This window comes from Bombina bombina, chromosome 2, assembly GCF_027579735.1.
Source record: "Bombina bombina isolate aBomBom1 chromosome 2, aBomBom1.pri, whole genome shotgun sequence".
NCBI lineage: Eukaryota > Metazoa > Chordata > Amphibia > Anura > Bombinatoridae > Bombina > Bombina bombina.
The window spans coordinates 1,130,463,661-1,130,607,839 of NC_069500.1; the positions used below are offsets into that span (position 1 = coordinate 1,130,463,661).

At 39.5% G+C, this 144,179-nt stretch overlaps 1 protein-coding gene and 2 non-coding genes across 3 annotated transcripts; all 3 read right to left on the minus strand.

Annotated features, from left to right (window-relative positions):
- Positions 1-6,667: 6,667 nt before the first annotated feature.
- On the minus strand, positions 6,668-115,620 carry NAF1 (nuclear assembly factor 1 ribonucleoprotein). The gene is made up of 6 exons (XM_053700232.1): positions 115,597-115,620; positions 110,300-110,558; positions 108,190-108,371; positions 96,491-96,638; positions 7,540-7,633; positions 6,668-6,699 (listed from the first exon to the last, which is right to left on the minus strand). Exons 2-6 carry the CDS (start codon positions 110,537-110,539, stop codon positions 6,668-6,670), a joined length of 696 nt encoding a protein of 231 aa, XP_053556207.1. The 5' UTR covers positions 110,540-110,558; positions 115,597-115,620.
- On the minus strand, positions 16,207-16,372 carry LOC128650557 (U1 spliceosomal RNA). Its single transcript, XR_008400851.1, has one exon. It is a non-coding gene; the product is annotated as a U1 spliceosomal RNA (small nuclear RNA).
- Positions 60,725-60,841, minus strand: LOC128650634 (U5 spliceosomal RNA). The gene has a single exon (XR_008400910.1). It is a non-coding gene; the product is annotated as a U5 spliceosomal RNA (small nuclear RNA).
- Positions 115,621-144,179: the final 28,559 nt, after the last annotated feature.

Sequence of the window (144,179 nt, forward strand, 5' to 3'; positions counted from 1 at the left end):
GCATAAATAGTGCTCTAGATACTCCTAGGGCCAAGCTGTTAGAACAAAAAAATAAAGTAAAGGATCAAACAGATAGGATGGTATTTGTGAGTAATTTTTCTCCCCTTAGTGATAAAATACAAGAGATTATAAGAAAGCACTGGAGTGTACTAAGTGAGTGTAACCCTAAAGTGAAAGAATTTCAAGTACCGCCAATGCCTGCATACAGGAGGGGTAAAAATCTTAAAGATACCCTTGTTAGGGCAGATATAGGACCAGGTAAAACAAAAGTTCAGAGGTATATTGACAAAAAAAACAATGGTTGCTTTCCCTGCCTAAATTGTACTAACTGTAACAATATGGTGCGGGGCTCTACATTTTCCCACCCACGTACAGGCAAGAAATTTTTGATTAGAGGTTATTTCACCTGTAACATGGAATATGCTGTGTATCTAATCAAATGCCCATGTGGGTGGGGCTATGTAGGAGAGACCACCCGTAAGGTGCGTGAGAGGTTGAACCAGCACAAGAGTAGTATAAGAACGGGAGATGTAGATGCACCTGTGGCTCACCATTTTTTGACAGCTGGGCATAGTCTGAGTCAAATAAGATTTCAGATTATAGATCATGTAGAGAAAGCCAGGAGGGGGGGCAACAGAGAGAAAAAAACTTCAGCAAAAAGAATTGTTTTGGATCTATACATTAGATACTATGTGGCCAGGAGGTATGAATAGAGAGATGGACTGGAGTGTTTTCTGATTACTGTCCCTTTAATGTAAGAGATAAAGACATTAAAACGGTCTAAAAAATTCTTGGGGCTAACAAATGAATAGGTATCTTTGATTTAGAATGTCTATATTGTGTACACACAATGATAAAACAACTGAATTTATATGAGAATCTCTATTCTGCCCAAAAAGTATGTGAACAAAAAGAGGTGTGTGAACACTAGGTGGAGTTAACTGATGTAGATAGATGATCACAGGTGTGTATTGTAATTGAGTGGGAGGGGTTAAGGGTATTTTAAGCCTGTATGTGTCAGTGTGATTTTATACATGATTAAGGACAGTTGGTCCGAAACGTTGTATTAACTTTTTGGCATAAATAAAAATCTTTTTATACAGTGCTGCTGCAGCCTGAACTTTCTATTTATTATTGGGTTTTTGGTATGGACCCTTGCAGCCTGCACGGATAAACAACCTCACAGAGTGCTGAACAGTAACCTGCTGCTCACATATTATTTGGAGAGTACTGCTAAGATTCTTACAAATATACTGACAATATTCGGGCTTATCAAGTACAACAACAGTACCGCCCTTATCCAAATTTTTAATGACTATACTGGTGTTGTCCTGTACAGGGAGTGCAGAATTATTAGGCAAGTTGTATTTTTGAGGATTAATTTTATTATTGGACAACAACCATGTTCTCAATGAACCCAAAAAACTCATTAATATCAAAGCTGAATAGTTTTGGAAGTAGTTTTTAGTTATAGCTATTTTAGGGGGATATCTGTGTGTGCAGGTGACTATTACTGTGCATAATTATTAGGCAACTTAACAAAAAACAAATATATACCCATTTCAATTATTTATTTTTACCAGTAAAACCAATATAACATCTCAACATTCACAAATATACATTTCTGACATTCAAAAACAAAACAAAAACAAATCAGTGACCAATATAGCCACCTTTCTTTGCAAGGACACTCAAAAGCCTGCCATCCATGGATTCTGTCAGTGTTTTGATCTGTTCACCATCAACATTGCGTGCAGCAGCAACCACAGCCTCCCAGACACTGTTCAGAGAGGTGTACTGTTTTCCCTCCTTGTAAATCTCACATTTGATGATGGACCACAGGTTCGCAATGGGGTTCAGATCAGATGAACAAGGAGGCCATGTCATTAGATTTTCTTCTTTTATACCCTTTCTTGCCAGCCACGCTGTGGAGTACTTGGACGCGTGTGATGGAGCATTGTCCTGCATGAAAATCATGTTTTTCTTGAAGGATGCAGACTTCTTCCTGTACCACTGCTTGAAGAAGGTGTCTTCCAGAAACTGGCAGTAGGACTGGGAGTTGAGCTTGACTCCATCCTCAACCCGAAAAGGCCCCACAAGCTCATCTTTGATGATACCAGCCTAAACCATTACTCCACCTCCACCTTGCTGGCGTCTGAGTCGGACTGGAGCTCTCTGCCCTTTACCAATCCAGCCACGGGCCCATCCATCTGGCCCATCAAGACTCACTCTCATTTCATCAGTCCATAAAACCTTAGAAAAATCAGTCTTGAGATATTTCTTGGCCCAGTCTTGACGTTTCAGCTTGTGTGTCTTGTTCAGTGGTGGTCGTCTTTCAGCCTTTCTTACCTTGGCCATGTCTCTGAGTATTGCACACCTTGTGCTTTTGGGCACTCCAGTGATGTTGCAGCTCTGAAATATGGCCAAACTGGTGGCAAGTGGCATCTTGGCAGCTGCACGCTTGACTTTTCTCAGTTCATGGGCAGTTTATTTGCGCCTTGGTTTTTCCACACACTTCTTGCGACCCTGTTGACTATTTTGAATGAAACGCTTGATTGTTCGATGATCACGCTTCAGAAGCTTTGCAATTTTAAGAGTGCTGCATCCCTCTGCAAGATATCTCACTATTTTTGACTTTTCAGACTCTGTCAAGTCCTTCTTTTGACCCATTTTGCCAGAGGAAAGGAAGTTGCCTAATAATTATGCACACCTGATATAGGGTGTTGATGTCATTAGACCACACCCCTTCTCATTACAGAGATGCACATCACCTAATATGCTTAATTGGTAGTAGGCTTTCGAGCCTATACAGCTTGGAGTAAAACAACATGCATAAAGAGGATGATGTGGTCAAAATACTAAATTTGCCTAATAATTCTGCACTCCCTGTAAGGTTTTAAGTGCCAACCTTTCCATTCTGGTTAAATTTTGTTGAGTGGAAGTAGGTGTCGACTTTAAGTCGACCAAATCCTTTTCTATCCTATTGAAGGTTTCGATAATGTTACCCCTACTGTGTATAGGGTAAAACCTGGATATTGGTTTGAAAGATGCACCTCTGTTAATATAACCTTGTTTACCATTAGTTTCCACTGATAATTCCTGTAAGGCAATTCATACCAGGATTCCCTAAATGTAAGTTTGTCCGTCTCACCCACCGGAGAGTCCACAGAAGTGCCTTGTTCAAGAGTTTCTGTGTCATTGAAATGTTTCCTTAAAGGGGACATTCCTGATTAGTTGATTCACGTCAACAATTGTCTGAAGGATGTTCAACTCTACAGTGGGTGAGAAGGACAAACCATAACCTAGGACTCTGTATTGCTCTGATGTCAAAGCAGTCTGTGATAAGTTTATTACATTCCCTACTTGGATTGTGTTCAGGACCCTCAAAGCCGATACCTCTCCTGGCCTTCTGATGCTTGTATATTTGGTGCCTGGGGGCTCGGGTCATAGGGAAAAAACCTGATCCAGAACTGATACTTCAGTCCTGTTTGTTAAAGTCAGTGTTGGTTTTCTTTTTTGGTCTCACCACTTCTGCTGCTGGATTGTAATAAAATTTTTAAGAATCCCTGTGTGTATTGGAATTATCCTTATTCCCAGAGGACTTTTCATCTGAGAAATACTCAGCCTCACTATCCGTAAAGGATACAGACTTCCCACTATTGCTACCCCAATGTGAATAATATCCCTTATTACCATTTTTGTTATTCTTATTTCTGTGTTAGTGTCATTATTAGTACCGTTAGTTTGTGTTTTGCGTCTATTGTAGGAACGTTGTTTCCTGTTCCATATGTATACAGTTTTGTTAGTATAATCTGATTAATCTCTGAAATTTTTGTTATGTTTGTTTTCCATAATTACTAATTTGAGAGAGGCTAGAGTACCTATCAAAAGATTATTAAACCTAGGAAAAGCAACATCACTACTCCTTGTGTTCATTTCACACTGCGTGTGTTCAAATTTTTTTTCTGATGTCTATTAGCATTTTGGCTTTATAATCTATCAGTGATAGCATCAGTCTTGAAGAGCACTCAGACAAGACCTGATTCCAGGCCTCAATAAAGTCTGTGTCCTTAATATCAAAAGATTCGGAGGCCCCTCTGTATCATATTGGATTTGATATATCTGTTAAATGTCCATATATCCCATTGGACTCTTGCCTCTTTGGATAACAGACGCTCCATTATGTAAAAAAAGAGAGCTTAATGACAGTGCTCCCTTATCATCAGAGAACTTGTCATAGTCCAGTGGATTTGCTGTCCCTGCCATTACAGGCATTAAATAATAAAATTGGGGCAGGCTGTTGTCCATTGTGTTTGCTGGCTTAACCTTATAGTAAAACAACATGATGGTGCTTGCCGGTAATGCACCTAAGTAATTAATACGAAAAAGAGTCCAGTTGCAGGTGTGTTAATGTCATATAGTCTTTAGTCGGTCTATATAGAATACGGAATGGGCCGCAAAATATTAATAAAAAAAAAAATAAAAAAAAAATCATAAACCCCTGTGAGACTGGAAATACGCACTATGGAGTATACTCCGAATTCATCCTAGGATATATTCCCTTCTTTCACTCCTGGTGCAGATTAGATGACAGAGGAACCACTCCTCTGGAATCTATATGTTCACACTGATGTAATACAAATCAAGAAAACACATACCTCCATATGGATCCCGTTTACTCTGTGCCCCTCTGGGTTTTTAATGTGAATGGCAGTTCCGGTAATCCACTCCTATCTGCCACTTTATAGAAACTTGGGCGACCGTGATCCTCATGCTCTGGCCTGCGTGACTAAGCTGCCCGACATTAAGGCTTCTACCGCTGACACTGCTTTTCGGAAGTACTCATGTCACTGTGGGGGGGTGTATAGCCTCTGCCCAATCCGAGGTATGCCAGCAATACTAATGATAGAGCGTGTAACCTGTCTATAATGATACGTAGAAAAAAGGAAGAACCACGCTCTAAAAATAAAACTTAGAATTTATTGGAGCCATTTAAAATGATGACAAAGCCACCCTTAGAAAAAAAATGGAGATGCGCAGCACAGTCTGCTTACGCATTTCGGCGACATGCCGTAATCATGGCCTGCCATGAGCAAACTCTGTCACTTAAAAATGTGTTAAAACCACATGATTGGTTAATAGACAGTGCATCTAACCAGTAACACCTGTTTCTACAGCAGAATCTGAAGCGTAGTAAATTGAGTTAGTACAGTATTTTCAACATTAGATCCACATTATTAATGTGAAAATTAAATACAATCTGTATCAAATTTGGACAAGCAACCCATGCACAATATAGAAGAAACTGTACATAAGCTACAAAAAATACACAAGATAATTCAATTGCAAAAAGGCAGTGCAATACATGCTATCCTATTATAACTTACTGAGAGTAATAATAAAACTCATTGTGCTTTGAGTCATTGTCATGTTGGAAGGTAAACCTTCTTCCCATTGACAACTTTCAGGCAGAGGGCAGCAGATTTTCCTCAAGAATTTGACTGTATTTTGCCCCATCCATTATTCTTTCTATCCTGACAAGTGCTCCAGTGCCTGCTGCAGAGAAACTCACATAACAGGATATTACCACCTCCTGCTTTACTGTAGGTATGGTGTTATTTGGATGGGGGGCTTTATTGGATTTCCTCCAAACATATCGTTTAGTGTTGAGGCCAAATAATTCAATTTTAGTCTCATCTGACCATAAAACCTTTATCCATGTGGCCTCAGAATCTCCTAGGTGTATTATGTCAAACCTGAGTCATGACTGCACGTGGCCTTTGAGGAGTGGCTATTTTTCTTGCAACCCTCCCATACAAGCCACATTTGTAGAGAATTTGTGATATTGTTGTCACATACACACGACCGCTCTTTGTCAAATTCCTGCAACTGCTTCAGAGTTGCTGTGGGCCTCTTGGTAGCCTCTCTGGCCAGTTCCGTCCTGGCTCTTTTATACAGTTTGGAGCGACGTTCTGATCCAGAGAGGGTCTGTGTTGTACCAAATACCTTCCACTTCTTAATATACTTCACTGTGATTCTAGGCATTGATAAAGCCTTTCATATTTCCTTGTATCTATCTCCTGACTTGTGCCTGTCCACAACATTATCCCAGAGATATTTTGACAGTGCCTTGCCACCCATAGTTGATTGTTTGCTTCAGTTGCACTACCAGGGACAGAGATGCTCCAGGAAAGCTCTTTTCATGCTGAGCTAATTAATATGCCAACAGCTGATCACAGTTGAAGGTCAAATGGCTTTGTGTGTGCCGTTGAGAAGGTGCTTAGCTACACCTGATTGAGTTTACAAGTAATTTTAGGAGGGGTGATCCTTTTTCCAACTCCTTGATTCTGTTTTTGAACTGTCTATATTTTTGCCTGCCATGTTGGTGTTGTATCTTTCACTTGGATGTTATAAGTTGCACTGTGTAATTTAAACTGGATAAACAAAAACGGTGTCTGTCTTTTTCAGGCTGCAAAGCAACAAAATGTGACGATTTTCAAGGGGGACGATTCTTTTCAATACCCACTGTAGTACAAGACAGAAAATCTTGTACTTTAACAGTCGTAAAAGGTTTTGGTTTAAACAGAATAATATATGAGCATACTGTTGCTAAGAAACAATCCCTATAGTTTAACAGATCATCTATATCTAAATGTCATACATATGTTCAGTAGTAAGTAACTCTGCTGCCAATAATTTCTGCAGAACAGAAGTGAACAATTTTTAGTTAAGTCTTCACTCCAGCATAACATGAAATGGGAACATGCAGTTTGAAAAAAAAAAAACGCCACAAGATGGGGTATGGGTAGGAAGTGGAGGTATTCGGTTTAAGTATCGGTGCATTTGCATGAGTACAAGTACTCATGCAAATACTTGGTATTGGCACCGATACCGATACTAGTATCGGTGCAACCCTACTACTGGGTGCTAGGCCATGTATGCAACCACCATATTCTGAAACATCAGGCAGCTCTGGCTGGCATTGCATTTATACCTGGGACACTTCCTACACACACTTCTAAGGAGAGTGAGAAAAGAAGCCTGTTCCTTACTCAAACTTTCCAAAGTCCAATCATTCACCTGAGCACCTCCTTTTCACAGGTCTGGTGATTTTGCGGATGCCTCACATACTAGAGGCCCGCATGTGGTAGTGAAACTTCTCAGGAAAACTGCTATGGACCCAGTTTAAGTTTAGGTGTCGCTAGCTACTCCAATTTGCGGACAGCGTGAATAAGTGGGGTGCTCCCATGGGTGTTTGGGAGCTCCAGACCTAGGTGCCAGGACCTAATTTGAAGATGACAGTGGAAACCTGGTGCATAGGTTTGTCAAGCCCTGCCTTATATTAAATCTGAAATGCACCCTTTCTATCACCTTAATAAAGATCAATAGTAAAACAAGAAAATATACACCTGCATATAAAATTGTGTAGTACTTTGAACATATTTGATTTTCAAACAGAAAACTGACTGTTTAAGGCGTGGTTATAAATAGAAATGCTATAAATACTAAAACACAATATAATGATGTTCCTTTGCATACCTAGTTGTTCAATAATGCCTGACACTGTCCCAAATGGCTTCAGTTCAACATCTTCAGGAACAGATATTGATATTGTTTCAACTTCTGGGAGTTCCTGGTAAAGAAATATATGAAAAAATATAGTTTGAGGAAAATGTTTAAAAATTCTTAAACTGCTAAAATATATTTAAAGGGATAGTAAACCCCAAAATGTTCTTTTATGATTTAGATAGAACATACAATGTTAAACAACTTTCCAATTTAATTATATTATCAAATTTTCTTTATTCTATTGTTATCTATTGCTGAAGGGACAGCATTGCACACAGGAAGCTGAAAATATCTATTTAGCCAATCACAAGAGACAAATGTGTGCAGGCACCAATTAGCAGCAGCTCCCACTAGTGTATGATATGTGCGTATTCATTGTTTAACAAGGTATACTAAGAGAACGAAGCACATTTGAAAATATAAGCGAATTTTATAAAGTGTCTTAAAATGACATGCTCTATCTAAATCATGCAAGTTTAAGTTTGACTTTCTTATCCCTTTAAGTTATTATGAATTAAACAAAGGAATTAAAGCAAGTTAAAATAAAGATCCCAATGAATAGTTATGCCTAGTGTTGAACATAATGTAGCAGCTAATTGAGCAATTTCCTATAATTTAAAAGGGATAGAAATCTCAAAAATGAAATCTGCATTGATACATTTCAGTTAGACACGTTTTTGCAATATACTTCCAATAGCAAAAATGCTTCTAGTAAAAGTTATTACTATTTTTCGGGGGCATATACACATATGCTGTGAGGACCTGTGCACCAGTATTCAAGCTCAGAGAGACAAGCCACTTCTGACACACTGATTATGTGTAGTGTTTGAATACTGGTGCTGGGCCCTCACAGCATATCTGTGTGTATGCCACTGAAATACAGCAATAACCTCTACTGGAAGCATTTTTGCTAATGGAAGTATATTGCAAAAAACAGAATTTATGCTTACCTGATAAATTACTTTCTCCAACGGTGTGTCCGGTCCACGGCGTCATCCTTACTTGTGGGATATTCTCTTCCCCAACAGGAAATGGCAAAGAGCCCAGCAAAGCTGGTCACATGATCCCTCCTAGGCTCCGCCTACCCCAGTCATTCGACCGACGTACAGGAGGAAATATGCATAGGAGAAACCATATGATACCGTGGTGACTGTAGTTAGAGAAAATAATTCATCAGACCTGATTAAAAAAACAGGGCGGGCCGTGGACCGGACACACCGTTGGAGAAAGTAATTTATCAGGTAAGCATAAATTCTGTTTTCTCCAACATAGGTGTGTCCGGTCCACGGCGTCATCCTTACTTGTGGGAACCAATACCAAAGCTTTAGGACACGGATGAAGGGAGGGAGCAAATCAGGTCACCTAAATTGAAGGCACCACGGCTTGCAAAATCTTTCTCCCAAAAATAGCCTCTGAAGAAGCAAAAGTATCAAATTTGTAAAATTTGGCAAAAGTGTGCAGTGAAGACCAAGTCGCTGCCTTACATATCTGGTCAACAGAAGCCTCGTTCATGAAGGCCCATGTGGAAGCCACAGCCCTAGTGGAGTGAGCTGTGATTCTTTCAGGAGGCTGCCGTCCGGCAGTCTCATAAGCCAATCGGATAATGCTTTTAAGCCAAAAAGAAAGAGAGGTAGAAGTTGCTTTTTGACCTCTCCTTTTACCAGAATAAACAAACAAACAAAGAAGATGTTTGTCTGAAATCTTTAGTGGCCTCTAAATAGAATTTTAGAGCACGGACTACGTCCAAATTGTGTAACAAACGTTCCTTCTTTGAAACTGGATTCGGACACAAAGAAGGTACAACTATCTCCTGGTTAATATTTTTGTTGGAAACAACTTTCGGAAGAAAACCAGGCTTAGTACGCAAAACCACCTTATCTGCATGGAACACCAGATAGGGCGGAGAACACTGCAGAGCAGATAACTCAGAAACTCTTCTAGCAGAAGAAATTGCAACCAAAAACAAAACTTTCCAAGATAATAACTTAATATCTACGGAATGTAAGGGTTCAAACGGAACCCCTTGAAGAACTGAAAGAACTAGATTAAGACTCCAGGGAGGAGTCAAAGGTCTGTAAACAGGCTTGATTCTAACCAGAGCCTGAACAAACGCTTGTACGTCTGGCACAGCTGCCAGCCTTTTGTGAAGTAAAACAGATAAAGCAGAGATCTGTCCCTTCAGAGAACTTGCAGATAATCCTCTCTCCAAACCTTCTTGTAGAAAGGATAGAATCTTAGGAATTTTTATCTTGTTCCATGGGAATCCTTTAGATTCACACCAACAGATATATTTTTTCCATATTTTATGGTAAATTTTTCTAGTTACAGGCTTTCTAGCCTGAATCAGAGTATCTATTACAGAATCTGAAAACCCATGCTTTGATAAAATCAAGCGTTCAATCTCCACGCAGTCAGTTGGAGGGAAACCAGATTCGGATGTTCGAATGGACCTTGAACAAGAAGGTCCTGTCTCAAAGGTAGCTTCCATGGTGGAGCCGATGACATATTCACCAGGTCTGCATACCAAGTCCTGCGTGGCCACGCAGGAGCTAACAAGATCACCGAAGCCCTCTCCTGATTGATCCTGGCTACCAGCCTGGGAATGAGAGGAAACGGTGGGAATACATAAGCTAGGTTGAAGGTCCAAGGTGCTACTAGTGCATCTACTAGAGTCGCCTTGGGATCCCTGGATCTGGACCCGTAACAAGGAACCTTGAAGTTCTGACGAGAGGCCATCAGATCCATGTCTGGAATGCCCCATAATTGAGTTATTTGGGCAAAGATTTCCGGATGGAGTTCCCACTCCCCCGGATGGAATGTCTGACGACTCAGAAAATCCGCTTCCCAATTTTCCACTCCTGGGATGTGGATTGCAGACAAGTGGCAGGAGTGATCCTCCGCCCATTGAATTATCTTGGTCACTTCCTCCATCGCCAGGGAACTCCTTGTTCCCCCCTGATGGTTGATATATGCAACAGTCGTCATGTTGTCTGATTGAAACCTTATGAATTTGGCCTTTGCTAGATGAGGCCAAGCTTTGAGAGCATTGAATATCGCTCTCAGTTCCAGAATGTTTATCGGGAGAAGAGATTCTTCCCGAGACCATAGACCCTGAGCTTTCAGGGGTTCCCAGACCGCGCCCCAGCCCACCAGACTGGCGTCGGTCGTGACAATGACTCACTCTGGTCTGCGGAAGCTCATTCCCTGTGACAGGTTGTCCAGGATCAGCCACCAACGGAGTGAATCTCTGGTCCTTTGATCTACTTGAATCGTCGGAGACAAATCTGTATAATCCCCATTCCACTGTCTGAGCATGCACAGTTGTAATGGTCTTAGATGAATTCGTGCAAAAGGAACTATGTCCATTGCTGCAACCATCAATCCTATTACTTCCATGCACTGCGCTATGGAAGGACGAAGAACAGAATGAAGTACTTGACAAGAGCTTAGAAGTTTTGATTTTCTGACCTCTGTCAGAAAAATCCTCATTTCTAAGGAATCTATTATTGTTCCCAAGAAGGGAACTCTTGTTGACGGGGACAGAGAACTTTTTTCTTTGTTCACTTTCCATCCGTGAGATCTGAGAAAGGCTAGGACGATGTCCGTATGAGCCTTTGCTTTTGACAGAGACAACGCTTGAATCAGGATGTCGTCCAAGTAAGGTACTACTGCAATGCCCCTTGGTCTTAGAACCGCTAGAAGGGACCCTAGTACCTTTGTGAAAATTCTCGGAGCAGTGGCTAATCCGAATGGAAGCGCCACAAACTGGTAATGCTTGTCCAGAAAAGCGAACCTTAGGAACTGATGATGTTCCTTGTGGATAGGAATATGTAGGTACGCATCCTTTAAATCCACCGTGGTCATGAATTGACCTTCCAGGATGGTGGGAAGGATCGTTCGAATGGTTTCCATTTTGAACGATGGAACCCTGAGAAATTTGTTTAGGATCTTGAGATCTAAAATTGGTCTGAATGTTCCCTCTTTTTTGGGAACTATGAACAGGTTGGAGTAAAACCCCATCCCTTGTTCTCCTATTGGAACTGGATGGATTACTCCCATCTTTAACAGGTCTTCTACACAATGTAAGAATGCCTGTCTTTTTATTTGGTTTGAAGATAATTGAGACCTGTGGAACCTTCCCCTTGGGGGTAGTTCCTTGAATTCCAGGAGATAACCCTGAGAAACTATTTCTAGTGCCCAAGGATCCTGAACATCTCTTGCCCAAGCCTGAGCAAAGAGAGAAAGTCTGCCCCCCACCAGATCCGGTCCCGGATCGGGGGCCATCCCTTCATGCTGTTTTGGTAGCAGTGGCAGGCTTCTTGGCCTGCTTACCCTTGTTCCAGCCTTGCATCGGTCTCCAGGCTGGTTTGGGTTGTGAAGTATTACCCTCTTGCTTAGAGGATGTAGAATTAGAGGCTGGTCCGTTTCTGCGAAAGGGACGAAAATTAGGCTTATTTTTAGCCTTAAAAGACCTATCCTGAGGGAGGGCGTGGCCCTTTCCCCCGGTGATGTCTGAAATAATCTCTTTCAAATCAGGACCAAACAGTGTTTTACCCTTGAAAGGGATGTTAAGCAATTTTGTCTTGGAAGACACATCCGCTGACCAAGACTTTAGCCAAAGCGCTCTGCACGCCACGATAGCAAACCCTGAATTTTTCGCCGCTAATCTAGCTAATTGCAAAGCGGCATCTAAAATAAAAGAGTTAGCCAATTTAAGTGCTTGAACTCTGTCCATAACCTCCTCATACGAAGATTCTTTATTGAGCGACTTTTCTAGTTCTTCGAACCAGAAACACGCTGCCGTAGTGACAGGAACAATGCATGAAATTGGTTGTAGAAGGTAACCTTGCTGAACAAACATCTTTTTAAGCAAACCCTCTAATTTTTTACCCATAGGATCTTGAAAGCACAACTATCTTCTATAGGAATAGTCGTGCGTTTGTTTAGAGTAGAAACCGCCCCCTCGACCTTGGGGACTGTCTGCCATAAGTCCTTTCTGGGGTCGACTATAGGAAATAATTTCTTAAATATAGGGGGAGGAACAAAAGGTATGCCGGGCCTTTCCCACTCAATATTTACTATGTCCGCCACCCGCTTGGGTATAGGAAAAGCATCGGGGGGCACCGGAACCTCTAGGAACTTGTCCATCTTACATAATTTCTCTGGAATGACCAAATTGTCACAATCATCCAGAGTAGATAATACCTCCTTAAGCAGTGCGCGGAGATGTTCTAATTTAAATTTAAATGTTACAACATCAGGTTCAGCTTGTTGAGAAATTTTTCCTGAATCTGAAATTTCTCCCTCAGACAAAACCTCCCTCCTGGCCCCTTCAGATTGGTGTGAGGGTATGTCAGAACAGTTATCATCAGCGTCCTCTTGCTCTTCAGTGTTTAAAACAGAGCAATCGCGCTTTCTCTGATAAGTAGGCATTTTGGATAAAATGTTTGCAATAGAATTATCCATTACAGCCGTTAATTGTTGCATGGTAATAAGTATTGGCGCACTAGATTTACTAGGGGCCTCTTATGTGGGCAAAACTGGTGTAGACACAGAAGGGGATGATGCAGTATCATGCTTACTCCCCTCATTTGAGGAATCATCTTGGGCAATATCATTATCTGTGGCATCATTGTCCCTACTTTGTTTGGACACTATGGCACAATTATCACATAAATTTAAATGGGGAGAAACCTTAGTTTTCATACATATAGAACATAGCTTATCTGATGGTACAGACATGTTAAACAGGCTTAAACTTGTCAACAAAGCACAAAAAACGTTTTAAAATAAAACCGTTATTGTCACTTTAAATTTTAAACTGAACACACTTTATTACTGAATATGTGAAAAAGTATGAAGGAATTGTTCAAAATTCACCAAAATTTCACATTGTCTTAAAGCCTTAAAAGTATTGCACACCAAATTTGAAAGCTTTAACCCTTAAAATAACGGAACCGGAGCCGTTTTTACATTTAACCCCTATACAGTCCCAGCTATCTGCTTTGCTGAGACCCAACCAAGCCCAGAGGGGAATACGATACCAAATGACGCCTTCTATAAGCTTTTTCAGTGGTTCTTAGCTCCTCACACATGCATCTGCATGCCTTGCTTTCCAAAAACAACTGCGCATTAGTGGCGCGAAAATGAGGCTCTGCCTATGACTAGAAAAGGCCCCCATCTGAAAAAGGTGTCCAATACAGTGCCTGCCGTTTTTTAACACAATCCCCAAGATTATAATAACTATTAAGAGTTATAATCTGCAAAATATGCTTATCAAAGTAATCGTTTTAGCCCAGAAAAATGTCTACCAGTTTTTTAAGCCCTTATGAAGCCCTTTATTCTTTTACTTAATCTAAGAAAATGGCTTACCGGTCCCCATAGGGGAAATGACAGCCTTCCAGCATTACATAGTCTTGTTAGAAATGTGGCCAGTCATACCTCAAGCAGAAAAGTCTGCCAACTGTTTCCCCCAACTGAAGTTACTTCATCTCAACAGTCCTGTGTGGAAACAGCAATCGATTTTAGTAACGTTTGCTAAAATCATCTTCCTCTTACAAACAGAAATCTTCCTCTCTTTTCTGTTTCAGAGTAAATAGTACATACCAGCACTATTTTAAAATAACAAACACTTGATTGAAGGATAAAAACTACATTTAAACACCAAAAAACTCTTAGCCATCTCCGTGGAGATGTTGCCTGTGCAACGGCAAAGAGAATGACTGGGGTAGGCGGAGCCTAGGAGGGATCATGTGACCAGCTTTGCTGGGCTCTTTGCCATTTCCTGTTGGGGAAGAGAATATCCCACAAGTAAGGATGACGCCGTGGACCGGACACACCTATGTTGGAGAAAATGCTTGTATGTCAAATAGAAATGCACCCGAGCACATTTCAATTTTGACTTTTCTATCCCTTTAATATTTGAAAATGGCAAAGTATTTCAGTATAGCTTTTTGAGCAAATAAAATGATTACATTTGTGACATCTTGTTTGCAGCTGTCTATTAGTTAAGAAGTTAAGACATTGGTAAATTCTGTAGATGTAAACTTGACATTTACATTTTCTGCCAAAAACTATAAAAGGTTCATCTGTACTTTTTATAAAATGTGTGACTTGTGTAATATTAGAAAATGTAAAAGTGAGAATTTGTTATTTAATACGTAAAGTTTTTCATAGGAATCATCTAAATTCTCACACAATAAGCTTAGAAATCTAACTGTCTTCCTGACTATATATTAATTACATCAAGAATGAGATCACTGATGAACTCCCAATTCAAACTGCAAACAGAAATTCAAAATAATAATAATAATAATAATAATGCAGATCTCCCCAAGGCAGAACATGCTGTGATCTGAGACGTCATTGCAGAAAATGTAGCATGTCTGCAGAAAGAATGGGACACTTGCAGGAGCTGTTAGCTCTTTCGCTTTGCAGAGCTGCTGTGCATCAGGCCGTTATCTTCAAATAGTGCTGTGTTCTGGCTGCACTGTGTAAGTTTCCCTAACAAAGTGCAACCAGTCAAATATGGAGAAAGACTGGTTCTCATGGATGTTTTAAACCACAATCCGTAGCTCTTTTCTGGTCGAAAAAGCTGTGACGCCTGAATATAAGACATTCTTGTGAACACCTTTTTATTACTACAGTTTTACCTTATAATTAATTATATGTCAGACCAACAGCAAATTAAATATTTATTCAAGAGACATTTTAAAATCTTAATTTTTTTTTAATTTATTTTTGTAGCTAATTTTCAATTATATTTTCAGCTGCTGTAATATATTATACAAATTTAAAAATTGCTTTTTTCTCCAGTCCAATCGATATGGTGCTTTAGTGTTAATGCCTAATATAAAATGAATTTAATGAAAAATTATTGCAGAAAGTAAAAAAAGTTCTGCCTCTGGCATCACCCCCCTTGAACCCTCCAGGCGGAGGCAAAAAAAAGATAGTGAAGATGTGTGAATTACAGTGCATCGTATATATGTTTCATGCGGTGACTCAATGCACTCAGACGATTTATCATGTTATATCGGGCTTATCCACAGCCCGGGTAATGCTAGGATTACTCAATTTCTAACTTTAGGGTAGTTTTTCCACTTGAGCCACTGGAGGACTCTGAGATCTTGAATGAAAATAAAGCCTGAAGATCTACCCCTTGAGGGGTTATCCAGCAGATTAAAATCCAGACTAACAGATTACTTAGGGGAGAGAAAAACCACAGCCCTGATCATGGAACCAATGGAGGACAGAACGTCTTAAATAACAGGAACTCAAACAATATTCGCTAATATCATCCGACAAAGGTACTGTACAGAAGTATGGCTATGTGCAACAATAGCACAAAGCTATTGATACTGTAGCCTACCATAGCACAGAACATGAAAAAGGATAGAGACGCATATTTATATCAATAAGGTATAACAGATCATAGTACCAAGCATGGAACATACCGAAGAAAAAATAAGGCACAATAACGTTATGGAATACCACAGCCAGAAAGGTAGAGAAGGAGATATAGCAAAACTGATCGAACTACCTCCAAAATAAAACAAACCATTGCACAGCAATAAGAATAGTACAAGCCTTGAACTAAAAACAATTGCTGTGTACCGGAGTATAAGGCCCCTTTTTAGTCTGGGGAAAGCGTGCACGCAGTACCCCACTACCATAATTGTGCAGTCGAGTTTCCTACATGTGTGGAAATCGCAGAGGACAGCAGGCTCAGAGTGCAATGAACCAGCCTCGCCCTGGGAGAGCCACCTTGGTGATCATGGCTAAAACTTCCCTGACAGGCAAGTATATTGATGCACAGTAATCTTAGTATGGTAGGGCAAATATGGAAAATAGTCGCATCTGCCATGGTGCTTAATATTGCACAATAACACCCATACAAGATTAATAATATTTCTTATGTGTGTAGATCCTAAATACTTTTCACACAGCCAAAACTGAGAGTCCCTCAAAAAAACAAAAAAAAACAAAACACAGCTTTTGAAAATCCTTTAGTATTCCCCAAACTGAAAATTATATTTTTGCGCAGCAATAAAAAAACATTACAAGATACACAAAATACCCTATGATCCATAGAGGCAATTATGTTACTGCACAGAACTAAATAAACAGCAACAGTATATAATATAAAATATGGTAGTATCATATAGAGGCAAACATATGTTATTGTGCAGCTATAAATAGCACCAGATATGGAATATTGTAGTATCCCAAAGAGGGAAATAGGTTATTGCAAGGCAAAAAATAACAGTACAAAATAAATAAAATACTGTATTTCCTTAGAGGAAAAAAAATCTATTATTGCACCGCAATAAGAACAACATTACAAGATAAGTAAAATATTGAAATATCCTATAGATGGAAAAATTTATTACATAGCAATAATAGAACTGTACAATATAAGTAAAATACTGTAATATCCCATAGAGGGAAAGATGGGTTATTGCAAGGAAATAAATAAGAACAGTACAAAATACATAAAATACTGTAGCTTTTATAGAGGAAAAAAAATATAAGATTGCATAGCAATAAACAACAGTATAAGATATTTAAATACTGAAGTATTCCTTAAAGGAAAATTAGTTTATTAAACCGCAATAAATAACCACAAGAAGAGACATGAAAAATACCATGGAATCCCATAGCAGGGAAATCATGTTATTGCACAGCAAGTTACAGTATCTTACAAAAGTTGAGTACACATTTTTGTAAATATTTTATTATATCTTTTCATGTGACAACACTGAAGAAATGACACTTTGCTACTACAATGTAAAGTAGTGAGTGTTCAGCCTGTATGTTCAGCCTGTATAACAGTGTAAATTTGCTGTCCCCTCAAAATAACTCAACGCACAGCCATTAATGTCTAAACCATTGGCAACAAAAGAGGGTACACCCCTGAGTGAAAATGTCCAAGTTGCGCCCAATTAGCCATTTTCATGTGACTCATTAGTGTTACAAGATCTCAGGTGTGAAGTGGGAGCAGGTGTGTTAAATTTGGTGTCAACGCTCTCACACTCTCTCATACTGGTCACTGGAAGTTCAGCATGGCTACTCATGGCAAAGAACTCTGAGGATCTGAAAAAAAGAATTGTTGCTCTATATAAATATGGCCTAGGCTATAAGAAGATTGCAAAGACCCTGAAACTGAGCTGCAGCACGGTGGGCAAGACCATACAGCGTTTTCACAGTACAGGTTCCACTCAGAACAGGCCTCGCCATTGTTGACCAAAGAAGTTGAGTGTACATGATCAGCGTCATATCCAAAGGTTGACTTTGGGAAATAGACATAGGAGTGCTGCCAGCATTGCTGCAGAAGTTGAAGGGCTGGGGGGGGGTCAACCTGTCAGTGCTCAGACCATACGCCACACACTGCATCAAATTGGTCTGCATAGCTCTCATCACAGAAGGAAGCCTCTTCTAAAGATGATGCACAAGAAAGTCCGCAAACAGTTTGCTGAAGACAAGCAGACTAAGGACATGGATTACTGGAACCATGTCCTGTGGTCCGATGAGACCAAGATAAACTTATTTGGTTCAGATGGTGTCAAGCGTGTGTGGCGGCAACCAGATGAGGAGTACAAAGACAAGTTAGTCTTGCCTACAGTCAAGAATGGTGGTTGGAGTGTCATGGTCTGGGCCTGCATGAGTGATGTCGGCACTGGGGAGCTACAGTTCATTGAGTATGAATGCAAATATGTACTGTGACATACTGAAGCAGAGCATGATACCCTCCCTTTGGCAACAACCCTAAACACACCTCCAAGATGACCACTGCCTTGCTAAAGAAACGGAGGGTAAAGGTGATGGACTGGTCAAGCATGTCTCCAGACATAAACCCTATTGAGCATCTATGGGGCATCATCAGACGGAAGGTGGAGGAGCGCAAGGTCTCTAATACCCACCAGCTCTGTGATGTCGTCATGGAAGAGGACTCCAATGGCAACCTGTGAAGCTCTGGTGAACTCCATGCCCAAGAGAGTTAAGGCAGTGCTGGAAAATAATGGTGGCCACACAAAATATTGACACTTTGGGCCCAATTTGGACATTTCCATTTAGGGGTGTACTCACTTTTGTTGCCAACGGTTTAGACATTAATATCTGTATGTTGAGTTATTTTGAGGGGACAACAAATTTAAACTGTCATACAGGCTGTACATTTACTACTTTACATTGTAGCAAAAGGTAATTTCTTCAGTGTTGTCACATGAAAAGATATAATAAAATATTTACAAAAATTTGAGGGGTGTACTCACTTTTGTGAGATACTGTATGTAGAATACTGTAGTACAGCAATAAATATCCCCAGCACAAGATATTAAGGATATTGTAGAATCCCTTAGCAGGAAAAATATGTTATTGCATAGTAATGCATAATAACATTACAAGACATGTAAAATACTGTAGTATCCCAAGGAAAAACATATTATTGCACAGCAATAAATAACAATAGAAGAGAATAAAACAAGGTAAAATCCTACAGAGGGTAATATGTTATTGCGTAGCGCTAAAGAACAATAGCACAATATATGTAAAATACTGTAGCATCCCAAAGAGGGAAAAACAGAATTTATGTTTACCTGATAAATTACTTTCTCCAACGGTGTGTCCGGTCCACGGCGTCATCCTTACTTGTGGGATATTCTCTTCCCCAACAGGAAATGGCAAAGAGCCCAGCAAAGCTGGTCACATGATCCCTCCTAGGCTCCGCCTACCCCAGTCATTCGACCGACGTTAAGGAGGAATATTTGCATAGGAGAAACCATATGGTACCGTGGTGACTGTAGTTAAAGAAAATAAATTATCAGACCTGATTAAAAAAACCAGGGCGGGCCGTGGACCGGACACACCGTTGGAGAAAGTAATTTATCAGGTAAACATAAATTCTGTTTTCTCCAACATAGGTGTGTCCGGTCCACGGCGTCATCCTTACTTGTGGGAACCAATACCAAAGCTTTAGGACACGGATGAAGGGAGGGAGCAAATCAGGTCACCTAAATGGAAGGCACCACGGCTTGCAAAACCTTTCTCCCAAAAATAGCCTCAGAAGAAGCAAAAGTATCAAACTTGTAAAATTTGGTAAAAGTGTGCAGTGAAGACCAAGTCGCTGCCCTACATATCTGATCAACAGAAGCCTCGTTCTTGAAGGCCCATGTGGAAGCCACAGCCCTAGTGGAATGAGCTGTGATTCTTTCGGGAGGCTGCCGTCCGGCAGTCTCGTAAGCCAATCTGATGATGCTTTTAATCCAAAAAGAGAGAGAGGTAGAAGTTGCTTTTTGACCTCTCCTTTTACCGGAATAAACAACAAACAAGGAAGATGTTTGTCTAAAATCCTTTGTAGCATCTAAATAGAATTTTAGAGCGCGAACAACATCCAAATTGTGCAACAAACGTTCCTTCTTTGAAACTGGTTTCGGACACAGAGAAGGTACGATAATCTCCTGGTTAATGTTTTTGTTAGAAACAACTTTTGGAAGAAAACCAGGTTTAGTACGTAAAACCACCTTATCTGCATGGAACACCAGATAAGGAGGAGAACACTGCAGAGCAGATAATTCTGAAACTCTTCTAGCAGAAGAAATTGCAACTAAAAACAAAACTTTCCAAGATAATAACTTAATATCAACGGAATGTAAGGGTTCAAACGGAACCCCCTGAAGAACTGAAAGAACTAAATTGAGACTCCAAGGAGGAGTCAAAGGTTTGTAAACAGGCTTAATTCTAACCAGAGCCTGAACAAAGGCTTGAACATCTGGCACAGCTGCCAGCTTTTTGTGAAGTAACACAGACAAGGCAGAAATCTGTCCCTTCAGGGAACTTGCAGATAATCCTTTTTCCAATCCTTCTTGAAGGAAGGATAGAATCTTAGGAATCTTAACCTTGTCCCAAGGGAATCCTTTAGATTCACACCAACAGATATATTTTTTCCAAATTTTGTGGTAAATCTTTCTAGTTACAGGCTTTCTGGCCTGAACAAGAGTATCGATAACAGAATCTGAGAACCCTCGCTTCGATAAGATCAAGCGTCCAATCTCCAAGCAGTCAGCTGGAGTGAAACCAGATTCGGATGTTCGAACGGACCCTGAACAAGAAGGTCTCGTCTCAAAGGTAGCTTCCAAGGTGGAGCCGATGACATATTCACCAGATCTGCATACCAAGTCCTGCGTGGCCACGCAGGAGCTATCAAGATCACCGACGCCCTCTCCTGATTGATCCTGGCTACCAGCCTGGGGATGAGAGGAAACGGCGGGAACACATAAGCTAGTTTGAAGGTCCAAGGTGCTACTAGTGCATCCACTAGAGCCGCCTTGGGATCCCTGGATCTGGACCCGTAGCAAGGAACTTTGAAGTTCTGACGAGAGGCCATCAGATCCATGTCTGGAATGCCCCACAGCTGAGTGACTTGGGCAAAGATTTCCGGATGGAGTTCCCACTCCCCCGGATGCAATGTCTGACAACTCAGAAAATCCGCTTCCCAATTTTCCACTCCTGGGATGTGGATAGCAGACAGGTGGCAGGAGTGAGACTCCGCCCATAGAATGATTTTGGTCACTTCTTCCATCGCTAGGGAACTCCTTGTTCCCCCCTGATGGTTGATGTACGCAACAGTTGTCATGTTGTCTGATTGAAACCGTATGAACTTGGCCCTCGCTAGCTGAGGCCAAGCCTTGAGAGCATTGAATATCGCTCTCAGTTCCAGAATATTTATCGGTAGAAGAGATTCTTCCCGAGACCAAAGACCCTGAGCTTTCAGGGATCCCCAGACCGCGCCCCAGCCCATCAGACTGGCGTCGGTCGTGACAATGACCCACTCTGGTCTGCGGAATGTCATCCCTTGTGACAGGTTGTCCAGGGACAGCCACCAACGGAGTGAGTCTCTGGTCCTCTGATTTACTTGTATCTTCGGAGACAAGTCTGTATAGTCCCCATTCCACTGACTGAGCATGCACAGTTGTAATGGTCTTAGATGAATGCGCGCAAAAGGAACTATGTCCATTGCCGCTACCATCAACCCGATCACTTCCATGCACTGAGCTATGGAAGGAAGAGGAACGGAATGAAGTATCCGACAAGAGTCTAGAAGTTTTGTTTTTCTGGCCTCTGTCAGAAAAATCCTCATTTCTAAGGAGTCTATTATTGTTCCCAAGAAGGGAACCCTTGTTGACGGAGATAGAGAACTCTTTTCCACGTTCACTTTCCATCCGTGAGATCTGAGAAAGGCCAGGACAATGTCCGTGTGAGCCTTTGCTTGAGGAAGGGACGACGCTTGAATCAGAATGTCGTCCAAGTAAGGTACTACAGCAATGCCCCTTGGTCTTAGCACAGCTAGAAGGGACCCTAGTACCTTTGTGAAAATCCTTGGAGCAGTGGCTAATCCGAAAGGAAGCGCCACGAACTGGTAATGCTTGTCCAGGAATGCGAACCTTAGGAACCGATGATGTTCCTTGTGGATAGGAATATGTAGATACGCATCCTTTAAATCCACCGTGGTCATGAATTGACCTTCCTGGATGGAAGGAAGAATAGTTCGAATGGTTTCCATCTTGAACGATGGAACCTTGAGAAACTTGTTTAAGATCTTGAGATCTAAGATTGGTCTGAACGTTCCCTCTTTTTTGGGAACTATGAACAGATTGGAGTAGAACCCCATCCCTTGTTCTCTTAATGGAACAGGATGAATCACTCCCATTTTTAACAGGTCTTCTACACAATGTAAGAATGCCTGTCTTTTTATGTGGTCTGAAGACAACTGAGACCTGTGGAACCTCCCCCTTGGGGGAAGTCCCTTGAATTCCAGAAGATAACCTTGGGAGACTATTTCTAGCGCCCAAGGATCCAGAACATCTCTTGCCCAAGCCTGAGCGAAGAGAGAGAGTCTGCCCCCCACCAGATCCGGTCCCGGATCGGGGGCCAACATTTCATGCTGTCTTGGTAGCAGTGGCAGGTTTCTTGGCCTGCTTTCCCTTGTTCCAGCCTTGCATTGGTCTCCAAGCTGGCTTGGCTTGAGAAGTATTACCCTCTTGCTTAGAGGACGTAGCACTTTGGGCTGGTCCGTTTCTACGAAAGGGACGAAAATTAGGTTTATTTTTTGCCTTGAAAGGCCGATCCTGAGGAAGGGCGTGGCCCTTACCCCCAGTGATATCAGAGATAATCTCTTTCAAGTCAGGGCCAAACAGCGTTTTCCCCTTGAAAGGAATGTTAAGTAGCTTGTTCTTGGAAGACGCATCAGCCGACCAAGATTTCAACCAAAGCGCTCTGCGCGCCACAATAGCAAACCCAGAATTCTTAGCCGCTAACCTAGCCAATTGCAAAGTGGCGTCTAGGGTGAAAGAATTAGCCAATTTGAGAGCATTGATTTTGTCCATAATCTCCTCATAAGGAGGAGAATCACTATCGACCGCCTTTATCAGCTCATCGAACCAGAAACATGCGGCTGTAGCGACAGGGACAATGCATGAAATTGGTTGTAGAAGGTAACCCTGCTGAACAAACATCTTTTTAAGCAAACCTTCTAATTTTTTATCCATAGGATCTTTGAAAGCACAACTATCCTCTATGGGTATAGTGGTGCGTTTGTTTAAAGTGGAAACCGCTCCCTCGACCTTGGGGACTGTCTGCCATAAGTCCTTTCTGGGGTCGACCCTAGGAAACAATTTTTTAAATATGGGGGGAGGGACGAAAGGAATACCGGGCCTTTCCCATTCTTTATTAACAATGTCCGCCACCCGCTTGGGTATAGGAAAAGCTTCTGGGAGCCCCGGCACCTCTAGGAACTTGTCCATTTTACATAGTTTCTCTGGATAATACCTCCTTAAGCAGAATGCGGAGATGTTCCAACTTAAATTTAAACGTAATCACATCAGGTTCAGCTTGTTGAGAAATGTTCCCTGAATCAGTAATTTCTCCCACAGACAAAACCTCCCTGGCCCCATCAGACTGGGTTAGGGGCCCTTCAGAAACATTATTATCAGCGTCGTCATGCTCTTCAGTATCTAAAACAGAGCAGTCGCTCTTACGCTGATAAGTGTTCATTTTGGCTAAAATGTTTTTGACAGAATTATCCATTACAGCCGTTAATTGTTGCATAGTAAGGAGTATTGGCGCGCTAGATGTACTAGGGGCCTCCTGAGTGGGCAAGACTCGTGTAGACGAAGGAGGGAATGATGCAGTACCATGCTTACTCCCCTCACTTGAGGAATCATCTTGGGCATCATTGTCATTGTCACATAAATCACATTTATTTAAATGAATAGGAATTCTGGCTTCCCCACATTCAGAACACAGTCTATCTGGTAGTTCAGACATGTTAAACAGGCATAAACTTGATAACAAAGTACAAAAAACGTTTTAAAATAAAACCGTTACTGTCACTTTAAATTTTAAACTGAACACACTTTATTACTGCAATTGCGAAAAAACATGAAGGAATTGTTCAAAATTCACCAAATTTTCACCACAGTGTCTTAAAGCCTTAAAAGTATTGCACACCAAATTTGGAAGCTTTAACCCTTAAAATAACGGAACCGGAGCCGTTTTGAACTTTAACCCCTTTACAGTCCCTGGTATCTGCTTTGCTGAGACCCAACCAAGCCCAAAGGGGAATACGATACCAAATGACGCCTTCAGAAAGTCTTTTCTAAGTATCAGAGCTCCTCTCACATGCGACTGCATGCCATGCCTCTCAAAAACAAGTGCGCAACACCGGCGCGAAAATGAGGCTCTGCCTATGATTTGGGAAAGCCCCTAAAGAATAAGGTGTCTAAAACAGTGCCTGCCGATATTATTATATCAAAATACCCAGATAAAATGATTCCTCAAGGCTAAATATGTGTTAATAATGAATCGATTTAGCCCAGAAAAAGTCTACAGTCTTAATAAGCCCTTGTGAAGCCCTTATTTACGATCGTAATAAACATGGCTTACCGGATCCCATAGGGAAAATGACAGCTTCCAGCATTACATCGTCTTGTTAGAATGTGTCATACCTCAAGCAGCAAGAGACTGCTCACTGTTCCCCCAACTGAAGTTAATTGCTCTCAACAGTCCTGTGTGGAACAGCCATGGATTTTAGTGACGGTTGCTAAAATCATTTTCCTCATACAAACAGAAATCTTCATCTCTTTTCTGTTTCTGAGTAAATAGTACATACCAGCACTATTTCAAAATAACAAACTCTTGATTGAATAATAAAAACTACAGTTAAACACTAAAAAACTCTAAGCCATCTCCGTGGAGATGTTGCCTGTACAACGGCAAAGAGAATGACTGGGGTAGGCGGAGCCTAGGAGGGATCATGTGACCAGCTTTGCTGGGCTCTTTGCCATTTCCTGTTGGGGAAGAGAATATCCCACAAGTAAGGATGACGCCGTGGACCGGACACACCTATGTTGGAGAAAAACATAATTTATGTAAGAACTTACCTGATAAATTCATTTCTTTCATATTGGCAAGAGTCCATAAGCTAGTGACGTATGGGATATACAATCCTACCAGGAGGGGCAAAGTTTCCCAAACCTCAAAATGCCTCCAAATACACCCCTCACCACACCCACAATTCAGTTTAACGAATAGCCAAGCAGTGGGTTGATAAAGAAAGGAGTAGAAAGCATCAACAAACACAACAATTTGAAAATAATTGTGCTTTATACAAAAAATCATAACCACCATAAAAACAAAATTTATGCTTACCTGATAAATTTCTCTCTCTTGTGGTGTATTCAGTCCACGGGTTCATCCATTACTTGTGGGATATTCTCCTTCCCAACAGGAAGTTGCAAGAGGACACCCACAGCAGAGCTGTCTATATAGCTCCTCCCCTAACCCCCACCTCCAGTCATTCGACCGAAGACAAGTAAGAAAAAGGAGAAACTATAGGGTGCAGTGGTGACTGTAGTTTTAAAAAATAAAAACACCTGCCTTAAAGTGACATGGCGGGCCGTGGACTGGATACACCACAAGAGAAATAAATTTATCAGGTAAGCATAAATTTTGTTTTCTCTTGTAAGGTGTATCCAGTCCACGGGTTCATCCATTACTTGTGGGATACCAATACCAAAGCTTTAGGACACGGATGAAGGGAGGGACAAGGCAGGTACTTAAACGGAAGGCACCACTGTCTGTAAGACCTTTCTCCCAAAAATAGCCTCCAAGGAAGCAAAAGTATCAAATTTGTAGAATTTAGAAAAAGTATGAAGCGAAGACCAAGTTGCCGCCTTACAAATCTGTTCAACAGAGGCCTCATGTTTAAAAGCCCATGTGGAAGCTACCGCTCTAGTAGAATGAGCTGTAATTCTTTCAGGAGGCTGCTGGCCAGCAGTCTCAAGCTAAATGGATTATGCTTCTTAGCCAAAAAGAAAGAGAAGTTGCCGAAGCCTTTTGGCCTCTCCTCTTTCCAGAGTAGACAACAAACAATGCAGATGTTTGACGAAAATCCTTAGTAGCTTGCAAATAAAACTTTAAAGCACGAACCACGCCAAGATTGTGTAACAGACGTTCCTTCTTTGAAGAAGGATTAGGACACAGTGACGGAAGAACAATTTCCTGATTGATATTCCTATTAGATACTACCTTAGGAAGAAACCCAGGTTTGGTACGCAAAACTACCTTATCTGCATGGAAGATCAGATAAGGAGAATCATACTGCAAGGCAGATAACTCTGAAACTCTTCGAGCCAAAGAGATAGCTACTAAAAACAGAACTTTCCAAGATAAAAGCTTGATATCTATGGAATGCAACGGTTCAAACGGAACCCCTTGAAGAACTTTAAGAACTAAATTTAAACTCCATGGCGGCGAACAGGTTTAAACACAGGCCTGATTCTAACCAAAGCCTGACAAAACGCCTGAACATCTGGAACATCAGCCAGGCGCTTGTGCAAAATAATAGACAGAGCAGAAATCTGTCCCTTTAAGGAACTAGCCGATAATCCCTTTTCCAATCCTTCTTGGAGAAAAGATAGTATCCTGGGAATCCTGACCTTACTCCACGAGTAACCCTTGGATTCACACCAATGAAGATATTTACACCATATCTTATGATAGATTTTCCTGGTGACAGGCTTTCGAGCCTGAATCAAGGTATCAATGACCGACTCGGAGAAACCACGTTTTGATCAAATCAAGTGTTCAATCTCCAAGCAGTCAGATGCAGAGAAACTAGATTTGGATGTTTGAATGGACCTTGGAGTAGAAGGTCCTGCCTCAGCGGCAGAGTCCATGGTGGGAAGGATGACATGTCAACGAGATCTGCATACCAAGTGCTGCGTGGCCACGCAGGTGCTATCAAAATCACTGAAGCTCTATCCTGCTTGATTTTGGCAATCCGACGAGGGAGGAGAGGAAACTGTGGAAACACATAAGCCAGGTTGAAGGACCAGGGCACTGCTAGAGCATCTATCAGCTTTGCCTGGGGATCCCTTGACCTGGACCCGTAACGAGGAAGCTTGGTGTTCTGACGAGACGCCATCAGATCCAGTTCTGGTTTGCCCCATAGTTGAATCAGCTGGGCAAATACCTCCGGATGGAGCTCCCACTCCTTATGATCTTTATAACGTAAAGTAAAATCAGTACATTTGGTACACATTCTAAGAGGGGGTTCCACAATGGCTTCTAAACATAATGAACAAGGAGTTTCCTCTATGTCAGACATGTTTAAACAGACTAGCAATGAGACCAGCAAGCTTGGAAAACACTTTGATAAATGTAAACAAGCAAAAAATAAAAACGGTACTGTGCCTTTAAAGAGAAACAAATTTTGTCAGAAATTGAAAAACAGTGATAAAAATCTGTAAATCTTACGAAATTTTTACAGTGTGTATAATAGACTAACAGAGCATTGCACCCACTTGCAAATGGATGATTAACCCCTTAGTTTCAAACCGGATCAAAAAAACAATATAAACGTTTTTTAACAGCCACAGCTTTGCTGTGGCCCTACCTGCCCATACAATGACTTTTGAAGGCACAAAAACCCTTTGTAGAGGCCCTAAGTGTTCAGGGGACTCCTTCAGGGAAGCTGGAAGTCTCAAGCTGCAAAAACTACTGCACAATTTAGGCCTGAAATTAGGCCCCTCCCAACCTGTACTCACAGTGAGAGGGCCATAAAAAACTATCCCTAGGCAAAATCTAGCCAGCCATGTGGAAAAAACTGGGCCCCAATAAAGTTTTATCACCAATATGTAGGAAAAAACGTTTAAACACTTCCAGCAAACCTTATCTTATTTTCAGTAATGTGAGAAAGTAATAAGAATATTACCTTTTACAGCAAGCATGATACTAGTCGTTATTAAATCACTGTAATCAGGCTTACCTTAAATAAATCCGGTATTAACAGCATTTTCATATTCATTTCTCTAGAAAAATTTAAACTGCACATACCTTATAGCAGGAGACCCTGCACGCCATTCCCCCAGCTGAAGTTACCTCATCTCTTCAGTTATGTGTGAGAACAGCAATGGATCTTAGTTACAACCTGCTAAGATCATCAAAAACCACAGGCAGACTCTTCTTCAACTTTCTGCCTGAGGCTAAAACAGTACAACTCCGGTACCATTTGAAAATAAGAAACTTTTGATTGAAGATAAACTACATAAATTCACCACATCTCTCTAGCTACTTCCTATCATGTCGAGAGCTGCAAGAGAATGACTGGGAGTGGCAGTTAGGGGAGGAGCTATATAGACAGCTCTGCTGTGGGTGATCCTCTTGCAGCTTCCTGTTGGGAAGGAGAATATCCCACAAGTAATGGATGATCCGTGGACTGGATACACCTTACAAGAGAAATTATGATATCGCACAGCACAAAGAACAGTACTAAATATGCAAGGTACTGAAATATCCCCTTAGAAGAATGCACTGAACAATATGCAAAGTATAGTATAAAACTACTTATTACTATTAGAATATTGCACAGCAATAGAATAGATCAGCAGTAGAATACACCGCTACTGAGATTAGCATGCAATTCTGAGAATGCGAGTAGCTGTAAGATGGGTCTATAGTGGGAACGCTACACAGATAGTTCTCACAAATATAACCACAATAGCTCACGGTGTCTAGGATACACACCAACTCCACACCAGCAGAGATTAGAGCCAACGTGACAACCGATGCACCAGCTAACAGGTAATGGCTGCAACAGTCAGTAATGAGCTAAGAAAGGCGGGAAGATATTAATTGTTACGTTTACACAGCACACCTGCCACCTCAGGAGCGCACTCACCAGAAATATCCATGCGATCTGAGACCGGATATCTGTTACTGAAAAAAAGCATGCCCCTAACAAAAACAGAGCAGCAAAGTAGAAATTGCCCTCCTGCGCTGCATGTTGCCTGGCTTTTAATGTGATAGAATCTAGAGGCAAGGTCTACAGCAGTCAGTATTAATATTGCTCTAGTAACTGATCATTTAGCCTCTATATTGCAGACACAAACGCATCACATATACTCCTCAAAGTGAAGCATATCATTATAAAGCACATCGTGCGTACAGAACACATTCCCCACCATCAACCAATCCATGTCCCACACTCAACCTCCTTCTCCCAGCCTGACATAATGGCTATATTGCAGAAATTTTAAATTGAAAAGAAATCCTGAGTGTGGCGATAATGTGAGTGGAGGATAAGAGGTGTGCACAAACAGTACACCTATAATACTAGTATGCACAGGGAAACGCCAGGGACAGTAGTATGGTCACCGAGAATCCACCCCCCTGTTCTTATTCATTAGGGATATTTAGCATGCCAGGTTACTGTGTGCTAAATAGTTAGTACAGCCACAAAAAGAAAATTTATGCTTACCTGACAAATGTATTTCTTTTTTGACACAATGAGTCCACGGATCATCTTAATTACTAATGGGATGTTCACCTCCTGGTCAACAGGAGGCAAAGAGCACCACAGCAGAACTGGTAAATAGCTCCTCCCTTCCCTCCCCTCCCACTCCAGTCATTCGACCAAAGTTAAGAAGAGAAAGGAAAAGCCAAGGTACAGAGGTGTCTGAAGTTTACAATAACCCACAACCTGTCTTAAAAGAACAGGACGGGCCGTGGACTCATTGTGTCAAAAAAGAAATACATTTATCAGGTAAGCATACATTTTCTTTTCTTTTTTAAGACACGATGAGTCTATGGATCATCTTAATTACTAATGGGATTCAATACCCAAGCTAGAGTACACAGATGATACGGGAGGGACAAGACAGGGAACTGAAACGGAAGGCACCACTGCTTGAAGAACCTTTCTCCCAAAAAGCGGCCTCAGCCGAGACAAAAAGTGTCAAATTTGTAGAACTTTGAAAAAGTGTGAAGAGAGAACCAAGTCGCAGCCTTGCACATTTGTTCCTCAGAAGCTTTATTTTTGAACGCCCAGGAAGAAGCAACAGCCCTCATGGAATGAGCCTTAAGTCTCATAAACATAACGTATGTCCTATCACTAACGTAGGCAAAGAGAATGACTGGAGTGGGAGGGAAGGGAGGAGCTATTTAACCGCTCTGCTGTGGTGCTCTTTGCCTCCTCCTGCTGACCAGGAGGTGAATATCCATTAATAATTAAGATAATCCGTGAACTCATTGTGTCTTAAAAAAGAAACCACCCAACAAGAGTATTTACTGGTGCTGTACCAAGAAACCAGGCTTAAAACACAAAACTGTAGCAATATGAAGGCTGAGATAGCTACATCGGTACATACCTAAGCTACAGTCCCTTCCACTGTTCTTACCCCTGTGGAGTTCTAGGAGACAGTAAGCAGCCCATACTGTGCTGTAACAGATAAGGATATCATGAGGGAGTACTCTTCATGGCCAGGACTAGAGGAGGCTAAGAAACTCTCCCAGCAACACACGTGACAAGTCTTGTGACACAACTTCAACAAGAAGATGTAATTCGCACAGCCAGTACTCTCCTAAAACCTTCTCTTCAAGGAACTATCCATTGTAAATTCAGAGATTAAAACTCCTGCAATTAATCAAAAAATTGATACACCTCTATCCTTGCCTGCTCCTTGTTGACGAGGCAAAGAACTACTGGGAGGGAAGAGGAAGTAGGAGGTATAATTTTATGTTTTTGTTTGTGGTGTCTTTGCCTCCTCCTAGAGGCCAGGAGATGAATTCCCATATGTAAGAATAGGATTTTGTGGGCTCTCACTACCATTAGAAAAAAAGTAAAGTTCAAGTGTTTAAATATATTTTGTCTTTCTAAAATACATTTCGTTCAGCTTAACACCACAGTTACTGTATAATAATATATAATTGCCATTTATTACAAGCAAAGTCTAGGGTTTCTAGGTTCGTTAAAAAAATAAACATCTTTAAGTGAAATATTCATGTTGAATTTGTAAATGCTTGAAACCACTTTACAACAGAAATGAAAACAAAAATTATAACAATTTTTCCAGCACATCAAAACACCAATTTCATTTTTTCCATAAATATAGAAGGAAGCATATATAGGGATTATTATTCATACTTTGCCTAAAGGCTCTATGGGTACAGTTGTAAAAAATAGCATTTTGCCACCCTGTGGCTAAATTTAATGTCACTTAAAATTTATGTTGAAAGTCACAGCACATGTTAAAACCATATAGTAATATTTTGTATTTTACAATACATATAAAAATGTGTGAAAGCCATAAAACACATTTTGAATTCACCATTAAAAGCAAAAATCTTTGAAATGCACAGTCATTTATTTTGCCCACTTAAATCTGGCCTCCAACTGGTCACAACAGTAGAAACTGGGGGAGGATTCACATTGGTACAACTCAATTACTCTAGATTTGCAAATACTACAGATTTTACTGATAAAATCACATTTTGAAAAGGTTTTTAAAACATTTATTTTAAATGAAGATCTTCTGCATATGTTCAGTGCAATAGAAAATATTGCATGAAAAGGATTGTTTATGGTATCTTCAGTAAATGTGAAAACAACAATTAAGAAGTTTAGGTTTCCACACCAAAATATCCCATTTCATTTAAAACACACACAAAATTATCACATAATATTCACAGTACTTTAAAATATGAAAACCCTTTTAAAGAGAAGAGAGAAAACACTAACGGCTAGATTACGAGTTGTGCGTTAGGACCTGTTAACACTGCTTTTTCAGCCTAACGCTGCTTTTTCCCTACCGCTGCTATTACAAGTCTTGCAGGTTTAGGGGCACCGCACACTTCTTTGGCTTTACCGCAAAACGACTTACGTAAACTTTGTAAAGTCTTTTTTCTATGGGACTTCCATAGCGCTGATATTACGAGTCTGTCCTGGGAGGCCAAAAAGTCAGCGGTACACCCTCTACCTCCAAGTTCCCTAACGCATTTAAAAGTCAGTAGTTAAAGTTAATGTCAATTTTGATGCTAAAGTGCCCGGATTTTATAAAATCGATTAAAAACAGGGGCACTTTAATTCATCAAAATTTACATTTAACTCCTGTTGAGGAAAAAAAAAAAACTTAACTTTTAATCTTCACAGCAGCTCCAGCTTCCTCCACACATTGCAAAGCCTTTTCCTGGGTCTAAAATAAGTAAAACGGCTTCCTCCAATAACGACGTTGAATCAGACACTGATTTCCCCGGGGGGGAAGCCGTGATTGAAGCATGACCTATCTATCATTTCTGACAACAGAAATGGCTTGCAACGACCGGAGGAAGCTGGAGCTACTGTGAATATAAAAAGGTAAGTTTTTTTTTCACAACAGGAGTGAAATGTAAATTTTGATGAATTAAAGTGCTCCTGTTTTTAATCAAATTTTTAAAAATCGGGCACTTTAGCATCAAAATTGACATTCACTTTAAGAGTTTTATGGTACTACGCCGTAACATAAAACTCATAACTAAAGTGCTAAAAAGTACACTAACACATAAACTACCTATTAACCCCCAAACCGAGGCCCTCCTGCATCACAAACACTAAAATGCAATTTTTAACCCCTAATCTGCCGCTCCGGACATCGCCGCAACTATAATAAACATATTAACCCCTAAACCGCTGCACTCCCGCCTCGCACACACTAGTTAATTATTAACCCCCTAGTCTGCCGTTCCTAACATCGCCGCCACCTACCTACATTTATTAACCCCTAATCTGCCGCTTCCAACGTCGCTGCCACTATACTAAATGTATTGACCCCTAATCCTAACACCCCCTAATTTAAATATAATTACAATAAATCTAAATAAAAATTATTATTATTAACCAAATAATTCCCATTTCAAACTAAATACTTACCTATAAAATAAACCTTAAGATAGCTACATTAACTAATAGTTACATTGTATCTAGCTTAGGGTTTATTTTTATTTTACAGGCAAGTTTGTATTTATTTTAACTAGGTAGAATAGATCTTTAAACTAGTTACACCTAATCTAATAGCCCTAGCAAAATAAAAAAAAGCCCCCCAAAAATAAAAAAAAATCCCTAACCTAAACTATCAATAGCCCTTAAAAGGCCTTTTGCAGGGCATTGCCCCAAAGTAATTAGCTCTTTTACCAGTAAAAAAAAAAAAAGGGCAGTTAGATCTTTTGCGGCCCAAACCCTAAGCTAAAAAATAAAACCCACCCAATACACCCTTAAAAAACCTAACAATAACCCGCTGAAGATCGACACTGTTCGTAAGACAAGACATCCATCCTCAAGGAAGGGCAGAAGTCTTCATCCAACCGAGCTGAAGTCCTCAACGAAGCCGGGAGAATTCTTCATCCAAGTCGGGCAAAGTGGTCCTCCAGACGGGCAGAAGTCTTCATCCAAGCCGGGCGAAGTGGTCCTCCAGACGGGCAGAAGTCTTCATCCAGACGGCATCTTCTATCTTCATCCATCCGATGTGGAGCAGGTCCATCTTCAAGACATCCGACGCAGAGCATCCTCTTCAAACAAAGTCTTCTTACTGAATGATGGTTCCTTTAAGTGACGTCATCCAAGATGGCGTCCCTTAGATTACAATTGGCTGATAGAATTCTATCAGCCAATCGGAATTAAGGTAGAAAAAAATCCTATTGGCTGATGCAATCAGCCAATAAGACTGAAGTTCAATCCTATTGGCTGATCCAATCAGCCAATAGGATTGAGCTCGCATTCTATTGGCTGATTGGAACAGCCAATAGTTTAGTTTAGGCTAGGTGTTTTTTTTATTTTGATAGGGCTATTAGTTAGGTGTAATTTGTTTAAAGATCTTGTAATTTGTTTATTATTTTATGCAATTTAGTGTTTGTTTGTTTTTGTACTTTAGCCAATTTAATTTATTTAATTGTTTTTAATTTAGTTAATGTATTTAATTGTATGGTTAGGTTAGGTGTTATTTTAACTAAGGTTAGGTTTTATTTTACAGGTACTTTTGTATTTATTTTAGCTAGGTAGTTATTAAATAGTGAATAACTATTCTACCTAGTTAAAATAAATACAACTTGCCTGTAAAATAAAATAAACCCTAAACTAGATACAATGTAACTATTAGTTATATTGTAGCTAGCTTAGGGTTTATTTTACAGGTAAGTATTTAGTTTTTAATAGGAATTATTCAGTTAAATGATAGTGATTTTATTTATATTTATTGTAATTATATTTAAGTTAGGGGGTGTTAGGGTTAGACTTAGGTTTAGGGGTTAATAAATTTAATATAGTGGCGACGACGTTGGGGCGGCAGATTAGGGGTTAAAAAGTGTAGGTAGGTTGCGGCGACATTGGGGGCGGGAGATTAGGGGTTAATAAATATAATGTAGGTGTCAGCGATGTTGGGGGCAGCAGATTAGGGGTTAATACATATAATGTAGGTGGCGGCGGTGTCCGGAGCGGCAGATTAGGGGTTAATAAGTATAATGTAGAAACATAATTTATGTAAGAACTTACCTGATAAATTCATTTCTTTCATATTAGCAAGACTCCATGAGCTAGTGACGTATGGGATATACATTCCTACCAGGAGGGGCAAAGTTTCCCAAACCTCAAAATGCCTATAAATACACCCCTCACCACACCCACAAATCAGTTTAACGAATAGCCAAGAAGTGGGGTGATAAGAAAAAAGTGCGAAAGCATAAAAAATAAGGAATTGGAATAATTGTGCTTTATACAAAAAAATCATAACCACCACAAAAAAGGGTGGGCCTCATGGACTCTTGATAATATGAAAGAAATTAATTTATCAGGTAAGTTCTTACATAAATTATGTTTTCTTTCATGTAATTAGCAAGAGTCCATGAGCTAGTGACGTATGGGATAATGACTACCCAAGATGTGGATCTTTCCACGCAAGAGTCACTAGAGAGGGAGGGATAAAATAAAGACAGCCAATTCCGCTGAAAAATAATCCACACCCAAAATAAAGATTAAATGAAAAAAACTGAAATTATAAGCAGAAGATGCAAATTGAAACAGCTGCCTGAAGTACTTTTCTACCAAAAACAGCTTCAGAAGAAAAAAACACATCAAAATGGTAGAATTTAGTAAAAGTATGCAAAGAAGACCAAGTTGCTGCTTTGCAAATCTGATCAACCGAAGCATCATTCCTAAACGCCCAGGAAGTAGAAACTGACCTAGTAGAATGAGCTGTAATCCTTTGAGGCGGAGTTTTACCCGACTCGACATAAGCATGATGAATTAAAGATTTCAACCAAGATGCCAAAGAAATGGCAGAGGCCTTCTGACCTTTCCTAGAACCAGAAAAGATAACAAATAGACTAGAAGTCTTTCGGAAATTCTTAGTAGCTTCAACATAATATTTCAAAGCTCTAACTACATCCAAAGAATGCAATGATCTCTCCTTAGAATTCTTAGGATTAGGACACAATGAAGGAACCACAATTTCTCTACTAATGTTGTTGGAATTCACAACCTTAGGTAAAAATTTAAAAAGAAGTTCGCAACACCGCCTTATCCTGATGAAAAATCAGAAAAGGAGACTCACAAGAAAGAGCAGATAATTCAGAAACTCGTCTGGCAGAAGAGATGGCCAAAAGGAACAAAACTTTCCAAGAAAGTAATTTGATGTCCAATGAATGCATAGGTTCAAACGGAGGAGCTTGAAGAGCCCCCAGAACCAAATTCAAACTCCAAGGAGGAGAAATTGACTTAATAACAGGTTTTATACGAACCAAAGCTTGTACAAAACAATGAATATCAGGAAGATTAGCAATCTTTCTGTGAAAAAGAACAGAAAGAGCAGAGATTTGTCCTTTCAAGGAACTTGCAGACAAACCTTTATCCAAACCATCCTGAAGAAACTGTAAAATTCTCGGAATTCTAAAAGAATGCCAGGAAAAATGATGAGAAAGACACCAAGAAATATAAGTCTTCCAGACTCTATAATATATCTCCCTAGATACAGATTTACGAGCCTGTAACATAGTATTAATCACAGAGTCAGAGAAACCTCTTTGACTAAGAATCAAGCGTTCAATCTCCATACCTTTAAATTTAAGGATTTGAGATCCTGATGGAAAAAAGAACCTTGCGACAAAAGGTCTGGTATTAATGGAAGAGTCCACGGTTGGCAAGAGGCCATCCGGACAAGATCCGCATACCAAAACCTGTGAGGCCATGCTGGAGCTACCAGCAGAACAAACGAGCATTCCTTCAGAATCTTGGAGATTACTCTTGGAAGAAGAACTAGAGGCGGAAAGATATAGGCAGGATGATACTTCCAAGGAAGTGACAATGCATCCACTGCTTCCGCTTGAGGATCCCTGTATCTGGACAGATACCTGGGAAGTTTCTTGTTTAGATGAGAAGCCATCAGATCTATTTCTGGAAGACCCCACATTTGAACAATCTGAAGAAATACCTCTGGGTGAAGAGAACATTCGCCCAGATGTAACGTTTGGCGGCTGAGACAATCCGCTTCCCAATTGTCTATACCTGGGATATGAACCGCAGAAACTAGACAGGAGCTGGATTCCGCCCATACAAGAATTCGAGATACTTCCTTCATAGCCAGAGGACTGTGAGTCCCTCCTTGATGATTGATGTATGCCACAGCTGTGACATTGTCTGTCTGAAAACAAATGAACGATTCTCTCTTTAGAAGAGGCCATGACTGAAGAGCTCTGAAAATTGCACGGAGTTCCAAAATATTGATCGGTAATCTCACCTCCTGAGATTCCCAAACCCCTTGTGCTGTCAGAGACCCCCAAACAGCTCCCCAACCTGTCAGACTTGCATCTGTTGAAATTACAGTCCAGGTCGGAAGAACAAAAGAAGCCCCCTGAACTAAACGATGGTGATCTGTCCACCACCTCAGAGAGTGTCGTACAATCGGTGTTGATATTGATTGAGATATCTTTGTGTAATCCCTGCACCACTGGTTCAGCATACAGAGCTGAAGAGGGCGCATGTGAAAACGAGCAAAGGGGATTGCGTCCGATGCTGCAGTCATAAGACCTAGAATTTCCATGCATAAAGCTACCGAAGGGAATGATCATGACTGAAGGTTTCGACAAGCTGATATCAATTTTAGACATCTCTTGTCCGTTAGTGACAGAGTCATGGACACTGAATCTATCTGGAAACCTAAAAAGGTTACCCTTGTCTGAGGAATCAATGAACTTTTTGGTTAATTGATCCTCCAACCATGATCTTGAAGAAACAATACAAGTCGATTCGTATGAGATTCTGCTAAATGTGAAGACTGAGCAAGTACCAAGATATCGTCCAAATAAGGAAATACCACAATACCCTGTTCTCTGATTACAGACAGAAGGGCACCGAGAACCTTTGTAAAAATTCTTGGAGCTGTAGCTAGGCCAAACGGCAGAGCCACAAACTGGTAATGCTTGTCTAGGAAAGAGAATCTCAGAAACTGATAGTGATCTGGATGAATCGGAATATGCAGATATGCATCCTGTAAATCTATTGTGGACATATAATGCTCTTGCTGAACAAAAGGCAGGATAGTCCTTATAGTTACCATCTTGAATGTTGGTATCCTTACATAACGATTCAATATTTTTAGATCCAGAACTGGTCTGAAGGAATTCTCCTTCTTTGGTACAATGAAGAGATTTGAATAAAACCCCAGTCCCTGTTCCAGAACTGGAACTGGCATAATTGATCCAGCCAACTCTAGATCTGAAACACATTTCAGAAATGCTTGAGCCTTCGCTGGGTTTACTGGGACACGGGAAAGAAAAAATCTCTTTGTAGGAGGCCTTATCTTGAAGCCAATTCTGTACCATTCTGAAACAATGTTCTAAATCCAAAGATTGTGAACGGAATAGATCCAAATTTCTTTGAAAAAACGTAATCTGCCCCCTACCAGCTGAGCTGGAATGAGGGCCGCACCTTCATGTGGACTTGGGAGCTGGCTTTGGTTTTCTAAAAGGCTTGGATTTATTCCAGACTGGAGATGGTTTCCAAACTGATACCGCTCCTGAGGATGAAGGATCAGGCTTTTGTTCCTTATTGTGACGAAAGGAACGAAAACGATTATTAGACCTAAATTTACCTTTAGATTTTTTATCCTGTGGTAAAAAAGTTCCTTTCCCTCCAGTAACAGTTGAGATAATAGAATCCAACTGAGAACCAAATAATTTATTACCCTGGAAAGAAAGGGAAAGCAGAGTAGATTTAGAAGACATATCAGCATTCCAAGTTTTAAGCCATAAAGCTCTTCTAGCTAAGATAGCTAGAGACATATACCTGACATCAACTCTAATGATATCAAAGATGGCATCACAAATAAAATTATTAGCATGTTGAAGAATAATAATGCTATGATAATTATGATCTGTTACTTGTTGCGCTAAAGCTTCTAACCAAAAAGTTGAAGCTGCAGCAACATCCGCTAAAGATATAGCAGGTCTAAGAAGATTACCTGAACACAAGTAAGCTTTTCTTAGAAAGGATTCAATTTTCCTATCTAAAGGATCCTTAAAGGAAGTACCATCTGCCGTAGGAATAGTAGTACGCTTAGCAAGAGTAGAGACAGCCCCATCAACCTTAGGGATTTTGTCCCAAAACTCTAATCTGTCAGATGGCACAGGATATAATTGCTTAAAACGTTTAGAAGGAGTAAAAGAATTACCCAAATTATTCCATTCCCTGGAAATTACTTCAGAAATAGCACCAGGGACAGGAAATACTTCTGGAATAACTACAGGAGATTTAAAAACCTTATCTAAACGTTTAGATTTAGTATCAAGAGGACTAGAATCCTCAATTTCTAATGCAATTAGGACTTCTTTGAGTAAAGAACGAATAAATAACATTTTAAATAAATATGAAGATTTATCAGCATCAACCTCTGAGACAGAATCCTCTGAATCAGAAGAACCAATATCAGTATCAGAATGATGATGTTCATTTAAAAATTCATCTGAAAAATGAGAAGTTTTAAAAGACTTTTTACGTTTACTAGAAGGAGGAATAACAGACATAGCCTTCTTAATGGATTTAGAAACAAAATCTCTTATGTTATCAGGAACACTCTGAATATTAGATGTTGATGGAACAGCAACAGGTAATTTAACAGTACTAAAGGAAATATTATCTGCATTAACAAGTTTGTCATGACAAACAACAGCTGGAGGAACAGATACCAAAAGTTTACAGCAGATACACTTAGCTTTGGTAGCTCCAGCACCCGGCAGCGATTTTCCAGAAGTATCTTCTGACTCAGCTTCAACGAGGGACATCTTGCAATATGTAATAGAAAAAACAACATATTGCAAAATGATCAAATTCCTTAAATGACAGTTTCAGGAATGGGAAAAAAATGATAGTGAATAAGCTTCTAGCAACCAGAAGCAAAAATCAATGAGACTTAAATAATGTGGAGACAAAAGTGACGCCCATATTTTTTCGCGCCAAAAAAGACGCCCACATTATTTGGCGCCAAAAATGATGCCACATCCGGAACGCCGACACTTTTGGCGCAAAAGAACGTCAAAAATGACGCAACTTCAAGCGACACGTATGACGCCGGAAACAGAAAATAATTTTTGCGCCAAAAAAGTCAGCGCCAAGAATGACGCAATAAAATGAAGCATTTTCAGCCCCTGCGAGCCTAACAGCCCACAGGGAAAGTCAAATTTTTAAGGTAAGAAAAAAAAAATGAATTATTCATATGCATTATCCCAAATATGAAACTGACTGTCTGAAATAAGGAATGTTGAACATCCTGAGTCAAGGCAAATAAATGTTTGAACACATATATTTAGAACTTTATAAAAAAGTGCCCAACCATAGCTTAGAGTGTCACAGAAAATAAGACTTACTTACCCCAGGACACTCATCTACATGTAGTAGAAAGCCAAACCAGTACTGAAACGAGAATCAGTAGAGGAAATGGTATATATAAGAGTATATCGTCGATCTGAAAAGGGAGGTAAGAGATGAATCTCTACGACCGATAACAGAGAACCTATGAAATAGACCCCGTAGAAGGAGATCACTGCATTCAAATAGGCAATACTCTCCTCACATCCCTCTGACATTCACTGCAAGCCGAGAGGAAAACCGGGCTCCAACCTGCTGCGGAGCGCATATCAACGTAGAATCTAGCACAAACTTACTTCACCACCTCCATAGGAGGCAAAGTTTGTAAAACTGATTTGTGGGTGTGGTGAGGGGTGTATTTATAGGCATTTTGAGGTTTGGGAAACTTTGCCCCTCCTGGTAGGAATGTATATCCCATACGTCACTAGCTCATGGACTCTTGCTAATTACATGAAAGAAACATAATTTATGCTTACCTGATAAATTAATTTCTCTTGTAGTGTATCCAGTCCACGGATCATCCATTACTTATGGGATATTCTCCTTCCCAACAGGAAGTTGCAAGAGGATCACCCACAGCAGAGCTGCTATATAGCTCCTCCCCTCACTGTCATATCCGGTCATTCGACCGAAACAAGACGAGAAAGGAGAAACCATAGGGTGACTGTAGTTTAATTAAAATTTAGACCTGCCTTAAAAAGGACAGGGCGGGCCGTGGACTGGATACACTACAAGAGAAATAAATTTATCAGGTAAGCATAAATTATGTTTTCTGTTGTTAAGTGTATCCAGTCCACGGATCATCGATTACTTATGGGATACCAATACCAAAGCTAAAGTACACGGATGATGGGAGGGACAAGGCAGGATTAAACGGAGGGAAACACTGCCTGAAGAACCTCTCCCCCAAAAACAGCCTCCGAAGAAGCAAAAGTATCAAATTTGTAAAATTTTGAAAAGGTGTGAAGCGAAGACCAAGTCGCAGCCTTGCAAATCTGTTCAACAGAGGCCTCATTTTTAAAGGCCCAGGTCGAAGCCACAGCTCTAGTAGAATGAGCTGTAATCTTTTCAGGGGGCTGCTGTCCAGCAGTCTCATAGGCTAAGCGAATTATGCTCCGAAGCCAAAAGGAAAGAGAGGTTGCCGAAGCTTTTTGACCTTTGTCCAGAGTAAACGACAAACAGGGAAGATGTTTGGCAAAAATCTTTAGTAGCTTGTAAGTAAAACTTCAAGGCACGGACTACGTCCAGATTATGTAAAAGACGTTCCTTCTTTGAAGAAGGATTAGGACTTAATGATGGAACAATAATCTCTTGATTGATATTCTTATTAGAGCCCACCTTAGGTAAAAACCCAGGTTTGGTACGCAGAACTACCTTATCTGCATGAAAAATCAGATAAGGAGAATCACATTGTAAGGCAGATAGCTCAGAGACTCTTCGAGCCGAGGAAATAGCCATTAAAAACAGAACTTTCCAAGATAAAAGTTTAATATCAATGGAATGAAGGGGTTCAAACAGAACTCCTTGAAGAACTTTAAGAACCAAGTTTAAGCTCCACAGGGGAGCAACAGTTTTAAACACAGGCTTAATTCTAACCAAAGCCTGACAAAATGCCTGGACGTCTGGAACCTCTGCCAGACGCTTGTGCAAAAGAATAGACAGAGCAGAAATCTGTCCTTTTAAAGAACTAGCTGATAATCCTTTGTCCAAACCCTCTTGGAGAAAGGACAATATCCTAGTAATCCTAACCTTACTCCATGAGTAATTCTTGGATTCACACCAATAAAGGTATTTACGCCATATCTTATGGTAGATTTTCCTGGTGACAGGCTTTCGTGCCTGTATTAAAAGGTATCAATGACTGACTCGGAGAAGCCACGCCTTGATAGAATCAAGCGTTCAATCTCCATGCAGTCAGTCTCAGAGAAATTAGATTTGGATGATTGAAGGGACCTTGTATTAGAAGGTCCTGCCTCAGAGGCAGAGTCCATGGTGGAAAGGATGACATGTCCACTAGGTCTGCATACCAGGTCCTGCGTGGCCACGCAGGCGCTATCAGAATCACCAATGCTCTCTCCTGCTTGATTTTGGCAATCAGTCTAGGGAGCAGAGGAAACGGTGGAAACACATAAGCCAGGTTGAAAAACCAAGGAGCTACTAGAGCATCTATCAGCGTCGCTCCCGGGTCCCTGGACCTGGATCCGTAACAAGGAAGCTTGGCGTTCTGGCGAGACGCCATGAGATCCAGTTCTGGTTTGCCCCAACGATGGATCAGTTGAGCAAATACCTCCCACTCCCCCGGATGAAAAGTCTGTCGACTTAGAAAATCCGCCTCACAGTTCTCTACGCCTGGGATGTGGATCGCTGACAGGTGGCAAGAGTGAGACTCTGCCCAGCGAATTATCTTTGAGACTTCTAACATCGCTAGGGAACTCCTGGTTCCCCCTTGATGGGTGATGTAAGCCACAGTCGTGATGTTGTCCGACTGAAATCTGATGAACCTCAGGGTTGCTGAGGCCAAGCCAGAAGAGCATTGAATATTGCTCTTAACTCTAGAATATTGATTGGGAGGAGTCTCTCCTCCTGAGTCCACGATCCCTGAGCCTTCAGGGAGTTCCAGACTGCGCCCCAACCTAGAAGGCTGGCATCTGTTGATACAATCGTCCAATCTGGCCTGCGAAAGGTCATACCCTTGGACAGATGGACCCGAGATAACCACCAGAGAAGAGAATCTCTGGTCTCTTGATCCAGATTTAGTAGAGGGGACAAATCTGTGTAATACCCATTCCACTGACTTAGCATGCATAATTGCAGCGGTCTGAGATGCAGGCGCGCAAATGGCACTATGTCCATTGCCGCTACCATTAAGCCGATTACTTCCATGCACTGAGCCACTGACGGACGTGGAATGGAATGAAGGACACGGCAAGCATTTAGAAGTTTTGATAACCTGGACTCCGTCAGGTAAATTTTCATCTCTACAGAATCTATAAGAGTCCCTAGGAATGAGACTCTTGTGAGTGGGGATAGAGAACTCTTTTCCACGTTCACTTTCCACCCGTGCGACCTCAGAAATGACAGAACTATCTCTGTATGAGCCTTGGCAATTTGAAAGCTTGACGCCTATCAGGATGTCGTCTAGATACGGAGCCACCGCTATGCATCGCGGTCTTAGAACTGCCAGAAGTGAGCCCAGAACCTTTGTAAAAATTCTCGGGGCTGTGGCCAACCCGAAGGAAAGAGCTACAAATTGGTAATGCCTGTCTAGAAAGGCAAACCTTAGGAACCAATAATGATCTTTGTGAATCGGTATGTGAAGGTAGGCATCCTTTAAGTCCACTGTGGTCATGTACTGACCCTCTTGGATCATGGGTAGGATGGTCCGAATAATTTCCATTTTGAATGATGGAACTCTGAGGAATTTGTTTAAGATCTTTAGATCCAAGATTGGTCTGAAGGTTCCCTCTTTCTTGGGAACCACAAACAGATTTGAATAAAACCCCTGTCCCTGTTCCGTCCGCGGAACTGGATGGATCACTCCCATTACTAGGAGGTCTTGCACACAGCTTAGGAATGCCACTTTCTTTATCTGGTTTGCTGATAACCTTGAAAGATGAAATCTCCCTTGTGGAGGAGAAGCTTTGAAGTCCAGAAGATATCCCTGAGATGTGATCTCCAATGCCCAGGGATCCTGAACATCTCTTGCCCACGCCTGGGCGAAGAGAGAAAGTCTGCCCCCCACTAGATCCATTTCCGGATAAGGGGCCGTCCCTTCATGCTATCTTAGCATTCTGGCCTGCTTGCTCTTGTCCCAGGACTGGTTAGGTTTCCAGGCCTGTCTGGAATGAGCAACAGTTCCCTCTTGTTTTGAAGCGGAGGAAGTTGATGCTGCTCCTGCCTTGAAATTTCGAAAGGCACGAAAATTAGACTGTTTGGCCTTTGATTTGGCCCTGTCCTGAGGAAGGGTATGACCCTTGCCTCCAGTAATGTCAGCAATAATTTCCTTCAAGCCAGGCCCGAATAAGGTCTGCCCTTTGAAAGGAATGTTGAGTAACAGACTTTGAAGTCACGGCAGCTGACCAGGATTTAAGCCATAGCGCCCTGCGCGCCTGGATGGCGAATCCGGAATTCTTAGCCGTTAGTTTAGTCAAATGAACAATGGCATCAGAAACAAATGAGTTAGCTAGCTTAAGCGTTCTAAGCTTGTCCATAATTTCATCCAATGCAGTTGTACGGATGGCCTCTTCTAGGGCCTCAAACCAGAATGCCGCCGCCGCAGCAGTGACAGGCGCAATGCATGCAAGGGGCTGTAGAATAAAACCTTGTTGAATAAACATTTTCTTAAGGTAACCCTCTAATTTTTTATCCATTGGATCTGAAAAAGCACAACTGTCCTCAACCGGGATAGTGGTACGCTTTGCTAAAGTAGAAACTGCTCCCTCCACCTTAGGGACCATCTGCCATAAGTCCCGTGTAGTGGCATCTATTGGAAACATTTCTCTAATGATAGGAGGTGGGGAAAAGGGCACACCGGGTATATCCCACACCTTGCTAATAATTTCTGTAAGCCTTTTAGGTATAGGAAAAACATCAATACACACCGGCACCGCATAGTATCTATCCAGCCTACACAATTTCTCTGGAATTGCAACTGTGTTACAGTCATTCAGAGCAGCTAATACCTCCCCAAGCAATACACGGAGGTTCTCAAGCTTAAATTTAAAATTAGAAATCTCTGAATCAGGTTTCCCCGCGTCAGAGATGTCACCCACAGACTGAAGCTCTCCATCCTCATGTTCTGCATACTGTGACGCAGTATCAGACATGGCTCTTACAGCATTTGCGCGCTCTGTATCTCTCCTAACCCCAGAGCTATTGCGCTTGCCTCTTAATTCAGGCAAGCTAGATAATACCTCTGACAGGGTATTATTCATGATTGCAGCCATGTCCTGCAAGGTAATCGCTATGGGCGTCCCTGATGTACTTCGCGCCATATTAGCGTGCGTCCCTTGAGCGGGAGGCGAAGGATCTGACACGTGGGGAGAGTTAGTCGGCATAACTTCCCCCTCGACAGAACCCTCTGGTGATAATTCTTTTATAGATAAAGACTGATCTTTAGTGTTTAAGGTGAAATCAATACATTTAGTACACACTCTCCTATGGGGCTCCACCATGGCTTTCAAACATAATGAACAAGTAGGTTCCTCTGTATCAGACATGTTTAAACAGACTAGCAATGAAACTAGCAAGCTTGGAAAACACTTAAAACAAGTTTACAAGCAATATAAAAAACGTTACTGCGCCTTAAAGAAACACAAATTTTGTCAAAATTTGAAATAACAGTGAAAAAAGGCAGTTATACTAACGAAATTTTTACAGTGTATGTAACAAGTTAGCAGAGCATTTCACCCACTTGCAAATGGATGATTAACCCCTTAATACCAAAAACGGAATAACAAATGACAAAAACGTTTTTTAAACGGTCACAACAACTGCAACAACTGCTCTACTGTGGCTTTTTACCTCCCTCAATGCGACTTTTGAAGCCTTTTGAGCCCTTCAGAGAAGTCCTGGATCATGCAGGAAGAAGCTGGATGTCTGTGTCTGTAATTTTTTCTGCGCAAAAAAGCGCTAAAATAGGCCCCTCCCACTCATATTACAACAGTGGAAAGCCTCCAGGAACTGTTTCTAGGCAAAATTCAAGCCAGCCATGTGGAAAAAACTAGGCCCCAAGAAGTTTTATCACCAAACAGTATGTATCTCTATTAATAAGCCTGATACCAGTCACTATAACTGCATTTAAGGCTTTACTTACATTACTTCGGTATCAGCAGCATTTTCTAGCAAATCCCATCCCTAGAAAAATAATTTAACTGCACATACCTTATTGCAGGAAAACCTGCACGCTATTCCCCCTCTGAAGTTACCTCACTCCTCAGATTATGTGAGAACAGCAAAGGATCTTAGTTACTTCTGCTAAGATCATAGAAAACGCAGGCAAATTCTTCTTCTAAATACTGCCTGAGATAAACAGTACACTCCAAAACCATTTAAAAAACATAATTTATGCTTACCTGATAAATTTATTTCTCTTGTAGTGTATCCAGTCCATGGATCATCCATTACTTGTGGGATATTCTCCTTCCCAACAGGAAGTTGCAAGAGGATCACCCACAGCAGAGCTGCTATATAGCTCCTCCCCTCACTGCCATATCCAGTCATTCGACCGAAACAAGACGAGAAAGGAGAAACCATAGGGTGCAGTGGTGACTGTAGTTTAATTAAAATTTAGACCTGCCTGAAAAGGACAGGGCGGGCCATGGACTGGATACACTACAAGAGAAATAAATTTATCGGGTAAGCATAAATTATGTTTTCTCTTGTTAAGTGTATCCAGTCCACGGATCATCCATTACTTGTGGGATACCAATACCAAAGCTAAAGTACACAGATGATGGGAGGGACAAGGCAGGAACTTAAACGGAAGGAACCACTGCCTGTAGAACCTTTCTCCCAAAAACAGCCTCCGAAGAAGCAAAAGTATAAAATTTGTAAAATTTGGAAAAAGTATGAAGGGAAGACCAAGTTGCAGCCTTGCAAATCTGTTCAACAGAGGCCTCATTTTTAAAGGCCCAGGTGGAAGCCACAGCTCTAGTAGAATTAGCTGTAATCCTTTCAGGAGGCTGCTGTCCAGAAGTCTTATAGGCTAAACGGATTATACTCCGAAGCCAAAAAGAAAGAGGTTGCCGAGGCCTTCTGACCTCTCCTCTGTCCAGAGTAAACAACAAACAGGTTAGATGCTTGGCGAAAATCTTTAGTAGCCTGTAAGTAAAACTTTAAGGCACGGACTACGTCTAGATTATGCAAAAGACGTTCCTTCTTTGAAGAAGGATTAGGACATAATGATGGAACAACAATCTCTTGATTGATATTCTTGTTAGAAACCACCTTAGGTAAAAACCCAGGTTTTGTACGCAGAACAACTTTATCTGAATGAAAGATCAGATAAGGAGAATAAAAATGTAAGGCAGATAACTCAGAGACTCTTCGAGCCGAGGAAATAGCCATCAGAAAAAGAACTTTCCATGAAAGAAGTTTGATATCAATAGAATGAAGGGGTTCAAACGGAACCCCTTGAAGAACTTTAAGAACCAAGTTTAAGCTCCATGGAGGAGCAACAGGTTTAAACACAGGCTTAATTCTAACTAAAGCCTGACAAAATGCCTGAACGTCTGGAACTTCTGCCAGACGACTGTGTAAAAGAATAGACAGAGCAGAAATCTGTCCCTTTAAAGAACTAGCTGATAGTCCTTTGTCCAAACCCTCTTGGAGGAAGGACAATATCCTAGGAATCCTAACCCTACTCCATGAGTAATTCTTGGATTCACACCAATGAAGATATTTACGCCATATCTTGTGGTAAATTTTCCTGGTGACAGGCTTTCGTGCCTGTATTAAGGTATCAATTACTGACTCGGAGAAGCCACGCTTTGATAGGATCAAGCGTTCAATCTCCATGCAGTCAGTCTCAGAGAAAGTAGATTCGGATGATTGAAAGGACCTTGTATTAGAAGGTCTTGTCTCAGAGGCAGAGTCCATGGTGGAAAGGATGACATGTCCACTAGGTCTGCATACCAGGTCCTGCGTGGCCACGCAGGCGCTATCAATATCACCGATGCTCTTTCCTGTTTGATTTTGGCAATCAGACGAGGGAGCAGAAGAAACGGTGGAAACACATAAGCCAGGTTGAAGAACCAAGGCCATGCTAGAGCATCTATCAGTGCCGCTTCTGGGTCACTGGACCTGGATACGTAACAAGGAAGCTTGGCGTTCTGGCGAGACGCCATGAGATCCAATTCTGGTTTACCCCAACGGAGAACCAATTGAGCAAACACCTCCGGATGGAGTTCCCATTCCCCCGGATGAAAAGTCTGATGACTTAGAAAATCCGCCTCCCAGTTCTCTACATCTGGGATATGGATCGCTGACAGGTGGCAAGAGTGAGTCTCTGCCCAGCAAATTATCTTGGAGACTTCTGACATCGCTAGGGAACTCCTGGTTCCCCCTTGATGGTTGATGTAAGCCACAGTCGTGATGTTGTCCGACTGAAATCTGATGAACCTCAGTGTTGCTAGCTGAGGCCAAGCCAGAAGAGCATTGAATATTGCTCTTAACTCCAGAATATTTATTGGGAGGAGTTTCTCCTCCTGAGTCCATGAACCCTGAGCCTTCAGGGAGTTCCAGACTGCACCCCAACCTAGAAGGCTGGCATCTGTTGTTACAATTGTCCAATCTGGTCTGCGAAAGGTCATACCCTTGGACAGATGGGCCCGAGATAACCACCAGAGAAGAGAATCTCTGATTTCCTGATCCAGATTTAGTAGAGGGGACAAATCTGTGTAATCCCCATTCCACTGACTGAGCATGCATAATTGCAGCGGTCTGAGATGCAGGCGCGCGAATGGCACCATGTCCATCGCCGCTACCATTAAGCCGATTACTTCCATGCACTGAGCCACCGTGGGGCGCAGAATGGAGTGAAGAACACGGCAAGCATTTAGACGTTTTGATAACCTGGACTCCGTCAGGAAAATTTTCATTTCTACAGAATCTATTAGAGTCCCTAAGAAGGAAACCCTTGTGAGAGGAGATAGAGAACTCTTTTCTTCGTTCACTTTCCACCCATGCGACCTCAGGAATGCCAGAACTATCTCTGTATGAGATTTGGCAATTTGAAAGCTTGACGCCTGTATCAGGATATCGTCCAGGTAAGGAGCCACAGCTATGCCTCGCGGTCTTAGGACCGCCAGAAGTGAGCCCAGAACCTTTGTGAAAATTCTTGGGGCTGTAGCCAACCCGAATGGAAGAGCTACACATTGGTAATGCCTGTCTAGAAAGGCAAACCTCAGGAACTGATGATGATTCTTGTGAATCGGAATGTGAAGGTAGGCATCCTTTAAGTCCACTGTGGTCATGTACTGACCCTCTTGGATCATGGGTAAAATGGTTCGAATAGTTTCCATCTTGAATGACGGAACTCTGAGGAATTTGTTTAGGATCTTTAAATCCAAAATTGGTCTGAAGGTTCCCTCTTTTTTGGGAACCACAAACAGATTTGAATAAAACCCCTGTCCTTGTTCCATCCGCGGAACTGGATGGATCACTCCCATTACAAGGAGATCTTGTACGCAGCTTAGGAATGCCTCTTTCTTTATCTGGTTTGCAGATAATCTTGAAAGGTGAAATCTCCCTTGTGGAGGAGAAGCTTTTAAGTACAGAAGATATCCCTGAGATATGATCCTGAACATCTCTTGCCAACGCCTGGGTGAAGAGAGTCTGCCCCCTACTAGATCTGTTGTCGGATAGGGGGCCGCTCCTTCATGCTGTCTTAGAGGCAGCAGCAGGCTTTCTGGCCTGCTTGCCCTTGTTCCAGGACTGGTTAGGTTTCCAGGCCTGCTTGGATTGAGCAAAAGTTCCCTCTTGTTTTGAAGCAGAGGAAGTTGATGCTGCACCTGCCTTGAAATTTCGAAAGGCACGAAAATTAGACTGTTTGGCCTTTGATTTGGCCCTGTCCTGAGGAAGGGTATGACCCTTACCTCCAGTAATGTCAGCAATAATTTCTTTCAAACCAGGCCCGAATAAGGTCTGCCCCTTGAAAGGAATGTTGAGTAATTTAGACTTTGAAGTCACATCAGCTGACCAGGATTTGAGCCATAGCGCCCTACGCACCTGGATGGCGATTCCGGAATTCTTAGCCGTTAGTTTAGTCAAATGAACAACGGCATCAGAAACAAATGAGTTAGCTAGCTTAAGAGTTCTAAGCTTGTCAACAATTTCAGTCAATGGAGCTGTATGGATGGCCTCTTCCAGGGCCTCAAACCAGAATGCCGCCGCAGCAGTGAAAGGCACAATGCATGCAAGGGGCTGTAAAATAAAAGCTTGTTGAATAAACAATTTCTTAAGGTAACCGTCTAAATTTTTTATCCATTGGATCTGAAAAAGCACAACTGTCCTCAACCGGGATAGTGGTACGCTTTGCTAAAGTAGAAACTGCTCCCTCCACCTTAGGGACAGTCTGCCATAAGTCCCGTGTAGTGGCATCTATTTGAAACATTTTTCTAAATATAGGAGGTGGGGAAAAGGGCACACCGGGCCTATCCCACTCCTTACTGATAATTTCTGTAAGCCTTTTAGGTATTGGAAAAACATCAGTACTCACCGGCACTGCATAGTATTTATCCAGCCTACACAATTTCTCTGGCACTGCAATTGTGTCACAGTCATTCAGAGCAGCGAATACCTCCCCAAGCAATACACGGAGGTTCTCAAGCTTAAATTTAAAATTAGAAATCTCTGAATCAGGTCTCCCCGATTCAGAGACGTCACCCACAGACTGAAGCTCTCCGTCCTCAGGTTCTGCATATTGTGATGCAGTATCAGACATGGCTCTTACAGCATCTACACGCTCTGTATCTCGTCTAACCCCAGAGCTATCGCGCTTGCCTCTCAATTCAGGCAATCTGCATAATACCTCTGACAGGGTATTATTCATGATTGCAGCCATGTCCTGCAAAGTAATCGCTATGGGCATCCCTGATGTACTTGGCGCCATATTAGCGTGCGTCCCTTGAGCAGGAGGCGAAGGGTCCGACACGTGGGGAGAGTTAGTCGGCATAACTTCCCCTCGACAGACCCCTCTGGTGACAATTCTTTTATAGATAAAGACTGATCTATACTGTTTAAGGTGAAATCAATATATTTAGTACACATTCTCCTATGGGGCTCCACCATGGCTTTTAAACATTATGAACAAGTATCCTCTGTTTCAGACATGTTTGTACAGACTAGCAATGAGACTAGCAAGCTTGGAAAACACTTTAAAGCAAGTTAACAAGCAATGTAAGAGAAACAAATTTTGACAAAATTTGAAATAACAGTGAAAAAAGGCAGTTACACTAACAAAATTTTTACAGTGTATGTAACAAGTCAGCAGAGCATTGCACCCACTTGCACATGGATGATTAACCTCTTAATAACAAAAACAGAATAATAAATGACAAAAACGTTTTTTTAAACACAGTCACAACAACTGCCACAGTCTACTGTGATTGTTACCCTCCTCAAACACGACTTTGAAGCCTTTTGAGCCCTTCAGAGATGTCCTGTATCATGCAGAGGGAAGCTGAATGTCTCTGTCAGTATTTTTAGCTGCACAGAAAAGCACTAAAATAGGCCCTTCCCACTCATATTGCAACAGTGGAAAGCTTCAGGAAACTGTTTCTAGGCAAAAATCAAGCCAGCCATGTGGAAAAAAACTAGGCCCCAATAAGTTTTGTCACCAAACATATATAAAAACGATTAACATGCCAGCAAACATTTTATATTACACTTTTATAAGAGTATGTATCTCTGTTAAGCCTGATACCAGTCACTATCACTGCATTTAAGGCTTAACTTACATTAATCCGGTATCAGCAGCATTTTTCTAGCAAATTCCATCCCTAGAAATATATTAACTGCACATACCTTATTGCAGGAAACCCTGCACGCCATTCCCCCTCTGAAGTTACCTCACTCCTCAGAATATGTGAGAACGGCAGTGGATCTTAGTTACTTCTGCTAAGATCATAGAAATCACAGGCAGATTCTTCTAATGCTGCCTGAGATGAAACAGTACACTCCGGTACCATTTAAAAATAACAAACTTTTGATTGAAGTTAAAAAACTAACTATAATACACCACTCTCCTCTTACTACGTCCATCTTTGTTGAGAGTTGCAAGAGAATGACTGGATATGGCAGTGAGGGGATGCTATATAGCAGCTCTGCTGTGGGTGAACCTCTTGCAACTTCCTGTTGGGAAGGAGAATATCCCACAAGTAATGGATGATCCGTGGACTGGATACACTTAACAAGAGAAATAACAAACTTTTGATTGAAGAAATAAACTAAGTATAAAACACCACAGTCCTCTTACGACCTCCATCTTTGTTGAGAGTTGCAAGAGAATGACTGGATATGACAGTGAGGGGAGGAGCTATATAGCAGCTCTGCTGTGGGTGATCCTCTTGCAACTTCCTGTTGGGAAGGAGAATATCCCATAAGTAATGGATGATCCGTGGACTGGATACACTTAACAAGAGAAAGTATAAAAAGCACTGTATCAACATAGACTAAATGTTATTTACATGATTCTGTTTACTGTACAAGTATTTATCCACTGTACAACATGACATGGTCCACTGTGTGGGGCATTGTCGTGTGATTTATATAATTGTACCCACTGTTTGTCAATAATAAAAAAATGTATATAAAAAAAAAAAACACTTTCTAATTTACCCTATTAATAAGTGTGCTGCATTCTCTTGGTATCCTTTTTTTGAAGGTGCAGCAATGCATTACTGGGAGCTAGCTGAATACATTGGTAAGCTAATGACAAGAGGTATATATGTCCTATCACCAATAAGCAGCTAGCTCCCAGTTCCTGAGCCTACCTAGGTATGATTTTCAACAAAGCATGCCAAGAGAACTAAGCAGATTGGATAATGGAAGTAAATTGTAAAGTTGTTTAAAAATTGTATACTGTGGTCAGCGTTTATAAAAGCACTTCCCCCTTCTGAAATTGAAAAACCAATATATCCTTTTCGAAAATCTGACCTGGTGCTGCTAGGATTATGGTAATCAGGGGCCCGATCCGATATGTAGCGCCGCCCACAGAAGCCGGCGACGCCAAATATTGCGCTGGTTTGGTATCACATATACGGCGTAACCTAGAAGTTACGCATGTATATTTCACCCTTCGGCCATAGTTTTTTGGCCCATAGAGTGATATACCAAACCCGCGCAGTTTGGTATCCAATATACAGCGTAAGGACTTACGTGCCGAAAATTGAGAAATCTTACTCCATTTTCACCTCGCCACAAAATGTAGGCGTAGTAAGCCTTACGCTTAGTATTGGAGCCCAGTAACTCCCTAAACTACCTGCAAAATAAAACCTAACACCTAACGCATGCGCAATGTCTATCTACCTGTCAACCGCAATCCCTAATAAAGTGTTAACCCCTAAACCGCCGCTCCCGGACCCCGCCGCCACCTACATTATATGTATTACCCCCTAATCTGATCTCCCTACACCGCCGCCAGCTATATTAAATGTCTTACCCCTAATGAGATCCCCCTACACCGCCGCCAGCTACATTAAATGTCTTACCCCCTAATGTGATCCCCCTACACCGCCGCCACCTATAATAACTCCTAACACTAAATTACAAAAAATAAAATAAATTGCAAGAATTTTAAGCTAATTACACCTAATCTAAGCCCCCTAATAAAATAAAGCCCCCTAAAATAATAAAATTTCCCTACCCTAAACTAAATTAAAAAAGTAATCAGCTCTATTACCAGCCCTTAAAAGGGCTTTTTGCAGGGCATTGCCCCAAAGAAATTAGCTCTTTTACCTGTAAAAAAAAAAAAAAAAAACACCCCCCCCCCATTACAAACCACCACCCACACAATCCTACTCTAAAACCCACCCGATCCACCCTTAAAAAAAGTCTAACCCCCAAGTGGTCCTTACCTGTCCTGAAGACCAGCGGAGAAGGTCCTGTTCCAGGCGGAGAAGTCTTCTTCCAGGCGGCAACGTCTTCTTCCAGGAACCAGCCGGCGTGGAGGAGTTGAAGACTGATGACCACGTAGCTGAAGACCAGCGATGCTGGAACTGAAGACCGGAGCCATGGAGCGTGGAGGATCCTCTTCATACGATCTCCACCGTACACTGAACAGGAATTCAAGGTACGCGATTAAAAATGGCGTCCCTTGAATTCCTATTGGCTTATTTGAGCCTTCAAATTCAAATCAGCCAATCGGATGAGAGCTACTTTAATTCTATTGGTTGGTTATCTAATTCTATTGGCTGATTTGAATAGCCAATAGAATAAGAGCTACTGTAATTATGTTGGCTGATTAGAATAGCCAATAGAATTACAGTAGCTCTTATTCTATTGGCTATTCAAATCAGCCAATAGAATTAAAGTAGCTCTCATCCGATTGGCTGATTTGAATTTGAAGGCTCAAATCAGCCAATAGGAATTCAAGGGACACCATTTTTAATCATGTACCTATTCAGTGTACGGCGGAGATCGTATGAAGAGGATCCTCCACGCTCCATGGCTCCGGTCATCAGTTCCAGCGTCACCGATCTTCCGTTCCAGCGTCGCCGGTCTTCAGTTTCGCGGTAATCAGTCTTCAACTCCTCCGCTCCGTGCCGGCTGATTCCTGGAAGAAGAAGACTTCTCCGCCTGGAACAGGACCTTCTCCGCCGGTCTTCAGGACAGGTAAGGACCACTTGGGGGTTAGACTTAGGTTTTTTAAGGGGGGATCGGGTGGGTTTTAGAGTAGGGGTGTGGGTGGTGGGTTGTAATGGGGGGGTTCTTTTTTTTTTTTACAGGTAAAAGAGCCGATTACTTAGAGGCAATGCCCCGCAAAAGGTCCTTTTAAGGGCTGGTAATAGAGCGGATTACTTTTTTATTTAGTTTAGGGTAGGGAAATTTTATTATTTTGGGGGGCTTTGTTATTTTATTAGGGGGCTTAGATTAGGTGTAATTAGCTTAAAATTCTTGTAATCTTTTTTTATTTTTTGTAATTTAGTGTTTTTTTTGTAATATAGATTAGGGGGTGTAGGGGGATTAGATTAGGGGTTAATAATTTTAAGATAGGTGGCGGCGGTGTAGGGGGCTCACATTAGGAGTTAATAAATGTAATATAGGTGGCGGCGGTGTAAGGGGGTCAGATTAGGGGGTAGTACAAATAATATAGGTGGCGGTGGGGTAGGGGGCTCAGATTAGGGGTTAATAGTGTTATTATAGGTGGCGGCGGTGTAGGGGGATCACATTAGGGGGTAAGACATTTAATGTAGCTGGCGGCGGTATAGGGGGATCACATTATGGGGTAAGACGTTTAATGTAGCTGGCGGCGGTGTAGGGGGGTCAGATTAGGAGGTAAGACATTTAATGTAGCTGGCGGCGGGGTCCGGGAGCGGCGTTTAGGGGTTAATATATTTATTATTAGGAGAGGGGGGATTGCGGATAGAGGGGTATACGTTTCGGGTTATTTTTGGGAGGCGTGTTAGACAGTAACGGGAGATTTTATACTTTAGTTAATTTTTTTATGAGGCGGCAGTTTCTAAAGTACCGTAAGTCACTGGCGACTGCTTATTTCTGGACATCGCTAGTTTGTCCGTCTTAAGGCACTTTAGCAACTGCCGGCGCCGTATATGAGATAGCTCGCTGTGCAAGCTGAAACTACGGGTGGCGCAGGTTTCCACGCTTGCGCCGAAACCTGCGCCGTATATCGGTCCGCGCCCCAGGTCTTTCACGTTCCCCCCACTTTTTTTTTCTTTTTTTTCCCTGTTTTGGGTTGGTTGTTCTTACGGGTTGTTTTCTCTCCTTATTGCAAAATTTAAAATCTCAACAAGGTGTAGTTAAAATTGCAAAGACATATATCAATCAATTTTTTTCTTATTCTCTTTTCTGCACATATAAAGTACTATATGTATATTGTGTATCCTTTGATTGTACCTTGTGTGGAGCTTAACTTGATTTGTTTTATATTATACAACACTATGTTGTTCATAAATAAAGAAATTATATAAAAAAAAAAAATTGTATGCAGTATCTCCCTTTAATATGGCTTTAACTTTTATAGTTATATTTCTACATTTCAAACCAATACAAGAGACATCAGGCCCTATTTATAGATTCAATAAGTTTAAAGAGGATGCTCTAATTCCTGGATCAATTACTGGAGACATTTTTTAATGTGGTAAGCTCTCTCACATTTTTATCCATCAACCATCAGAACAACATAAAAGTTGGAGTGGTTTCTTTTCTTGAAAGGTTTCTTAATAGCTAATGAATCTAAGCCACCATAGTGATATTGTGGACATTGTAAGGCAGAATGTACATGCTCTAAATCTTACGAGCATTTAGTTTTAGTGCTGCTGACCCTGCACATTTATGTGTTTAACCTTTTGGCGGGGTTATGGTTAATTGCTAGTCACAAGCAGGCAAGACCATTGATTGGTGGAGTCGTGTGAATGCCTTGCCGCTGCCGATAGTCTCACCAGCTGTATCTGTTCAGGACTAGCAGTTATCTATGGCTTATAAACAGGCCTTTAACTGTGTGTTTAACTCCGTTGCCAGGATTGGACACATAGACTTGCAGGGTCGGTAGTGCTGAATTATTTGCTCACAATTGGAAGCATGTAAATTCTGCACTTCAATATCCCTTTAAATATAATTTATTTTTGTTGTTAAACACATACTAATTTAACTAATACAAATAAACTTGCTTATATTATAGAAATATAAAAAAGTGTAAGATTAGGGGTGTTTAGACTCTGGGTTCATGTTAGGGTGTTAGGTGTAAACATTAATTTTATTTCCCCATAGGAAACAATGGGGCTGCGTTACTGAGTTTTACACTGCTTTTTTGCAGGTGTTAGACTTTTTCTCAGCAGGCTCTCCCCGTTGATTCCTATGGGGAAATCGTGCACGAGCATGTACGATCAGCTCACCGCTGACGTAAGCAGCGCTGGTATTGGAGTGCAGTATGGAGCACAATTTCGCTCACTCTTGCCTTTAAACGCCAGGTTTGTAAAAAAAACCAGTAATACCGGCGCTGTGAGAGATAACTGCTCGTTCGCACCACATAGCCTCTAATGCAAAACTCGTAATCTAGTCGTAAGAATGTAAAATAAGATACAAGATAAATTTGTGAATTTTCTTTTCTGTGTTTAGAATTGAATTTCTTTAACGTTTATTGTTTTGGGATGTTATGTTTCTGCCTATAGAGTGAATCACAGATATTAAAAAACCAAATTTATGCTTACCTGATAAATGTATTTCTTTCTTGACACGGTGAGTCCACGGATCATCATCAATTACTGTTGGGAAAATATCACTCCTGGCCAGCAGGATGAGGAAAACACCATAGCAAAGCTGTTAAATATCACTCCCCTACCCACAATCCCCCAGTCATTCGACCAAAGAGAAAGGAGAGAAAGGAAGTAACAAGGTGCAGAGGTGCATGAGGTTTATATAAAAAGGAACAAGGAACAGTAGGAGAAATATTAGGGTGAAAAAGGTGCCAGAAGAATAAAATAAACGGCAGCCCCATATAAGAACGTGGACGGGGAGCTGTGGACTCTCCCCGTCAGAAGAAAAGAAAATTATCAGGTAAGCATAATTTATGTTTTTCTTCTTAAACGGGGAGAGTCCACAGCTGCATTCATTACTTTTATGAAAACAATACCCAAGCTATAGAGGACACTGAATGCAAAAAAAGGGCGGGTAGACGAGGCGGCCCATTCGGAGGGGGCCACAGCCTGAAATTGCACTTGAAAAAAAACTAACTGCTTCACCAGAAACAGAAGGATAAAACCTGAAAAGATCAGGAAACTGCCCATCAGTTAAAGCCAGCAAGGCTCTAGTTAGAGACCGCTCAAAATCAGTAGATTCCACCAAGCGCAAAGCCTCTGAGGAGACAAGTCCCGCAGGCTCCAAGCCCATCGTAAAACATACCCCCGAACCGAGGGAAGGGGACCTCTACATATCCCCTGAAGGGAAAAGGAAGAAGAAAAAGAACTTAACATAGATCCAAAGACCAACAAGCTAGGGTAAAAGGAACCCTAGCCGAACTACAAGCGCAAACCAAGGTTGCAACAGGACAAAAACGCATAACAAACTCCAACGACCAAACAAAGCTAAGGAATGAAAAAAAACCTACCCTTATCTGAACGGAATTCCAAGGGACCATGTAACGTCCCAACCCTGGAGTTCTAGAGAGAGAAGGTAGACCCCATCCCTCACACAGCGTGCAATCCGCACTATGAAAGAGCGACCGAGTAACAAAAACCACCCCCGGGAACCGCATAAAAATAGCACAATAATTCTTATCGTGCTCCAGAAGCCGCAACTGACTTCCCTCTGCAACAGAAGTCTAGCAGACTCCAGCCGTTAACACTAGCCAACCAAGATGGGAACTGATATATGTGTGTAAAACACACAAGAGGGCGCTAGATGACCACTAATGAGTCAGAGGTATATAGTGCCCTTGAAATAGATATAAAATATATACAAAAATGGGAATAGATCATGGACTCTCACCATAAAATGGATATAGCAAATGATATTCAGTCCAATATATGTGCACAGTGTCCGTACATCAAATGTCCATAGGATGTTAGCAAGCAAATCCCTGCCGATAATGTTGAACTCTCCTCTCCTTTGACAGCTGAAGACGAATCTATGGGAGTGAGGGACAAACAAAGGCACCAATGTGTGTATCCAATGGTATGGTATCCCACCCTGCACACATAAGCTATACCCAGGGTACTCACACTTTTACTGAGCACACCAATGTGCTGGTAGGCGCGGACTGGCTATCTGAGCAAACCAGCTTGCTCTCTCCGGTTCACTCTCTCACGGTAGTGACAGACTCCTGGCCGCTTGCCTCCTTTGGTAATGTTACTCTCGACCGCCAACAGGAACTCACAAATGACCCCATGGATTGGTAATGAGAATACATCTTTGCTAAGCAAAGATATATTCTCATTACCAATCCCTGGGGTCATTTGTGAGTACCCTGGGTATAGCTTACGTGTGCAGGGTGGGATACCATACCATTGGATACACACATTGGTGCCTTTGTTTGTCCCTCACTCCCATAGATTTGTCTTCAGCTATCAAAGGAGAGAAGAGGGCACCTGAGAGAGGAGAGTTCAACATTATCGGTAGGGATTTGTTTGCTAACATCCTATGGACATTTGATGTACGGACACTGTGCACATATATTGGACTGAATATCATTTGCTATATCCATTTTATGGTGAGAGTCCATGATCTATTCCCATTTTTGTATATATTTTATATCTATTTCAAGGACACTATATACCTCTGACTCAGTGGTCATCTAGCGCCCTCTTGTGTGTTTTACACACATATCGTTTTATATCTTTCTGAGTTTGGTTATCAAGAGGTGCAGCTTTTCTACATATTAGGGGTTAGCAAGGAATATTCTTGTGCAATAGATCGATTAGGTATAGTACCACACTTGGTTACTTACATTGTTAGTGCATATGTTTGTTAGGAGGGCACCACCTCTTGTTATACCACATTGGTTGTTTTAGCGCCCTCTAGTGGCTTCGGTCACATTTATTCAAGATGGGAACTGAAGCAGGACTCCCACAGAGGAAAAATTCCAAAGGAGTGCAGAAACTCACTCCCTCTCAGGAAAAACAAGGAAGAAGGAGAGCATCCAAAACCAGCAGAGAAAGCCCCCTGCTGAGGAAGGAAACACTGAGAAGCCTCTCAGTTAAGGGGGGGGATCACAAGATCTAAGTAAGATACGCGGTCATGGCTCAACCAAGCAGACAGACCTCTGACCCCCTTTTCCGAGGCAACGGACTCAGCACCAAAGTGACTGGCAATGTCCGAAGGCAGGGAAATAAACCATTCCCCTGACCACCCAGATCCTCAGTAAGGAAAAAGGAAGGGAACTAAATTGAACAGTACCAAAGGGTAGAACAAAATCCACCATTTGCTAACAAGACTGGCATGCTAACAAACTAAGCTATGACAGAACATAGGACGAGCTCGGGTTCCATGACCCAGCCACAGATCCTTGCACTACAAGAAGGGACACTGCCAGGCAAAAGAGAGACTACACTGAAACAGTGACGGCACGATACCAGAATCCCAACATTCATGACATCATGCACGCAATGAAGGGGGGACCCCACTGAACAGAGAAAGACCTCTGGTGCACTAGGTGGATACTGTGGCATTCCCCAATCTCCCTAAGAGGAGGAGAAAGCCAAATATAACCACTCACCTGCCCACAGGCATGGAGTGTGCAGCAGCAGACAGATGGTAAAGGCAATACCAATTGTAGAGCAACCATCCGGCTATAACAGCTGGCTCAGTAGAAAACAAACCACCATCGAGCACACTTAAGGTGCAAATAGCTACAACAGATTGAAACTGCAATCAGCCACTTGCTAGGCAGCTAAACTACCCATTAGGCTATTTCCAAGTCTCTTATAAGAGAAAAACTAAAAACCCTGAAAGGGCAAGTGGAAATATCAGAACCGGAAGGACTGAACAGCCCAAGACCCATCTAAGAGATTCGGTCAGGTAGTCAAGACAAGAACATGTCAGGAAAACCGGACATCCGGAGCCGGCTAAGCATCCCAGCAACAGAGAGCATATCTCCTAAGGGCTCGAGGGACAACACCCCAGAGTTAGAGCTCAAAACTAGATAATCCAGTTTGAGAAGATAAAAAATAGTCTCTAAACAATCCCTTCAGGATCAACCTCCCGGAAACCCCCACAGCTCAAGGAATTAACGATGGACGAGCCTCATAATTCCTGGTGAGCGACAGATATAGCCAAGACATTTTTAAGTAAGGGCAGCTCCAGGAAAAAAAAACAGAGACAAATGCATTCTCGAGACCTAAAACATGGGAGCAGATGATAGGAGGAAAAAAAGGCCGCAAATGCCCAAACAGATGACCCCCAACCAGCCCCAAGAAGGGGAGAAAAAGAAGCCTAAGACATCTTGACCACTTAAGGAAGAGTTACCATCATCAAGGACTCAAAAAATACATTCAATAAGAATACCATAAAGGAGAGAAAATCAGCCCAACCTGGTACCCCCGATGTCAAAGGAGTCCTTTCAACCTCCAGTCCCGTTGGGAATGGAGAACCCTAGCTCCGAAGACCTCCGGAACCCCCAGAGTAATCTTTAGCAGGATCCCTTCTGGAACCCCTCCAACAGGACAATGAGGACCGAGTACAATCACTCTAATGCCCCACCCAAAGGAAGAAACGAGAACCAGCCTGACGTCAAGGAACGAAAGGCCTCCTCTACCATGCTTTAGCCCTGCAAGGGGCAGAGCCTCAATTTTTTTTTTTTTTAAACTCATGGATGATTCTCTCCACAGAAAATTTTAGTAAAGCGAAAGCTTTATTTGATCTGAAGAGGAACCAGAGTACGACAAACGCCTCATCCGAGTGAGCAACTCACCACCAAACCATGTGGGTGATATAGATCTTAAGAAACAGAAAATAGTGTCCTCGACCAGGACCAGACTGCTACATAAGGCACTCAGAACTGACCCAGGCCACAGAAAAATTTAAACCCCAATAGGAATCGACAAAAGGAACTATAGACATAACAATGTACTAACACCTTAACATGTAACTTCCGCGGAAGTGCCCAAGCGACCACAAAATCACTAGTATCAAATTCCAGAGAAGAAATGTTTCCCAACTGAAAAATTATAAGACATGAGCTTCTCAAAAAAAATAAAATACATCCTAACCGGATCAAAGAAAAAGAGGGCAGCACCCACAGGTGAACGCCCAAGAAGGAAGGGCACACTAACAGGACCAGCCAATCAGAGACCTCATTCTCCGGACGCTCAGAACTTGAATAAGACACCAAAAAAAGAAAGTAAATTGGAGACGACAAGGAGATTAACTTCATCCCCCCACGTCTAACCTAGCTTGCCGTCTGGAACAGAAGACCGAGGATCCCTCAACCCATTAAGATTGGGATCCTCCAGCACCGCCAAAACATGCCACAAAAGGACACGAAGGTGCGCCATTCTATAATGAAGAGCAAGACTTATCTCCGCTGGGGAAACTTACGACCCCGAGCGTTGGGCCCCTGAAGCTTCAGAGGAAACCACTTCCCCAGATGGCTGATCTGACCCAGACGATCCCACGCCTGACAAGCCCTGGTTAACAGAACATAGATAGTAACTCATCAACACCTCCCAGGAAGTTGTAAATGCGCCAACGCCATAGATATGGCCATGCGGAACCGTGCCATAACCTCTGGAGGAAACAAGCCGCCTTCCGGAGAAGGGGTAACGGCATTAGAGACACCTGCTTGCGTAGCTAAGGAAGGTTCTAGGGCACGCGCCTCATGGGATGTGGGATCCCTAGGGGCGGATGGCTCGGTGGACTCTAAGTTCCCTGTTGCGGTAGAAGAGAGAACTCAAAAGCGGTATTCAGAACGTAACTGATGGGCATGGATTACCCGGGCCATCTCATACTCTTCGCAAAAAGTAGAATCTGAATCAGACACATCCGTCTCCAAAAAATCAGAATCCTTCATAACTTTGACAGAAATTATGGATAGAAGAAAACAATAAAAAACGGCACCTTACACCCCCCAATGGCTGGGGCACTCGCCCACCCTGTAACCCAGACAAGTAGCAAAACAGACTCTCTCCGTCGCCACGAGGTCAGGAATACAGAAATGGAGTGCAGAACGTGACCACACCTAGTCACAAGGTACACCCTGCAGGCCAGAGAAAAGCGCGCCAAGGCCACAATAGCTGCGCAGTCTGAGAAAAAAAGGCCGCTATGTTCCGCTATAGCCACGAGCCCAATCGTCACTACACTTTAGCAGACAGAATTGCATAACAAACATGATTAAAGTCCCCCTTGTTCAATAACCCCCCTCAGGAGATATTAACCCTTGATTCCATAAAGATAAAGGGGTCACACTGATACCCAGACTTCTTAGATTACATTCACACATTGAAATAAAATAAAACGATCTTACCGAATCTACGCCGTGGAACAGGAACACGACCCTTCAAGTGTGACAGATAGTAGCTTTCTTCTGACATGGACTTGAGTGAAGAAAGCAGGCAGTGAAACTCGTCAACGCTGATTGCTAAGTAGCTGTTAACATGAGTCTGGATGGTTTCGCAGAAAGACTCTCCCTGCATCTCCAGACTCCAACATTCATCCATGCTCTCACTGAGAGGCTGACAAGATTACTTAAAACTCCAGTCCCATTTCGAAGAGTAATACCCTCCATAAGAGACTATCTTTAATCTTCCGACACTTCTTTGCCAACCTCCTGTGACGAAAGGCAAAGAATGACTGGGGGATGAGGGAAGTGGGGGAGGTATTTAAGCCTTTGGCTGGGGTGTCTTTGCCTCCTCCTGGTGGCCAGGTTCTGAATTCCCAAAAGTAATGAATGCAGCTGTGGACTCTACCCACACATACACATACATGCACAAACACATACTGTACATAACTATAGCTTTACATTATGTATATATTTACAATTTTTAAGAATTATTTTTTGGAATTAACTAAATAAAGGACAGAACTGAGAGAATACTTCCAAATGACAGATGAAGGGTGAGTGCCAACTTTTGAGCTGGAAACAGAGGCAGAAAGTGGGGGGAAAAAGAATTATGTTTAAAAGGACCACATGACTTTCAAGTTACCTCCCCAGTTAGAATTTTTTAAAAACTACTTCTGATCATGGACAGACATTGGAGTCATAAATTAAGTTTATATCAGAAAGCTCTCAACATGGATGTGAACTAACCACGACTGATGTTACTGGAAATTACTATAATACTGGTGGGGGATATGGCTGATCTGCTGGATGGTGATTAGTGGAATTCAGGAGGAATGGCTTTGTGCGTGGGAAAATTATTAGAATGAAAAATAATTAATATTTAATAAGAAAAAAAGAGAAGATGGAGGGGAGGAAGACAAACAGTGATGTAAATCCATCTAAAGAGACAGGTAAAGGGGAAAAAAAAAAAATGAAATATAAGAGAGAAATTGTTTAAGATTTCTTTTTTATATACTTTAATTCCACTATTTCAAGCCAAGACTATACCAACCTCTGCTGGCTTTAGAATGGAAGCATCTTTCTTTGAGCAGTGCGCCAGGCGGGAGGAGTTAAAAATACAATCTAGCTACGCAAGTTGCGCAGTACTATGCAACGTGCGTAGGGAGATTGTAATATAACTTCTCCTCCGTCGGTTTTCACTGATGTCCAGCCAGGCACTGTAGGGAGTTGCGGCGCGATGGGGGTGACAACATCAGAGGGTATTAATTTCTGCTTGATGATGTCAAGGACCACCAACATCTTCTCGTGGACCACCAGTGGTTGGCGACGGCTGGTCTAGAGGGATTTGATGCATCTTTTTTTGCGTAGATCCATCTTACAATACACCCATTATACCATCAATATGAACTATACCATCTAAGGCAGATGTATAGGCATCAATGCAATGGATTAAGGCATGATGAAGATATTGGTCCCTGGGATATAAATGTCCATAGCTATGAATATCAAGATAAAGTTGATTGTGTTGATTATTAACCATTAACAGGTTTATGTTAATTTCGGTTTATGTTAAGCTTATCCGAAAAAAGTACGAATTTATATAGTGTGTGGGGATATTATTATGAATGTAGAGATGTCAAAATGTACGTTATTAGAGTTAGGATTGATTGAAAATGTATTATAATTCACAATACCACCTTAATATAAAGATGTTGCAAAGATCGGAGTGTACCGACAAAAACCGGTAGTTATGTCAGTTGAAAACATCTGGTCTTGTGGAACACTTGGCACTTATGATCTAATATATCTAAAATGATCTATTATATCTTAAGCAATATGGTTTGACATGACTGTTGTATGTGTAAGTAATATATTATAACACTGTATGAAGTCCCTTTTTGTTTGACACAATGTTATGAGTTTAAAGCTCACTGGAAGTGAGGTTGATATACACTTCTGGTGACACGGATAGGTGGGTTACACTCGGCGTCCCGGAAATTGTGTATTTCGGCGCCAGTTTTGAGGAGGTGGCAAGTAAACAATTATTTTTTTCTAGTTATGCACTGTGTGAGCACTGTGTATTTGTTCTGAAGGGGTGTATGTGTTCCCCGAATCGTCAATAGACTTTGGTATGTATTGGATGAAAATCCTGTAGTGAGGCTGTAACTTTATTATATATTATTTTGAGTAAAGCACTCAGGTGGTTGACTGCTGGTGGGCCGATTAACTACATATAAAACTCTATGGCAGCAGTGTTTTGCAACATTGTTTGCAGCTTTGTTATACACAATATTGCAAAACACTGCTGCTATATACAGTACTAAAGACACATGCACACTCCTGAGCTCTTATAAGGCTAGCTAGTTTTACTCTTCAATAAAAGATGCCAAAAGAAAAAAGCAAATTTGATAACAGAAGTAAATTGGAAAGTTATTTAAAATGGCACGCTTTATCCGAATTATAAAAGTTTAATTTAGTGTCCCTTTAAAAAGTAAATTTTTTTGCCAAATTTAGCATTAAAAAAAATCCCCAAAAAAACAACTTCTGATTAAACTATATATTATGGTGTAAACAACACCAGGGTACGTGTATTGCTGATGAACAAATAGTTTAATAGTTCAAGAACCATTCCCCCCCCCCCAAAAAAAAAACAAAACGGTTGCAAAATAACCTCAGCTGCGAGGCTTCCACTTGACATAACCCAAATGGCAGATTATACAATTCAGCTGTGCTTTAAAGTACCTTTGATGGAAATTAAACAGATCTCCTTATACAGCAAAATCTGTCATCAAAAATAAGTAGAAGAGAAGAATAACTAAAAACATCCGAGCGCCAGAAACCATTTCACTGCATATTTTATGTTTACATTTGTCAGTGGACAGTATAACATTAGACAAACTAATACCCTTGGAATGTACAATTGAGGGACAGATAACAACACATACACCATAAAACTGAGTACAGATAGATTTAGGGAAAAGCTAAACTTCAACAGCTACACATCTTTAAGCAGTATGTTGCAATGGAAGGGAAATGAAAAAATTTACGTGAGAAAGTAGAAATTACGAATATCAATAACCTTTCTGAACATATGCAACTAAGTATAAAATAGTGAAAGCTAGTGTTATGAAACTCACCTAAGAACCCAAACACACACTTAAATAAATAAATGCATAAATAGGATTTCAAGTCTAATTACAAGACGGATGTTGTCCTATAACGACACTGATTGTTTAAACAATGTCCAGATAAACCTAGTATTCATAATATTTCTATCAGGGACCTAGAAGTATCTTTTGTATCTTATTACGTAATTAAGTATGTTCTGCTGTAGCTATAAATCAAGAGAACTCCCTAAAAGATATTAAAGGTATACTAAACACACATTTTTCTTTCATGATTCAGATAGAGCATGCAATTTTAAACAACTTTCTAATTTACTCGTACTATAAATTTTTCTTCGTTCTCTTGCTAACTTTTATTTAAAAAGCAGTTATTTAAAGCTTAGGAGCCAGCCCATTTTAAGTTTATTTTTTTTTATTTTTTTTATTTTGAAAAAGCATTGAAGATATAGCAGACAGTATAAACATGTTACTGTGATCATACAAATGAAAAGTTCAGCGTGATTGAGACCACCCGAAAGAGGGCCCCAGTACAACCTTGTCTGCAAAAATTCAATATATAAACATAAAATAACGGAAACAACATAAGTTAAACAGAATGCAATGTTATCTTCGAAGACGTAAAAATATAATCTGTAGAAGAGTTAAAATGTTTCACTCGATCTAAAGTGGTTGGGACTGCGGAGAGGATTCTAAGGAAGGAGAGGTGTGGTCATCAGCCCATTTTAAGTTTAGCACCCTGGATATCACTTGCTAATTGGCGACTACATTTAGCAAACCAATAAGCAAGTATAACCCAGGTTCTCAGCCAAAAATGGGCTGGCTCTTAAGCTTTACATTCCTGCTTTGTAAATAAAGATAGCAAGATAATAAAAATTATTAGAAAGTTGCTTAAAATTGCATGCTCTACCTGAAATCACAAAAGAAAAAATTTGGGTTTAGTGTCCCTTTAAAGAGAGATAGTAACAATTACAAAACCAATGCTTTCCCTCCCTAATTTGTACCAATTATTAGAAGATTTTTCCAATGTTTCGGGTTTTAAAATAAATTCGGATAAATGCGAAGCACTCCCTCTATCATTACCAACACACACACAAAAGTTGATAGAAGCGAACTTTTAAAAGAACCCAAATTTTAAATGGGTTAATCATTCCCTAAAATATCTAGGAATACAAATCACAGACACCATAGAAACATTGTATAAAGCAAACTACATCCCAATTTACAAAACTATAAGAAGAGATATATTGAAATGGAAGAAAGGGAACTTTTCTTGGTATGGCAGATTATTAGCCATTAAAATGAATGTCCTACGAAGACTGTTATATCTATTTAGAGCTTTACCTATTAAAATCCCAATAAAAGAGCTTGAAGAACTACAATCTGAAATTATTAAATTTATAAGAGGACATAAAACAGCTAGAATAGCTGCTCATATTTTAAAACAACACAAGCTATTGGGAGGTGTAGGAGTCCCTAATCTTAGAGATTATTATCATGCTGCCAGACTGGCACAAAATGCTCTTTTATGTAAAGATTGCCAGGGGATGACATGGCCAGGTATTGAAGCAGATATTGGAAGACTAAGCACTCCGGGAGATATATTATGGAAACCCTCAGATGCAAAAGCTTATGTGGAGGTCACTAACGCATACAATGAAATTACTCTTGCCACACACTATTTTAATACCTCTAAGTACACTACTCCCAAAAGAATTTCAAAAACAAATAGATAAATGGGGAAATAAAGGCCTCTATAGGGTAGCTGATTTCCTAGACCAGTGATTTGCAACCTTTTTTTTGCCGTGGAACACTTTTTTACATTAAAAAATCCTGTGGCACACCACCATCCCAAAATTTTACAAAGTCACACATTGTAGCCTAATACAGGATATATGCAGTATATATATATATATGTATATATATATATATATATATATATATATATATATATATATATATATATATATATATATATATATATACACATACATACATACACACTGTACTGTGCTGTCATGCCATGCCTCCTACAAACTATACATAACATATTGACATTCATTCACAAAATACCCCCGCACTGTTGTCAGTCTGCTGTGGCACACCTGAGGATCTCTCACGGCACACTAGTGTGCCACGGCACACTGGTTGAAAAACACTGTCCTAGACAATGGGAAGTTGTTGACATTTACACAATTAAGAGATAAAATACACCCAAATACATTGCACTGGTTTTTATATCTCCAAATTTCCCATGCTATAAATACATATAGACTAGGCAGCATCCCAGTCTGCCCAAAAACTGCTCTGGAACAAATGATGACACCCGGTAGAAATAACAAAAATGATTACACGCTTATACTTAGCCATTCAAGAAGCAAATAGTTCAGCAAAATTGGTAAATTTATGACAAATGGGAACAAGATTTAGCTATAACCTACGATAGAGAAATTAAAGCCTCAATGAGGAGAAGCTTAATAGGGGCAGACCTTATCGAAAACTCAATAAAAACCTCATATAGATGGTACCTTACACCACTGAAATCCTCACATTACACTTCACAGGGTAAGTAGATTATGTTATCGGGGATGTAAAGGGATAGGGACCTATTTTCACATGTGGTGGGAGTATCCAAAGATACAACCTACATGGGACAAGCTTTCTCAACTATTTAAGGTGATTCTAGATGACTCCTTTACATTATCAGCCTCACAGGCCTTACTACATATCCCCCAGGAGTCACTGAACTCAATTACTAATAGATGGGTTAATATTATATGTACAGCAACCAGAATATGTATAGCTGGAAAAGGGGGCTCCAGAATGGGGTGAGGTAATGATCAAAATTGAAGATGTTTATAATATGCTAGAATCAGCTGTATGGATACAAGGGACATCTGAGAGATTCCAAAACATGTGGATACACTGGATTTTAAATAAACAGAAATATGTAGGTACATACAGATCAACACTAAAGTAACATATAAGGCTTTTTTAGGGCAATTAAATTGGAGAGAATAGGAACTTTCTTAAATATAGATATAGCGTTCTAAAGAAATCTAAAACATTGTCACTGCTCGACGGGAAACGTTAAAGGTGTTTCTTTGTATACAGTTATGAAGTTTAGGGAAATGGGATAAGAGGGGGGAGGGGGTGGAGAGGGAGTTAGGGAAGGCAGAGGGGAAGGGGGGAGAAAAATTGATGAAAATGATATAAACAGGGTGCTGAAAACTTTAATTGTTTTAAGAATACTAGGACATTGTAACCCAGCACACTGTTTTATTATGTTGTATTTGATGTGATCCATGACAATAAAAATTATTTCAACTAAAGAGAGATAGTAAATCCTAGCGTTTTTGAAATGCTAGAATTTATCAGTGCAACAAATAAAGGAGACTTTCAGTCATGAAGTATAAAATACTTCATGCTGAAAGTTCCTTTATTTGTCTGAAGCTTTCAACGCGCTGAGCACCTCAGGCAGCCCACGGCAGAACGCTATTTTATCACTGAGGTGATTTTAACAAACAGCGTGCTAGCTATCCGGCATAATGCCAGCTGGCCCACATGGCTATTTACCAAGAGATAGAAACGTAACCTCACTGAAAATTAGTGTTCTGCCATGGCTTCTTGAGAAGCTCAGAGTGCAAACGCTTCAGACAAATAAAGGAACTTTCAGCAGGAAGTATTTCATACTTCATGACTGAAAGTCACCTTTATTTGTTCCACTGGCAAATCCTACTGTTAAAAAAAACACTAGGGTTTACTATCACTTTAACCCCTGACATTGAATCGTGCAAAAAGGAAAATCCCCAAAGAACATCTGCAGACATTTGATTGTATGACTTAAAGGGACAGTAAAGTTAAAAACAAAATTTATGCTTACCTGATAAATTTATTTTTTTCTTGACACGATGAGTCCACGGATCCTCAATTACTGTTGGGAATATCACTCCTGCCCAACAGGAGGCGGCAAAGAGCACCACAGCAAAGCTGTTAAATATCACCTCCCTTTCTTCCCACCCAAGTCAGTTGACCGAAGTAAAGGAGAGAAAGGAAGCAACAAGGTGCAGAGGTGTCTGAAGTTTATAAAATAGTAACAACCTGTCTAAATAACAGGACGGCCCGTGGACTCATCGTGTCAAGAAATAAATTTATCAGGTAAGCATAAATTTTGTTTTCTTTCTAATAACACGATGAGTCCACGGATCCTCATTAATTACTGTTGGGAATCAATACCCAAGCTAGAGTACACAGATGATAAGGGAGGGACAAGACAGGAAATCTAAACATAAGGCACCACTGCTTGAAGAACCTTTCTCCCAAAAGCAGCCTCAGCCGAGGCAAGAGAGTCAAATTTATAGAAGTTTGAAAAAGTGTGAAGAGAGGACCAAGTTGCAGCCTTGCAAATCTGTTCCATAGAGGCTTCATCTTTGAATGCCCAGGAAGAGGAAACAACCCTCGTAGAAAGAGCCCGTACTCCCTCAGGAGGCTGCTGTCCAGCAGATTCATAGGCAAAGCAAATTATATTCTTCAGCCACAAAGAAAGAGAAGCAGCCGAAGCTTTCTGTCCCTTACGTTAAACAGAAGACTGAGGAAAATCGTTAGTCATCTGTAAATAGAATTTTAGGGCACGTACCACATTCAGATTGTGTAGAAGCCGTTCCTCCTAAGAAGAAGGATTAGGACACAAGGAAGGAACAACAATCTCCTGATTAAAGGAACATGAAACCCACATTTTTTCTTTCAGGATTTAGAAAGAACATGCAATTTTAAACAACTTTCCTATTTACTTCTATTATCTAATTTGTTTTATTCTCTTGATATTCGTTGCTGAAAAGCATATCTAGATAGGCTCAGTAGCTGCTGATTGGTTGCTGTACATACAAGCCTCATGTGATTGGCTCACCCATGTGCATTGCTATTTCTTCAACAAAGGATATCTGAAAGATGAAGCAAAATAAATAATAGAAGTAAATTGGAATGTTGTTTAAATTTGTATTATCCATCTGAATCATGAAAGAAAAATTTTGGGTTTAGTGTCCCTTTAATGTTCCGATCTGCAACTACTTTAGGGAGAAACCCTAATTTAATACATAAAGCCACCTTATCTGATGAAAAATAAGGTAAGGGAACTCATACTGTAATGCCGAGAGCTCTGACATTCTACGAGCAGAAGAATAGCAACAAGAAACAAAACTTCCCAAGATAACAACTTAATATCTAAGGAATGCTTAGGCTCCAACGGAGCCCATTAAAGAACCTTAAGAACTAAAATAAGACTCCAGGAAGGCGTAACTGGTTTGAACACAGGTCTGAGCCTGACCAAGGCCTGACAAAAAGATTGCATGTCTGGGATATCCCCAGACCCTTAAGTAACAAAATAGAGAAGGCAGATATTTGACCCTTTAGGGAACTTGCCAATAAACCCTTCTCGGAGAAAAAAAAAAAGAATTCTAGGAATCCCAACTCTACTCCAATATATAGATATCTTATGGTAAATCTTTCTAGTCACAGGTTTACGTGAATAAATGTCTCAATGACCGAGTCTGAAATCCACGCTTGGATAAATTTAAGCGTTCAATCTCCAATCAGTCAGACTCTAAGAAACTAAATTTGAATGAAGGAAGGCCCCTTGAAATAGAAGGTCCTTCCCAAACTGAAGTCTCCAAGGTGGAAGAGAGGACATGTCCACCAGGTCTGCATACCAAATCCTGCGAGGCCACGCCGGTGCAATGAGGGTCTCCGACGCCCTCTCCTGCTTGATTCGAGCAATGACTCGAGGAAAAAAAGTGAACAGAGACAATAGGTATGCGAGACTGAAATTCTAAGGTACCGCTAGAGCGTCTCCAGTACCGTACCTCGGGAGCTTGGCATTCTGCCGAGATGCCATGATATCCAATTCCGGCTGACCCCATCTGAGAATCAGGCTGGAAAACACTTCCCGATGGAGCTCCCACATCCCCGGGTGAATGGTCTGCCTGCTCAGGAAGTCCGCCACAGCAATTGTGGGTCTCTGCCCACTGATTGATCTTGGCTACCTCTATCATGGCCAAGGAACTCCTACCTCCTCCCTGATGATTGATGAAAACCACTGAGGCTAAATTGTCCGACTGGAACCTAAAGAACCGGGCCGAAGTTAACTGAGACCAGGCAAGGAGAGCATTGAAGATTGCTCTCAATTCCAGAATGTTTATGGGAAGAACACACTCCAACCGAGTCCCTGTTCTCTGAGCCTTTAGAGAGCCTTCCAGAAGGCTGGCATCTGTTGTCACAATCATTCAAGAGGTTCTACGAAAGCAGGTTCCCTGGGAAAGATGATCCAGAGACAACCACCAAAAATAAAGAATCCCTTGCCTCCTGTTCCAGCTGTAATCGCAGAGACAGATCAGCATAATCTCCGTTCAACTGCCTGCGCCTTAACTGCAGAGGTCTGAGATGGAAACGGACGACCGGGATGATGTCCATTGCCGCTACCATCAGCCCGATTACCTCCATACACTGAGCCACTGATGGCCGAGGAGAGGACTGAAGTGCTAGACAAGAATTGAAAATCTTTGATTTCCTGACTCTGTCAGAAAAATCTTCATTGATAAGGAATCTAATATGGTTCCCAAGAAAAACCTTTGTATTTGGAACTAAGGAACTCTCTTCCAAATTCACCTTCCATCCGTGAGACCGCAGGAAAGATAACAACATTTCCGTGTGAGATTTGTTTGTTGAAAGGAAGACGACTGAACAAGAATGTCGTTCAGATAAGGTGCTACTGCAATGCCCCGCAATCGGAGCACCGCTAGCAGGGATCCCAGGACCTTTGAGGAAATTCTGGTAACTGTAAGACCAAATGGAATAGCCACAAACTTAAAGTGTTTGACTAGGAAAGCAAACCTTAGAAACTTGTGATGGTCCCTGTGTAGGGGAACATGCAGGTACGCGTCCTTTAAATCCACCATTGTCATAATTGACCCTCCTGGACCAAAGGAAGAATGGAACAAATAGTTTCCATCTTGAAGGACGGCACCCTGAGGAATTTGTTTAGACTCTTGAGATCTAAAATCTGTCTGAAGGTTCCCTTTATTGGGAACCACAAACAGATTGGAATAGAACCCCAGACCTCGTTCCTGCATTGTAACAGGAACCATCACTCCCAGGTCGGAGAGGTCCTGAACACAAAGTAAGAACGCCTCTCTCTGTGTCTGTTCTACAGATAATCTTGAAAGCAGAAAACTGCCCCTGAGAGGAAAGGTCTTGACTCTAGTTTGGATCCCTGGGGCACAATGTCCACCACCCAGGGATCCTGAACATCTTGTACCCAAGCCTGAAAGGAAAAACATAATTTATGTAAGAACTTACCTGATAAATTCATTTCTTTCATATTAGCAAGAGTCCATGAGCTAGTGACGTATGGGATATACATTCCTACCAGGAGGGGCAAAGTTTCCCAAACCTTAAAATGCCTATAAATACACCCCTCACCACACCCACAATTCAGTTTAACGAATAGCCAAGAAGTGGGGTGATAAGAAAAAAGTGCGAAAGCATATAAAATAAGGAATTGGAATAATTGTGCTTTATACAAAAAAATCATAACCACCACAAAAAAGGGCGGGCCTCATGGACTCTTGCTAATATGAAAGAAATGAATTTATCAGGTAAGTTCTTACATAAATTATGTTTTCTTTCATGTAATTAGCAAGAGTCCATGAGCTAGTGACGTATGGGATAATGACTACCCAAGATGTGGATCTTTCCACACAAGAGTCACTAGAGAGGGAGGGATAAAATAAAGACAGCCAATTCCTGCTGAAAATAATCCACACCCAAAATAAAGTTTAATGAAAAACATAAGCAGAAGATTCAAACTGAAACCGCTGCCTGAAGTACTTTTCTACCAAAAACTGCTTCAGAAGAAGAAAATACAACAAAATGGTAGAATTTGGTAAAAGTATGCAAAGAGAACCAAGTTGCCACTTTGCAAATCTGATCAACCGAAGCTTCATTCCTAAACGCCCAGGAAGTAGAAACTGACCTAGTAGAATGAGCTGTAATCCTATGAGGCGGAGTCTTACCCGACTCAATATAGGCAAGATGAAATAAAGATTTCAACCAAGATGCCAAAGAAATGGCAGAAGTTTTCTGGCCTTTCTAAAACCGGAAAAGATAACAAATAAACCAGAAGTCTTTCGGAAAGACTTAGTAGCTTCAACATAATATCTCAAAGCTCTAATAACATCCAAAGAATGCAACGATTTCTCCTTAGAATTCTTAGGATTAGGACATAATGAAGGAACCACAATGTCTCTACTAATGTTGTTGGAATTCACAACTTAGGTAAAAATTCAAAAGAAGTTCGCAACACCGCCTTATCCTGATGAAAAATCAGAAAAGGAGACTCACAAGAAAGAGCAGATAATTCAGAAACTCTTCTGGCAGAAGAGATGGCCAAAAGAAACAAAACTTTCCAAGAAAGTAATTTAATATCCAATGAATGCATAGGTTCAAATGGAGGAGCTTGAAGAGCCCCCAGAACCAAATTCAAACTCCAAGGAGGAGAAATTGACTTAATGACAGGCTTTATACGAACCAAAGCTTGTACAAAACAATGAATATCAGGAAGAATAGCAATCTTTCTGTGAAAAAGAACAGAAAGAGCAGAGATTTGACCTTTCAAGGAACTTGCGGACAAACCCTTATCTAAACCATCCTGAAGAAATTGTAATATTCTCGGTATTCTAAAAGAATGCCAAGAAAAATGATGAGAAAGACACCAAGAAATATAAGTCTTCCAGACTCTATAATATATCTCTCTGGATACAGATTTACGAGCCTGTAACATAGTATTAATCACAGAGTCAGAGAAACCTCTTTGACCAAGAATCAAGCGTTCAATCTCCATACCTTTAAATTTAAGGATTTCAGATCCTGATGGAAAAAAGGACCTTGAAACAAAAGGTCTGGTCTTAACGGAAGAGTCCACGGTTGGCAAGAGGCCATCCGGACAAGATCCGCATACCAAAACCTGTGAGGCCATGCCGGAGCTACCAGCAGAACAAACGAGCATTCCTTCAGAATCTTGGAGATTACTCTTGGAAGAAGAACTAGAGGCGGAAAGATATAGGCAGGATGATACTTCCAAGGAAGTGAAAAATGCATCCACTGCCTCCGCCTGAGGATCCCGGGATCTGGACAGATACCTGGGAAGTTTCTTGTTTAGATGAGAAGCCATCAGATCTATTTCTGGAAGTTCCCACATTTGAACAATCTGAAGAAATACCTCTGGGTGAAGAGACCATTCGCCCGGATGCAACGTTTGGCGACTGAGATAATCCGCTTTCCAATTGTCCATAACTGGGATATAAACCGCAGAGATTAGACAGGAGCTGGATTCCGCCCAAACCAAAATTCGAGATACTTCTTTCATAGCCAGAGGACTGTGAGTCCCTCCTTGATGATTGATGTATGCCACAGTTGTGACATTGTCTTATCTGAAAACAAATGAACAACTCTCTCTTCGGAAGAGGCCAAGACTGAAGAGCTCTGAAAATTGCACGGAGTTCCAAAATATTGATCGGAAATCTCACCTCCTGAGATTCCCAAACCCCTTGTGCCGTCAGATACCCCCACACAGCTCCCCAACCTGTAAAACTAGCATCTGTTGAGATTATAGTCCAGGTCGGAAGAACAAAGAAGCCCCCTGAACTAAACGATGGTGATCTGTCCACCATGTCAGAGAGTGTCGTAAAATCGGTTTAAAGATATTAATTGAGATATCTTTGAGTAATCCCTGCACCATTGGTTCAGCATACAGAGCTGAAGAGGTCGCATGTGAAAACGAGCAAAGGAGATCGCATCTGATGCGGCAGTCCTAGGACCCAACATTTCCATGCATAAGGCTACCAAAGGGAATGATTGTGACTGAAGGTTTTGACAAGCTGATATCAATGTTAAACTTCTCTTGTCTGACAAGGACAGAGTCATAGACACTGAATTTATCTAGAAACCTAAAAAGGTTACCCTTGTCTGAGGAATCAATGAACTGATTGGTAAATTGATCCTCCAACCATGAACTTGAAGAAACAACACAAGTCGATTCGTATGAGATTCTTCGAAAATGAGAAGACTGAGCAAGTACCAAGATATCGTCCAAATAAGGAAATACCAAAACCCTATTCTCTGATTACAGAAAGAAGGGCACCGAGAACCTTTGAAAAAAATTCTTGGAACTGAGGCTAGGCCAAACGGTAGAGCCACAAAACTGGTAATGCTTGTCTAAAAAGAGAATCTCAGACACTAAAAGTGATCTGGATGAATCGGAATATGCAGATACACATCCTGTAAATCTATTGTAGACATATAATGCCCTTGCTAAACAAAAGGCAGGATAGTCCTACAGTAACCATCTTGAATGTTGGTATCCTAACATAACGATTCAATAATGATAGATCCAGAACTGGTCTGAAGGAATTGACCTTCTTTGGTACAATGAAGAGATAAAATAAAACCCCAGCCCCTGTTCCAGAACTGGAACTGGCATAAATACTCCAGCCAACTCTAGATCTGAAACACATTTCAGAAATGCTGAGCCTTGCTGTGTTAACTGGGACACGGGAAAGAAAAGAATCTCTTAGCAGGAGGCCTTAACTTGAAGCCAATTCTGTACCTTTCTGAAACAATGTTTCTGAAACCAGAGATTAAGAACGGAATTGATCCAAATTTCTTTGAAGAAAACGTAATCTGCCCCATACCAGCTGAGCTGGAATAAGGGCCGCACCTTCATAGGTACTTAGGAGCTGGCTATAGGTTTCTATAAGGCTCGGATATATTCCAAACTGGAAATAGTTTCCAAACTGATACCGCTCCTGAGGATGAAGGATCAGGCTTTTGTTCCTTGTTGTGAGGAAAGGAACGAAATGATTATTTACCCTGGAAAGAAAGGGAAAGCAAAGTTGACTTAGAAGACATGTCAGCATTCCAAGTTTAATCCATAAAGCTTTTCTAGCTAAAATAGCTAGAGACATATACCTGACATCAACTCTAATGATATCAAAAGATGGTATCACCAATAAAATTATTAGCATGTTATAGAATAATAATAATGCTATAAAATTATGATCTGTTACTTGTTGCGCTAAAGCTTCTAACCAAAAAGTTGAAGCTGCAGCAACATCCGCTAAAAATATAGCAGGTCTAAGAAGATTACCTGAACATAAGTAAGCTTTTCTTAGAAAGGATTCAATTTTCCTATCTAAAGGGTCCTTAAATGAAGTACTATCTGCCATAGGAATAGTAGTACATTAGCAGGAGTAGAGACAGCCCCATAACCTTAGGGATTTTTGTCCCAAAAAACTCTAATCTGTCAGATGGCACAGGATATAATTTGCTTAAACGTCTAGAAGGAGTAAATAAATTACCCAAATTATTCCATTCCCTGGAAATTACTTCAGAAATAGCATCAGGGAGATAAAACACTTCTGGAATAACTACAGGAGATTTAAAAACCTTATTTAAACGTTTACATTTAGTATCAAGAGGACCAGAATCCTCTATTTCTAATGCAAATAACACTTCTTTAAGTAAAGAACGAATAAATTCCATCTTGAACAAATACAAAGATTTATCAGCATCAACCTCTGAGACAGAAACCTCTGAACCAGAAGAACCATTATCAGTATCAGAATGATGATGTTCATTTAAAAATTCATCTGAAAAAAAGAGAAGTTTTAAAAGACTTTTATGTATACTAGAAGGAAAAATAACAGACATAGCCTTCTTAATGGATTTAAAATAAATAAAATCTCTTATGTTATCAGGAACACTCTGAAAATTAGATGTTGACGGAACAGCAACAGGTAATGTAACAGTACTAAAGGAAATTTTATCTGCATTAATAAGTTTGACATGACATGCAATACAAATAACAGCTGGAGAAACAGATACCAAAAGTTTATAGCAGACTTAGCTTGGTAGCTCCAGCACTGTGCAGTGATTTTCCTGTAGTAACTTCTGACTCAGTTGCAACGTGGAACATCTTGCAATATGTAAAAGAAAAAAACAACATATAAAGCAAAATTGATCAAATTCCTTAAATGACAGTTTCAGGAATGGGAAAAAAATGCCAGTGAACAAGCTTCTAGCAACCAGAAGCAATAAATAATGAGACTTAAATAATGTGGAGACAAAAATGACGCCCATATTTTTTAGCGCCAAAAAAGACGCCCACATTATTTGGCGCCTAAATGCTTTTGGCGCCAAAAATGACGCCACATCCGGAACGCCGACATTTTTTGGCGCAAAATAACGTCAAAGAATGACGCAACTTCCGGCGACACGTATGACGCCGGAAACGGAAATAGAATTTTTGCGCCAAAAAAGTCCGCGCCAAGAATGACGCAATAAAATGAAGCATTTTCAGCCCCCGCGAGCCTAACAGCCCACAGGGAAAAAGTCAAATTTTAAGGTAAAATATGTAAAATTAAAATGCATTAACCCAAATATGAAACTGACTGTCTGAAAATAAGGAAAGTTGAACATTCTGAGTCAAGGCAAATAAATGTTTGAATACATATATTTAGAACTTTATAAACAAAGTGCCCAACCATAGCTAGGAGTGTCACAGAAAATAAGACTTACTTACCCCAGGACACTCATCTACATATAGCAGATAGCCAAACCAGTACTGAAACGAGAATCAGCAGAGGTAATGGTATATATAAGAGTATATCGTCGATCTGAAAAGGGAGGTAAGAGATGAATCTCTACGACCGATAACAGAGAACCTATGAAATAGACCCCTTAGAAGGAGATCACTGCATTCAAATAGGCAATACTCTCCTCACATCCCTCTGACATTCACTGCACGCTGAGAGGAAAACCGGGCTCCAACTTGCTGCGGAGCGCATATCAACGTAGAATCTAGCACAAACTTACTTCACCACCTCCATCGGAGGCAAAGTTTGTAAAACTGAATTGTGGGTGTGGTGAGGGGTGTATTTATAGGCATTTTAAGGTTTGGGAAACTTTGCCCCTCCTGGTAGGAATGTATATCCCATACGTCACTAGCTCATGGACTCTTGCTAATTACATGAAAGAAATGAAAGTCTGCCCCCCACAAGATCCGGTCCCGGATTGGAGGCAGACCCCTCATGCTGCTTTTGATACAATAGCAGGCTTTTTGGATTGTTTTCCCATGTTCCAAGACTGATTGGGACTCCAGGAAGGCTGTTTTTAATAGATTCGGAAAAGGCATCAAACAGTATGCTACCGCACTAGTGACAGTAGCCATACAAAGAGTGGGTTGTCATTGTAAACCCTGGTGTACATATCCTGTAACTTCTTATACATAGGATCCTTAAAGAAGCAACTATTGTCTATAGGAATAGTAGTTCTCTTGGCTAGCATGGAAATTCCACCTTGAATACTGTCTGCCAAGATTCCTTGATAGAATCTGCTATAGGAAACCTTTTAAATACAGGCGATGGAGAAAAAACATAATTTATGTAAGAACTTACCTGATAAATTCATTTCTTTCATATTAGCAAGAGTCCATGAGCTAGTGACGTATGGGATATACATTCCTACCAGGAGGGGCAAAGTTTCCCAAACCTCAAAATGCCTATAAATACACCCCTCACCACACCCACAAATCAGTTTAACGAATAGCCAAGAAGTGGGGTGATAAGAAAAAAGTGCGAAAGCATATAAAATAAGGAATTGGAATAATTGTGCTTTATACAAAAAAATCATAACCACCACAAAAAAAGGGTGGGCCTCATGGACTCTTGCTAATATGAAAGAAATGAATTTATCAGGTAAGTTCTTACATAAATTATGTTTTCTTTCATGTAATTAGCAAGAGTCCATGAGCTAGTGACGTATGGGATAATGACTACGCAAGATGTGGATCTTTCCACGCAAGAGTCACTAGAGAGGGAGGGAAAAAATAAAGACAGCCAATTCCTGCTGAAAATAATCCACACCCAAAATAAAGTTTAAATGAAAACATAAGCAGAAGATTCAAACTGAAACAGCTGCCTGAAGTACTTTTCTACCAAAAACTGCTTCAGAAGAAGAAAACACATCAAAATGGTAGAATTTAGTAAAAGTATGCAAAGAAGACCAAGTTGCTGCTTTGCAAATCTGATCAACCGAAACTTCATTCCTAAATGCCCAGGAAGTAGAAACTGACCTAGTAGAATGAGCTGTAATCCTCTGAGGCGGAGTTTTACCCGACTCAACATAGGCATGATGAATTAAAGATTTCAACCAAGATGCCAAAGAAATGGCAGAAGCTTTCTGGCCTTTTCTAGAACCGGAAAAGATGACAAATAGACTAGAAGTCTTTCGGAAAGTCTTAGTAGCTTCAACATAATATTTCAAAGCTCTAACAACATCCAAAGAATGCAATGATTTCTCCTTAGAATTCTTAGGATTAGGGCATAATGAAGGAACTAAAAATTTCTCTACTAATGTTGTTGGAATTCACAACCTTAGGTAAAAATTCAAAAGAAGTTCGCAACACCGCCTTATCCTGATGAAAAAATCAGAAAAGGAGACTCACAAGAAAGAGCAGACAATTCAGAGACTCTTCTGGCAGAAGAGATGGCCAAAAGGAACAAAACTTTCCAAGAAAGTAATTTAATGTCCAATGAATGCATAGGTTCAAACGGAGGAGCTTGAAGAGCCCCCAGAACCAAATTCAAACTCCAAGGAGGAGAAATTGACTTAATGACAGGTTTTATACGAACCAAGGCTTGTACAAAACAATGAATATCAGGAAGATTAGCAATCTTTCTGTGAAAAAGAACAGAAAGAGCAGAGATTTGACCTTTCAAGGAACTTGCGGACAAACCTTTATCTAAACCATCCTGAAGAAACTGTAAAATTCTCAAAATTCTAAAAGAATGCCAGGAAAAATGATGAGAAAGACACCAAGAAATATAAGTCTTCCAGACTCTATAATATATTTCTCTAGATACAAATTTACGAGCCTGTAACATAGTATTAATCACAGAGTCAGAGAAACCTCTTTGACCAAGAATCAAGCGTTCAATCTCCATACCTTTAAATTTAAGGATTTGAGATCCTGATGGAAAAAAGGACCTTGCGACAGAAGGTCTGGTCTTAACGGAAGAGTCCACGGTTGGCAAGAGGCCATCCGGACAAGATCCGCATACCAAAACCTGTGAGGCCATGCTGGAGCTACCAGCAGAACAAACGAGCATTCCTTCAGAATCTTGGAGATTACTCTTGGAAGAAGAACTAGAGGCGGAAAGATATAGGCAGGATGATACTTCCAAGGAAGTGATAATGCATCCACTGCCTCCGCCTGAGGATCCCGGGATCTGGACAGATACCTGGGAAGTTTCTTGTTTAGATGAGAAGCCATCAGATCTATTTCTGGAAGTTCCCACATTTGAACAATCTGAAGAAATACCTCTAGGTGAAGAGACCATTCGCCCGGATGCAACGTTTGGCGACTGAGATAATCCGCTTCCCAATTGTCTATTCCGGGAATATGAACCGCAGAGATTAGACAGGAGCTGGATTCCGCCCAAACCAGAATTCGAGATACTTCTTTCATAGCCAGAGGACTGTGAGTCCCTCCTTGATGATTGATGTATGCCACAGTTGTGACATTGTCTGTCTGAAAACAAATGAACGATTCTCTCTTCAGAAGAGGCCACGACTGAAGAGCTCTGAAAATTGCACGGAGTTCCAAAATATTGATCGGTAATCTCACCTCCTGAGATTCCCAAACCCATTGTGCTGTCAGAGACCCCCACACAGCTCCCCAACCTGTAAGACTTGCATCTGTTGAAATTACAGTCCAGGTCGGAAGAACAAAAGAAGCCCCCTGAATTAAACGATGGTGATCCGTCCACCACGTCAGAGAGTGTCGTACAATCGGTTTTAAAGATATTAATTGAGATATCTTTGTGTAATCCCTGCACCATTGGTTCAGCATACAGAGCTGAAGAGGTCGCATGTGAAAACGAGCAAAGGGGATCGCGTCCGATGCAGCAGTCATAAGACCTAGAATTTCCATGCATAAGGCTACCGAAGGGAATGATTGTGACTGAAGGTTTCGACAAGCTGAAATCAATTTTAGACGTCTCTTGTCTGTCAAAGACAGAGTCATGGACACTGAATCTATCTGGAAACCCAAAAAGGTTACCCTTGTCTGAGGAATCAATGAACTTTTTAGTGAATTGATCCTCCAACCATGATTTTGAAGAAACAACAAAAGTCGATTCGTATGAAATTCTGCTAAATGTGAAGACTGAGCAAGTACCAAGATATCGTCCAAATAAGGAAATACCACAATACCCTGTTCTCTGATTACAGATAGAAGGGCACCAAGAACCTTTGTAAAAATTCTTGGAGCTGTTGCTAGGCCAAACGGCAGAGCCATAAACTGGTAATGCTTGTCTAGGAAAGAGAATCTCAGAAACTGATAGTGAGCTGGATGAATCGGAATATGCAGATATGCATCCTGTAAATCTATTGTAGACATATAATGCCCTTGCTGAACAAAAGGCAGGATAGTCCTTACAGTTACCATTTTGAAAGTTGGTATCCTTACATAACTATTCAATATTTTTAGATCCAGAACTGGTCTGAAGGAATTCTCCTTCTTTGGTACAATGAAGAGATTCGAATAAAACCCCAGCCCCTGTTCCAGAACTGGAACTGGCATAATTACTCCAGCCAACTCTAGATCTGAAACACATTTCAGAAATGCTTGAGCTTTCGCTGGGTTTACTGGGACACGGGAAAGAAAAAATATCTTTGCAGGAGGTCTTATCTTGAAACCAATTCTGTACCCTTCTGAAATAATGTTCTGAATCCAAAGATTGTGAACAGAATTGATCCAAATTTCTTTGAAAAAACGTAATCTGCCCCCTACCAGCTGAGCTGGAATGAGGGCCGCCACCTTCATGTGGACTTAGAAGCTGGCTTTGCTTTTCTAGAAGGCTTGGATTTATTCCAGACTGGAGATGGTTTCCAAACTGAAACTGCTCCTGAGGATGAAGGATCAGGCTTTTGTTCTTTGTTGAAACGAAAGGAACGAAAACGATTATTAGCCCTGTTTTTACCCTTAGATTTTTGATCCTGTGGTAAAAAAGTTCCTTTCCCACCAGTAACAGTTGAGATAATAGAATCCAACTGAGAACCAAATAATTTATTACCCTGGAAAGAAAGGGAAAGTAGAGTCGATTTAGAAGACATATCAGCATTCCAAGTTTTAAGCCATAAAGCTCTTCTAGCTAAAATAGCTAGAGACATAAACCTGACATCAACTCTGATAATATCAAAAATGGCATCACAGATAAAATTATTAGCATGCTGAAGAAGAAGAATAATGTTATGAGAATCATGATCTGTTACTTGTTGCGCTAAAGTTTCCAACCAAAAAGTTGAAGCTGCAGCAACATCCGCCAAAGATATAGCAGGTCTAAGAAGATTACCTTAACACAAATAAGCTTTTCTTAGAAAGGATTCAATTTACCTATCTAAAGGATCCTTAAAGGAAGTACCATCTGCCGTAGGAATAGTAGTACGTTTAGCAAGGGTAGAGATAGCCCCATCAACTTTAGGGATTTTGTCCCAAAACTCTAATCTGTCAGACGGCACAGGATATAATTGCTTAAAACGTTTAGAAGGAGTAAATGAATTACCCAAATTATTCCATTCCCTGGAAATTACTTCAGAAATAGCACCAGGAACAGGAAAAACTTCTGGAATAACTACAGGAGATTTAAAGACCTTGTCTAAACGTTTAGATTTAGTATCAAGAGGACCAGAATAAATTCCATTTTAAATAAATATGAAGATTTATCAGCATCAACCTCTGAAACAGAATCCTCTGAACCAGAAGAATCATTAGAATCAGAATGAGGATGTTCATTTAAAAATTTATCTGGATAAAGAGAAGTTTTAAAAGACTTTTTATGTTTACTAGAAGGAGGAATAACAGACATAGCCTTCTTAATAGATTCAGAAACAAAATCTCTTATGTTATCAGGAACACTCTGAACATTAGATGTTGATGGAACTGCAACAGGTAATGGTATTTTACTAAAGGAAATATTTTCTGCATTAACAAGTTTGTCATGACATTTAATACAAACAACAGCTGGAGGAACAGCTACCAAAAGTTTACAGCAGATACACTTAGCTTTGGTAGTTCCAGCACCAGGCAGCGATTTTCCAGAAGTATCTTCTGACTCAGATGCAACATGAGACATCTTGCAATATGTAAGAGAAAAAACAACATATAAAGCAAAATTGATCAAATTCCTTAAATGACAGTTTCAGGAATGGGAAAAAATGCCATAGAACAAGCTTCTAGCAACCAGAAGCAATGAAAAATGAGACTTAAATAATGTGGAGACAAAAGCGACGCTCATATTTTTTTAGCGCCAAATAAGACGCCCACATTATTTGGCGCCTAAATGCTTTTGGCGCCAAAAAATGACGCCACATCCGGAACGCCGACATTTTTGGCGCAAAAGAACATCAAAAAATGACGCAACTTCCGGCGACACGTATGACGCCGGAAACAGAAAAGATTTTTTGCGCCAAAAAAGTCTGCGCCAAGAATGACGCAATAAAATGAAGCATTTTCAGCCCCCGCGAGCCTAACAGCCCACAGGGAAAAAGTCAAATTTTTTAAGGTAAGAAAAAATGATTGATTCAAATGCATTATCCCAAATATGAAACTGACTGTCTGAAAATAAGGAATGTTGAACATCCTGAGTCAAGGCAAATAAATGTTTGAATACATATATTTAGAACTTTATAAAAAAAGCGCCCAACCATAGCTTAGAGTGTCACAGAAAATAAGACTTACTTACCCCAGGACACTCGTCTACATGTTGTAGAAAGCCAAACCAGTACTGAAACGAAAATCAGCAGAGGTAATGGTATATATAAGAGTATATCGTCGATCTGAAAAGGGAGGTAAGAGATGAATCTCTACGACCGATAACAGAGAACCTATGAAATAGACCCCGTAGAAGGAGATCATTGCATTCAAATAGGCAATACTCTCCTCACATCCCTCTGACATTCACTGCACGCTGAGAGGAAAACCGGGCTCCAACCTGTTGCGGAGCGCATATCAATGTAGAATCTAGCACAAACTTACTTCACCACCTCCATAGGAGGCAAAGTTTGTAAAACTGATTTGTGGGTGTGGTGAAGGGTGTATTTATAGGCATTTTGAGGTTTGGGAAACTTTGCCCCTCCTGGTAGGAATGTATATCCCATACGTCACATACGTCACTAGCTCATGGACTCTTGCTAATAACATGAAAGAAAGGGATACCAAGTCTCTCCCAGTCCTTAACAATAATCTCAGTAGCTCAATCTGGTACAGGAAAAACTTCCACCATGAAGGTACATCAAAATACTTATGTAGCTTACTGGACCTTTTAGGATTGACAACAACCATGGTGTCGTCATCATCCAGAGTAGCTAAAACCTCCTTGAGTAACAGACGGAGGTCTTCTAGCTGAAACCTGAAGGATACAACTTCAGAATCAGTAGGAGCAATTACACTGAGTCTGAGATTTCACCTTCAGATGCTATCGAAGTATCCTCCTCCTCAGGCTTCTGGGAGGGGGAATTCAAAATAGCAACAACAGCGTTAGCAACCTCACTTACTGAAAGTTTAACTTTCCTCTTGCGCTTTCCCTGCAGCATGGGAAAAGCAGACTTTTCTTGCAACGTGACTCCAGGTGCAGTTAGAGGAAGCGCAGGGCACTGTATGAGTAGGCGATAACATTTCTGGACACTTGAGGAGAAAGCTACGGTATATAGTGAACATTGTCGTTAGGCACCGAAACAGTATCTGCCTTAGACAATGTTGGCTCAGACAAAAAAAAATCTATCACTGTAATTTAAAGTTCTCTCAAAACATAAGGAACAGAAGGACTAGGTGGTTCAACATAGCACCAAAACAAGCATTTTGCAAGGACTCTTGGTCCATTCTGACTCACAATGGAACAATTTACCTGTGATCTTGGGGAGCAGTCTTCTTAACTACAGCATGGATGCCGGGAGTGAATAAAATGTTCTCATGTAAAAGGAAAGATTAGGTAGTCGGCAGTAAAGTTGTCTAAAGTGAAAAAGCACAACAGGGCTAAAGCAGCTGTTCTAAGGTGCTAATATGCCAAAAAAGAAAAAAAGAGAAACAAGCTACTTGTGCATTTTCATTCCTGCCTGAACCCTCCACTGCAATCAATACTATTATGTTCAAGATCTCAATTTCAGACAGCTCTACTGGAGTTTGGTGGAAAAACTTGACAAGAGAATTTTTTATTTTTTTTACTACATTTTTTTTTTCTTAGAAAAGGGACATGAAACCCAAACATTTTCTTTAATGATTCAGATAGAGAATACATTTTTAAACAACTTTCTAATTTACTTCTATTATATAATTTGTTTTATGCTCTTGGTATCGTTTGCAGAATGAGCAGCAATGCACTACTGGTTTCTAAACGAACTCATGGGTGAGCCAATGACAATCGGTATATAAATGCAGCAACCAATCAGCAGCTAGAACCTAGGTTCTCTGCTGCTTCTGAGCTTTCACAGATAAACCTTTTAGCAAAGAACAACAAGAGAAGGAAGCAAATTAAATATAAGTAAAATGGAAAGTTGCTTAAAATTGTATTCTCTATCTGAATCATGAAAGAAAATTTTTGGGTTTCATGTCCCTTCAAGTGCCCTTTTACAATAAACCAATGAAAGCTATTTTATTGCAATGTTCCTTTAAAGGGACAAAAACCACACAGTTTTTCTTTAAAGGGCCACTAAACCCAAAATCTTTCTTTCATGATTCAGATAGAGAATAGAAATTTAAACAACATTACAATTTACTTCCATTATTTATTTTGCTTAATTTTTTAAATATCCTTAGTTGAAGAAAAAGCAATGTATATGGTGAGCCAATCACACGAGGCTTCTATGTGCAGCAACCAATCAGCAGCTAGTGAGCATATCTAGATATGCTTTTCATCAAAGAATATCAAGAGAATAAAACAAATTAGATAATATAAGTAAATTAGAAAGATGTTTAAAATTGCATTCTATTTCTAAATCATAAAAGAAAAAATGTGGCTGGCATGTCCCTTTAATGATTTAGATAGAAAATACAAATTTTACATTTCCAAATTTACTTATATTTGTATAAATTCTTTGTTGCACAGATATCTAGATAGGTAGTGTGCACATGTCTAGAGCACAATAAATAGTGGTGCCATCTACTGCTCTTGCTAATGTATAACATTGTCCTTTTCAACAAAGGATAACAAAAAAACAAAGTCAATTTGATAATAGAATTAAATTGAGTTTAAATAGAGTTGTTTAAAATTGTATGTTCTCTCTGCATCATGAAAGTCAAACTTTGGGTTTTATGTCCCTTTATAGACTAGCAATTCAGTTATGAAAGAAATATCTGTAAATCTGTTATAATTTGCTTTTAAAACCTATGAAATAGTTGTTCTGTTACTAAGCATCTTCTCTTTATTTTTGCAAAACAAAAAGTAGGAGTGCATATAATTGCCTCAGAAGTACTACTTAATTTCAGGAGACGGATGAAATCGAGTGGAAAAGGTTACTTAAATTAGTGTATAATTTTTTTTTCACGTAAGTAGTGCAACCTATTTTTGTCTTCTATAATATTGTATTATTGTTGAAGTTAAGAATTATAAGTAGTAAACATTATAATTGGATAATTTAAGGCTAATGGATTAATGGTCCTCTAGTTAGTCTCTCTTTTTGAATGAATATATATATATATATATATATATATATATATATATATATACACACATACAGTATATGCATGAATGTGGATATGTTTATATCCTTAGAACAGGATAATTACTTGCTTTGTTTTCCAATGTAATTAATATCTGTTAAGTTTTAAGAGTTAAAATGAGATATATATATAAATCTTTTATTGAGGTTTTGAGAAAGATACAATGAACAGTGAGTGTCATGTTACAGGAATGACAATCTAAAACAACATACTCCATTAAACATCATGAAACCTAATTTTTTTAATAGCAATAAAAAATTACCCCTAAGAACAAATGAACAAGCACACATATTAAAGGTGTACCTCAAATGGAGATTTTCAAAACATGAAATACAGAGGTATTAGTAGGGGTAGAGGGCCAATATAGAAAAAAAAAAGAAAAAAAAAATAGAGAGGGCCACTCTTGAACGCTTAGTATGATATTAACAACTGATGTTACTAGGATATTGAGACATAGTGATGTTGCGAACCTAAAAATCCCGCAAACGTTCGCGAACCGGCGAACCCCCGTAGACTTCAATGGGCAAGCGAATTTTAAAACCCACAGGGACTCTTTCTGGCCACAATAGTGATGGGAAAGTTGTTTCAAGGGGACTAACACCTGGACTGTGGAATGCCGGAGGGGGATCCATGGCAAAACTCCGAAGGAAAATTACATAGTTGATGCAGAGTCTGGTTTTAATCCATAAAGGGCATAAATCACCTAAAATTCCTAAATTGTTTGGAATAACGTGCTTTAAAACATCAGGTATGATGTTGTATCGATCAGGTAGTGTAAGGGTTATGCCCACTTCACAGTGACAGACCAAACTCCCGCAGCGGGTACAACATCATCATCATCACACCGTACGTCCATGTGTGTAATGTTGCCTGACTGAGACATATACCTGTTATCTACATCCTCTGGCAATAATGGTTGCGCATCACTCATTTCTTCCAACTGATGTGTAAGTAACTCCTCTGACAGATCAAGTGAAGCGGTTGTGGTGCTAGTGTTAGTGGTGGCGGCAGGCGGGCGAGTGGTAACTTGAGAGGTGATGCCCGAAGATAAGCTGGAGGAAGATGGTGCGTCAAGGTTCAGAGCGGAAGCTATAGAATATTGGGTGTCCTGTGTTAAAAAGTCAACTTTGTCCTCAGAACTTTTCAAGTTCATGGTAGGTGGCCTCTGAACACTGGGCATTATTCTAGGGACAAAGGGAATCACAGCACCACGACCACACCTGTGGGGTGGCCTGCCTCTGCCTGTCATTTTTTTTTAAATGTACACTTACACTACTATTAAACAAGATATGAGTGGTGCCACTGGGCAAGTGGGCACAGTATACGCTGTGAGCCTGACACAAAAAAGCAGACTGATGTTTCACAGTCCAAAAAGTTTGTATTTTTTTTAAATGTACACTTACACTACTATTAAACAAGATATGAGTGCTGGCACTGGGCAAGTGGGCACAGTATACGCTGTGAGCCTGGCACACACGCTGGCAGGCAACTGCAATTAGATTACACTAGCAGACTGATGTTTCACAGTCAAAAAGGTTTTTGTTTTTTTTAATTTACACTACTGTTACACTAGATATGATTGGTGGCACTGGGAAAGTGGGCCTGGCACAAACGCTGGCAGGCAGGCAACTGCAATTAGATTACACAAGCAGACTGATGTTTGACAGTCAAAAAACTGGGCAAGTGGCTTGGCAGGCAGGCAACTGCAATTAGATTACACAGGAAAAAAAAAAAAAAGACTGATGTTCTAGCCCTAAAAAGGGCTTTTTGGGGTGCTGTCCTTACAGCAGAGATCAGATGAGTCCTTCAGGACTGTAGTGGACACTGAATACACTAGCCTAGCTATCAATTTCCCTATTAAATCAGCAGCAGCTACACTGTCCCTCCTCTCACTAAGAATGCAGCTTCCAAATGAATCTAAAATGGATGCTGTCCAGGAGGTAGAAGGGTCTGGGAGGGAGTGTCTGCTGCTGATTGGCAGACACTATTCGCCGGCGAACTATTCGCGACATCACTATTGAGACATGGCACCAAGTATAGAATTGGATATGGAGACCTGTGTAACTATAACAAACCTTTAGGTGCTGACTGGGAGCTCTATAAAACTCAACCACAATCTTGTAATACATACCGGTATATTGGGAAGAATAATAGATAGATAAATCCAGAGGTGCACCTTCACCAATCAATTGTATGAGAGGCCAACATGTTAGTTAAAATTTAATTTAAGTAAAAATGAGAGCTATAGTAAACTACTGCTAGGAGAAAATTACACTCATGAGGTACTAAAAATGAGTCATTGTGAGAACTATGCAGGGTATCATGTCTCAGCAGATCAGCATTGATAACTGTAACATAATCCTGACATTTGAGCATGGGCCCTATGGGAACTGGATGACATGTTCCGATATGCACCTCACTATGGAAATAAAGAATCTTAACTTAATTTGGCATTAAAGCTCTCTATCTGGCCTTGGAAAGAAAAGAGGAAAAAAAAAAAAAAAACAGAGCTTACAAATTAGAATATAGACTGAAATAGTAACGATAAATTCCTAAATTAAATCAATATTTTAATGTCTAATATCTTGATTCTCAGCCAGCTGTGTGTCAAATGGTTTGTTGGAGTAGCTCTGTTCAGCCAATACTAGCATTACATAATCATTACATAAGTGTATGTGTCCTCTAAACTGGAGAAGATCAAATCAACATCTTGACGATAGAAAAAGACTATACATATACACTACGCTTAGGAATAAAACTATAAGTTAAACTAAAGATGGGGAAAGACAGGGGTCCACACATTTATTATAAGAAGAGAGAAAAAGTAAGAGAAGAAAAAGAAAGAGAGAAAGAGAGAAAGAGAGAGAGAGAGAGAGATACATTGGGTGTTCCAATGACAAGAGGCATATATATTCAGCTACCTATTAGTAGCTAGCCCCTAGTTCATTGCTGCTCTTAAGCATATCCAAGTATGTTTTTCAACAAAGGATGTCAAAAGAACAAAGCTAATTATATAAAAGACGTTAATTGGAAATGTGTTTAAAAGGACATGCTCTATCTGAATCATAAAAATAAAAAAATTGTGTTTCATGTCCCTTTGCATTTAACTGGGCTGATAAGCTTTTTTTTCTCTAAATGGTAAAAACAGAATTTATGCTTACCTGATAAATTTCTTTCTCCAACGGTGTGTCCGGTCCACGGCGTCATCCTTACTTGTGGGAATATTCTCTACCCCAACAGGAAATGGCAAAGAGCACAGGAAAGGCTGCCCATATAGCCCCTCCTCAGGCTCCGCCCCCCAGTCATTCGACCGACGGTTAGGAGAAAAAAAGGAGAAACTATAGGGTGCCGTGGTGACTGTAGTGTATAGAGAAAGAAATTTATCAAACTTGATTAAAAAACCAGGGCGGGCCGTGGACCGTTGGAGAAAGAAATTTATCAGGTAAGCATAAATTCTGTTTTCTCCAACATTGGTGTGTCCGGTCCACGGCGTCGTCCTTACTTGTGGGAAACAATACCAAAGCTTTAGGACACGGATGAAGGGAGGGAGCAAATCAGGTTACCTAAACAGAAGGCACCACTGCTTGCAAAACCTTTCTCCCAAAAATAGCCTCCGAAGAAGCATAAGTATCAAATTTGTAAAATTTGGCAAAAGTGTGCAGAGAAGACCAAGTCGCTGCCTTACATATCTGATCAACAGAAGCCTCGTTCTTGAAGGCCCATGTGGAAGCCACAGCCCTAGTGGAGTGAGCTGTGATTCGTTCAGGAGGCTGCCGTCCGGCAGTCTCGTAAGCCAATCGGATAATGCTTTTCAGCCAGAAAGAAAGAGAGGTAGCAGTAGCTTTTTGTCCTCTCCTCTTACCAGAGTAAACGACAAACAAAGATGAGGTTTGTCTAAAATCCTTTGTTGCATCTAAATAGAACTTTAAAGCACGGACTACATCTAAATTGTGTAACAAACGTTCCTTCTTTGAAGCTGGATTCGGACACAGAGAAGGAACAACTATTTCCTGGTTAATATTCTTGTTGGAAACAACTTTTGGAAGAAAACCAGGCTTGGTACGCAAAACGACCTTATCTGAATGGAACACCAGATAGGGTGGATCACACTGCAGAGCAGATAATTTGGAAACTCTTCTAGCAGAAGAAATAGCAACCAAAAACAGAACTTTCCAAGATAGTAACTTGATATCTATGGAATGTAAAGGTTCAAACGGAACCCCTTGAAGAACTGAAAGAACTAAATTTAGACTCCAAGGAGGAGTCATGGGTCTGTAAACAGGCTTGATTCTGACCAAAGCCTGTACAAAAGCTTGTACATCTGGCACAGCTGCCAGGCGTTTGTGTAACAAAACAGATAAAGCAGAAATCTGTCCTTTTAGAGAACTCGCTGACAACCCTTTATCCAAACACTCTTGGAGAAAGGAAAGGATCTTAGGAATTTTAATCTTACTCCAGGAGAATCCCTTGGATTCACACCAACAGATATATTTTTTCCATATTTTATGGTAAATCTTTCTAGTCACAGGTTTTCTGGCTTGGACCAGAGTATCTATCACTGAATTTGAAAACCCACGCTTGGATATAATCAAGCGTTCAATTTCCAAGCAGTCAGCTGTAGAGAAACTAGATTTGGATGTTCGAATGGACCTTGTACTAGAAGATCCTGTCTCAAAGGTAGCTTCCATGGTGGAGCCAATGACATATTCACCAGGTCTGCATACCAAGTCAGAATCACCGATGCCTTCTCCTGTTTGATCCTGGCTACGAGCCTGGGAAGGAGAGGAAACGGTGGAAACACATAAGCTAGGTTGAACGACCAAGGCGCCACTAATGCATCCACTAGAGTCGCCTTGGGATCCCTGGTTCTGGACCCGTAGCAAGGAACCTTGAAGTTCTGACGGGACGCCATCAGATCCATGTCTGGAATGCCCCATAATTGAGTTAACTGGGCAAAGACCTCCGGGTTGAGTTCCCACTCCCCCGGATGGAAGGTCTGACGACTCAAATAATCCACCTCCCAGTTGTCTACTCCTGGTATGTGAATTGCAGATAGGTGGCAGGAGTGATCCTCTGCCCATTTGATGATCTTGGATACCTCTCTCATCGCCAAGGAACTCTTTGTTCCTCCCTAATGGTTGATGTAAGCTACAGTCGTCATGTTGTCCGACTGGAATCTTATGAATCCGGCCTTCGCTAGTTGAGGCCAAGCCTGGAGCGCATTGAATATCGCTCTCAGTTCCAGGATGTTTATCAGAAGAAGGGACTCCTCCCGAGACCATAGACCCTGAGCTTTCAGGGAGTCCCAGACCGCGCCCCAGCCTAATAGACTGGCGTCGGTCGTGACAATGATCCACTCTGGTCTGCGGAAATTCATTCCCTGGGACAGGTGATTGAGTCATCCACCAACGGAGTGATTCTCTGGCTACCTTGTCTACTTGAATCTGGGGAGACAAGTCTGCATAGTCCCCATTCCACTGATTGAGCATGCACAGTTGTAATGGTCTTAGATGAATTCGAGCAAAAGGAACTATGTCCATTGCTGCAACCATCAACCCTACTACTTCCATGCACTGAGCTATGGAAGGCTGCAGAATAGAGTGAAGAACTTGAAAAGCGTTTAGAAGCTTTGACTTTCTGACTTCTGTCAGGAAGATCTTCATTTCTAAAGAATCTATTATTGTTCCCAAAAAGGGAACTCTTGTTGACGGAGACAGGGAACTCTTTTCTACGTTCACCTTCCACCCGTGAGATCTGAGAAAGGCTAGAACAATGCTTGAATTAGAATGTCGTCTAGATAAGGTGCCACTGCAATGCCCCTCGGTCTTAGAACCGCTAGAAGGGACCCTAGCACCTTTGTGAAAATTCTGGGAGCAGTGGCTAAACCGAACGGAAGAGCCACAAACTGATAATGTTTGTCCAGAAAGGCGAACCTTAGGAACTGATGATGATCTTTGTGGATAGGAATATGCAGGTACGCATCCTTTAAATCCACGGTAGTCATATATTGACCCTCCTGGATTGTCTGTAAAATTGTTCGAATGGTTTCCATTTTAAACGATGGAACTCTGAGAAATTTGTTTAGAATTTTTAAATCCAGAATTGGTCTGAAAGTTCCCTCTTTTTTGGGAGCTACAAACAGGTTTGAGTAAAACCCCTGACCTTGTTCCGCTGTTGGAACTGGGTGTATCACTCCCATCTTTAACAGGTCTCCTACACAATGTAAGAATGCCTGTCACTTTATCTGGTCTGAAGATAAGCGAGACATGTGGAACCTTCCCCTTGGAGGAAGTTCCTTGAATTCTAGAAGATAACCCTGAGAGACTATTTCTAGTGCCCAGGGATCCGGAACATCTCTTGCCCAAGCCTGAGCAAAGAGAGAGAGTCTGCCCCCTACTAGATCCGGTCCCGGATCGGGGGCTACCCCTTCATGCTGTCTTGGTAGCAACAGCAGGCTTCTTGGCCTGTTTACCCTTGTTCCAGCCTTGCATTGGTTTCCAAGCTGGCTTAGCCTGGGAAGAGTTACCCTCTTGTCTAGAGGCTGCAGAGTTAGAAGCCGGTCCATTCCTGAAATTACGAAAGGAACAAAAATTGGACTTATTCTTAGCCTTAAAAGGCCTATCCTGTGGGAGGGCATGGCCCTTCCCCCCAGTGATGTCTGAAATAATCTCTTTCAATTCTGGCCCAAAAAGGGTCTTACCTTTGAAAGGGATATTAAGCCATTTTGTCTTGGAAGATACATCCGCCGACCAAGATTTTAGCCAGAGCGCTCTGCACGCCACAATTGCAAACCCTGAATTTTTCGCCGCTAATCTCGCCAATTGCAAAGCGGCATCTAAAATAAAGGAATTAGCTAACTTAAGTGCGTGAATTCTGTCCATGACTTCCTCATATGGAGTCTCCTTGTTGAGCGACTTTTCTAGTTCATCAAACCAAAAACACGCCGCCGTAGTGACAGGAATAATGCACGAAATTGGTTGGAGGAGGAAACCTTGCTGAACAAAAATCTTTTTAAGCAAACCCTCCAATTTTTTATCCATAGGATCTTTGAAAGCACAATTGTCCTCAATGGGAATAGTCGTGCGTTTGGCTAGTGTAGAAACTGCCCCCCTCAACCTTAGGGACTGTTTGCCATGTGTCCTTCCTTGGGTCGACCATGGGGAACATTTTCTTAAATATAGGAGGTGGGACAAAAGGTATGCCTGGTTTCTCCCACTCCTTAGTCACTATGTCCGCCACCCTTTTAGGTATCGGAAAGGCATCGGGGTGCACCGGGACCTCAAGGAATTTGTCCATTTTGCACAATTTTTCTGGAATGACCAAAGAGTCACAATCATCCAGCGTAGTTAGTACCTCCTTAAGTAAGGCGCGGAGATGCTCTAACTTAAATTTAAACGTCACAACATCAGGTTCTGCCTGTTGAGAAAATCTTCCTGAGTCAGAAATTTCTCCCTCTGACAAAACCTCCCTCACTGCCAATTCTGACTGGTGTGAGGGTATGACAGATAAATTATCGTCAGCGCACTCTTGCTCTACTGAATTTAAAACTGAGCAATCACGCTTTCTTTGAAATGCTGGCATTTTGGATAAAATATTAGCTATAGAATTATCCATTACAGCCGTTAATTGTTGCATAGTAACAAGCATTGGCGCGCTAGATGTACTAGGAATCGCCTGCGCGGGCATAACTGGTATTGACACAGAAGGAGAGGATGAAGAACTATCCCCACTACCTTCATTTGAGGAATCATCTTGGGCAACCTTATTAAATGCGACAGTACTGTCCTTACTTTGTCTGGACGCCATGGCACAATTATCACATGCATTAGAAGGGGGGACCACCTTGGCCTCCATACATACAGAACATGATCTATCTGAAGGTACAGACATGTTAGACAGGCTTATACAGGCTATTAATGCAAAAAGAAAACGTTTTTAAACAAAACCGTTACTGTCTCTTTAAATTTTAAAGAGTACACTTTATTTCTGGATATGTGAAAATCTATGAAGGAAATATCCAATCTTTACAAAATTTGCACCCTAGTGTCTTAATGCCTTAAAAGTATTGCACCCCAATTTTCAAGATTGTAACCCCTTAAATGATGAAACCGGAGCTGTTTAATCAATTAGCAACTTTAAAACCACTACAGTCCCAGCCACAGCGTTTGCTGCGGCTTCACCTGTCCTTGGGGGTTATTCGACACCAAAATAAGCCTTCCAGGAACGTTTTTAATGGCCACCAGACCCTCTCACATGAAGCTGCATGCACTGCATCCAAAAGAAACTGTGCAATTATGGCGCGAAAATGAGGCTCTGCCTACTAGAGTGAAAGGCCCTTCCTGACTGGGAAGGTGTCTAAACTACTGCCTGGCGCCTAAAAACGTTCCCCAATTCTCAGGTTTTGAAAAACACTTCAAACCTCATATAAATAAAGCAATCGATTTAGCCCACCAGAGTGTCAACCAGTATATAGCCCATTAATAAGCCTTCATTCTGTTATGAGTCTAAGAAAATGGCTTACCGATCCCAAAGAGGGAAAATGACAGTCTTCTAGCATTACACAGTCTTGTTAGAAAATGGACTAGTCATACCTTGAGCAGAAAAGTCTGCAAACTGTTCCCCCCAACTGAAGTTCTCTGGGCTCAACAGTCCTGTGTGGGAACAGCAATTGATTTTAGTTACTGCTGTTAAAATCATACTCTCTTTTAAACAGAACTCTTCATCCTTTTCTGTTTTAGAGTAAATAGTACAAACCGGCACTATTTTAAAATAACAAACTCTTGATAGAAGAATAAAAAACTACATACTCTTCACCATCTCCGTGGAGATGCTACTTGTTCAGAGCGGCAAAGAGAATGACTGGGGGGCGGAGCCTGAGGAGGGGCTATATGGGCAGCTTTTGCTGTGCTCTTTGCCATTTCCTGTTGGGGAAGAGAAAATTCCCACAAGTAAGGATGACGCTGTGGACCGGACACACCAATGTTGGAGAAAACAGTGATATTTTTTTCGCCAGCTCAGCTTTAAATTAATATATAAACATCAGATTTTACATTTTATTGGTTTGCCAAGACAAAGATACTTACATTGAGAAGAACCTCGTCCCTAGTCTTCAAAACAACTTCTTTGTTTTGCACTAATTCATCTTCATCATCTTCTTGAATCACCAAAGGTAAGGACATTGAAGAAGAGGAGGATGACGATGAAGAGGAAGATGAATCAGAGTCTGTGTCACTGTAATAAATATAATATATTTATGTAAACATGATAAAATAAAAAAAACAGACAGAAACCTAGTGAGATGATTCCTGACTGTGCAAGACAGAAACCTAGTGAGATGCTTCCTGACTGTGCAAGACAGAAACTATTTGGTTATGTGTCCATAAAAAATCAGATAAATAGCTTTAGTGCTTATCCTGGATCAGTATGTCTAAACTGTAGGTTTAAGATGATTTTATAATATATTCACAAATTACATGTGTTCATATTGCATCAGTCCCTAAAATGTAATAAATAAACTAACATCTGTATGGACAAAAAAAAAACAAGAGAATGTCTGCAAAATTCTAATGGTTCTATATACACAATAGATATGTGCATTCGGCTCTTTTCAGAGCGGGATTTCTTCTTGTGAAAGTGCAACACACTAAGATCTGTGCAAATCCAGATCTTAGTGAAGTGGAGAAATCTGAAAGAAGCCGTCATCTCCTGCATTCAGGTACTAATGAAGTATCCGAATGCACATATCTAATATACACATCCCATATCTAGAATTCAAACTCACAGAAGACAAAAACATTTTTTTTTGCTTAAACTTAAATTTCTTAAATCAGAAGTTTGAGAAACCCTTCAACTATGGCTCCTAGAATGTTATCCCTGCTACTAGAATTTGCTTTAGATTATTCCACCTATATTTGTATACAAAAAGGCTCGTCTGAAAACAAGAAAAAAAAAAAAGCACCTGGATTAAATTTTTTTTATAAATATATAAAGCTGACAGGTTAACTCAAATGCACTAAAGCCATGAACTTCATTGGTTTAACCCCTTAGGTGTGCATGAAGAGCTATGCTTTGCATGCACATCAAGACCTGTGGGCTCATGGCAAGCCCTTTGCATCATTCAGGATGATCGCCAATCAAACGCTGTTTTCTGCGATCACCTGCACTACAGGCTGGGGGTCGTTGGTGAGAGGCACTCCCAGGGTTTCATGGGGATCCTTGGTGATGTCAGAAAGTGTGCAGAACCGGGAAGTATGGTGCAGCGGCAAGGGAGCTGGATGGGGGGGGGTGTCTTTCTTCAAATCCCTCAATCTCAGCTCCCTTAGCAGCTACAAACCTTCAAGACCCCTCATTTAAAGGAGAACCGCCTGCTCACACAACAGATATTTTTAAAAATACAATAAAAAACACATGGGGATTTGCTTGGGAATGGGTCATTATATGTGAAATAAAATAAATCTGGTATATCTAGAGAGCCCTAATAAAGTTTATTTTCTAGTAGACAAGTCCCTCTCTCAAAAAAAAAAAAAAAAAATATGAATTTTGTGTGTTGTCAGATGATCATTGTGGTAACAGTGAACACTTTGCAAGAAAAAAAAAAGTGTTTTTATTTCTTTACTGTACAACAGGGCCGTCTCTAATCTGGATTATAATCCCCAACAGCCTACATTACATGTTGCTATCCTTCATGACAATTTAGTAAGATGATCACAGTAACAACAGTAGTCGCTTAACCATTTTAAATTTTATTTACTAAAATCTAAGCATAAACTATACCTTTTTTTTTTTTTTGACATGCCCTATCTGAATCATGAAAGTTTATTTTTGACTAGACTGTCCCTTTAAATGGTTTACTATCCCTTTAATAACTGGCAAGATAAACATCTGGCAGTTATGGGAAAGATCAATGTCTTGCAGGAACTTTGTATTTGAAATAAATGAACACAGGTCACATACTGGTAAATTAATATATTATAAGGTGAGTTTGATTATTTTATTTTGGATTATTAAAACATTATTTACTTTGCTACTTTTTTTTTTCCAATAGCCAAACCCCACACATTAATTGTCTTACTTGGAGGAGCCTAATTAACAAAAACATCTGCAGTGAATGATCTTAAAAGGATATGAAACAATTGTTTTCCTTAATAATTCAGCACCTGGGTAGTGCTTGCTGATTGGTGGCTACATTTAGACACCAATCAGCAAGCACTACCCAAGTACTGAACCAAAAATGGGCTGGATCCTAAGCTTACATTCATGGTTTTTCAAATAAAGATACCAAGAGAACACAGACAATTGATAATAGGAGTAAATGAAAAAACTGCTTAAAATTGCATGCTCTATCTGAATCATGAAAGTTTAATTTTGACAAGACTATAACTGAGTCAATGAGAGCTTCCAGCATCACTAGTGGATTAACTGAACATTTATTTTATATCAGTTAAATTCAGTAAATAAACAATAACAGAGGAGAGACTGTAAGAAGGCTGCGGTCTTATCTAAAAGGAGAGTATTAGTTCTTGTTGTTACATTTAAGTGTTATTTTCCATCTAGCACTGTATATTGTATCTTTTAGTAAATAAAAACTGCATTACAATTTGCAGAAATATATCAAGTTTAAAGGGAAACTGTAGTCAGAAATCAAATGCCAATCAAATTCAAGTATACATATAAATAAAAAATATTCTAATATTCATTCTGTATTAAATAAGTAGCGTTTTTAAAATATAAATGTTTTAAATAATAAATTTTTCCAAACCCACTTCTATGTCAGCCGTTACGGATTCCCAATCCGTGCTGACAACTGCAGTTGTAAGATGGCGACATTTGGACGCATAGCGCATGCGCGAGTTGGCGCAACCTCACATTTTATATGTTCCGCTATGCTCTCGGCTTGATTGCCGCAATATGCGCATGCGATAGGAAGTATATTGTATTGCGCATGCGTTTAAGGGAGATAAGTTATTTAAATTACATGTAAAAACCAGTGATACGATTGGCGGTTTGCTTAGCCATTAGACGGCCCACATTTGTGGGCTGGATGACGTGATGTCATCGTAATAAAATAAAATATAATTTTATAGAAAAAGGGGGCTTCGTTTTAAAGATTGATAAGGTAAATTACATTGCTATTATACTTTATTATCAAAACGTTTGTTGAATTTAACGTTTAAAATTCAAAAGTTAGTAATCCTTTAAAGGAACAGTGTACTCAAAAACAAAAGCGTAGTGGTTAAAATCAAGCATTACATGTTGATAAACTTTGCAATATATATTAATTACAAATTTGGCAGCTAAATTTTCTTAAACTGAGAAAAACCTTGGAGTGTATTCAGTGCTTTACGTATATGTACGTAATATTCACTTCTAGCAGAGCTAGGGGTTTTCTTAGACTCCTAAACTAACTGCTAGGGAGTCACTGGCCGACATGGTTCTCTGATGCTGGCTGTGATCTATGTAATGTGAACAGCTAAGCTGTGAACAAGACGTTTTATTTTCTAAAATCATAAGAGTAGCTCAAAGTTATTAGCTAAAAATCAGACAGCCATGGTTGCCTCAAGTGCTATTTCCTTCACCGGTTACCACGGCAATAATGTAGCAAGCTGAAAATGTAACTTCTCACACTCTGCTCTGTAAAATGATCTCAGCCAGGATCATAATTCACAGAGTAGTGTGTGAAAAGTTACATTTTCAGCTCTGTAGAAGCTTGCTTGTACAGGGAAATTAGTAGACGTGCAATGCAAATTATCGTTTTCACAAAAACAAATATCAGAACGAATGCACACTGAAATGTAACCCCTTAATGACCACAGCACTTTTCCATTTTCTGTCCGTTTGGGACCAGGGCTATTTTTACATTTTTGCGGTGTTTGTGTTTAGCTGTAATTTTCCTCTTACTCATTTACTGTACACACACATTTTAGAACGTTAGAGGATTGGGGGTGACAGAGTTATATAGTTACAGGAATTGTCTAAATATAACTATTTATATGCTGAATACATAGATTCTTAATAGTATTATTAGAGAGCAATGCCTGGTGTGGAGTCTTAGTTTAGGCAGAACCAAACACCTAGTTTAACTAATTGTAGAAGAGAATACAATATAGTATATAGAAATAAAGTCCACAAATACGAATTGACAATACACTCTGCATCTAATATAGTGGATTACATAGAAAAATGTCAGTTAAAAAGTTCCATCACATTCATTCATTCTATATTTTACTGCTTAAACTAGGAACACACATCCACATGCATACAATAGCTAGAGCAAAAAGAATTAAAACCACTTGAATCAGGTAAATTATAAATATCAAGATGCTGAAGTAAGTATCTGCTATATTTTCTGACAGCCAACAATCTATATATTAAGCAAAAATATACTAAACCCTTACAATCCAAGGGCTATATTACGTTTAACAATAAGGCTAAGATTGAAGGCTGAGAGACTGGTATAGGTATTAGTATACCAACAGGTCATTAAATAAACCTAGGTAAGCGGTTAAAAATTAGACAAAAAGGAGAGACAGAGCTACTTTTTATGTACCCACACATATTATTTACCGTTTTTATTGCCATTAAATGGAATTTCTAAAGATACCATTATTTTCATCATATCTTATAATTTACTATAAAAAATTATAAAATATGAAGAAAAAAAATGGAAAAATGCAAGTTATAGGGCAATAAATACAAGTAGCACTTTGCTATTTCCAAACCACTTTTTTTCCAAAATTAGCGATAGTTACATTGGGACACTGATATTTTTCAGGAATCCCTGAATATCCCTCGACATGGATATATATATATTTTTTTAGAAGACAACCCAATGTATTGATCTAGGCCCATTTTGGTATATTGCATGCCACCATTTCACCGCCAAATGCGATCAAATAAAAAATTGTTCACTTTTTCAGAAATTTTTTCACAAACTTTAGGTTTCTCAACTAAATTATTTACAAACAGCTTGTGCAATTATGGCACAAATGGTTAAAGGGACATTGAACCCAATTTTTTTCTTTTGTAATTCAGAAAGCATGCAATTTTAAGCAACTTTCTAATTTACTCCTATTATCAATTTTTCTTCATTCTCTTGCTATCATTATTTGAAAAAGAAGGTATCTAAGCTTTTTTTTGGTTTCAGTACTCTGGACAGTACTTTTTTTATTGGTGGATGAATTTAACCACCAATCAGCAAGGACAACCCAGGTTGTTCACCAAAAATGGGCCGGCATCTAAACTTACATTCTTGCATTTCAAATAAAGATACCAAGAGAATGAAGAAAATTTAATAGGAGTAAATTAGAAAGTTGCTTAAAATTTCATGCTCAATCTGAATCACGAAAGAAATTTTTTGGGTACAGTGTCCCTTTAATGCTTCTCTGGGATGCCCTTTGTTCAGAAATAGCAGACATGTATGGCTTTGGGGTTGCTTTTTGGTAATTAGAAGGCCGCTAAATGCCACTGTGCATCACATGTGTATTATGCCCAGCAGTGAAGGGGTTAATTAGGTAGCTTGTAGGGAGCTTGCAGGGTTAATTTTAGCTTTAGTGTAGAGATCAGCCTCCCACCTGACACATCCCTTCCCCTCATCCCTCTCAAACAGTTCTCTTCCCTCCCCCACCCCACAATTGTCCCCGCCATCTTAAGTACTGGCAGAAAGTCTGCCAGTACTAAAATAAAAACTTAATTTTTTAAGCATATGCTTATGTGTAGGATCCCCCCTTAGCACCCAACCTCCCTGATCCCCCCCCCACAAAACAGCTATCTAACCCTCCTCCTCTAACTTATTAGGAGCCATCTTAGGTACTGGCAGCTGTCTGCCAGAACCCAGTTTACAAAAAAAATATATATTTTTTTTTGTAGTGTAGCTTTCCCCGCCCCCAAAGACCACCCCCCCCCCCACCCCTCCCAGATCCCTTAGATCCTTTTTATTTCCCTCCCCCCTCTCTCCCACTTATCTTACAAATGTTTTCTGTAGTGTAGTGGTTCCCTCCCGCCCCCCCCCCCCGTGCACGTCCCGGCCTCTCGTGAAAGCGCGCGCCCTCAGCTACCCCGCCACCTCTCTGCATCATAGAAGCCATCGATGGCCGCCCACCTGCCTCCCACCCACCAACGATTACTGCCATCGATGTCCGGTGCAGAGGGCCACAGAGTGGCTCTCTCTATGAAAGGTTATTGCAGGATGCCTCGATATCGAGGCATCACTGCAATAACTGGAAAGCGTCTGAAAGCGATCAGGATGACGTGCAGGGTATGTCCTCATTCGTTAAGTGTATTTTTTTGGAGGACGTACCCTGCACGTTGTTGGTCGTTGAAGAAAACAAATAAATACTAATGAAATACAGAAGTATTCATTTGTTTCCTTCAAATTACTTTAGGGGGTTAAAATATTTTTCAAGGAGATTGCCAAGCACAGTGAGCTGGGACACCGATACCCCAGCACGCTCTTATAGCACAATGTCATTGTGACAAGAACTATTTATTTCACACATTGGTGGGAAGCTTTGCCACCATTGTCTGCACTAGAAAGCGCCCTTTGTTGTGCTGCTTTACTTACCTGTAGTGTGCTGGAGAGCTGTGCTAACCCCAGGGCTCTGTGAAGAAGGGCAGGGAATCGCGCAGCTCTGAAGTGCGCTAAAGGTAAGTATTTAATGTTACAGGTGAACTTTTTCACCTGTACCAAAGGAACATTTACATGTGTTTATCTAAAACAAATATAAATGTTCCACAAACGTTTAGTATTTGTTTAATTTAAAACTACATAAATACCGACTAGCAGAGCAATATTTAATTTTTTTTTAAATATTCGTTACCAAAGATTCGGCCAAACAGAATTTTTGGCCGTGCACACCTCTAGAAATGATAAGACAGCTCAGCAGTATTACCGTGGCAGACACACGGCAGGGCTGTCTTATTTTAGGTACTAACTTTGTTTCTGTGCTGCTCTTATGAATTTAGAAAATAAAACATCTTGATCACAGCTCAGCTGTTAACATTACATAGATCACAGCCAGCATCACGCAACAATATCGGCCAGTGACACCCTGGCAGCTAGTTAGGGAGTGTAAAAACTAGACATATGCGTTTTGTTTCATTCTAAAAACGAAATTCGGCCGAATTCTGAGATTCGGATCAATTTGAATTTCCGAATTACCCTAGCAACGAAACAAAACTAATCCAAATGCATTTAAATCCGAATTAGTTCAGATTTATTGGTTACATTCGAAATGTAATATTAAAATTTGAATGTCACATTTGAATTTGAAATAGTATTTCTAGTCTACAACTGTGTTTAATAAATGTAATAGTCGAATTTGAATGCTACATTCGAATTTGAATGTAACATTAGAAATCAAAATAGTATTTCTAGTCTAATACTGTGTTTTATTAATATAATATTCGAATGTTACATTCGAATTCGAAATAGTATTGAACTAGTAAAAACCACTAGCTCTGATAGAAGTGAACATTAACCCCTTAATGACCACAATGTACCCTGTATGTCACTGGTCGTTAAGGGTTTTTTCAGGACATAATAGCACAAGTCTAGCAAGAACACGCTATTAATGCACTCCCTCCAGCAGGCTTTGTGGAATAGAGCAGTCTCAACGCTGGTGGCAAGACCGTGCTATAAAACAATCAAGTCCCAAAAAAAGGCCAGCGACGTACAGGGTACGTCGCTGGTCCTTAAGGGGTTAAAGGATAGGAAAGTCAAAATTAAACTTGCATTATTCAGATAGAGCATGTCATTTTAAGACGCTTTTTAATTCACTTCTATTTTCAAATGTGCATTGTTCTCTTGGTATCCCTTGTTGAAAAAGAATACAAACATATCCTACACTAGTGGGAGCTGCTGCTGATTGGTGGCTGCACACATTTGCCTTTTGTGATTAGCTGACTAGATGTGTTCATCTTGCTGCCAGTAGTTAGAGATGGGAGAACGTGTTTATATTCAAATTAGAATGTTAGAACGAATGTTATTGTAGAAATTCGATTTACATAATAATATTTTTAAGAAAATACATTCTTATCAACTTTCTATCGAATGTTATTTACAGTTTTCAAATGTCACAATCGAGTGTCAAATTTATAAAACACAATTGTAAACTAGAAATACTATTTCGATTGTCACATTTGAATATTACATTTATCAAACACAGTATTATACTAGAAATACTATTTCGAATGTGACATTCGAATTCAAATGTAGAATTCAAATATTACATTTATTAAACACATTTGTAAACTAGAAATACTATTTCGAATGTCACATTTGAATATTACATTTAAAAAACAAAGTATTAGACTAGAAATACTATTTCAAATTCGAATATTACATTTATTAAAACACAGTGGTAGACTAGAAATACTATTTTGAATTTGAATCTTACATTCAAATGTCACATTTGAATATTAACATTTCGAAATTGAATGAATACATAGCTAAACATTCTATTATTCGAACGAATGGAAAACGAAAATTCCAAAAAAGATGTTAGAATGTTATATAAACATTTGAAATTCGATTCGAACAAACGTATCAAAATTTGTTTTAAATTTTTAGAAACATTTGCCCATCCCTACCAGTAGTGCAATGATGTTCCTTCAGCAAAGCATAACAAGAGAACACATAAAATTTGATAATGGAAGTAAATTGTAAAGTTGTTTAAAAATGTATGTTCTATCCGAATTTTGAAAGAAAATTTTGGGATTTCCTGTCTGTTTAAGTACACATCAAGGTTTTACTCAGTTTTAGAAGCTTTAGCTGCAAAACGTAATTAATATATATTGCTAAGTTTACCAAAATGTAATGCTTGACCTAAAGGGACACTGAACCCAAATATTTTTTCTTTCGTGATTCAGATAAAGCATGCAATTTTAGGCAAATTTCTAATTTACTCCAATTATAAAAAAAAAAATTGTTCTCTTGCGATCTTGATTTGAAAAGGAAGGCATCTAAGCTAAGGAGCCAGCCAATTGTTGGTTCAGCCTCTGGACAGGACTTGTTTATTGGTGCGTAAATTTATCCACCAATCACCAAAAAACAACCCAGGTTGTTAACCAAAAATAGGCCGGCTTCTAAACTTACATTCTTGCTTTTCAAATAAAGATTCCAAGAAAATTAAGAAAATTTGATAATAGGAGTAAATTAGAAAATTGCTTAAAATTGCCTGCTCTATCTAAATCCCGAAAGAAAAAAAAATTGAGTTTAGTGTCCCTTTAACTACTACAGTGTATTTTTTTAGTACACTGTCCCTTTAAGTTTGTTCACTACATAGATTATGTTAAGATATAACCGGAGCCAAAAAGCCCCAGAGAGGTGCGCTGGATATAGGCCAATCGAACTCCCTGATGACGGCGGCACTCCCGACAGAGACAAACGAAGTGGTAATTAATGTGGAAGACAGAAACAGACAGGTGCTAAATAGGACAATAACGTCTGAAGAGCAGCAGCACAACACAAGCAGAGGTCCCCCCTATAAAGAAGTACTCACAAGAGCGGCAGCAAGTCAATAGTGCCGAACACAAAAGGTCGGATCTTTTGAGAGTCGCCTGACGGACACACTATGCGGATCAGGAAACCAGGAGCGTTAACCGGTCCACAGGAGCCAATCAGGTAATGACAGTCGGCAAACCAGGAAAGTGTGGTAGGGCGCCGGTTACAGATTGGTTATTAGAACGTGACCCACACAGGGCATACAGGTTAAAGCCAGATAAAGGAGTAGGCAATATATAATATAAAAGACAGTTTATTAATAGTCCGTTAAAATCAGCAACGCGTTTCTCATCTAAAAACTAGCCGTTTCATCAGGCTGTATAAAATACCTTACTCCTCAAGCACAATATAACTACTCCAAGGTCCAATCAAAGCACGGCAAACCACACACGCATCCCTAAAAGGTGTGGCTGTGAATAAACATAACCCATCCAATCATATGTAGGAGTTACCGTCAGCCCCAAAGGAGGGGAGAAGGGGGGGGCGTGTGGTAGTCTCGCTCATTGATACTGACCTGTCAAATAATATATATCACAAACAGCTGTAATACTGCATGATGTATATAAATGCAATTCCTACGTGCCATGACATATACAAATGCTTCTATAAATTACAATGCAGGTGCTAATAATACTCAATCTAAAAACAACATAATATCAATGATGAATGTTACAGAATGTGAATATATAGATAAGAAAATATACAGATGCAATAATACAACTTATTGCTACTACACATATCCCCATATACAATACATTGATATATTATGATGATATGATACAATTCTAAACTATCTCCCAGAACTAACTAATAGGCCAGATGGACAAGGTGATACAGATAGATGAGGATAGAAGAGGAAGACCTACATCTTCTAAATACTAACCAATTCTGAATATAAAAATAAAAAATAATAATATTCAGAATATTATAAGTATATATAAAATATATACACAGCTCTAAGCGATCACCCCTAGAGAATGATGATAAATATATACATAAAGAAACATATAAATCTAAACCTATGTTATTGAAAGGCCGCCAAATCTATATTAAGAGTCTACATCCTGCGGGTTTAAATCTTAAGTACATGGATCCAATAGGTCTCTCTCTGACTAAGTCTAGACAATCTATTATAGAGATGAGACTTATGAACAAACTCGATTGGAATGATAGATAAACATCTAATGTCACCATTATGTTGCAAATTACAGTGTCTGGGGACACTATGTTTTTTGTAATTATTTTCCATATTGAGTACATGCTCAGACCATCTAATGCTGAGCCTCCTACATGTACGACCAACATACTGTATCCCACATACACATGATAATAGATATATGACAAAGTGTGAAGCACATGATATATGACCAATAATGGTTGCATTGGATTTAAATGTCTCTTGTTTGTGTGCGATACAAGCGCACAACTTACATCTACTGACTCCACATCGATAGGACCCTAGAGCTAATGATCTAGACTTGATGGTAAAAGGGTTCTCAATCCTTCTATGTTTCACTATTTTGCTGGGGGCCAACATGGTCTTTAAATTAGGTGCTCTTTTATACACTATCTTTGGTTTTGAACCTATTAAACTTCCCAAAATAGGATCTTTAGTCAAAATCCCCCAATGTTTCATAAGGATTTGTTTTATCAAACTATGATGACAGTTATATTGGGTAATAAATAGGGCATTATACTCTTTACTACTATATTCATTGTCATTCTTTTTATTCGATTTTAAGAAATAATCATCTCTGTTATCCAATTTCGCTCTTCTATAACTACTTCCTATAATATGTGAAGGATCATTTTTCTCCATAAACCTTTCCTTCAATATCAAAATTTGGGTCTCAAAATCCTCAAGCATAGATTATGTTACCTGCATGATAAGGCTCCAGGCTAGGTAACTTGTCACCTTACATTTAGGCGAGTGGGCAGCAGAAGAAATGCCTCAGCTGTTTGCATAAGTAAATGGTGCAGCCTCGTCCGCTGCTCTCTTCAATCACCCCAGACAAATTAGTTCAGGATAAATTAACCCAACCACCTCTGAAGTGTAGAAGAGGTTAAAAAAAAATCTTAACTCAGTCTTACAGGCTCTCATAAGAGGGCCTGCACTGAAAGGGGTCAAAAGCTACAGCCTCAGTGTCACTATTATCTTCATATAGTATTATACACAATGTCTCATGACAGTCACTACTGCTAAATACATTTTTACTTGTGTATTTTTTTTATTTGAGTAGTCATTAAAACTAACAACTGATATTTAATTAAGACAAAGCCAACCTTTCAGAACTGTCATCAGCTTCACAAGCAGTCTCAGAATTAACTTCTTCCAATGTAAGACACATTTGTAAAGAATCACTTTTCAGTTGTCCATTTTCCCCCACAAAGCCAGAGTCAGCAATAGTATCAGTTTTAAAGGTTAAACTTCCTAACTGTGTAGCCACTTCCCTTTGATCTTCTACCTGCAAAAGAAATAATGTTACCTTCAATAGTTTTTCATTTATATAAAACAAGAACTGCAGATTTTAAGACACAATTAATAAAATATTAACCAAAATAAATTATCCAAATGCAAAAAAATATATAAACAAAACAAGATTATGAACTAAAATAGTAATTTAAACATTAGAAAATATCTGAGATAAGCGCACATTTTTGTATATAGATGCATTGGCTTTTCTAAATGTAAAAATTCTAGCATTACATAAATATCTCAAAACAAAAAGAAAAATAAGGATTGAAAAGGGACACAACACCTGTCTTTTAATAATCCCTAAAAACTAAATTTTCTTATTAATAAAAATAAAATAATCACTTCTGTCTATTTAATCTGTTCCTCTTTCCCCAACTGTTGAAGGAGATTGTTTTGAAGTACATTGTTGATCCAGAACTTGATTTCGTATGTAAGCTGCCATATTGTAGCGTACATTACAGGGGCACAGTAGTCACATGCTCATGAAGCAGTCATGTGACACAGCATATTGTCTGTTACATATATTTTAAAGGATCACATCTGTCTGCAGTGTGTGAAGATAAATGTTGTTTTGTCAGAGTATAAATGTATTAGACTTTCCCATCTATTTATATACACATAATATGCAGCAAAATTTTAATAAGCGATATGTTTATGTTTTTAACTCCCCCCACAGTTTTTTCTTCAAACTGCCCAAAAGTTTTATGTTCTAAGCAAATCCGTTTGTATTAAACGGCTTCAGACACTATTGTGATTGCAAATCATTATAAGCAGCTCCGGGAGGGGGAAGCTCTCACATATACTTGGTACAGAAGATTTCTACCGAGACACAGTACAATTGTCAGCCCATAGTGCTTTATATAAACAGGAGGACAGGTCTTGAGAAGCAGAAATCTTTTGGGCAGTTTGAAGAAAAACCTGTGGGGGGAGTTAAAAACATAAACATATCACTTATAAAGACTTTTATTAAAATTTTGCTGCATATTATGTGTATATAAATAGATGGGAAAGTCTAATACATTTATACTGTGACTGACAAACATTTATCTTCACACACTGCAGACAGATGTGATCTTTTAAAAATATATGTAACAGACAATATGCTGTGTGTGTCACATGACTGCTTAATGAGCATGTGACTACTGTGCCCCTGTAACGTAGGTTACAATATGGCAGCTTACATAGTAGAATCAACCACTGGATAAATGCTCTACTTCAAAACAATCTTCTTCAACAGTTTGGGGTAAGAGGAACAGATTAAATAGACAGCAGTGATTATTTTATTTTTATTAATAGGAAAAATGCGATTTTAGCAATTTTCATCTGGTGTTTAATGTCCCTTTAAGTCAAATACTTTATAATAAATTGTTGAAGAGCATAACTAGATCGCCTCAGGCGCTATCTTCTGATTGGTGCCTGCACATATTTACCTCTAATCTTTGGTTTACCACTGTGCTCAGCGAGCCCCCAGTAGTGCATTGCTGCACATTCAATAAATGATACCAAGAGAATGAAGCAATATTCATAATAGAAGTAAATTGGAAAGTTGTCAAAAATTGTATGTTCTATCTGAATAATTAAAGAACATTTTGGGGTTTTATGTCCCTTTAAGAAAAAAAAAGTGCAGCACACAAACATCTGTTCCCATACAGATATTTCTGTGTTGCATTTGTTTCCTCAAATATATCCAGTACCTGAAAACAGCCGAATGCTACAGACCATTGCCATTTTATGGGCTCTCACAAAGAATAACAAAGCCTAAATAATGCACATGCCTAGTTAAGAAGAGCATGATTTATTGTATACCTCATAATATCCTCTTCTAAAAAGTAGTAACTGAGTCTTTTAAATACATATAAAATTCTAATTGGTTTGTTTCTACTTTCAAGCTTAAACAAAATCTGGTGATGTTTGTACCTTTTCATTAGCTTCTGTGATGCTGTCATTCCCATTTATTTTGTCACAAACTGTGACCAGGCATTCTGCTCTTGGTACCAAATCTTTCTGGGTATATACGGCATCATCTTCACTTTTGATGCAAAGACCAGAACCTGAATCTTGCTCAGCAGAATTTGTGTCAGTCACAATGGAAATAATGTTGCGGTCTTCTACCTTATCAATCTCCAGAGCAACTTTTGAATCATCCAAAGTATCCATAATGAAAGTGATGAACTTTCTGAAAAATAGGTTATTCTATGTTAATAAATAAAAAATATGGTGCATTAACAAAAATAAAGCAGTGTTCTCCCCAGGACAAATATTAAAGGGACACTGAACCCAATTTTTTTCTTTTGTAATTCAGAAAGAGCATGCAATTTTAAGCAACTTTCTAATTTACTCATATTATAAATTTTTCTTCGTTCATTGCTATCATTATTTGAAAAAGAAGGCATCTAAGCTTTTTTTTGGTTTCGGTACTCTGGACAGCACTTTTTTATTGGTGGGTGAATTTATCCAACAATCAGCAAGGACAACCCAGGTTGTTCACCAAAAATGGGCCGGCATCTAAACTTAGATTCTTGCATTTCAAATAAAGATACCAAGAGAATGAAGAAAAATTGATAATAGGAGTAAATTAGAAATTTGCTTAAAATTTCATGCTCAATCTGAATCACGAAAGAAAATTTTTGGGTACAGTGTCCCTTTAAGCTAAAATGAGCTAATATTAAAAATGTTATATTTTTTTTGTCCAAATTATCATTAAAGTGAAGGTTTTTTCATTTTGAAGACATCCATGCATTCTTTACATAAGCTAATCGCTGACTTTTTTTCACTATTTCTTTTATATACATTTATCAATGCCTACCGTTACGATGGTGACTCCTCCCTATCTCTATTTCCTGCTTTTCTGGTCTGTGACGTATAGAGCAGTCCCACCCGCTCTATACGTCTCTTAAAAGCACGTTCATGATGCTCCTTTGAACTGTGCATGCGCTATTCCCCGATTTCACCCTCCACTCCGCATGCGCAACTCGGCAAGTTCTGGTAATTCCAACTGCATACAATTAAGCATGCGCGAAACAGGAGCGCGTGTGTATTCAGATGTGGAGAATAAAGGATAGTGCATGTGCATATTATCAAGGTGGCGAATGACGTGAAGTGACGGCCGCCTAACAGCCAGATTTTTAATTGGACAATGTAAAAACGTGACCGGAGACTTAAAAAAACAAAACAAAAAAAACACAGGTTGAATTTGTATACTGTCAGAAATTGATTTATAAAGCTGATAACTTTGTTAACAATAAGATTTATAAATATTGATGAATGAAACTCATATTGATTTGTAACAAATAATAAAATACTACATCGACATCATTTACCTTCATTTTTAATACATTTATATTAAATTGTGCAATTAAATTTGTGCTTGGATATCTAGAAAGGATATAATATTAGAAAATATTACACTGCCCCACCTGACTACTTCATAATGCTACCCGGCTGGCAACAAATTCTGTGGAGAACACTGCATGTTACAGGCAAGAAGTTACTTTACAGCCTTTTTCACGTTCGCTTTTACGTCAAGAGACACAAAAACCTTTGTACCTGAAAACCCATAATTGAACTTTTAAAGCATTAATGAACAAAATCATGGTATACATTTCAAAAAAGGTTGTGTTCTTTTTGTTTTTTTAAAGAGACATTCAGATTTACTTCAATTATAACAATTGTTTCATTCTCTTGGTATCCTTTGTTGAAGGAGCAGCAATTCACTACTGGGAGCTAGCTGAACCTTGGTTGGGCCAATGACAAGAGGCATATATATGCAGCCACCACCAGTAGAGAAAAGCTGCTCCTAAACCTACTTAGGTATGCTTTTTAAAAAAAAAAGTATACCAAAAGGACAGAGAAAATTAGATAATAGAAGTACTTTGGAAAGTTGTTTAAAATCAAAATTACACTTGCATGGTTCAGATAGGGCATGCAATTTTAAACAATGTATCAATTTACTTCTATTATCAAATTTGATTTGTTCTCTTGGTATTCTTTGTTGAAATCTAAACCTAGTTGAGTTCAGGAGCGTGCACGTGTCTTTAGCAGTCAAAAGCTGCAGTATTTGTAACTATGTTGCAAACAATGTTGCAACACTACTGCCAGGTGGCGAAAGACACGTGCATGCTCCTGAGCTCACCTAGAGCTAAGCAAACTTTATAAAAGAAGTAAATTGCAAAGTTGTTTTCAAATTTCATGCTCTATCCAGTCGACTTAAAGGACCAGTAAACCTAAAAACAATGTTATATAATTCTGCACATAGTGCATAATTATATGACATTATATTAGCAGCAGCTTTATAAAACCTAATATTCCCTGTGAATGTTTATAAAAAAAAAATGACTGTTTTCCAGACCTGCTCTCTGTGCTCTTCTGAGCGGGTCTGTTTTTTTACACAGAGCGCATCTGGCCAGCTGTCTATTCACAGCCCGATCGCGCCATTATACTCAGTGCAGCTTGCTCCTGCTCTGTCTAACAGCAGCAGCGAGCTGCACTGAGTATAATGGCGCGGTCGGGTCGGGCTGTGAATAGACAGCTGGCCAGATGCGCTCTGTGTAAAAAACAGACCCGCTCAGAAGAGCACAGAGAGCAGGTCTGGAAAACAGTCATTTTTTTATAAACATTCACAGGGAATATTAGGTTTTATAAAGCTGCTGCTAATATGTTATATAATTATGCACTATGTGCAGAATTATATAACATTATTTTTTAGGTTTACTGTCCCTTTAAGTTTGACTTTACAGTCTCTTAAAATTAAACTCTCATGATTCGGACAGAACATGCAATTTTACTGTCCCTTTAATTAATTCCCCTGCAATTCTATGTACACAGAACCAACCCCTTACTAACTTTCAAGAAGCGAAATGAATAGAAGTTTGTTTGGAGTGCAATAGAATAGAAGGAGGGAAGGGCAAGAATTAAAAATGAAAGTGAAACATTAATATTGTTTTAGTTAAATAAAACTATTTAAATTGCTATTATTAAAGTAATGATTATTTTTCTCCTTCCAATACAGTAGAGTTGAAATTTTAATCAAATTTGCATGATTAAAAGGGACATTGTACTCTAGATTTTACTTTGCATCATATTTTTTTTTATAGATGATCCATTTATATAGCCCATCTGGGTATATTTTTGTAACAATGTATAGCTTTGCTTATTTTTTAACCTTTTAGCGTCATTTCAGCATTCTATTTCGTCCTAACCGCGCCAGGCTTTAGTTAGGTCAGAATAGAAAATCTGCGCCGTTTGGCTATCCTGAAGCCATCGGTGCTTCCTGGAAGGTATCAAAGTCTGGAGGGCGTGCCTAGCTTCATAGGGATGCCCCCTGACCCAATCCCATCATTGAAATCTCACGATCATGTGCACGATTTCAATTTGTCTACATCGGATCGTTGTTCCGATGCAGACAAAAGGTTAATAATATTGTGCTGATTTTCAGAATTTTAACCAATCTCTTAAAGGGATATTATAGTCAAAATTAAACTTTCATGATTGAGAGAGCATGGAATTTTAAGCAACTTTCTAATTTACTCCTATTATCAATTTTGCTTTGTTTTCTTGGTATCTTTATTTAAAAATTCTGGAATATAAAGCTTAAAAGCCGGCCCATTATTGGTTCAGCACCTGGTAGTGCTTGCTGATTGGTATCTAAATGTAGCCATCCAATCAGCAAGCGCTACCCTGGTGCTGAACCAAAAATGGGCATTCTCCAAAGCTTACTTTTCAGCTTTTTTAAATAAGATACCAATAGTACAAAGAAAAATTGATAATAGGAGTAAATTAGAAACTTGCCTAAAATTCCATGCTCTATCTGAATCATAAAAGTTTATTTTTGACTAGACTATCCCTTTAAGCATCAGATGTTTACTGAAGTTTACAGATTCCTGCTGCTCCTGTTTGTAAAATCTGTCTTTTCATATGCAGGGAAGAGGGGAGGGAATCTGCTCCTACTGCTTTTCCAGCCCATTTCAATGGGTGTCCCAGTCTAACCTCATCAACAGTGCTAAACTGGGACTTTCTAAGAAAGTTTTTAAAAGGTTTTATACTGAATTTTTAGATCAGTATTTGTGCATACTTTATAGTAGTGTCGGTTACATGCAGTTATATGAGAATTGGTGTACACTGTCCTTTTTAACCTAATGAACTGGAGATAATTCCCATCCCAGTAATTTCATAATTATACATGTATTTCTACTGGAACTGGAAAAATAATCAAATGTTTTTCTAAAATGGAAACCTTTATGTAGAAAACCATAATTAAATTCACCCTGCCTACATTAATTGTTCAATTAATATTTTAAACACCACCTATATCTGGAACATGGTACTTCTTTCCCCACTTGAGTAATAACTGGCTGTATTTTCCCCTATGTCTATATGAATAAATATTGGCTAAATGACTGATGATTGCATGTGAAGTTGGCTTAAATACTATTATTTTTGTTGTGTGTGGATTTTGTTGACTGGTCCTTTAACCACTCCTATTACAGCAGGAAACAAAAATTTGCACCAATGTAATAAAGTAAGTTTGTAATGCATTTTATTAGCTAGTATGTGCGTTTTTGTTTGTTAATAATAAAAAAAAAAGCAGCCGTTGTTGCTAGAACATATTCTTATAATGTATTTTTATATATTTTATGAATGCACAGCAGAAGACAAAAAAGAAAGGAAGTTTGACAAACATTGCTTTACCAAACTAAAAGGTTTGATTGTTTATTATTTATTCAATTTATGTTACATTGGAATCCCTTAAATGACTTTAAATATTATCCTTTATCTGCTGCTACTGTGATCTCACTGATAAAATTAGGTATGAATAAAAAAATATAAAATGTATAGTTTTGCAAAGAGAAATATGGCGTTTACCTGCATTAACAGGGGTAGAAAATAAAGGAATTAATTCAGACTATCTGCACGATTATAGCCACACACACACATTTCTAAAGTATAATAACGCTATAGTGCATATGCATTCACTGTACTAAAATGTATCACAACTGCACGCTAGGTTACCATGCTTCTTCAGCGAGCATGCAGCTCCAATTGCCCACCCCGTTATTATCAGTGTTTAAACACTAGAAGCAAGAGAGAAACACGTTTACAAATATAATCTTTTATAAAAACAGATACGCAAAACAACTATTAACAACTTCTATCAAAATAAGAACACACTTTTTTATAAAGAGTTGTGTAAAACAAACACACACACGTGTACGCACAAGTAACACTTGCCATATATTCCAGTTCCGGGTTATCTTGTGCTGTGATATCTCATGAATAGCTTTCCACCTTCTACACCTCCCCTTCCTCTCTTTCACGGCATTGCTTTTTCTTATTTAAGGAGGTATAGCACAAGCACAGTTCTAACGTGTGATGGGTTTGTTTTTTTATATATATATATATATATATATATATATATATATATATATATATATATATATATATATATATATATATATATATATATATATATATATATATATATATATTACACACACAACGTATAGTTAAATGGTTGATGAGCTGAGACTTGTTTTGCAGTAAGCAGGAATTGTGCTAATCCACCTTAAACGTACAATGCACCATTTTGTGCGGCTTATACCAGTTCTTCAGCTGCCGATTACTATACTTCACTCTCAACCCGCTTTGTCGTATTCAGGGTCGGTGTTGTAGAAATGGTTCATATTCCCTCTCTAAAGCTGAGTCTCCGTGCTCATGCTTGAGGCAGATTACTCATAACGTTAATGATTATTTTCATGTTTCTTTAATTCTTTGGATATCCTTTGTTGAAAAACTTTATTCAAATACTCTTGTACACAAAGAAACAGGTTGTAATATCATCAAATCAAGATTAATACAAATAATGTTAATGATTCTTTCATATTTATGTCATTCTCTGGATATCCTGTGTTAAAAAATGTAATTTTCTGGATATCCTTTGTTGAAAAACTTTATTTAAATACTCCAGTACACAAAGAAACAGGTTGTAACATCATCAAATAAAGATTAATAAAAATAATGTTAATGATTCTTTCATATTTATGTCATTCTCTGGATATCCTTTGTTGAAAAAAATCATTTTATGGATATCCTTTGTTAAAAAACTTTATTTAAATACTCCAGTATACTAAGAAACAGGTTGTTATATCATCAAATAAAGATTAATAAAAATAATGTTAATGATTCTTTCATATTTATTTAATTCTCTGGATATCCTTTGTTGAAACATGTCATTCCCTGAATATCATTTGTTGAAAATTTTTATTAACCAGTACACGAAGACACAGGTTGTAATATTCATCAAATAAAGCTCTATCAAAATAATGTTAATGATTCTTTCATGTTTCTTTCATTTTCTGGATATCCTTTGTTGAAACATTTCATTTTCTGGATATCCTTTGTTACAAAATACTCCAGTACACAAAGAAACAGGTTGTAATATTCATCAAAAAAGATTAATAAAAATAATGTTAACTATTTTTTCATATTTCTTTCATTCTCTGGATATCCTTTGTTGAAAAATGTAAACCCCCCCCCCATTTCTGATACAAATTCCCATGCATGCGCTATAGAAAGGCTTCTGAATTTAACAGGTCTAAATAGTTTCCCAGTGACGTATGCGGCCAGGTATGTGATGACGCTGGCACGCATGCGCATTAGGGCCAAAATGTGTACAACAGCTGATGTAACGTCACAGGAAGTGACGTGGGTCGCTGTTTTCAAAAGTTCGGTCCCTTAACAGAACACCGGCACATACAATGATTTTCTGCGGAGTGATACAAGTGGATACCTCGGCATCTGACGTCACCCCCCCCCCCCTGCCAGGCATACGATTACCAAGCAAGTTAGGACGGGAGCTGAACGGCACAGCAGGGGCTCTTATCGCCAATCTATCTACCCGCTTGAGGAAGTTTCTGAGGCGACAGAAGGGCTGAAAGCTCACATAGGTCTAACAGGTACTATTTGCATTCGATGCATTGCCTGAGTTAGAGGGACGAGGGATGTGAATAAGGATTGATGAACTATCTTTGACCATTGTACACCATAGTTTTGAGCCACACTGGGAAAGTAAGACAGACTGTTTGATAAAAATAATGTTAATAATTCTTTCATATTTATTTCATTCTCTGGATATCCTTTGTTAAAAATTTTTGAAGTAATACACTATTAGCTAGCTTATCATATTTTGTTAGTTATTGACAAGGCTTATATATTTTTTATGTCGCCTAATGAAAAAAGTTTTTCCAATTTACTTCAGTTATCACTTTTATCTCATTCTCTGTATATCCTATGGTTAAAAAAACAAAGTAATACACTACTGGGAGCTAGCTGAGCACATTTATTTATTCAGTGACAATGCCTCTTTTTGTTAAGCTGCCTAATCAACAAACATGTTTCAAATGTACTTCTGTTATCATGTTTGTTTCATTTTCTGTATATCCTTTTTAGACAAAATAAAGTATTACACTAGTGGGAGCTAGCTGAGCACATTTGTTGAGTCAATGACAAGGTATATATCTTTTTTTAAAGCCGCCTAATGAACACATTTTTTTAAAATATAGTTTATCCAACAATTCAGTGGCTGAACTGAATTGTATCTCTTTTTCCATGAGTGCTCAACACTCCTGCCAGACCATTTTTACTGTATTTTACTGACCACAGGAAACGTTATCTCATAGAAGAAGCCTATTGCTATACAATTCGGTTCACCCCAAAAATATGCTTTATACCGCAATTCAAGGGTTAAAGTGAATTGCATCCACTTTCCATGAGTGTTCACCACTCCTGCCAGACCAGCCTCACTGATTTTTTTCTATCCCCATACTCTTCCTGGCCACGGGAAACACAATCTCCCCAGAAATATGCTTTAGAAAGCAATTGAAGGGTTACAATGACTTTTATATCTTTTTTTTTTTGACTGTCCAAGACTCCTGCCAGGTCAGGTTCACTGTTTCTTCTCTCCCCATACTCTTCCTGGCCACAGGAAACGCAATCTGATAGGAAGAATATTGCCAAACAATTTTCTTTACCCCAGAAATATGGTGTATACAGCAATTCAAGGGTTAAAGTGAATTGCATCTGCTTTCCATGAGTGCTCATCACTCCTTTCAGACCATTCTCACAGTTTTTACTCTCCCCATACTCTTCCTGGTCATGTGAAATGCTATTTCTTAGGAATATTATTGCCATAAAATTGGGTTTCCCACAGAAATATGCTTTAGAAAGCAATTGAAAGGTTAAAATTACTTTTATATGTTTTACTGAATGCCCAATACTCCTGCCAGATCATCTTTACTGATTTTTCTCTCTCCATACTCTTCCTGACCACGGGAAATGCTATCTCATAGCAAGACTACTGCCATACAATTTGTGTTTCCCAAAAATATGTTTTCTACAGCAATTCAAAGGGGACTTTCCATGACTGCTCAACACTTCTGCAAGACCATCCACATTGTTTTTTCTCTCCCCTTACTCTTCCTGGCCACAGGAAACACAATCATGATCACAATCATAGGAAGCCTATTGCCATACAATTTAGTTTCCACCAGAAATATGCTTTATAAAACAATTTAAGGGTTAAAATGACTTTTATATTTTTTACTTGAATGCAGGGCCGCCATCAGGGGGTGACAGGGGTGACTCCTGTCAGGGGCCCAATGAGCCAGGGGGGGCCCATGAGGCAAGAACTAAAAAAAAAAAAAAAAATGTACTACAGCAGAGTGCTAATTGAGCATGGGAAATGTTATTACAAGGAGTAAAGTATTAACATTTGAGAGGATTTCTTAGTGTGCACTAAACCACTATGCGCAGTGTGAGACAGACTTGGCACTTTGTACAGTGTGTGCCTGAGTCAGAGGGCAGATCACTTTCATTTGCAGAGGAGGTAGGACTTACTTAGCAAAGGTTTTTTATTTCTTTGTGCAATTTTTGATTGTAACTTCAGTGTGGTAGTAGTTGTTTGGTGGGGCTAGGGGTCCATAAAAACACATTTTTTTTTAGCAGCAGTGTATTTATGATTATTTGACAATGCTGTAGAAATTCTATATTTAAAACTATGCAGAAATGTTTCCTCCTCAATACACAAATGGTAGATGCCCTTTCGGCAGATATGCATTTTATATATATATATATATATATATTTACATTCCAGTTTACTGCCCCTTTATGCAAGGACTTTCCAGATGCAAGGAGGCATTTTATCTAAGATTTTTATATCTGCATAAAATTTTATACTCTCAGACTAAGATTGCTCAGTGTTTGAAATGAGACAGGTTAACTTAAAACTATTCAGTTTATACTACAGCTGACTTAATTTTGAAATACATACCAACAAGCCTAAATCCTGCATTTAAACAGATCTAATGGTATGAATACCACAGCTTATGGTCTCACCAAGACCATATAGAGTACAGCATTTTCAAAATCCATAAGTACAGCTGGGAAAATTTGTACACTATATTTGAAGTGGTGCTCTTGGTTGGGGAAAATGGGGAAAAAACAAACATATGTCAACCTTTTAAAGGTACTTTTCTTCATCTAGCCATCTACCCAGCTCATTAATGTACAATGTTGCATTCACAGAATTATTTTTGTTTGCACATTTACAAATATGATTCTTTAAAAAGTGATCTCTTAATTTCTAAAAAATTATTTATCATGCATGTCACACACTGTTGATTTAGGGGATGCAAGGTGCATACATGTTTCCTCCTGTGAGTGTTTCTGTGGGTGTCTGTGTTTATGTCTTTGTGCTTTGGTTTGTGTCTCTATGAGTGTGTATGTATTTTTTATCTGTGGGTCTCTCTGTGAGGGTGGGCGTGTATGTCTTTGTGCATTTTCTGTGGATGTCTGTGAGGGTGTGTGCATATGTCTTTGAGCTTTTTCTGTGGGTGTCTCTGTGAGGGTGTGTGTATGTTTGTCTTTGTGTATTTTCTCTGGATGCCTCTGTGAGGGTAGGTGTGTATGTCTGTGTTTTCTGTGGATGTATCTGTGTGGGTGTCTCTGTGAGGGTGTGTGGATGTCTTTGTGTGTTTTCTGTGGATGACTCAGTGAGAGTGTGTGTATGTATGTCTTTCTGTGTTTTTTATGTGGTTGTCTCTCTGTGTGTGTATGTCTTGGTGTGTTTTCTGTGGGTGTCTCTGTGTGTGTATGTCTTTGTGTGTTTTCTGAGGCTGTCTCTGTTGGTGTTTCCTTGGGTGTATGTGCAAGTTTGAGTTTGTGTGTGTGTGTGTGTGTCCATTGTCTGTTCCTTTTTAGGACATTTTGACCTTACTACTAATTATTCACATCTTTCTACAGACTTTGAGACTAACAAGACCTTTCCGGAAGTAACCAATCCATCATTTAACCTTTAAATTATTATTTAGACAGTTCAGGGCCCTTCCTTTCAGCCACTGCATGCTTTTGTCATAATTTAGTTGTCATCTTCCTTTACAAAAAGATAATCAGAACTCCATATTTTGTTTTCTAAATCTCCTTTTTTTTTTTTTTTTACAAAACTGTAGTCTACCTCATTACTTGTCAGGTCAATGTAAACAAGTGCTGAGTGTTTGGGTGTCTGTGTGTGTTTCTTTGTGTCTGCGCTAGAGTGTCTATATGTGAATCCTTATGTATGTGTGTGTGTGTTTCAGTGTATGAGTGTGTCTGTGTGTGTGTGTATGTTACTACCTTTACAACATTTCCAAGTTTAAATAGACAATTAAGAATAAAGTGCATATACGTTTTAGTCACTTCGTCAAAAATTGCACATGTCAAAGGAGGGGGGGGGGGGCCCTGATCAATGGTTGAGTCAGGGGCCCCAAAATTTCTAGTGGCGGCCCTGCTTGAATGACCAAGACTCCTGCCAGATCATCTCCACTGTTTCTTCTCTCCCCATAAACTTCCTGGCCACAGGAAACATAATCTCATAGGAAGAATATTGCTAAACAATTTTCTTTACCCCAGAAATATGGTGTATACAGCAATTCAAGGGTTAAAGTGAATTGCATCTGCTTTTCATGAGTGCTCAACACTCCTCCCAGACCATTCTCACAGATTTTACTCTCCACATACTCTTCCTGGCCATGTGAAATGCTATTTCTTAGGAATCTTATTGCCATGAAATTGGGTTTCCCATAGAAATATGCTTTAGAAAGCAATTGAAAGGTTAAAATTACTTTTATATGTTTAACTTGAATGCCCAAATACTCCTGCCAGATCATTCTCACAGTTTTTTATCTCCCCATACTCTTCTTGGCCACCTCCATAGAGTCCCATGTCCCCTAGTGTCCAGTGGTACAGCGATAGGGGGTCCGGGGTGATACCGGCGGAGCGGCGCCACTTCCAGCCCTTGGTCCCCAGCTGCTACAGTCCAAAAAGCGGACGTTTTGGGCGATGGAACAAGCTCACTCCTGGTAATCACCCCACATCTGGCCCTCCAAAAGATGTATCAATCCCCAAAAGGGCAGAGCTCTGGGAAAAGGGGCCACTGGAGTGACCTGGGTTAAAGGATACGGGGAATCCGGGACTATGCAGCCAACCGGCAGTTCCTTGGGCCCGGCCAGTCAAAGCGATATTAGGTGTACAGGGCTCGGAAGCCCCCAGTTCCACAGGGAGCTCGCTTGGTTCACAAGGGGTACCCCTTCCCAAGAGAGCGGAGCTCTAGGACAAGGAGCTGCTTCAGTGCCTGGAGGTAAAGGCCCCTGGGGATGCAGGATGATGCTGCCAACCGGTAGTTCCAGGGGCCCGGCCGGCCGAAGAGGGATGTGACGGTCAGAGTCCAGCTCTTTCAAGACAATGTTAAAACATAAAATTACAGCAAAGTAAAGGGTTGGGAGATCACAAATGCTCCCATCAGCTCAAATCCAGGGAGAAACCAGAGGGAGGTAGGTGATAGGGGGTGGAGGTTTAACCCTTGCAGCCTGTTATCAGTGACACACCATAATAACTATATTAACAAAGATGTCAAATTTAAATTCGAATTATAAATAGAAATGAACACATCTTTGCTAATATAGTTATGAATGGTGTTTAATTTTGAATTTAAATTCAAAATGAACCATCTATTGCTTATTCTAAGTACTTATAGCTTTAAAGGGATATAAAACCCACATTTTTTCTTTCATGATTTAGAAAGAGCGTGCAATTTTAAACAACTTTCAAATTTACTTCTATTATCTAATTGGTTTAATTTTCTTGATATTTTTTGCTGAAAAGCATATCTAGATAGGCTCAGTAGCTGCTGATTGGTGGATGCACATAGATGCCTCATGTGATTGGCTCACCCATATGCATTGCTATTTCTTCAACAAAGGATATCTAAAAAAATAAAACAAATTGGATAATAGAAGTAAATTCAAATTTTGTTTAAAATTGTATTCTCTAACTGAATCATGAAAGGTTTAGTGTCCCTTTAAATTCAAAATGAACGTAAGACTAGGATAGCGGCACAGGTGTTGAAACAGCACAGACAGATGGGGGGAGTGGGAGTACCAAATCTCGTTGATTACTACCGGGCCTCTAGACTAGCTCAGTCGGTGGTAATGGGGAAGAGTGACAATGAGCTAATTTGGCCTAAGATAGAGGCAGAAATAGCAGGTTATAATAGAGCAGCAGACATCATATGGGACGCAGAGAAGCTTTTAAAAGTTAATGATTATAAATCACCGGTCACAATGGAGGCATTAAACCTATGGACAAAAATCACGAGAGGGTTAAAACTTTGAACTTGACGATAGTTCAGTTGTGACTGTGTGTCTTAAACCCATTAAATTTTTGATACCTGGGGATCTGAGGAGGTCGGTCGGAAAGTGGCTGACTTCTTGCAGAATTCCAAAATACTCACATACAATCAGATCAGGGAAAGAATAGAGCCGGAGCCCCTCCACTGGTATTTATACCTACAGGTTAGCTCATCCATATACACTTACATGTCACCAAAACGGTCTACTCCAATTACAGATTTGGAGAAAATGATAGGTGCTCCGTTCAGGGGGAAAAAACAGATCTCTCGAATCTACTTGCTGATGCAAAAAGCGAGAAGCCAGACTAAATCACCTTTAATGGAGAGATGGGAAAGAGACATTGGGGAAGTTAGGGAGAAGGGTGAATGGGAGGACCTACTGAGGGATGCAAGTAAAGGTTTACTCAGTGCAGACCTGAGAGAGAATGCAATCAAGGTGTTGTTTAGATGGTACCTCACACCTACCAGAACGGCGCACTATGCGGCAACACATGATGGTAATTGCTATAGAGGATGTCAGGAGAAGGGGACATTTAGACACATGTGGTGGGATTGTCCTAGGGTTCAGACACTTTGGGGGAAACTGTCAACGTTGGTAGGCCTGCTTCTGAATGAAAGAATTACCCTCACAATATCACAGGCATTGTTACACGACAGAGTAAGACCTTTCAACAAATCAATTAATTGTTTTATCAGAATTCATGGTCACAAGGTCAGCTGGAGCAATTTCATAAGATATGGTTTTATTGGATGTTAAGGAAGGACGAGGTACAGAACCTGTAAGAACAGGAAGGATAACAGGAGCATCAGTGGTAGGGCTCGATATACTTAAACAGAGATGTTGTCATGGGTAGTGGTGACATATCCCGTTTATTTAGGGGCAGTTTTGAGGAAGGTTAGTGACACATACTAATCCTCACGTGGGTTGGAGACATGTTAAGACAGCCTGGAAGAAGGGGGGTGGGGGGTGAGTTTTATAGGTTGGGGAGTTGTATTTCTTATTTCATTGAGGTAACCTACCATAATGGCAGAATATAGAGGGGGATAGCTTAGGCCATCAAATTATATTTACTGTCTTAAAATGATTACATGACAGTATTTGTTCTATGTTGTCAAGAAGGTGTAATTGTGTGCATGTAACTTTTGGAAACTCTGTATATCTGCTTAAAATCAATAAAAACTATTTCAAATAAATTCAAAATGAACACCATAATAACTATATAGCTTCAAATGAAGGGCTTAGGTGATATAATGATACTAAAGGTTAAAAATTATTAATTATTTCATTTTACTGCATGGTTAAAAATGGTTGAACACACATTACAATGTAGAATGTAAAATGGGCTACAATATAAAAAATAATGCTTAAATAAACAACACTTTTAAAATTTATATAAACAACACTTTAAAATTGTGGATACACAATGTACAAATTTCACATATGTAGAACAATGGTAATAAATGTCTGATGATTGACCTGGGTTGGATGTTTGACCTGGGTCAAACAAATTGGTAGGTTTGCAGTTCACCAATATTCTAGGATTGGATATTGATTCTGTCTGGTGTTGGAATATGTTAGATCTAGTAGTGCTTCTGTGTTAATTGACCAAGACTTTATGTCTTAAATGGTGACTAATAGTGTCTTGACAATAGTTCAGTTGTGACTGTGTGTCTTAAAATATGTTTGAAAAAGGCCTAACTAAGGCCGAAACGCGTTGACCAAGCTGGTAAGAATATTTCCAATTGCCTAACTTGTTTTAAAAAGTTTTTACACTATTATTGTTTATGTCTTTAGGACATTAAGACAAAGGCATAGACATTCACAGAACCCAGAAATTCTTGCCCCTTTGCCACGGAATTTTATCCGCACAAGGAGAGTTCAAAACACATCCCAGGACGATACTTGGGAACACAAACGACGATTCTCACCATTAGGATTTTCACCATCAGGATTTGAAAGAGATTCTCACCATCAGGAAATAAGGTAATTTCTCTATAACTCTTTTTTCTTAATTGTACAATTTCAACAACAAACTATTGGATTACAAATTACAATTTTTTTTATTTATTGTTTTTATTTCATTTTTCATTTATTATTATTTTTCATTTTTTCTAAATTTTCCACAATTTTCACGAAGTTTCTAAATTTTTCGGAATATTTTTTTTCCACATTTTTTCACAATAATTTTCATAAATTTCACTATCAAAGGTTTTTGAGGACACAAGACTGATGGTTTTCATATAATTTGTTTCACTCATTTGTGCATAAACACTTATTTAGATATCATTTAGATTTGATTCCTATGGTCACTGTATAGAATCATTTGTTTTTGGGTGTAAGTGTAAAAAGTACACTAACACCCATAAACTACCTATTAACCCCTAAACCAATGCCCTCCCGCATCGCAAATACTATTTGAAAGTTACTAGCCCCTAATCTGCCGCTCCCGACATCGCAGCCACAATTAAAATGTATTAACCCCTATTCCGCCGCTCCCCGACATCGTCACCACTATAATAAAGTTATTAGACCCTAAACTGCCGCCCTCCCGCATCACAAACACTATTTAACTATAATTAACCCCTAATCTGCAACACCCGACATCTCCACCACTAATAAAATGTATTAACCCCTATTCCGCCGCTCTCCAACATCGTCACCACTATAATAACGTTATTAACCCCTAAACCGCCGCCCCCCCGCATCGCAAACACTATTTAACTATTAACCCCTATTCTGCCGTCCGCCCACATCGCCTCCACTATACTAAAGTTATTAAGCCCTGCATCGCCGCCACTATAATAAACCTATTAACCCCTAAACCCCAAGCCCCACAACAAAATATACTAAATTAAACTATTATCCCCTAAACTGAAAGCCCCCCACATCCCAATAAACTAATTTAAACTAGTAACCCCTAGACCTAACGCCCCCCCCCCAACTTTATATTACAATTACAATTTCCCTAAAACTAATATAACTATTAAACTAAAATTAAACTAACTACCAATTAAAGAAAACTAAAATACACATTAAAAATCCTAACACTACTATAAACATTACAAAGTATCTAATTACAAGAATAAAAAATACTAAATTACAAAAAAATAACAAACACTAAATTAAGAAAAATAACAAACAAAATTATCAAAAATAAAAAAGAGTTACACCTAATCTAATAGCCCTATAAAAATAAAAAAGCCCACCCAAAATAAAAAAAAACCTAGCCTACAATAAACTACCAATAGCCCTTAAAAGGGCCTTTTGTAGGGAAGTGCCCTAAGTTAAACCACTCTTTTACCTGTACAAAAAGTACAAAGACCCCCCCAACAGTAAAACCCACCACCCAACCAACATACAAAATAAAAAAACCTAATGCAAAATCAGCCAATAGGATGAGAGCTACTGAAATTTTATTAGCTCATTTGAATAGCCAATATAATTTCAGTAGCTCTCATCCTATTGGCTGATTGGAATTTCAAAAATTAAATCAGCCAATAGGAATGCAAGGGATGCCATTTTCAAAAGGCTCCCGTTCATTGAAGATTCAGTATACGGCGGAGACCATTTTAAGATGATGCTCCGTGCCGGATGTCTTCTGGATGGACCCGCTCTGCACCGCCGGGATGAAATAGAAGATGCCGCCTGGATGAAGATAGAAGACGCTGCCTGGATGGATGAAGACCTCGCCGCCTGGATGAAGACTTCATCGCCTGGATGTCCGGACTTTAGAAACTGTAAGTGGATCGTCGGGGGTTAGTTTTAGGTTTTTTTAAACTTTTTTTGGATGTTTTTTTTTTAGATTAGGGTTTGGGCGTTCTCAAAAGAGCTAAAAAAAGAGCTGAATGCCCATACAAATGCCCTTTTCAGGGCAATGGGTAGCTTAGGTTTTTGTTAGAGTTAGGTTTTTATTTTGGGGGGTTGGTTGGGTGGTGGGTTTTACTGTTGGGGGGTCTTTGTATTTTTTTTCAGGTAAAAGAGCTGATTTCTTGAGGGCAATGCCCTACAAAAGGCCCTTTTAAGGGCTATTGGTAGTTTATTGTAAGCTAGGGTTTTTTTATTTTGGGGGGCTTTCTTATTTTTATAGGGCTATTAGATTAGGTGTAATTGTTTTTATTTTGGATCATTTTGTTTGTTATTTTTCGTAATTTAGTGTTTGTTATTTTTTGTAATTTAGTATTTTTTATTTTTTGTAATTTAGTATTTTTTATTTTTTGTAATTGTAGATTTATTGTTTTTTTTTGTAGTGTTAGGTTTTTTTTAATGTGTAATTTAATTTATTGAATTTATAGTTATTTTAATTTTAGTATAATAGTAATGTTAGTTAAATTTATTGTTAAACTTATTTTTTTTTTCATTTCCCAGGTAAGTTTTTATTTATTTTAAGATAGGGATCTTGTAATTTTAATTTAAAGTTAGGGCGTTGTTAGGTTTAGGGGTTAATAGTTTAATTTAGTTTTTTTGCGATGTAAGGGGCTGTCGGTTTAGGGGTTAATAGGTTTATTTAGTGGCAGTGATGTGGAGGTCAGAGATTTAGGGGTTAATAACTTTATTTAGTAGCGGCGATATCGGGGAGCGGCGGAATGGGGTTAATATCTTTATTATAGTGTGGGCAATGTTGGGGTGCGAGAAATAGGGGTTAATAACTTTATTATAGTGGTGACAATGTTGGGGAGTGGCAGAATAGGGGTTAATACATTTTATTAGTGGCAGCGATGTCAGGAGTGGCAGATTTGGGGTTAATAACTTTAATATAGTGTTTGCAATGTGGGAGGGCCTCGGTTTAGGGGTAATAGGTAGTTTATGGGTGTTAATGTACTTTGCAACATTTTAGTTATGAGTTTTGTGTAACGGTTTGTGGCGCAAAACTCATAAACTACTGGTCTCAGATTGCAGAACGGATCGTGTTGGTATAGGTTGTAACGCAAGCTTTTTAGCCTCACGCAAAGCTTGTAATGGCAGCACTATGGAAATCCCACGCAAAAACATAATTTTTTTTAGTGCGGGACTGACGTTGCCTTACAGGCTAAAATGCTTGCGGTATAGCTATACCAACAAGACTCATCATAGGTGCGTTCCGTTTTTTTACGCTGAAATTGCCATTTGTTTCAGCGTTAAAACCCGAATGCAAAATTGTGATGGTTATTAATGTTGTTACATTTTGAATTTTAATTATAAATAAACCCTCTATTACTTACCCTAACTACTATAGGCCTTAAATGTGAAATTTGCAGCATAATAAATATATTATTAAATATATAAAACTTGAATTTCAATTATAAATAAACACATCTTAGCTATTATAGTTATTAAAGGGACATAAAACAAGTTGGGATAGAGACAAAATAATATAATATGTACTTTAATTACTTTACCTGCAAATGTATACTGCAGTGCCTCACCATTAACCCTTACCTTTCTTTTTAGATTTCTGAATTGAAAAGCTCTAACTCCGCCCACACAATTCCTTTTATGGCTGTATCTATGTTTATTGTTCTTTTGGAAGAATGCAAAAGTGAAAAGGGATTATCTGCTGGAGCCAGGGGCGTATTATGGCCTAGGCTAACAAGGCCGGTGCCTAGGGCAGCAGATTTGGGAGGGGCAGCACATCTGCCCTATCCTCTCTCCTTACAGCCAGAACACAGTACAGTGAGTGATAAAGTGCAGGCTTTTAAAGAGAAGACAAGGCACGTGCACTGATTAAGGTCACTCTTCACAGAGAGTGCTCCTTTAAACCGTTGCTTCGTTTAGAGCTGCCGGCATTTTTGCCCTTGGAAGCATTCTTGGTGAGAAACGTTCTCCCGGGATATGCTTACAAGGTAAGGCTGGAGGAGAAGAATTTGTGCCAATATGCAGCCTACACTTGTCAGCTGTGGTGGTTCTGTAAGCGCAGTGCTTATTGCAGGTCTTAGTAACTAACAGACTGGATACGTCTGTGCACTGCTTAGATCAGATTGTGATGTCAAATCATAAACTCTCAGTGCTAATGTATGTTAGCTACTAATAGCTAGCTTTCTCTGCACTCATGAACCGACGGAGTAAATAGTAAACGGACACTTAAAAAGTTTAATTACTTGAATGATGGTAATTACTGTATGTTTTTGCATGTAAAGGGCAGTGATTGTTTCAAAGTATATTCTTCTTTCCCTCCCTTCCTCTCTCCCTTCTTTCCCTTTCTCCCTCCCTTTCATCCTCAACTCACTCCCTCCCTAATTTCTTTCCCTCCCTCACTCCCTTCTTTCTCTCAGCTCCTTCTCTTGCTCCTTTCTTTCACTCCTTTTTTTACCTCCCCCTTTTCTCCTCTCCCTCCCCACTTTTCTCTTTTCTCTCTCTTTCCCTCCCTTCCTTCTTTCCTTTCCCTCCCTTTTCTCCCCTCCCCTTCTTTTCTCTCTCTCCTCTCAGGGAGAAAATGGTAAGAGATGCATGCAATTCAACACACCTGTATGCACGTGTTTTGCTAGCACATTTTCTTTTGAATTGTTATGAGAAAACAAAAAAAAAGTGCCTAGGGCAGCACAAAACCTAAATACGCCACTGGCTGGAGCTGCCTAGAAGCTGTGAACTCACTTGAAATACAATGCCTGTGTCTAAACACTGATGAGAGGGGTGGAGTTAGCTGCTCAAGGCAGTTTAGCTATGAAATACATTTTGCTTTTTTTAAAAAAATATTTTAAAATACTTGCCAGCAATTTTTAAACATTTTTTTTTATGCAAACTATTTTTAATTAATTAGCCCTTTTAGGATATGCACAGATATCAACCAGTTTTATATCCCTCTAATGGTTTTAAAATGAGAATTTAAATTCAAAATGGACACCTCTATTACTTATCCTAAATACTATAGGAAGCCTATTAAACAAGCCCTGTATGCATCTCTTTATGCGCGAGCCTTCACGCCGGAAACAGGAGTTAAGAAGCAGAGGTCGTAAGTATGCTGCTGCTCCAGAAATCGTCCGCCATCTCTGAGGTGGCAGACAGCAATCAGCACGATCGTATACGATCGGGTTCATTGACACCCCCTGCTAGTGGCTGATTGGATGCGAATGTGCAGGGGCGTCATTGCACAAGCATTTCACTATAAATGCTTGTGCAATGATAAATGATGACAGCGTATGCTGTCTGCATGTATCGATGTGCAGCGGACATGATCTGCTATAGCGGACCATTTACGCTTGCACATTGTTAATTCTGCCCCTAAGCCTTAAACTTTAAATTAACAACATAAATAACTATCTAAAAAAAAAATGTTAAATTCAAATTCGAATTTTAATTGTTAAAAAACACATCTTCATTAATATACGGCTGGATTATGAGTTTTACGTTATGAGTGAAAAAGCAGCGTTATGGGTTATAATGCTGCTTTTTCACTACCGCTGCTATTACGAGTCTTGTCAAAAAAGCTGTACCGCAATTTGCGTAAAGTCTTTTTTCAATGGGACTTCCATAACACCGATATTACAAGCTTTTTCTGGGAGGCCAAAAAGCTAGCGGTACAGCCTATACCGCAAGATTCGTAACGCAATATAAAGTCAGTAGTTATGAGTTTTACGCTACAAAGCTGTAGCATAAAACTCATAACTAAAGTGTTAAAAGGTACACTAACACCCATACACTACCTATTAACCCCTAAACCGAGGCCCTCCCGCATCGCAAACACTAAAATAAAATGATTAACCCATAATCTGCCGCTCTCAACACGCAGCCACTACAATAAACATATTAACCCCTAAACCGCCGCACTCCCACCTCGCAAACACTAGTTAAATATTATTAACCCCTAATCTGCTGTCCCTAATATCGCCGCAACCTACATTACAGTTATTAACCCCTAATCTGCAGCCCTCAACGTCGCCGCCACTATACTAAAGTTATTAACCCCTAAACCTAAGTCTAACCCTAACACCCCCTAACTTAAATATAATTAAAATAAATCTAAATAAAACCTACTATCACTACCTAAATAATTCCTATTTAAAACTAAATACCTATAAAATAAACCCTAAGCTAGCTATGATATAACTAATAGTTACATTGTAGCTATCTTAGGGTTTATTTTTATTTTACAGGTAAGTTTGTATTTATTTTAACTAGATAGAATAGTTAGTTAATAGTTATTAACTATTTATTAACTACTTAGCTAAAATAAATACAAATGTACCTGTAAAATAAAACCTAACCTGAGTTACACTAACACCTAACCTTACACTGCAATTAAATAAATTACCTAAATTAAATAAAATTAACTAAATTACAAAAACAAACAAACACTAAATTACACAAAATAAAAAAAGACATTATCAGATATTTAAACTAAATACACCTAATCTAATAGCCCTATCAAAATAAAAATCCCCCCAAAATAAAAAAAAACTCTAGCTTAAACTAAACTACCAATAGCCCTTGAAAGGGCCTTTTGCGGGGCATTGCCCCAAAGAAATCAGCTCTTTTACCTGTAACAGTAAAGCCCACCACCCACACAACCAACCCCCCAAATAAAATGCTAACTAAAAAAACCTAAGCTCCCCATTGCCCTGAAAAGGGCATTTGTATGTGCATTGCCCTTAAAAGGGCATTTAGCTCTTTTTCAATTGCCCAAACCCTAATCTAAAAATAAAACCCACCCAATAAACCCTTAAAAAAACCTAACACTAACCCCCAAAGATCCACTTACAGTTTTAAAGACCAGACATCCATCCTCAACGAAGCCAGGAGAAGTCTTAATCCAAGCAGTAAGAAGTCCTCAACAAAGCCGGGAGAAGTCTTTATCCAAGCCGGCAGAAGTGGTCCTCCAGACGGGCAGAAGTCTTCATCCAGACGGCATCTTCTATCTTCATCCATCCATCTTCAAGACATCTGGCGCAGAGCATCCTCTTCAATCGAAGTCTTCTTCCAGAAAGAAGGTTCCTTTAAGTAACGTCATCCAAGATGGCGTCCCTTGAATTCTGATTGGCTGATAGAATTCTATTCCTGATCCAATCAGCCAATAGGATTGAGCTCATATTCTATTGGCTGTTCCAATCAATGTAGGTTTTATTTTACAGGCAAATTCGTATTTATTTTAGCTAGGTAGTTAGTAAATAGTTACTAACTATTTACTAACTAGTCTACCTAGTTAAAATAAATACAAATTTACCTGTGAAATAAAAATAACACCTAAGCTAACTACAATGTAACTATTAGTTATATTGTAGCTAGCTTAGGGTTTATTTTACAGGTAAGTAAGTATTTAGTTTCCAATAGGAATTATTTAGGTAATAATAGTAGGTTTTATTTAGATTTATTTTAATTATATTTAAGTTAGGGGGAGTTAGGGTTACTTTAGGGTTAGGTTTAGGGGTTAATAGGTATATTATAGCGGCAAAGTTAGCGGATGGCAGATTAGGCGTTAATTATATTTAAATAGTGTTTTTGATGCGGGGGCGGCGGTTTAAGGGTTAATAATTTTATTATAATGGTGACGATGTTGGGGAGCGGCAGAATAGGGGTTAATACATTTTTTAAGTGGCGGCTGTGTCCGGAGCGGCAGATTAGGGGTTAATAATTTTATTTTATTATTTGCGATGCAGGAGGGCCTCGGTTTAGGGTTTAATAGGTAGTTTATGGGTGTTAGTGTACTCATAACTACTGACTTTAGACGGTGGTACAGATCTTGTCATTTTAGGCTGTAGTACCGCACACTTTTTGGCCTCCCCTCAAAACTCGTAATATCGGAGCTATGAAAGTCCCATTGAAAAAGGTAATTACGTTGCGTGATGGCCACAAAAGTGTGCGGTCCAGCTATTTTGACAAGACTTGTAATAGCAGCGGTAGGGAAAAAGCATTGTTATGGGCCATAACAATGCTTTTTCACTCATAACGCCACACTCGTAATCTGGCTGATAGTTATTAATGGTGTTAAAATTCTAATTTTTATTCGAAATGGAGACCTCTATTACAGTACTTATACTAAATACTATAAATTAAAAATTAACACCATAATAACTATATTAACAAAGATGAAAAATTCAAATTCGTATGTAGAAACCATATTTATTGTGAAAACAAAATCGATGTCAATAGGCTTCCAACGAGATTGCGTTTCACGTGACCAGGAAAAGTATGAGGAGAGAAAAAAGCATGAGGATGGTCTTGCAGGAGTATTGAGCAGTCATGGAAAGCGAATAAAAGTTAGTTTAACCATTGAATTGCTGTTTAAAGCATATTTCTGAGGGAAACAAAATTTTATGGCAATAAGATTCCTAAGAAATAGCATTTCACATGGCCAGGAAGAGTATGGGGAGAGAAAAAAGAATGAGGATGGTCTTGCAAGAGTGTTGCTATGCTCACTCATGGAAAGCGGATACAAGTCAGTTTAAGCCTTGAATTGCTGTATAAACTATATTTCTGGGGGAAAGCAAATTGCATGTCAATAGGCTTCCTATTAGATTGTGTTTCCGTGGCCAGCAAGAGTATGGGGAGAGAAAAAACAATGCGGATGGTCTTGCAGAAGTGTTGAGCAGTCATGGAAAATGGATACAAGTCAGTTTAAACTTTGAATTGCTGTAGAAAACATATTTTTGGGAAACACAAACTGTACGTCCATAGGATTCCTATGAGATTGTGTTTCCCGTGCCAAGGAAGAGTATGGGGATAAAAAAAAAGTGAAGATGATCAGGCAGGAGTCTTGAGCATTCAAGTAAAACATATCAAAGTAACTTTAACCCTTCAATTTCTGTATAAAGCATATTTGTGGGGGAAACCAAATTTTAGGTCAATAATATCCCTATGAGATTGCATTTCCCGTGTCCGGGAAGAGTATAGGGAGAGTAACAACAATGAGAATGGTCTGGCAGGAGTGTTGAGCACTCATGGAAAGTGGATGCAATTCACTTTAACCCTTGAATTGCTGTATAAACCATATTTCTGGGGTAAGGAAAATTGTATGGCAATAGTCTTCCTATGAGATTCCGTTTCCTGTGGCCAGGATGAGTATGGGAAGAGAAGAAACAGTGAAGGAAACAAAATTGTATGGCAATAGACTTCCTATGAGATTGTGTTTCCTGTGGCCAGGAATAGTATGGGGAGAGAAAAAGAATGAGGATGGTCTTGTAGGAGTGTTGAACAGTCATGGAAAGTGGATAGAAGTCAGTTTAAACCTTGAATTGCTGTAGAAATCATATTTCTGGTGGAAAGCAAATTGTATGGCAAAAGGCTTCCTACGAGATTGCGTTTCATGTGACCTGGAAGAGTATGGGGAGAGAAAAAATAATTTTAATGGTCTTGCAGGAGTATTAAGCAGTCATATAAAGCAGATACAAGTCAGTATAACGTTTGAATTGCTGTATAAAATATATTTGTGGGGGAAAACAAATGTATGGCAATAGTCTTCCTAAGAGATAGCGTTTCCCGTGGCCAGGAAATAGGGTTACACCAATACCATTTGTACTATCGAGTACAAGTACCGATACTTTTTTTCAAATACTCACCGATACCAATTACTGATACTTTTTTTTATGTCATATGACAGTTTACCAAGCACAATACAGACTAATGATTTAATATAGTTTTTTTATAATTATGAACTGTAATTCAAATGACATTTTGAAATAATGAAACATTTATATTTGATTGTTGTCAAAGTTTATAAATAAAAAATATTACAATAAAATCTATTAATAATAACAACAATGAATAACAGCTGCAGCAGTTGGGGCTGGAAAGCTACAATTTAAAGGGGTGATTAATGGATGCAACTAGGTTGTAGGGTGCCTATATAACATCAATCTGACATTTGTATTTAATATAAAGTAATATAATTTAAGTCTGAAGAAAACATTGGGGAAGGAATGTCCCAGTAAACCCCTTTGAGAAAAATGGAACATTTGCATTCTACTGACTCAACAGAAAATAGGACTGGTCTTCATATTTTTCCAGGGCTGCTTTTTATTCCCAGTCCAGCCCTGGCTAAGGATGTTCCTCAGAGTACAGTATGTTTTGAGCACAATTGTTCAAGATGAGAACTAGCAGTAAAACAGTGGCACGTTCTTATTAAGGAACAGGAGCATATTCATTCTGCATATTCTGCCGATTCAGCTATAAGTCTGTTTCTGCTATCAGTAAGGACGTTTGATACTAAGCTGAACAGTCTTTCACTTTTCACACTACTGCATGGGGCAGAAAGATATTTTTGGGCCATTTTAGTTAGAGCTGGAAATCTCAGTTTACTAACTGCCCAGTACTTCAGGGGTTTGTCTGAATGAGGTACAGTGATCTCTCCCAGAGAGGCGTCCAGCTGTTTAGTAGCAGCTTTTGGAGCACTGCTCTCAAAGGTACAATATAAATAATAGCAATTTGTATTGGTAGAACAGAAGTGAACAATTTTTAGTTAAGTCTTCACTCCAGCTTAAAAATGGGAACATGCAGTTTGAAAAACACCACAAGATGGCTTATGGGCAGGAAGTGGAGGTATTGGTTTAAGTATTGGTGCATTTGCATGAGTACAAGTACTCATGCAAATACTTTGTATCTGCACCGATACCGATACTAGTAATCTTTATTTGATGAATATTACAATCTGCTGGAGTATTTTAATAAATATCCATAATATTTTTCAACAAAGGATATCCAGAGAATGAAAAAAAATTGCAAGAACCATTAACATTATTTTGATTAATCTGTATTTGATGATATTACAACCTGTTTCTTCGTGTACTGGGGTATTTAAATAAAGTTTTTCAACAAAAGATATCCAAAGAATGAAAATTTTCAACAAAGGATATCCAGAGAATGAAAGAAATATGAAATAATCATTAACATTATTTTCATTATTTGATGATATTACATTTTTTTTGCAGCAGTAAATGTATTAGTTTATTAATAAGTGCACAATGAATTTGAGATGTATTGAAACATAATGACATTGAAGGGAGCGTGTGAAAAGCTGCATTGAAGAAGCAGTGGAGATAGCCGAGTGGCAGGGGAGAAGCTGTTTCTCATGCACAAGCACAGAGACTCAACTTTAGAGAGGGAATAATGAATATTTATGAGGAGGGAGGAGAATGGGAGTAGCTGCAGTGGGGGGCAGAGTTCCGAATCTTGCCGAGGAGCCGAAGAAATGGCTTTCCATAAGCGCACTGAGAACACAACAATATGAGGAAAACACTTCTAAGACTCGGCTAGATTACGAGTTGTGCGTTAGGAGGGGTGCGTTAGTTACGTGTACTTTATTTCCATTGTGCACTTTTCATAACGTAGGTATTACGAGTCTCAAAACAACCTCGTAACGTGTTGTGGTATTTCGACTGCTGCGTTTATTTTTTATGCGTAATCACGGCAGCGTTAAAACATTGTCCTATAGAGATCAATGATAAATTAAAGAAGCACGAATTTTCAGCTAACACTTGATCTCGCAAGAAATACACACTGCTCTGTCATATTACGTATACCACATAATGCACAACAAAAACACAGCTCAAATGTACAAACAACAATCACGCAACATAGCACATACGCATTACACATTCACAATTGGAAAATAAAAAGAATAAACAACATTTACACTAAAAGAGGAATACATAAATACCTTACGATCTTGCAACACGGAACAAAACAACACGAAAAAAAGATTTGCACACTCATACACAAACAAAACATTTGCATTGAAGATTACGGAATATTAGTACAAAGAAACATTTACACCACTTTACAAATACGACACCATCACAAATCACCATTTACATTTACAGATAATATTTTTGGACAATGTTATGCAAAACGATCACTATGACATCATCACATTATACACATTCCACAAATACTAACTCAATATGAGCATGCGCAAATTCACACAACTAATACACATTGCACACATACTAATTACAAACAAAGCACACCTGAACATACTTTACTTTGCAAACCAGTACATCATTAAATATTTACATAGAGTATATAAACACGCCACAAGCATGGCTTCTTTGACTGTGTTGCTGGAGGATTTTGTGAGATTAGAGAGATTTAGCGAGTTACTGGTATTGTGATATGTAGTGTTAGTGATTGAGTTAGTTAGTAGTAGCGTGAGAGAGTGAGTTAGTTAGTGGTAGTGTGAGATAGTGAAATAGTTAGTGGTAGTGTGAGATAGGGAGTTAGTTAGTGGTAGTGTGAGATAGTGAGTTAGTTAGTGGTAGTGTGAGATAGTGAGTTAGTGGTAGTGTGAGATAGTGAGTTAGTGGTAGTGTGAGATAGTGAGAGAGCAGTAGTGATCGATAGTTAGTTTGGGTGAGTGTGCGAGTGATTTTTCTGAATACTTAACACATTTACACGCAAACACATTCAATACATACATACACTTATCAATAACACTACATACACTCCATACCCCATCCCCTCTCATACTACACTCCATACCCCATTCCCTTTCATCCCATACCCCTTTCCCTGTAAGCCCATACCCATCCCATAGTTAGATTTTGTTTACATATCCTCATTTTAGTCTTTTTCAAAAATTTTGTCTGTTTAATACCCCTTACCCTCTTTAATTTATATCCCTTTCACACTTTGAGCACTTTTTAAACATTTTGTTATTTATTTTGACCCACTTTCATTTGGGCACATTCACTTTTTGTTTGAGTATGTCCGGAAGGGGGGATAGGGGGCAGATTATCCCGCAGCTATTAGAGCTCATCAGGCAGGAGGTCAGAGAAGAGATTGTAGAGGAGGCTAGGCAGGAGGTTAAGCAGGAGAGGGGAAGTGGGAGAGGGAGAGGAAGAGGAACAGGACAGGAAGGGGGACTGGAAGGAGGACAGGAAGAGGGAGAGGAAGGGGGAGAGGAAGAGGGGAGGAAGCGGTGGGTGGACTCGGCCACTTTGTTCAAGATGAACAAGTGGCTGGGCCCAGTGGCGTGCAGTGTAGAGCTTCACAGTCCGGGAAACAGAGTCTCACATCACAGGGGAAAGCCAAGCTGACTAGGGTGGCGAGATATACTATGGATGAGAAGGAGGCCCTCATAGAGGCTTATATGGAGAGGGCTAGGAGGCTGCAGGCTCAGAAGGCCACCCCTAAGGAGAAGAGGAAGCTATGGCTGGAGATCAGGGATGCCGTTAATGCAGTGGGGGTGTAATGCAGGCTGCTCTGTGATAAAGGGTGCTCTGTAATTAAAGCTGCTCCTTTATATGTGTACAACCTTACAAGCTATATTGTGGTTTGTAGGTGTTCTCATGAGCCGTTCACAATGAGTGAATATGAAGCCTGTGAATATAACAACAGGTAAATTTTATAAGGAGTTCTCACAGACACTATGAGTTTATGATCTGTGAAAAAGATTAACCTAGCCTTCACAGGAAGGGGTTAATGTTACTTAGATAGTTTGTCAAAGAATAATTTTGTTATGAGTTAAAGCTCTGCCTCTGTGAAGTTTTAGATAGATTGTACAAATAAGTTTATGATTTGAATTTATAGTCAGAGTTCACTTTCAGCAAGTTCGTTTGTACAAAACAATAGTTAAATTAATTTTGGTACTTGCGTTTGCTTGCGTTGGTTTTGTGGTCTAAGTCCTGATCAGAAGTATCCGAATTCAGAAGGCCCCTGTTGGCGTCTCTCCGTTGTTGCGGTCTGATTCCGGCTCAGCTGAGCGCAGGCAGGTGAGGATTGTCTGTGTCGGGTGTGGGTGACGTCACCGGTCTCGGCAGAGGCTGTATCAGACTGAGCAAGTGGCTGGTTAGAGATTACTGCTGTAAAAGTGAACCAGAGTCTGTTTACTTGCAGGGTAAGTTTAAGAGAGTCAGCAGTTTTGTAGAGGAGCTGGAGACTCTTTGGTATGAGATCTTGAGTGGATACTTAGCTTCACAAAAAGGCCAGGTGATATGGCTTGATATCGCTGGAAAGGAAATTGCTTTCGTTTAAGTTTAGGTAGGGAGATGAACATTCACACACTATAGCAATACTAATAATCAAGCAACTAAGGAGTGCCTGAACTCCTCCTATTATACAGGTAAGAATCAGTAGGTGGAGAGTTTCACTTAAAGGTATATACCCCATGACAGTGGGTCCATAACAGGGATTGCTACAGCATTGCTACCGGGAAAGCAAAATGGAACTCAAAAGAAAGCTCTTGAGGGAAAGCCAATATCTAACAGGGACCGGTGGCGGTCCTGAAATGATCATGGAATATTCCCGATGGGAGGAAATGTTGCGTCCCAGCATCTCCGAGGTGGCCATAGTCAGTATCAGAGGAGTCGATACTGGGAACCTGCCACTCTCATCTTCCGGTAAGCCCATTTAATAATCTCTTTACATCAAAGATAAAGAATGTATTTAAGGATATGATTAACACAATTACGCTTTTTTAGACATTATTACGCAATCACATTAGTATCTAGTCTACAGATTAGGTGTGCATTTAATCAGACTGAAAATAAACGCAAAAACACATTCAGATTGACCATATAGATATCAGAAACACGGTTTGGAAAATGCGGAAATCGTATTGATTGTTGTATTTGAAAGTGTATTAATGAGGCTGCCTTTGTAATTCTATTGTAAGCAACAGCATTTACATCTTTATATGGAACTGTGCTAATATCTCAATTTCTTTCTTTTTACAATATACAGAGCCTGAGCCCGGGGAGGAGGCAGCACAGCACCCACAGGCTCCTCCTTCACCCAGGTATGAGAGTGGTGCATATGCATTGCTACCTCGGGGAGACATGGAAGACATCCCTCTATCCTCATCCTCTGAAGAAGCCCCCACTGCAGAAGAGATCCCTGCAGCAGCCCCTCCTGCACCAGCAGCCCGCCGTGCACCAGCAGCCTGCCGTGCACCAGCAGCCCCTCAGCAGGAGATAGCAGAGTTGCAGATATTTAGAGATTTTCTGGAAGAGATGCGTGCCTCCCAGAGGGAACAGGCGGAAAGCAGAGTCCATCTGATGGAAGCAATTAATGATATTCGACAAGACAAAAGAGAGCTTCGCCAAGACCAAAGAGAGATCTTGCATACTCTGAAAGATATATTGCAGGTCCTCCGGGAGGCGCACAACGCACCATCTACTGCTGGGCCATCTGCTGCTGGGCCATCTGATCCTGGGCCATCTGCTGCTTTACCATCTGTTCCTGGCCCTCCTCCATCTCATCCTCAATCTCCTCCTCAGCCGGGTGATTCCAGTACTCCTCCTTCCCCTCTTCCCCAAACATCTCCCATGAGAACTCGTCGGAGGGGGAAGTTGCCCCCCCAAGAGCCTCAGTCTCGTGGGAAGAGGGGAAAGAAGAGGAAGTAAGTATATATATATATATATATATATATATATATAGTTATTTAATGTGTAATGGATAATTATGTGATGATATGTTCTTCTTATACTTGTGGAGCACACTCTGTATATAATCTGCTTCTATGGGACCGGGTCCATGGAGGCAGATTGTTTGCAGAGTGTGTTTTACAAGTGTGTGGAGACCACATCATCTCATACCTATCCTTGTTGATTACATTAATTGGTTTATGTGATGTGATGTCCAAACTGTTTCCCTAATCTCCAACAAAATGACCATTACAATTATACATGATGGCATATCACTGTTTTGATGCCAACAACACAGCTTAAAGGGACAGGCATAACATTAATTATTGTTGGTTACAAATAAAACACTTTATTACAAATTATCAAATTTTGAAGAACCAGACTTAGAGAAATACACATTTTACTTCTGTGATTAACCTTGTATCTATGCCTCTGAAAAATGACCACTTATTTCTGTTCTTTTGACAGACTGGCATTTCAGCCAATCACTGATCAATCCAGGGTAACTATACTGCATGAGCTCAATGTTTTCTATATGAAACACATTAACTAATGCCCTCTAGTGGTCAAAATGCATTCAGATTAGATGCACTCTTTAAGCTTGAAGAAATGAGCAGATGTACCTCCTAGGTTTAGCTACCAACTAAGAACACCAAGAGAACTAAGATAAATTGGTGATAAAAGTTTGCGATATATTTTTATAAAATTAGCATGTTTTGAGATTTAATACATTACTGTTTTGCTTGACTTGACTGTCCCTTTAAACAAGAACATATGCTAACATATACTAATCTTTAGGGATTGTTTGTATATCTACACGTACTTGTTCAAACAAGAAAATATTTGATTAGGATACTAAGCCTGTATGCCATATTTCTCTTGACGTGTTAAATAAAGTCTATTTTCTTAAAGATACATTTTTGTGTTTGAATTATTTAAGAAAGATATTTCATTTAGAAGGAATCTGGTTTTATGTCCTTTTAAGATTTACATTAGAAATATATGCTCACAGCAATATATTTGGAGATTAACAATGTGGGAGTCATACATGACACAATACTGAGCATTTACATTAAAGGGACAGTATACACTCATTTTCATAGAACTGCATGTAATAGACACTACTATAAAGAGCAAGATGCACAGATACTGATGTAAAAATCCATGAGAAAATGGTTTAAAGACTTACTTAGAAACTCTCAGTTTAGCTCTGTTGAAAAGTTAGCTGGAAATCCACATTGCAAGTGGGAAATAAAACACTACCCATTCCCCCTTCTTTTGCATATGAAAATACCCTTTACACAAACAGGAGCAAGCTGGAGAAGGTAGCTGACGGTACTCACATCAAACTTTGGGGCTTGGTTAGGAGTCTGAAAATCACAGCAATGGTATTTAAAAATAAGCAAAACTATACATTTAAAAAAAAAATATGGGCTATATAAATAGATCTAGAAAACATACAGGGAGTGCAGAATTATTAGGCAAATGAGTATTTTGACCACATCATCCTCTTTATACATGTTGTCTTACTCCAAACTGTATAGGCTCGAAAGCCTACTACCAATTAAGCATATTAGGTGATGTGCATCTCTGTAATGAGAAGGGGTGTGGTCTAATGACATCAACACCCTATATAAGGTGTGCATAATTATTAGGCAACTTCCTTTCCTTTGGCAAAATGGGTCAAAAAAGGACTTGACAGGCTCAGAAAAGTCAAAAATAGTGAGATATCTTGCAGAGGGATGCAGCACTCTTAAAATTGCAAAGCTTCTGAAACGTGATCATCGAGCAATCAAGCGTTTCATTCAAAATAGTCAACAGGGTCGCAAGAAGCGTGTGGAAAAACCAAGGCGCAAAATAACTGCCCATGAACTGAGAAAAGTCAAGCGTGCAGCTGCCAAGATGCCACTTGCCACCAGTTTGGCCATATTTCAGAGCTGCAACATCACTGGAGTGCCCAAAAGCACAAGGTGTGCAATACTCAGAGACATGGCTAAGGTAAGAAAGGCTGAAAGACGACCACCACTGAACAAGACACACAAGCTGAAACGTCAAGATTGGGCCAAGAAATATCTCAAGACTGATTTTTCTAAGGTTTTATGGACTGATGAAATGAGAGTGAGTCTTGATGGGCCAGATGGATGGGCCCGTGGCTGGATTGGTAAAGGGCAGATAGCTCCAGTCCGACTCAGACGCCAGCAAGGTGGAGGTGGAGTACTGGTTTGGGCTAGTATCATCAAAGATGAGCTTGTGGGGCCTTTTCGGGTTGAGGATGGAGTCAAGCTCAACTCCCAGTCCTACTGCCAGTTTCTGGAAGACACCTTCTTCAAGCAGTGGTACAGGAAGAAGTCTGCATCCTTCAAGAAAAACATGATTTTCATGCAGGACAATGCTCCATCACACGCGTCCAAGTACTCCACAGCGTGGCTGGCAAGAAAGGGTATAAAAGAAGAAAATCTAATGACATGGCCTCCTTGTTCACCTGATCTGAACCCCATTGAGAACCTGTGGTCCATCATCAAATGTGAGATTTACAAGGAGGGAAAACAGTACACCTCTCTGAACAGTGTCTGGGAGGCTGTGGTTGCTGCTGCACGCAATGTTGATGGTGAACAGATTAAAACACTGACAGAATCCATGGATGGCAGGCTTTTGAGCGTCCTTGCAAAGAAAGGTGGCTATATTGGTCACTGATTTGTTTTTGTTTTGTTTTTGAATGTCAGAAATGTATATTTGTGAATGTTGAGATGTTATATTGGTTTCACTGGTAAAAATAAATCATTAAAATGGGTATATATTTGTTTTTTGTTAAGTTGCCTAATAATTATGCACAGTAATAGTCACCTGCACACACAGATATCCCCCTAAAATAGCTAAAACTAAAAACAAACTAAAAACTACTTCCAAAAATATTCAGCTTTGATATTAATGAGTTTTTTGGGCTCATTGAGAACATGGTTGTTGTTCAATAATAAAATTAATCCTCAAAAATACAACTTGCCTAATAATTCTGCACTCCCTGTATATGCGCAGAAAAAAATGAGTGTATAATGTCCCTTTAAGAAAAAAGATCAGGACATTACATCTAGAATAAGTAGGCATCACATATATTTATAATATGGTAAAGGTCAATGCATATTGATTACTTAATTCAAATACAAAAGCGCATCTTTAGGAATTAGATATGTAGAAAATTCAACACAACACAGTAATTATTTATAAAAAGGAAAATATTGTTGACAAACATATTAAACAAAATGGAGTATATTCATGGATTTGCACTTGCCTCAAAATATATTATGCAGGAAAAACATATTGCCTTAATTCGTTTCTTCAACGAGACAGCCATCAAAAGAGATTTTTGTGTTCTTTATCAGCTATGGTTCAACAATGTACATGATTGACACAATCCATACTCGTCATGGTTTTAAACTTGTATTCTCATTCACAAACGCGGGTTACGTGCAAAATCAAATATTGTGGGACAACATAATCCAATCAGACAGATTTAACACCTTGGCATGTGACGTCTTAAGCAACATGGCGCATCCGAGATCGCGTAAAAACGTCATCTAATCGAAGGCGCATCCGAGAGCGTGTAAAACGGCATCCAATCCAAGAACTCATTTTACAGCTTGGCATATGACGTCTTTAGCAACATGGCGTTTTCGAGATTGCATAAAAACGTCATCCATTCAAAGGCGCATCCGAGATTGCGTAAAAACGGCATCCAATTCAATAACTAATTTTACAGCTTGGCATGTGATGTCTTAAGCAACATGGCGCATCCCAGATCACGTATAAACGGCAACC

What these genes read in the sequence shown, in the direction of transcription:
- NAF1 (XM_053700232.1), bottom strand. Translation starts at nt 110,539, where the DNA reads ATGGATACTTTGGATGATTCAAAAGTTGCTCTGGAGATTGATAAGGTA. An exon ending in GCTGATGACAGTTCTGAAAG is followed by an intron (nt 96,639 to 108,189) that starts GTTGGCTTTGTC and finishes TATTTATTACAG; the next exon opens with TGACACAGACTCTGATTCAT. An exon ending in GGGACGAGGTTCTTCTCAAT is followed by an intron (nt 7,634 to 96,490) that starts GTAAGTATCTTT and finishes TTTCTTTACCAG; the next exon opens with GAACTCCCAGAAGTTGAAAC.